Source organism: Canis lupus, chromosome 31 (genome assembly GCF_048164855.1).
Source record: "Canis lupus baileyi chromosome 31, mCanLup2.hap1, whole genome shotgun sequence".
NCBI classification, from domain to species: Eukaryota; Metazoa; Chordata; class Mammalia; order Carnivora; family Canidae; genus Canis; species Canis lupus.
The window spans coordinates 23896487-24040665 of NC_132868.1; the positions used below are offsets into that span (position 1 = coordinate 23896487).

At 37.4% G+C, this 144179-nt stretch overlaps 2 protein-coding genes and 1 pseudogene across 3 annotated transcripts; 2 read left to right on the forward strand and 1 right to left on the reverse strand.

The window, feature by feature from the left end:
- The first annotated feature begins 20520 nt into the window (after positions 1-20520).
- On the forward strand, positions 20521-94701 carry CLDN16 (claudin 16). Of its 2 annotated transcripts, XM_072807835.1 has the most exons (6): positions 20521-20820; positions 73091-73303; positions 85039-85141; positions 88948-89112; positions 91802-91993; positions 92744-94701. In XM_072807835.1, exons 2-6 carry the CDS (start codon positions 73190-73192, stop codon positions 92875-92877), a joined length of 708 nt encoding a protein of 235 aa, XP_072663936.1. In that variant the 5' UTR covers positions 20521-20820; positions 73091-73189; the 3' UTR covers positions 92878-94701. The 2 variants fall into 2 exon arrangements, with proteins under 2 accessions (XP_072663936.1, XP_072663937.1); XM_072807836.1 differs by lacking the exon at positions 20521-20820 and having other exon boundaries at positions 72838-73303; positions 88987-89112.
- Positions 94702-102020: 7319 nt separating this feature from the next.
- TMEM207 (transmembrane protein 207) lies at positions 102021-122472 on the reverse strand. The gene is made up of 5 exons (XM_072807837.1): positions 122291-122472; positions 120373-120410; positions 115302-115346; positions 114307-114449; positions 102021-105362 (listed from the first exon to the last, which is right to left on the reverse strand). Exons 1-5 carry the CDS (start codon positions 122363-122365, stop codon positions 105226-105228), a joined length of 438 nt encoding a protein of 145 aa, XP_072663938.1. The 5' UTR covers positions 122366-122472; the 3' UTR covers positions 102021-105225.
- An 18644-nt stretch (positions 122473-141116) lies between these two features.
- Positions 141117-141462, forward strand: LOC140622441 (large ribosomal subunit protein eL30 pseudogene; annotated as a pseudogene).
- Positions 141463-144179: the final 2717 nt, after the last annotated feature.

A 144179-nucleotide genomic window follows, 5' to 3' on the forward strand; every position in this document is an offset into this window, starting at 1 on the left:
AGGAGTCTTTGCACTTGAAGGACGAGGAAACTGAGGCCCCAAGAGGCAGTGCGGTTTTCCTAAGATCCCATAGCAACTTAGTACCGTCTCCAGCACTTGGTGCTCAGACCACTGTGCTTCCCACTACATCTCAGACCCACCGGAATAGACGCCCTTTAATCTGTCATCAGCCTCTTGAAAATGCAGCCCACCCTCCCCCACCCCTGCACACACACACACACACACACACACACACACACACGTCTCTTCCCTGCAGCAGTTTATCTTAGAGCAGTGATTATTTCTCAGAGGGATCTGGCCAATGGGTGCACCCCATGCCCCAAAGGCTGCCTTATTAATGAATTATCAGACAATCATTCATTAAATGTGAGAACATCTAAAAAGTCTTCCCCCAGAGGAAGGAGAACTGGACTGGGATTTAGGAAGTCAGCATCCTGGTTCCTTTTTTTGCAGTGATGGGCGGGCAGGGGGGCACCCCCTCGGGTTTAGTCTAGCTGAGCCTTTAGTTTCCCTCCATGGGTTTCTAAAGCTTCCTTCTTTGTAGTTACTCAGAAGTGATCTCGTGGTTTGGAATAATTAAAATGTTTTCCCAACTGCGTTTGGTGTGTGGTTTGAGTGTGGCGGGAGGGAGAAGCTTCCATGATCTTAGTAAAAACAGAAACCCATCAGGAGCAGAATAAATATGTGAAGGAAAAAACAAGGTATGTTCTCATGTTTACTATGAAAACTGCTAGTTTGTAACAAGGAAGGAGCAGGGGATAAAAAGTCCGGAATGTGAGTGAGAGGAATGACAAAATCTCTAACACTTGGGAGACGCTGATGGGGGGACCTAGGCACGTGGTGGGGGGCAGGTGGTACATGAGGATCTCTGTACCTTCTGCTCAACTTTGCTATGAACCTAAAGTTGCCCTTAAAACAAAGTCTATATAAAAGTAACAAAAGAAAAAAAAAAAAAAAACCACAAAGGAACAAAATCCCCGCCAACCTCCCATTCCACCTGGCTCTCTCCAGGTATCTTTTGAAGGTTTAAGGAGAAAGGACAGATCTGCATGGGAATTTGAGGACTGGTAATGAAGACGGTACCACATGAGCTGGCTGAGGAGGTGTCATTCCGAGTAAACCAGATTAAAACCAGTGAGTGTTCTCCTTCTTCTCAAAGTCTTCCCAGACCCAGTCAGGAAGGCTCCCCCAGTCAGCTTTGAAGGGCAGGACCACATCCAGGCTGAGTCCCCAGAGTCTGAGCCTGAAGTGGGTAAACCTTTCTAGGTCCAGGTGGATGTTCTGTGGGCGCCTGTGGGTGTGGATGAGGGGGCATCACTCACATTTGATTTATCTATTCCTCCGGAATATTTAGCTCAAAGGAGGCCCTCAGAATTTGCTATAGGGCTAGACCACTACCATGTGGATCATGTAATCTCTTGTTGGTGTTGTTCTAGTCAATTTAGAAGTAAAACTGGTTTTGACATTTTTTTTTTCTTTTTTGCTCAGATTGGATTAATGAAAGCAAGATTTGTGTTCAATGAATAGATTCATTCTCAGATCCTTTTAATTTGCTGTAGGACCCATTTCTATCAGCCTACAGTTCTCAGGGAACTCAAAGTATGAATTTTGTGGTCAGAATGGCCCCGTGTTTTTTGTTTTTGTTTTATACCAGGGCTGTGTGAGGCTGATTACCTCATTGCCCACAGCCTTGTTTGTGAGGTTGTGGTGGTTGCTGTTTGCTCCTCTTATGTTCCAGGCCCATCTCTGGCATCCCTAATCCTGTCTAGTTTTCTGTTCTTCTCTCAGTGCAGCTAGTTGAGATCATGGTCTAGCACAAATCCATCGACTTAAAAGGAAAAACAGCTGACGAACATTGGCCTCTAATATATTGAGCATAAACAATGGAGACAGAACTGTGACCAAGAAGTTTCTAGAAACGTTGGCGAAGGGCATGGCAAATGTCCTGGCCTGTTGAGTGGGAAGATCTCCTACGTACCCTTAGACAAACTACTTCCTTTCTCCTCTCAATTTTCCTACCAATAAAAATTAGGAATTGGCTTTCTAAAAGGTCACCCAAGTGTAAAGCTTTATGACTCTAAGTAATAATAGCTGACCCTTGTGGGTAACATACTATTATTACCGGGCATTGAGCTCAGACTTTTATATGCTCCATCCCCTATGTGAAGGTGACAGAGATATAGAAATGTCAGATCACTCACCAGGATCATATTCAGTAAATGGCAGCCCAGGAGCCCAAACTATGCACCTCAGCCTAGAGCACAAGCCATTCCGCACAGTCCTACGGCAGGTCCTTGTGTGAACCAAATCAACTGAGGACCATTGGCCTGTAGGTTTAACCATCTTGCTGTGTGTTTCTACCCCAGTGAGGTGCTCCATCCAGGGACTGCTCTCCAGCTCCTTCCTGGCCTTTCTCCATCATTCTTCTGCCCAGGAAGATCCACACACCTGGGGGCTCCAGGTCCTGCAGAGGAGGTGTGGCTGCCAGGGGAGGGAGGAATGGCTGAAAAGAGCAGAGTCTACTGGTCTACCCTGAGTCCGCTTGTGGTTGATGCTTGGGCTCAGCCACCATGCCGAGAACCAGAAATAAAACGCACCTAGAGATGAGAGTAGAGGTGAAACAAAGGGCCATAGAGTCCTGGCAAAGGAGCACACGCCCAAGGGGCAGTGCAGAGCCTCTCAGAAACCAGCGAGGAGAGTAAGAAAGGCATCGGAATGTACAGTTATCCCTTAGTGGAGATGCACGTTAACACCGACTTTTCAGGCTTCTCAGGCGGTAAAAGCAGAAGGGAAGGACACATTTCTAACTAAATGATCTGTTGTGTAATTACATAGGGCTTGAGAGAGGGCTCAGAGGACAAATGTGAAAATTTAGCAAGAATTTTAGTCTTCGAACGTGCAGGCTACCAATACCAAAACCCATGGGTGCATACCTATTGTAGCTGCTTGAAATAGCCCTCTGAATCTTCTTGCAGTGTTTGAGGGGCTAGTGAGGTGTAAGTGATTAAAAGGACAAACTTTTGGGGCAGCCCAGGTGGCTTAGCAGTTTAGTGCTGCCTTCAGCCCAGAGTGTGATCCTGGAGACCCGGGATCGCGTCCTGCTTCGGGCTCCCTGCATGGAGCCTGCTTCTCTCTCTCTGTGTGTGTGTGTCTCTCATAAATAAATAAATAAAATATTTTTTTAAAAAAAGGACAAACTTTTGCGCCCTAGTTCTATCCTTTACTAATTGAGTAACCTTGGAACATTTGTACAACACACTTATGTGTTAGATTTTTTTCTCTTTCAAATGACTGAAACTGTACTTCATCATGTTATGACCATTAAGCAAGTTCATAGGCGTGCATTACTTGGAAGGTAGTTAGTCAATAGCAAGCACATGGAATGGGGTTATTCCTTATTATTATTTCAAGCAGAACAGATATATCTAATTTTCTAAAGCTGCCATTTACAAATGATCCTCACATTTGTTCAGAAAGTCCTTCTCTTGCCTGGATTCTGTTAAAATCCCACTTAATGTCACAGTTAAATCATGGTGACAGGATATGCGGGGTTTCTAGCAGGCAGATGCAATTTTGTATTTGGAAATGGACAAGGCAGCAAGGAGAGGAATGGGGGCTTTGGATGAGATTTTCAAGCCCCTTCTCCTGGACCTGGACAGCTTTCCCCTCTGTGTAGTTTCCATGGTGTTGACTAAAGACCCAAGGGCTCCTTGGGATAACTAAACACCCAGGTGGGTGAAAAGCAGAGGGAGGATGTTCACATGGTGCCAAAATAAGTCTCTTGCAGATCAGAATGGCTCTTCAGATGGTCAGGGCTCTTCAGATGGCCAGCACGAACAATCCTTGGTTTAAGGTGGTTACTAAGTCTTTGCCTGATCCTGTGGCTACACAGCCCCGCCTTACACCACCCCCCTCAGCTCCCACCCCTCAGCTCCCAGGCTGGCTGCTCTGTCTCTTCAGAAAAGGGAGGAAAAGCAGAATTTCTGCCATAAAATCTACTCTTTGAATTATAACGATTCACTTTGAAGCAAGTTGGTGAAGGACTATTCCCTTATTTTACCCCTCTGTTTGCATCCTGTTTGGGGAAAAGTTTCCTTGTAATCATTAGGGATGCTAGAAACACTCCACCAAGTTCATCTTCGAGAACTAAGGTCAAATTATGAATGATATTTTACTTTTAATCCCCGTAATGTAATTCCAACTATACAGTCAGGGCTCTCACAGAAACAGAATAAGAGCTATGTATGCATCTGCATCTACACCTCTCTCTCTCTCTCTTATCTCCCTATGTATACATCTCTGCACCTGACAAGATTTTAGGCATGATGTTAGACAGAGGCAGAGGAAGGGAGATACAGAATGAGACAAAAAGCTAGATTAATTTTAAGGAATTAGCTCACACAATTGTGGGAGCTGCCAAGTCTGAAACTGGTAGGGCAGCCAGCAGGCTGGACACTCAGGAGGAGTTGATATTGTAGTCTTGAGTTTGAAATCTTCCAGTCTTGAGAAAATCAATTTTTTTTTAAATTTTTATTTATTTATGATAGTCAGAGAGAGAGAGAGAGAGAGGCAGAGACACAGGCAGAGGGAGAATCAGGCTCCATGCACCGGGAGCCCGACGTGGGATTCGATCCCGGGTCTCCAGGATCGCGCCCTGGGCCAAAGGCAGGCGCCAAACCGCTGCGCCACCCAGGGATCCCTCCAGTCTTGAGAAAAATTCCTTTTTCCTTCAGAAACTTTAGTCTTAGTTCTTAAAGCCTTCAACTGATAGGATGTGGCCCACCTACCTGTTGGAGGGTAATTTGCTTTACTCAAAGCCTAGTGATTTAAATGTTAATCATATTTAAAAAAATATCTTTGCAGCAACATCTAGACAGGTGCTTGACTAAAAAACAGGCCACTAGGGCCTGGTCATGTGAAGACATAAAGTTAATCATCACACTAACTAGTGCCTTCTGATTATTTAGATTCTAAGGGCTTTATTTCCATGCCGTCACTTAGTAATCAGAAAGCCAGGGGGCTAGGTAACAATTACTATAGATGTGGAGACTGAGGCCTAGGTAAGGAAAGGAGTTTACCCAAGTAACACAGATGGAAGAGTTGACATCCAAACTCAGTAGGTCTGGCTCCCCGGGCAAACAGCTTATGTGGTGTCCTGTGCTAACCTGCACTGCATGCTTCCCTTCCACTTCTTCACAACTCTCAAAACCACCCAGAAAGTGGGTGGCCACAAGTTGATTCCACAACACGTCCCCAAATCAGAGTCATATCAGAGTGAAGGGTAGATGTGCAGTAAGGGTAGTAATTAGGTGAACAGGTGAACAGAGGGTCCAATCTTGGTGATTAGGCATCTGAGGCTCCACAAAACAAACTGTAAGCAAAAGCAGTTTTGACACTGACAGAGATCCTGGCTCCTGTGGTGGCGGTGGTGGGGACACCAAGCCAAAATAAATGGCAATGTGATCAAGATCATAGTTCTGAATACCTTGGCCTTTAGGTTAAGACAGAATTGAGGATAAGTTACTGCTTTCTTCCAGCAGTAGACATGATGCTACGCAAGGCTGTTAATCTCTCTGGGTCTCTTTTTTCCCCATCGGTAACTAAAATAAATATACGTAACTCACAGTGTCATAAAAAATTAACAGAGTTGAATGACATAATGCCTGTGGAGTGCTGAGCCCTGTACCCAGAACATGGGAAGTATATGATAAGTGGTAGCTGTACTGCAAGACCCTGGGTGATCGTCCCATGGTCAGAGATAGGCAAGCTGTGATTTCATCATGTTGAACTAAATATTTGAACTAAACTCCCAAGAGAAAGCATTTTAGGCAGAGGAAAGAATTTGAACTGAAATGCAAAGCAAAGGTACAAATGTACAAGCTGCATCTCAGATTTGGCCTGAATATGCATTTTGTTTGAACTTCCCAGTAATTTTTCAAAAACTAAACTAGCTGTAGCTTTGAAAAATTGGAAGATTTATCCTAAAAAATATCTAGAGCCTGGTCAAAAAGAGATGGAAATATCATGCAGCTCTGCATGGGCTCTGTGGTTTCCCAATTCTCCACAGTGTTTGCTTTTCCTATATTACTTCTTTGGACCTTGTAGGCTTTGAGGGCCAATGTACACACAGGAAGTGCATGTATAAGTAGTTGAATTGACAAGGCTTGCATGCATTGCCATGGAGTGTGGGATTTATCATCCACTAGGCAGTAAGTGATCACAGACTTATTTTTTTGAAGATTTTATTCTTTTATTCTTGAGAGACAAAGAACAAGGCAGAGACATAGGCAGAGGGAGAAGCAGGCTCCTTGTGGGGAGCCTGATGTGGCACTTGCTCCCAGGACCCCAGGATCATTCCCTCAGCCGAAGGCAGACACTCAACCACTGAGCCACCCAGGTGTCCTGTGATCACAGACTTTTAACCGAGGACTTGAATGAATGAATTTGTGTTTTATATTATTCTGGGCTGCAGGAGGCAGAGAGAGAAATCAGCTAATCCAAAGGCTGTCTTCATAGGGTAAGAACAGGTTGGTGAGAGTGTTTGAACCAAGTCAAAGTCAGCAGCATTGGAGGCAGAGAGAGAGAGAGAGAGGACCTGCCAGAGATGGGTGGAGATGAAACTTGCACACCTTTGTGTGATTTTACATATTTATAATTTATGATAATTATTTTTGAAAATGCTGGATGGTTTTGTCCACCAGCATAAGGCAGAGACACATGTGTCCTTGAAGGAGAATTTTAGATGGCAAATAGGACTCTCCCTCTCTCTGTTCTGACCATTTCAAAGATAGAAGGGATGCTGGACTTTTTGGTTTTACACAGGATATATGTCTTTAATGTGGCTCCTTCCTATGAGATATTCAAAGACAATTATATTATGCATGATCATTGTCTGTAAAATGCAACACACTCTATTGTGTGGAAGAATAATAAGCCTTAAGACAAGGAGGATTGGTGAGGAAGAATAGGTATTAGAGATTATTTCCAACTAATATGTAGATGTGAAGGATGATTTCCACCTGGGGATATTTGGATTTTTTTCTTGAGGGCGATAGGAAGGCACGAAAAAGTTTTAGGACTAATGAGGTTTATGTGATAATGTTTTTAATAACATTTCTCAGGAGAGGGAAGAATGGATTACGGAGAGAGATTGTGGATTCAGACAACAGTGAACTCCAGTTAGAAGGGTGTGACTATAAACTTGGGGTCGGGGGTGCCCTGGAGGCCAGGATCTGGGGTCCAAATTGGGAGAAAAAATGGGAATAATTGCTTAAAACAGTAGGATGGGATTAGGTCATTGGTATGCTGGAGATTAGTTAACTTCCTGATCAAGGGACTATTAAAATATTGTAGGAAAAACATCTCAACTTTACCCCCTCAATCATATATTGTCAGAAAGCAAGATTGTATGTAATTCCAGGTGCTTCGGCTATAAATATTTCCCAATTCAAGAATATAACACCTAATATTTATTAAGTCCTGATTGTATGCTCACTGTTCTAGGTCCTCTGCCTGAAGCTTTTAGAAAACACCAATTTAAATTCCCTCTTTTCTGAAAAACTATACTCTCATTGACAAATTTAGTTGTAAGGAATAAACTACTTATTAATTTATTATACCAACTACACTATTTTATAGTACTAACAAATAAGTTATCATTCATCTTCTAACTGATACTCACTGGCTGTGTGTCATAATCAAGTTGTTGAAGGCAATGTGGCAAAAATGACAAAAATCAGGGATTTTATCTCCAGATTTCCTGCATTCCAACTCTGGCTTTGCTGGTTGCTAGCTGTGTAACATTAGGCAAGTTGCTCACCGTCTTTTGGATCGTTTCTTCACCTGAAAAATAAGGATACTAGGGATCCCTGGGTGGCACAGCGGTTTGGCGCCTGCCTTTGGCCCGGGGCGCGACCCTGCATGGAGCCTGCTCCTCCCTCTACCTGTGTTTCTGCCTCTCTGTCTCTCTCTGTGTGACTATCATGAATAAATAAATAAAATCTTAAAAAAAAAATAAGGATACTAGTATTATTGTCATCACCAGGTGGTGGTAAGGAGAGCGGTGTTACATGAAACATGTTTAGAAAATAGGCTGGCCGTATTAACTTTCAGTAAGTCTTATCTCTTATAATAAAGATGTGGGAGGAATATGATGAGGATTTGAACCAGCACCTAAGAGTGAGGATGGAGAATGGGGTGGAGGTGAGAGATTTTTGCAATGGGAGAAGCTGCCTTATTGTGCCATAAAATGAACTACACATAAACAATTAAGATCCCAGAACCCATATAAAAAATCAAAACTAACTGAAATTAATTTCCAAAAGCACATGGATATGTATATACTTTTACCTTCAAATTAGAAACAAAACTCTGAAAATAAAATCTGCCATTGTTTCAGCTCTCACTCCCATCCTACTTTCCCCCCGAGTCTGAGAAAACCTTCAAAAAGATTACTTATTTTATGAAAGTTGCACAAGGTAGAGGTTAAACCGGGTGGAAGCAGAATCAGCGAGTAAACATGAGAAAATGGAAAAGGACAAAGAATGTGGCATTGCAAAAGTCCCCCAGTTAGGAGCAAATTTGAAACTGATTTCCTGTAACTTTGACCTTTGCATTAACACACATTTTTGGGGTCAGGGTCGCTAGGTGTGAACAGTTTCCTGGTTGGATAACCCTGGCCTTACTGCTGGCTGCAGAGGTCTGGCCAGTTGGAATTTGTCTCCAAAAAGTTGGTATCTTTCTCTGAATAACTGTCTTCTCCACCTACTTAATGTTGACGGTGGTGGCCACACGTTCCCACAAGCTCTGCTAAATATTTACTGAGCACATTGTTTACTAAACAGGGCTCCATCCAGTAGTTGGAACTTGCAAAGGCTTGTTTCTGATTTGTTCCATTATTATTCTGTGAGAATATAGGGGAGCATTTAATTATAATTCAGAGAATAATTGTGCTCTCCAGTTTCAGAGCCACGAGCCACATGTGTCTAGTTGAATTTTAACTAATTAAAATTGAAATTAAGAATTCATTGTCTCCGTTGTACTTGCCATATCCAAGCACTCAGTATAGTGAACAGCCCATACACAGGACAATTGCAGATGTAGAACATTCCATCATCTCAGATTTTGCTATTGTTTATCACTGTACTAGAGTGTGCTGGTCCCGGTTCTGCAACCCATCTGACAAAAAACATGGGCTCTGTGTTTTTAAAAATGTTCTTTTTTATATCCCTCTAAAAATGAATTATTTTTCTATGGATATTGTAACAAATTACCTCTGAGTTAGTGGCTTAAAACAATGAATTTATTATCTCCCAGTTCTGTAGTTCAGAAGACTGAACTGGGTCTCACTGGGCTAAAATTAGGTCGTCAGCAGGGCTTTGTACCTTTCCGGAGGTGGTGGTCCTTTTCTTTGCAGATTCTGGAGGCTACCCGCATCCCTTGGCTCTTGACTCTCTTTCTCCATATTCAGAGTCAACAACTTTGAACTAAATATTTTTCTCACTACCAGCTCTCTACTCCCCTCTCTTTTGCTTCCCTCTGCCACGTATAAGCATCCTAGTGATAATGTGGTCCACTGGGATAATGACAGTTAATCTCTACATCTCCAAGTCACTTCATAGCAACCTTAATTTCCCTGTTGCCAAGTAATGTGGCCTACTCCCAGGTTTGGGGAATTAAGGCACAGACATCTTTGGAAGAGGCCGTTATTCTACATGTCTTGATGAGTAAATGTTTTGAAAAGTACAGTGATCTCCCTTTAAGAGAGAGTTACATAAATAAATTATAGATAATTATTTATATGTGTCTGATTTAACAAAAAATATGATTATACCCAATGAAATAATTTAATGAGACAATATTTAGTTACAAGAAAAATACGATATTAATAGATGCTGTGGGCACCAGACATCCAGGTCCAAGATTCTAAGAGCTTACATGTATGGACTCATGAATGGATGAGTGAGTCAAGGCATTAATAGCACCTTAAGAGTAGGGTGAGATAAATGAGGGAAACTTGGTGAATATCAATCAGGAAACTTGGGGTTCTCTCCCTAGCATAGCCACCTTATTCACCTGTGCAATTTCTCTGGATTTAAGTTTTTCATGTGGAAAAAAGAGACCAGATAAAACTCTCTCTAAGGTGCCTTCCAACCCTTAAAATTTTCCTTTATGAATTAAGGTGGAAGGGAAGATAAAACTCTAAGACGGTACAACAGTAAGCAATGCAGGATTGCTTCATATTCAAAATAAAGCACAACAGTCGGTACAAATTAAACAGAGGTGATTTAATCAGAGATAGCAGAGCGTGTCTTCATTTTTGTTACTGATAAGATGCATTAAGACTGAGGAAGTAGGGAAATTGGGTAAAAATAGTCAACCAGAGTCTGGGAACTGTGATTGCATCAGCTCTGCTTTATTAAGAACCAAGATTAGAAGGAGCAATGGCAAAGGAACGAACAGTTGTATTTCCAGTTGGGCTAGACTGACATTAATTATTAGTCTGAAACATGTGTAAACATCTTTTCATTTTTTTGCTTTATTTTAAGCAGGTGTTTTGAAAAGCAGATGGATATTGTTGCCATGAAGAGAGTTATAATTCTGTCAAAGGCTATCAGATGTTACCCAAACACACTTTTGTACTCATCAAAGTTCATAAATAACTGAGACTCTCTATGCTAGAGGCATTAACATGTCTGTTACATGTTATGCAAGTGCTCACTGAAAAATCATCCTAAGGAATGAGGTAAAGGCATTTTTTTCCATAAAATTCTACAAGGAGAAGCTTTTTGACAGAAATACATCCTGGGTTTGAGAACTCTGAAGAACCACAAATTTCAGATCAAGGTATTTTAATCATTTTGTCTAAAAGGGTGTTTATTCTAAAGATCAATCAGATTATTAGAATTCATTGAGCCAATGATGGTCTAAATTTATTAAATTAACAGTGTTGAGTACCTTAAAACACTCTAACTGAAGTGTATCCTTACTCAAAGACTATAGATAAAATTACACGTACTATCAACTGGAAAATTTCCCTTATAAGGATTGAAAACTAATTAGATAAAGCTATTATATGATAATCACCTGTATCCACACTTCTTTCTTTATGTATAATCTATCATCTGTCTGTGAAGTTCTGTGACATACTGTGCATCCCATTGAACATGCCACACTTCTTAAAATCCCATTATAATTTGCAATTCTTCCTCTTATTCTAAAAAAGAAAAAGAAGCTCCTCTCCTGGAGCTGATATGGTTTCTCATTGTCTATTACAGTCACTCAACCATTTATTCATCTTTCATATTTTTCAAGGACCTGTTATTTCCCAGGCACTAGAAATATAATGATGAAAGGCTCCTATCCCAGTGTGGATGACAGGCACTTGGCCATACCATTATAATGTGATATGGTAAATTCTATGAAAAATGTAGGTAAAAGGTTATGGAAACGGAGTGGAGGGGCATCTAAAACCTGATACAGGAGGGAGAAGAAAGAATTGGCATTAAAAAGATGGTACTTAAAACTGAATATTGATGGATATGAATAAATCATTCATTCTTTCTTGCATTCATTCACTTATTGCAGCTCTGTCTCAAACAGTGAAAAAAAAAAAAGCCACCCTTGTCCTCAAGCAATTCAAAATCGACCCATGAAATAGATTTATAAGAACTACAGTATAACATGACTGCTGTTAGGATAAAGTTACATGTGTGAGTTTGGCACAGTAGGGGTAGGGCAAGAGGTGTACTGAGATTGGGAAGCAGAACATCAGGAAAGAATAAAACTGTTTCAGAAATAGAAGTCAGGTGGTGTCTGGGTGGTGGCTCAGGCAGTTGAGCATCTGCCTTTAGCTCCAGTTATGATCCCAGGGTTCTCGGATCAAGCCAAGTGGGGCTCCCTACTCTGCCAGGAGCCTGTTTCTCCCTCTTCCTAGCCTGTCACTCCCCCTGCTTATGCTCTCTCTGTCAAATAAATAGATAAAAATCTTTAAAAAAGAGAAATTTCCTTCTTTAATAAAGAAGAAAGAAGAAAGAAAGAAAAAGAAAGAAAGAAAGAAGAAAGAAAGAAAGAAAAAAGAAAGAAAGAAGAAAGAAAGAAAGAAAAAAGAAAGAAAGAAAGAAAGAAAGAAAGAAAGAAAGAAAGAAAGAAAGAAAGACAAGGAAAAGAGAAAAAAATACAAGTCAAGGCATATGCTATATTAGATAGGGAGGCAGGAAATAGCTTCAAGGCAGGCGAGAAAGAGACCCTGTGAAGATCCCACCATGCTGAGGATTTAGGGCTTTATCTGTTAGGTTACGTGGAAATCCTGAATGATTTTATGTATAAGCACCTTTTCTGTGGGCTACTATACATCCACTCTGTAATCATCTCCACTCTGCTCTGTGTCCCAGGAGGTCAATCCTTATAGTTGCATCAGTGGACTTTCTTGGCCTCCGGCTTTGACCAGCAGCTTTAGGAAATCAGAGAGATGGAGGGGAGTGGCAGCAGTGTGGCAGATGCTATTAATGCCCTGCCCATCTTCTTGATCCGGATGGTACACTCATCCCCCAGATGCTGCAGGTGTTGGCTGCCAGCATTATATTTTAGCAGCAATGAGGAGAGGCCTTGGATAGTGAGGGCTGTTTTATTAAGAGATGCCTAGGAAGTTATGCAACCCTCTACTTCAGCAGTGGCTGGTAACCAGTGGTTGGCTGAAGCAAGGATCTTGACAGCCCAGCACCCTTGGATCTGGGTAGCGCAACCTCTGTAAACAACCGAGACTGCAGAGCCCTTAGTGGATTCAGGCTGAGGTTGAATCTCTCCTCAAACTACACCCTTGTCTAGTTTCTGCCTTTGCCCTAACCTGTTTCCCTTGCCCCTTTAAAGGTTTATCCTGAGAGCTTCCTAAATAAATCATTTGCATAAGATTCTGGGCCTCAGACTCTGCTTCCAGGGAGCATAAATTAAGATAATTGGTACCAGAAACTGTCTTGTAGAGCAAACTCTAGAATTTTAATTTTGGAGTTGGATCATACGCTAGCCGGGTGGCGGTAAAGACTCTGTCCCTTGTGATAAGTGAAGTGTTGATAGTTCCTTGGATGTTGTGGCAGTACAATTACTGAGATGATGGAGATACATTAGCTTTTATAATGGCTCTGGCATTTGAGAGATACAGGAAAAGAATATAATTAAAAATGTGGAATTGAGTGGCAATTGATGGGTGCCCACTGCACATTCAGAAGAAAAAATAAGTAGTCATCGATTTAAAACTAACTGTGAAGGCCAGAGGTCCTCTTTGGCAGATTCTTTTTTTTTTTTTTAAATTAACTAATTAATTAATTTATTTATTTATGATAGACATAGAGAGAGAGAGGCAAAAACACAGGAGGAGGGAGAAGCAGGCTCCATGCCGGGAGCCCGATGTGGGACTCGATCCCGGGACCTCAGGATCCCGCCCTGGGCCAAAGGCAGGTGCTAAACCGCTGAGCCACCCAGGGATCCCCTCTTTGGCAGATTCTTATCACTATACCTGGAGGGCATACTGAGCTGGTGAACAGACACAGGACCTAATGTGACGATGGGAGAACTTCATAGAAGCTGAGTTCACAGCCTAGGTAAGACTCTGGATGCCATGATAGGACAAGTGTGCTTCAGAGAGTGGGAGAGATAAACCATTCAAAAATTAAGTGGCTTGTCACATCTGTGACACTTTTAGGGGACAACTCCTCCAAGGTAAAAATTATTGCAACTTATCCATCCTACCACTTAAAAAGAAGCAAAGTGCAGCATATGCCACGCTTGGGAATATATCATTGAATGATGTAGTAAGTGATGTGGAAAGCTGCCAGTTTTCAGTGGAAGCCCTAGGCAAGAAAGGGCACACCCAGTCCTATTACCTGGTCATATGATCCAGAAGATCCTATAATAGTGTAAGAGTTGTCGGTAGGAGATAAAGATGTATGTGGAGTCACTGGCAAGACCCAACAGAAGAGTTTCAAAGCCAGTAAGTGAGATTCTAGAGCAAGATTATGCCATCCGCAGTAGAGAACAGCATTCAAAATGCAGCTGTTGAGCATGGCATATCAGTCAGGGTTCTTCAGGGAAACAGAACCAATAATACATAAAACCCATTTATGAGAAGGCACCTGGGTGGCTCAGGCAGTTGGGCATCTGCCTTCCACTCAGGTCGTGATCTCAGTCTCCTGGGATTGAGCCCCAAGTAGGGCTCCCTGCTCAGTGGGGAGTCTGCTTCTCCCTCCTCCTGCACTTGTTCTCTCTCTCTCTCAAGTAAATAAAATCTTTTTAAAAAGTTATTTATTAGTAAAATATATGAATTTTATTTATATTTATAAAGGGAATTGGCTCATACAATTATGGAGGGAGAGAAATCCTATGATCTGCCAACTATAAGCTGGAGACCCAGAAAATCTGGTGGTATAACTCATTCCAAGTCCAGTGGCTAGAGAACCAGGAGCACCAATGTCCTAGGTGCATTGAACAAATTCACCCTTCCTTTGCGTTTTTGTTCTATGTAGGCCCTTAATGTTTTGGATGATGCCCACATCCATTGGTGAGGGAGATCTTCTTTCCTCAGTTTACTGATCAAATGCTAATTTCTTCCAGAGGCACCCTCACAGACATACCCATAAATAATATTTTACCAGCTATCTGGGCATCCCTTAAATTAGTCAAATTGACATATAAAATTATTCATCACAGGTTTACCTCTTGTCAACTTGGCATTTGTATGCATGTTCTTGAAGTATATTTAATCTCCAAATAAAAACATTAAGAAGGTCATAATTCCACCTTACATGATATAACTATTCTGTATATAACTGAAAATGCCCAATCCCTTCTCCAGAAGAGATGGTGAAGTCCTTGAGTGATGTATACTCTTCTCCTCACATCCCATAACTGAAATATTATAAAATTAATAATACTTAAATACTGACGTAAAGTCAATAAATTCTATGTTATATAACAGGGAAATATGAGATGAAAGAAAACAAGGATATTTGCTTAATATGTGTATATATACAGAGAAACTTATTCATAAAAAAATTAGGAGGATACTCTCATGATAGTTCTATGCCTTATTTCTGATGCTGATCATGTGGTCATAACTGGTATTTATAACACCCTTCTTCTACCACCCATTCTGTATTCCCTTTGCCTTCAATGAACACCTCAGGTGGTCATGGTTCTTTACCTGGCAGGGTGACCCAAACCTTCATTCCTGAAGAGTCTGGGCTGTTAATAGTCCTACCTGGAATGACTTGTAATTTTCTATTGACCTTAATCACAAGGCATGGTAATGATAAGAGATGCCCTACAGAATCTCCTGTATTCCAGGCATACTCTTCCTTACTTCCATTGTGGAGTAGTGGTCCAATTTCTCCTTGGTAGTAGGGATCACAGGGATATTAAATATTGGCCAAAGGACATCAAGTAACCAAGACACCAGGGCTTCTCATTGTGAACTGGTAGCTGTCTGGCTGACCAACACATACATTTTAGCAGCTCTAAAAAATTATTCTTAAAGTGGAAAGATTGCACCTTGGATGAGCCTTAAGCAGATCCAAAGGGCATAAGTAAGCTGGACAAACAAGTGCTCCACACTTTCATGTCACCTAACACAGTCTCAACAGATACCAGTCATACAGCTCACAAATGTGACCTGTTGGGTGAATTCTCACTAGAAGAAGAACACATCCTTAGATGATTCTGCTTTGTATTTTAATGTGGGCCCCAAATCCACTGCTGTTACAATATAACCTTACTCATGGACAGCCGTGAAAGATAGTAGTAATAAGGAAAAAGTAGGTGGAGTTTTGTTCAGTATTATCCAATTTTGTTGAGCAACACATGTCTCAAAGTAAACATAACAGATTTATGGACAGTGGTGAATGCCTTGGCTCATTTGCTGGAGATATGTAGGGAGAAAAACTGGCATATTCAGGACATGGAGGTACAGGGAAGAAGAATGCAAATAGACATATGGGAATAGGCACAAAGTGGGAGGAATTTACCAGCATATGTTAACACAGTTCAGAGAGCATCCACTATTGAAGAGACATAAAACCACAAGGTACAGAGGATGACTGGTCTGATAGATTATAAATCAACCTCTGTGCTTACTCAAAGGACTCATGAATGGAGTAGTCATGGTGACAGTGATGGGGATTATCTATAGACCCAATAGCATGGACTCCATTTTCTCATGGAAGCTGATCCAGCTCGTGCCATAGCTAAACATTGAACCTATCCAGAAACAAATTCTGATTCTGAGCCCTTGATATGATACCATCCTTTGAGGGAATCGAGTGGACACTTGAAGGCAAGCTTATAATACTGGACCCTTCTCACCCCATCAAGGGTAGTAACTTGTGAACAAAGTGACACCTAGTCTGAGTATGTATTTACCTTATCTGTCAGCAATATCCCAGTCAGAACCACACGCAAGAGCTCACGGAGTGGTCTACTGGATCGGATTCCACATAATATCACCTCAGACCAAGACATCCTCTTTATTGCAAAGGGGGTGTGGTAGTGGGAACATGGCAAAAGAATCCTCCTGGTACTTCCATATAGTCAATGATTTAGAGGCTGCTGACTTGACAGAGGATGGAGATGCCCATTTTAAGGTATAGCTTTCAGGACCAGCTTAGAGATGATACCCTGTATTAGGGCCACTAGTCCTCAGAAAGGACTACATTTGTCCTAAACCAAGGCCATTACATGGTACTGTGTCCCAAAGAGATAGAATACATGAGTTCAGAAATGAAGAGATGGAGGAAGGCATGACCCCAATTAGCCATCATTCCAGGGCTTACCTGAAAGAATTTGTATTTCCTGTCTCTTCTACTTTAGATCCTATAGATCTAGAGATTCTTTTTCTAAGAGAAGGGGTTCTTCTACTCAGAGACATGCCAGAAGTGCCACTCAACTTAGTTATGGTTGATATCTAATCACTTCAAGCTCTTCAAATAGACCAACAAGCAAAACAAGGAGTTAGTATACTCACACAATTGTATACACTGGGGTATTTGAATACACACTGGGGTATCTTAACCCGATTATCCTAAGGAGGTAGGGTTGCTGCTACTTAACAAGAGGAATATGTTGGGTGCTAAGGTGAACTACAGGATATCTCTTGGTACTTCCAGGATGAACTTTAATTATAAAAGAAAGTGCACCAATCACGGTAAAGGAATGGTAGCCAGGGTATCAACGCTCAGGGGTGAGAGTCTGAGTCATCTCACCAAACAAGGTACCTTAGGCCATCTGACATTCTAGGTGGGAATAAGAGGAATTTAGAAGGGGAGGAGAAGGAAATGATGAGTATCACTTACAAACTTGAAACTAATACCGGCAAAGGAGGCAGTAATTCATCCTGCTAATGCTCCTCTTCCAAGTTTCCCTAGAACTTGAGACCAACCCAAACTATGAAGAGGCTGAGAAGAGATGGGAAATGCTAATTGTGAGAAGCAAATGTATCTGAGAAGTACAAGTGATGGGCTGTAGCAAAAGCTATGGGACCTCTCCCGATGCCCTTTTGCTGAGCCAGTGCACTCACACCCCAGTGGCTGCAGGTTTTAGCTGAACTGCTCAAACTGGCCTGTTACTCTGGGGAATTGCCCCAGGAAGCTGCCACACCCAGCGATTTCTGAGAAGTTAAATGGTCTCCTCCCCCTTGGGTCAACCAATAGCTAATGTCTGACTAATGCACACATCAATGCAGCCCTCCTCTTTTGGGCAGGAACACCTCTGGCTACAATCTGTTCTACGTACAGCCTCCTGTGGGATTAGAGTGAGCCTAACTCGTCCCGAAATCGGATTTTTGACAAGCTCTGCCTTTAGCCTTCTCTCCCTCTTCTTACTCCCTCCCAGATTTCAACTGAGTACTCCCTCATAAATCACTTGCGCGGACTCTGTGTCTTACCTCTACTTCTAGGCTACCAGATTTGATGGCTGTGCTGATGGCTCGTCCCTCTACTAAGGACCACAGTTTCCTCTGGCTGTCATTTCCCGTAGCTGCAGCCTCTTGCTGGAGTTTAATAAAAGGCTTTTTCCCCTTTTCCAGTAGGATATGCCTCATGCTGGTGGCTTTTTTCCTGTTGATAGTCCTGGGGTCTTTCCCATTCCCTCAGTCTTGTTCACCTCTTTGCAAACAGTCCCTTCATTTAATTCTTCTCAATTCCCCCATTTCTGTGACATTAATTTCTTGTCACAATCCTGACAAATAAGATGGGGACAAGCAGGGAGTCATCTGATCAGGTTTATGTTGGAAAGGTCCATCTGAAAAAAAATTAAAAAAAAAAAAAAAAAGAAAAAAAAAAAAAAAAAAAAAAAAAAAGGAAAGGTCCATCTGGCAGCAGTATGGAGGAGAGATTGAAAAAAAAAAAAGCAGTTTATAGGTTATTGTAATAATCCAGAATGTAATTGAAAGTGTTCAAACTTCAGTATTCATGGAGATAGCATTTTGGGGGTATGTTTGAGAGACAGCAAGGCAGTAAAATTGGTTTAGAGATGAAAATGTCCTAACACTGAGAGAACTAAAACCACATATATTGTCTTATGAATTCGGTAAATAATAACTGTGTTCTTCAGATAAATTTACTCTTATCCTCTAGGAGCTTGTGGTCTTAATGGAATATCATGCCTGTTCTGATAGTTATTATACAAGGCAAAACAAAATGAGTATTATACTAGAGTTCTAGGCAAGAGACTGTGAAAGCGCATAAAAAGGGATAGCCATCGTTCTAAGGTTATAAAGTACAAAATTGCCTAATTTCTATAGCTAAACACATCTTCAAAGAAATTGTTACATTACCCAAACAAATCTGAGTAACTCCTTAAAATTACCTCAAAAGCCGTACGTGGATATTTAGCATTCATCTCCCAGAGGCTGTTTAATTATCTTAATCACCATCACTACTGGTGTTAAAAGAATTACAAAGAACTTGCTATTAAATATTATTTGAACAGTCATTGGCATTTGATGAGTTTAATGTGTATATAATTGCTAACTCTAAATTTTTATATAAGTATAGTGGAGTAATGAATATAGGCTATGTATGTAGACTTCATAATTACACAAACCATATATTTTATTACATATTATGTATTCTGTATATGTGAAAATATAAAATATATTAAAATTATATGTTGAAATTGCATATGAATATGTCATCTTAGCCCAAGTATTTATTTTGGCAAAATAAAGAATTAAATGACTAGGTTATCTTTTGCTCCTCTAGAAATGAGTAATAAGCAAAAATATGAAAATGTAAACAAATACCTGAAGATTTCGGAAAACAGGGTGGCTCTAAGGTATGGTGGGTATGAGGATAAACGTCTAAAGAGAGGGTTGTAGGATAGCTAACTAAGCTATGAAAGCCTTATTGTCTATGCTAGAAATGTCATTGGAACTTAGTGGCTGATTGAATATAGCAGAGAATCTAGGTTACTGTGAGTTTTCCAGTTTGGTTGACTGATTGGATATAATTCAACTTACCCAGAACTGTAAGTAGAGTAAATAGGAAGAGGAAGATTGGCTTTTGCTGAGAAAAGAATATAGGAAAAATAGGCAGAATTGTAGGTTCTGAGGAAAAGTTAACCCAATGCCAGTGTCGACCCTGGAATTTGTGGATTTATTTGGTGGGTAAAGGAATCTAAGGACATCCCTCCTTGCCCAGGCACACACACCTGCTGTTATCCAGGTGAAACCGCACTGTCAGTTCCAGTCTCTTGTTCTCCTACCCACTCTGCAGGCACCCAGGGTGGATACTACTAGAAAACAGGTCCTTTGCAAATTCTCTGTTCCTTCTGTGGTGTATCTCAATTTAGGAAATTTCTCTTCTTCTCTTCTTCCTGAGATTACATACTCATTGCACTGCAGGAATTCAATTTCTCCTCCCTTAGTTACACATTCTCTCACTGCACTTAAGGAATTCCAGTTACTTCCTATCATTTTTTAATCACCCTATTTGGCAAATCTTTTGAACATACTCTCATCTCATCACTATTCCTGTCCTCTGAAAACAAATCTAGCATTCTCCCCAAGTCCATTCCCTCAGTTCTGTTCTCTCTCATTCATTTATTTTTTAAATGTCCTGTCCCTGTCTCTCTTTAATGAAAGCAGCAGAATGCCTTGGAAGAACTCTTTGGAAGGGAAAAAGAATTCTGGTTCTGGTTTTGCCAATGGTGGCTGTTCAGCTTTGGGCAAATATTTTATCTCTCTGGGCTTCTGGCTACTCATTTGTGAACTATAGGAAGAGGCTGAAATAAATGCACATTAGCAACTTTCCTATCTGTAAAGTTCTAGGACACTTAGTTCACCCTAGGTGTTCTGATAGTGGATCCATCTATTCATCCTTTATGGATCATGATTTTATGTTTGTTATTATATTTGTGGCACTGTATTTAAATAACCTCATTCATTTATTTAGGTAATACATATTTATTAAGATAGTGCTGACTATATGCCAGGTACTGGCTCAGCTCAAAGAGCAGGACAATCGTGGTCAGTCCTTTTAGAGCTTACTGTATAACTAGGACTACAAATGAACATTCACAAGTGTGATGAAGGTAGCAGAAGATACAAGTAGAGGGTACTCAGGGATGCAAGACAGAGGAGTGTCTCCTCATCAGGGAAGCCTTCCTTAAAGAACTTCAGACAGAGTCCCAAAGGAGAGGATCCTGGGAAGGGAAACGAAGAATACTCCAGACAAGGAATAACATCTTAGAATGCCTGGAGACGAGAGAGAATAAGGATTTGAAAGAAAGTCTGGATAGCTGGAGAAGAAAGAATATAGAAGCAAGAAGGAAATAGAGGTAGGTACGTGGTTAGATTTTGTTCAGGGCATTCTGAATGACCTTAAAGTTTTGGACTCTATCCTGTGAGCAACAAAGAGCCTTTGCAAAGTTTTAAGTAGGGAGAGTCCCTGCTTATATCTACATTTTTAAGAGTTTCAATGTAGATTCATAATGATAATATAAATAAAATAATTTTTACTGCATGCTTACTATAGGCACAGCTGTAAATTATCTAACTTAATTCTCAAAATGACCATATTAGTTTCCTAGGGCTGCTGCAATGAATTGTCACAAAATGAATGGTTTAGAATAACAGAAATTTATTCTTTCACAGTTCCAGAGGCTAGAAGTCTGAGAACAGGATATTGACAAAGTCATGCTCTGTTTGCAGAATCTAGGGGAGAACCCTTCTTTGCTTCTTCCTAGCTTTCGGTGGTGGCTGACAATTCTTGGTATTCCTTCACTTGTAGATTCACTAATCTCTGCCTTCATCTTCACATGGCCCTCTCTCATGTGTCTCACATCTTCTTCCCTCTGTCCCTTTGCGTCTAAATTTCACTCTTTGTTGGGACACCTGGGTGTCTCAGTCTGTTAAACCTCTGACTCTTGGTTTCAGCTCAGGTCGTGGTCTCAAGGTCAAGGAATAGAGTCTTGAGCCAGGCATCAGGCTCAGTGGGGTAGTTTGCTTCTCCCCCACCCATTTGCCTCTCCCCTCACTTTTTGTCTCTCTCTCTCTCTCTCAAATAAATAAATAAATATTTTATAAATAAACAAATTTCCCTCGTTATCAGATGCACACTAATCTAGTGTGACCTGATCTTGATTACATCTGCCAAAACTATTTCCAAATGATCCCATTCTGCAATTCTGAATCCATATGAATTTATTTTTATCTAAGCTACCACAGCAACTGTGAAAGGTTAACCCAATTTGGGACACCAGGAAACCGAGGCACTGTGAAGTTAAGAAATATGTATAAGGTCACAAAGTCAATATGTGACCAAGGTGGGTGGGCAAGGAGATCCCAGTAAGGAAACTATTGCAAAGTGTTGGGGGTGATAGTAGTGAGACTGGAAATGTGGATCATTCTGATAAATATTTTTATTAGATTTATTTAACTATTTGAGAGAGAGTGAGAAAAAAAGCCTGAGCAGGTTGGTGGGTGGGGGGGAGAGGAGGAGGTGGAGAGCTTAATTTAGGACTAGATCCCATGACCCTGAGATCATGACCTAAGCCAAAGTCAAGGGTTGGTTGCTTAACCAATGGAGCCACTCAGGCACATCATGATAATTATTTTTAAATTAGAAAGAATAATATATGTTAAAGGTTTGATGTGAGGAGTAAATAAGAGGAAGGAGTAAAGAAAAACTACAAGTTGCTGACATGAGCAACTGAATGGAATTTCTATCATTTACAAACCAGAGAGAGCACCGGCCAAAGGGTAGGTTTGGAGAGAAAAACGGATAGATTCAGGGTTGTCAATGTTGAGTGTGGTACCCATGGGGCATCTGATTGTAGATGGATATAACCATCTAGAGTCCAAGAGAAAGATTTGGGCTAGATCATCAAAAAAATAGAATCATTCCTTCATCACTTATCAAATATTTATGAGTATCTAACAAGTGTAGTCACCATTATAGACAGCAAGGACACAGCTAGGACAAAAGACAAAGTTCCTGCTCTCATGGAAATGTCATTCTTAATGGGGGAGACAGACAATAAACAGCAAAAGTAAATAAGACAATTTCAAATAGAAATCAGTGAAGTGTAGACAATAAAAACAAGTAATACAAAGATTTATGATTGGTACAGTTTACTTTCTTCAATTTAAATGATTAAAGTTGGTTTCTCGGGCAGCACTGGTGGCTCAGTGGTTTAGCACCACCTTCAGCCCAGGGCCTGATCCTGGAGACCCGGGATCGAGTCCCATGTTGGGCTCCCTGCATGGAGCCTGCTTCTCCCTCTGCCTGTGTCTCTGCCTCTATCTCTCTCTCTCTCTCTCTCTGTGTGTGTCTCATGAATGAATAAATAAAATCTTTAAAAAAAGTAGGTTTCTCTGAGGAGGTAATGTACAGGAGCTGACTTCATGGGCCTAAGTGTACAAAAACCCAGAAGCAAAAATGTTTTTGTAGTTTGTGAGGAACAGAAAGAAAGTCAGCATGGTTGAAGCATAGGGTATCAAAGGAGTGAGGGAGGATAATGGAGATGAGGCCAATACATCAAGGTCTGTAGGAATTCTTAAAATTGTGTGTGTGTATGTGTGCCCGTGTATGTGTGTGTGTGTGTATGTGTGTATCTTTGGGAATAACATAAAGCCATGAGAATGGGGACACTAACAGAGAGAGGGGAGAGAAAGCAGACTGAGGCCAAAGAAAGGCTTACCATTATATGTCTCATGAAGAAGAGGCAGTCAGACCATAAAATAGGAAATAATATACCTTCATGTCTACTTCCCCTATTAAATTGAAAGTGCCCACAAAGTGCCAAAAAGTGTCTTGTACAAAATTATATCTATAAATATTCAACATATTAATTTCAGATAGATGAAAGATAATAGTAGAACAAAGACAAGATAGGACCCCCATTTGTGGTATTTTTCATCAATGGTATAAAGTTCTTCTTTTTTTTTCCTGAGTTTACATCCTTGGCTATGTGACTTTACTGGTTTTTGCATGAAAGTAATATAGTACGAATTCCCAACCCTTGAATTTCATAGGGTTTGTTTAACTGTGTGGCTAGCATTGGCCAGTGGCATGAGGTAAACTAAGAGTGTGCCAGTTCTGAGTGTGAATGTGAATGTGTGTCTCTTCTTAGACTCTTCCATATCTGCCATCATCTGAGAAAGACATGCCCCAGCTAGACCCAGGAAGAAGGAAAAAGAAATACATAGAGCACAGCTGCTCTATTATGATGCCCCATCAAGCCCATCCCAGAGCAAAGGACCCTGGCTAAGCTGCAGGTATACAAATGAGTCCAGCCCTGTCAACTCACAGGCATAGTAGTTAGAAAACAAAGGTTTGGTGTTAAAACTGTTCAGTTGTAGGATGGTTTGATACACTGCAATAGCTACTGATTCACCAGTATTTGAAGTGGTGACCTGGTTGGACAAGCTATAGGATAATGAGGTACTGATCGGTGAGTCAGGGAAGGGCATGGAAAAAGCAGTTAGTCATCTCCAACATCCACAATATTTCATAGAAGTTCTAAGAGTCCAGTAGAAATATCTGCAGAGTTGGTTTAGAAAGGAACATACTTTTGAGAAATGATTCATCTTATTCCCTGTATGAAGCCTGCTAAATTAACCCAAGGTCTAAGGTAAAATGATTAAGCTTTTCTACATGAGGGCAGTGCTTGGTGTTTACGAATCATCATTTATGATGACAAATAAACTGAATTATAGATGTTGGATTACATTATTAAATTACTTACCTCCTTAAAGATATTGGAAACAATTTACTCAATGTTAAAAAAGAAAAATGGCAAAGCCTATTTCTAAAAGCAACCCAGAATTGTTAATTCCAATTTTAAATGTTGAAAAAAGTAGTAGAAAATTGAGAGACCCATTCAATGGTCATGAAAAATATAATAAGCCTAATAGTAAAGGAGATGGTGTCTGGAGTCAGAGATATACCAGATTGAATTTCAGCTTCTCTGCTTACTTAGCTGTGGCCACCATGAGAACACACCTCCTGAAATTACAGGGAGCATAGCTTACTAATGGCTCTGGCTACTGGATTGAAATCCTTTCTCATGTTTGGGTTGAAGCCATGCCTTCCATGGGCTGCTCAGGCCAATGACTGAGAATGGCAAACATACTTGGCTAACCCTTTCTCTTTTGTCAATCACTTTGGCTCAAGGGCTCTCAACAATTTTGCCAAAACTTCCTTAAACTTCAGGCAAGCTAGGATGAACCCCTAGTCAACCCCTACTCACCCAACCCCTACTCCCACCTCATCACCTCCTTCATTCTGAGTCTAACTTGTATTATGGTCTGCCTCCTTCATCTCCCTCAGTATTTTCTTCCACACAAACATTTTCTCTAGTAAATATTTTGCACATTTAATAGCGTCTTGGCAGCCACTTCTTAAAGACCCCAGAATAACGCTCTGGCCTCCCTGAGTCTCAATCTCCTCACTTGTAAAAGAGAACCTATTCCATAGTATTATAATAAGGTTTAAAGGAACCAATAAGTTTAAAACAAAATTGTACACTGATAGGCTTTTATAAAGGTTGAATTAACTAATGCAACCTTTCATTATTCATGTCATTATTATTATTACTCCTTAAGGGGTGGTTATTATTTCTTGAGTCAGAAACATGAAACACATTAGCACATCTTGGGCTGAGGACTACTAGGAAGAAATAGATATAAAATAAATGAAAAATGGAAACAAGCTATATGTACAATTAACACAAATATAAAAGTTCAAAAAAATCATCAAGGCCTCAGGCTATTTTATCTAATGGCCATCTAAAGTGAAAGATGGTATTCGATCCCAGGGTGAAGTAACCTGGCTTTGGTGTTACAGAGCCACTGGAGATTCAATGCTCTTTGATTATGGAAAAATTCAAGAGCACTCAGGTTAAACCGGGCTATCTTCTCCCAAATATAAATCAGCGTGTCAGGGAGAGGTCTCACAAATGCAGCAAAATATTTTTCTTGGCTTGAATTATCCCGATAATTACCTACATTCTGTATTTTGCTTAGGTTGAGAGCACACAGGTAATTAATGATCTTCATTTGACAGTGATTACAATTTGGGATCATGATTTACTTAACATTATTTGTCTGAAACTGAAAATGGAGGGCAACTGAAGGAGTGAGGTTTTTTTCCTCAAAGAAAATAACTTAATAAAACTTAATAAAAGAGTTCAGGATCACTTCTTTCTATGTCAAACGTAATTAAATATGTTTAAAGAATAAGAAAGGATTACCAAGGGAGTTTAGTTTTTCTTTTTTTAGACATCGTGCCTAGTACATTAATTCTCAATAAATATGTTGCATTTAATTATGTTGGAATATTTCATATATAGAGTACAGGATTGGGATAATCTTTATGCAGATCCGCCCTACAAATCTAGGTGGAAGGATGAAAGCAGAATGATGAACAAGTTGAACATTCAAGGTCATTCCCAGCTTTAGGAATATTTATGACACTATTTTGGAATGTTTAATCCAACCGTAAATTCCATTTTATGTAGCAAAGTGCTGTTTAAATTACTTATCCCAGAAAGAGCTAATCAGGTTAGCTTCTAATCATATAATTAGAAATCAAATTAGCTATGGTTGAGAAAAGTTGCACAAAAAACTGCTATATTTGAATGTGATGTCTTGGTTGCTTTCTCTTTCTTTCTTTCTTTCTTTCTTTCTTTCTTTCTTTCTTTCTTCCTTCCTTCCTTCCTTCCTTTCTTCTTTCTTTCTTTTTTTTCTTTCTTTCTCCCTTTCTTTCTTTCTCCCTTTCTTTCTTCCTTCCTTTCTTTCTTTCTTTCTTTCTTTCTTTCTTTCTTTCTTTCTTTCTTTCTTTCTTTCTTTCTTTCTTTCTTTCTTTCTTTCTTTCTTTCTTTCTTTCTTTCTTTCTTTCTTTCTTTCTTTCTTTCTTTCTTTCTTTCTTTCTTTCTTTCTTTCTGCTTTTAGTGGCTCATTGGTATAAGTGAAGGCTATAATTCCAGGACATCTAAAAGACCTTGAAATGCTCTATTGCTTTCAGAATAGTTTGGGACCTCCAGTGAGCATCTTTTAAGAGTTCATCAGGACTTTGCTGTTTTTCTCATAACAACTGCCTCCAGGCAATAGGTAGATCATTGGTTTTAAAGTTATGGTAATGCTGTTATTTCCTGATCTGCTTTCCTCTTTCTTCTGCCCTTCTCTCTGTCCTTCAAAAATAGTTGTCAGACAGACCTGAGTGTGGTCCCGGCTCAGCATATAGAAGTTATGTGGCCTAAGAAGGGTCCTTGACCCCAACTTCATCTAGATTTCCTCCTCAATCCTTAATAAAGTACTAAGCCCATAGTAAATGCTCAATAATATTTGTTGAGTAAATGATTTTATAAAATGAAATCAACACAGCAGGTACCCCAAAGAATTACCACAAGGAATCATACAAAGGCACACAGATTGCCCCATATTTGGCAATACTATAAGTTGCTTATTATTATGTTATTAGTGATATTAAACATAAGATGTGTTACCTTGATCCTTAACTCATAACACCCGTAACTGGGTCACGTAGTGGAAGTCTCCCTGCTTTTAATCTTCAACCCCTACTTTCCACAGTACTGCCATGTTACTTTTCTATTTATCATGACAAGCCTGTGACCTCCATGAATGTCTCATCTTTTATGGATATGGCCTTCAAACACCTAACAGTAAAAAGATAAAATAAAATAAAAATTAAAAAATTAAATATGTACCTCAAAAATATGTACAATTACTTATTTATAATATCCATGGACCACTAAGATGTCATACTACTTACATTACAAACACCTAAAAATAAACCTTAAAAAAAATCTGATCAAGATGAAATGTACGCTAGTTTAAAAGGTTTTGCTAAACATAGTGGGTCTGTTGTAATATTCATGCCAAGATGTGTGCATAGAATAAAGTCCATTCAATATTTGAAGTATCAAGTAGTCCTCTTGATATGTCTTTTTTTTTTACTTTTTTTGGTTTGACTCTACCAGACCTGCTTGCATTTTAATTTACAAAGTTGCTGATAAAGAGCCAGTTCTCATATTAAAGGTGACAGCCCTGCTGTGTTGGTCTCCTATGGCTGCTGCAACAAACTACCCCAAACTTGGTGGCTTAAAAGGATAGGAATTTATTTTCTCACAATTCTGGAGGCCAGATGTCTGAAAATATTTTCACTGGGCTGAAATCAAGGTGTTGGCAAGGGCTGCAACTCCCTCTGGAAGCATGCTCTGGAGGACAGTCCTTTCCTCACCTCTTCTAGCTTCTGCTGGCTGCTGGCAATACTTGGTTCATGATCACAAATTCTCTGCTTTTATGATGACATTGCCTTCTCTTCTGTCTGTATCAAATTTTCCTCCAACCCGCTTTTATTACGATACATGTGATTGCATTTAGGGCCCACCCTGATGATTCCAGATAATTTACTTATCTCAAAATCCTTAACCACAAAAAAAAAAAAAAAGAAAAGAAAAGAAAAGAAAAGAAAAGAAAAGAAAAGAAAAGAAAAGAAAGAAAGAAAAAAAAAATCCTTAACCACAGCCGCAAAGTCCTTTATTCCTCCCACCCCCATATAAGGTAACAGTCACAGGTTTCAGAGATTGGGACATAGGTATCTTGGGGGTAGAGAGGGAGCACATTATTCAGCCTACCCCAGTTTCTTTGCGGATATGTTTAACAAGCCTGGATAGGCAAGAATTCTGAAATGGCTCCTAAAATTCCCATTCCCTGGTACACATGCCTTGTGTAAATCCTTCCCCTTAAGTATAGATGGAACTATAATTTGGACTTCATTCCCGTAATTCTATTTTCTTACATGGCAAATGGATTTTGAAGCTGCTCATTAAGGTCCCAAATCTGATTATTTTGAGTTAATCAAAAGGAGGACTATCTGGATAGCCCCGACTTAACCAGGCAGCAGCTCTTAAAGAGGAAGCACTCTGAAGCTTGAGAGAGATTTTCTCTTGCTGGTCTTGAAGAAGATGGAAGCTGCCATGAGTTCTACAACTAAAAGCAATTGAATCCTGCCAACAACTTGAAAGAGTTTGGAAGAAAACAGTAAGGCTCCCAAAGGAGGGAAGCCCCAGTCTCCACTTTGATTGTAGCCATCTGGTGTAGACACCAGAGCAAAAGATCCATCTAACCCATACACAGACTCCTGACCCATGAAGACTGTGAGATAATAAGCAATAAACAGGTGTTGTTCTAAGCCATCTGCTTGGTGGTACATTGTTAGTTAAACCAAGAACTAGTAGTAGAATAGTAACATAAAGCCTTTTGTGAGAATTAGGATAGCTAAAACTAGACAAAGTTGTTCATTGATATGGATACATGCCAATGGCAATATGTGGCTATATTCTCAATGTAAATAAATGAGAGGCAGTACCACTGTCACCCCCTTGGCCTTGTGGGCCTCCCAATTTATTCATCTTAGGGTACTTTGCTTACTCGTGTTTGACTTCTGGCTAGTTGACCTAAAACTAGGATGTCTGGCAGATCTAGCAGTATCTGAAATCATTACCATGACATTTAAGGACCTCTACAATGTGATTTCAACCTATTTTTGGAACACTCTCCCTATCCACCTCCCATCTTTGTGACCCATTTATTCAAACAATGATGGAACACTCCCTGATATCCAAATGTAGAGTTTTATTTTCCATATTTTCTAAAACTCTAGTTCAACAGCTTCTCTAAGAATGCCCTGTTTCCCTTCACTTGCTAAGTTCCCTCTTATTAGTCAAGAACCAGTTCTGACCTCTTTGGGAATCCTTTTCAGCCAACTACCATTTTTAGTATGGCTGAAATTTGTCACATCTCTTTCCAACAGGCCGTTGCATGTTCCTTTGGTATAGCACATTTATCACATTATCATAGTACGTTTTTATTGAATTTAGTACTTGGTTGTGAGGCTGTAAGGCCGCTACATTTTATCATTGTCTCATTCCCCCCTTGTGGTGGACATCTTCACTTCTGATGATAACACATTTTTTTCTTTGGGAAACGATTCTCCATGTGTTTTGTGTTGACCATCAAGGCTTCTTATTCCCATGATGGCAAGACAAGTGGACCAATCATTGTACCCTGATGCCGAGGCCATAGTCTGTGCTGGCATGTGACTAAAGCTGAGAAACTAAGAGCTTCGCAGCTCTTAGTTTCCCATTTTTCTACTCGTTAGATAGGATGCTGCCCAATTCATGAAATGCTTAATAAAACCAATGACATCTTCAAAAACAAACAAAATTGGGAAATAAGAGCCCTTTCTACTTTTTAAAAACGATGCCAGTAGAGAGCTATTTTATCTTCTTTAACTGAGATTGTGGAGGACATAAGCCTCAGATTACTTGAAATGGTAAGTCAAGCCTTATGGAGTTTCTGCCATTAAGGAATGAAGCCAATAAATAGGGAGAAACAGAAGAGATGGGAAATTTTCAAGGATTTATTACCCCGGATTTGGATGTCCCCAAAACTAGATCTATCCATGCCCCTTCTGAAACTTTTTCATGTCAGCTCATTAAATCTTCTCTTTGGAGTGGATAATTGGATTTCCATACATTTTGCAGAGTTCTGCTTGAACACATCTGGGGTACTTAACAAAGTAGACTGGTTCACAGAAGGTGTTCACGTAGTTGTTCAATAAATAAGCATTATTCCAAATGTCTTGTATTTGTTGGGGGAAGGTATACTATTATTTTTCCCTGCAGAAAAGAAACTAAAAGAATCTCAAACATATATAAATCATTATGAAATTATTTTTAGAACTCTTTTGTGTTAACCTTACTCTTCCATGCAAAAAACCTCTAGTAATCTGGCTTCACTTTCTCACATCGTCATTACATGTTTAGAGGTAATTACATGTCTATGATAAATAGGGATTGCCATGGCTAGACTTAGACTCACTTGCTTTTGACTTGTTGATGCCTTTCATTTTGTTGTTTTTGTATTTTTTATTTTTACCAGTAAATTGATTTCTGTGATCTTTCTTTACCCCACTTAAGTCAAACACTAAAAGACTTACTGACTTGTTGAAACTATCAAGTCCTAATGCTTTAAACTTTTGATTTAGGGATAGAAGGGCAATGTGCTTATGTGCTTCTGTTTACTCATTAGTTTTTGAAAATTTTCTAATGAAAACTACTTGAAAAATATTTTAAAAAATATTTTATTTATTTATTCATGAGAGACACACAGAGAGGCAGAGAGATAGGCAGAGGGAGAAGCAGGCTCCATGCAGGGAGCCTGATGTGGAACTCGATCCCAGGACCCTGGGATCATTGCCTGAGCCAAAGGCAGACACTCAACCACTGATCCATCCAGGTGTCCTGAGAGTCCCAAGAAATAATTATATAGCAATCTACACCTTTTCTCTGGGACAATTTAAAAATAATAATTTAAAGGAACACATCAGATCTCAGAATATTAGAAAAATGGGTAATTTGTGGGATTTACATATCATTATCCAGGAATTTAATAGTAAATATGTGTACTGTCATAATTTTTAAAAAAGATGTTATTTATTTATGAGAAACAGAGAGAGAGACAGGCAGAGACACAGGGAGAGGGAGAAGCAGGCTCCACGCAGGGAGCCCGACGTGGGGCTTGATCCCGGAACTCCGGGATCATGCCCTGAACCGAAGGCAGACGCTCAACCGCTGAGCCACCCGGGCTGCCCTGTTATAATTTTTCTAAAGAAAAAATTCCTTACAATCCCGTGAGAATCAATAGAGACCATTTTAAAATAGTGTTCACATTCATTAATATCCCAGTGGCATGCACATCTTCCATGCCAGGAAATCACTCATATAAAGGGAAAATTGGAATATAATAAATCATTGCTGTAGCTTAGTTATGAAAACAAACAAAAATGAGTGGAGCAATATCCAGGTCCATCATTAGACTTCCAATTTTTTATAATTATATAATATAATATAATGCTCCCTGCATGGAGCCTGCTTCTCCCTTTGCATATGTGTATATATATATATATATATATATATATATATATATATATATATATAATCTCAGGCCTTATGGAGTTTCTGCCATTAAAAAATGAAGCCAACAGGGATCCCTGGGTGGCGCAGCAGTTTGGCGCCTGCCTTTGGCCCAGGGCACGATCCTGGAGACCCGGGATCGAGTCCCACGTCGGGCTCCTGGTGCATGGAGCCTGCTTCTCCCTCTGCCTGTGTCTCTGCCTCATTCTCTCTCTCTCTCTCTCTCTGTGACTATCACAAATAAAAAAAATTAAAAAAAAAATGAAGCCAACAGATAGGGAGAAACAGAGACAAGTAATAGTATATAGTAAATGTAAATAGTAAATGTATATATATACATTTCCAGGACTCTTTTCATCTTGCAAAACTGCAACTATACCCACTAAACTATATATATATTCGAGGGACATCTGGAGTTCCTCAATTTTTACCTTTTAGGATCTTTCACATGAAGACCTTCAGGTTTGTAAACTGACCCTAAAGAAATCGAAGGGAAAATCAATATGATTTTTGCAGAAAATAATAGCAAAAACCATCTTGGTGCGCTGGGCATTTGAAATCATTTTTCTGTACAAGTTCTTGTAACAAACAAGTGCAAAAAATTAATAATTACATCTTTAGGCTATCATTATAAGGGCAGTTTATGAAATTAGCAAACAACAAGCTTGAATGTGTTTCTTCCTTTTTTAAATTTCTCTCCTTTGATTGTTGATAAAATACTGTTAAAGTAAATATACTGTGATCTTGAAGGTATACTAACTTTCAAATTTAGATGATTATATTTGTAACAAAATGTTTGTATACAGGGAGCATTAGCTACATCATGTCTGTGAATATGTACATTTTCAGACTAATGTACATCTTGATGGAAATTTTTAACTGCCATGCACAAATAACACTGTAGTAAATTACCTATCTGTGGTAAACCAAAAGCGTGTTTATCCAAAATAATTAGATAACCCTTTCCTAGTCTCACTAAAACCCAATGTTATTCATACTTACACATATAAAATAATTTATTTTGTTACAGAGCTGGCATTTAAAAGCAGTAGGGATATGATATTCTATAAGTGGTATGGAGATGGCTCTTTGATTTGAAGAACATAGTTATAGCTTTCCTTTACACCAAAGTCTTGCTGAAATATTCAGTGCTACAAAAGAAAACAATAATTATCATTACAACTATGAATCATTTATATAATTTTAAATTTTAATGATTGCAGATAATATTCATCACTAAGGTTGAAAATATTTTATCATTCAATCATGCAGCATGTTATACAATATTGCATCCAAATTGAGAATTTATCTTCTGTGGATTAATATAGAAGGCTATTAGTGTAGCTAGGATCGGATTCTCTATGCTATATTATACATAGTCTTGGATCTTATTTTCTCAAAGATAAAATTAATGTTTCATATTATAAAAATGCCTACTGATTTATGCAAAGTTATTTTTAATGTATCTACTTTAAAGACATTCAACCTAAACATAACCCTCCCCCTTTTTTTCTAACTTAAAAAGAAATTGCTTCTGTTTTTACAGAAGATGTTCATATGGAGTGAATACCCTTTCATGGGGTATGTCCCAACGTCAAATTTTGGCAGAATTCTGGAAATGTACTTCTAAGACATGAAACTTCTCCAAGACTATGCAGCTAGTCAAGAGCAGAGCTGGGATTAGAACCAAGATAACCTTGACTCTACTTAATCATTAAGCCATAATGATTAACTTCCCTGAATTGTGTATCTAAACATTTTGTTCACATTCATTGCCTCTTCTTTTTCCTCACAGCCAACACTTTAGTTCAAGTGCTCTTTATCATCAAAAAATATTTTAATTGTGGTAAAATACATGTGACATACAATTTGCCATCGTAACCATTTTTAAGTGTACAGGACAGTAGGATTAAATATAGTCATAATATTGTGCAACCATCACCATAGTACATTTCCAGGACTCTTTTCATCTTGCAAAACTGCAACTATATCCACTAAATAATAACTCTCCGTGTCACCTTTCCCCCCAGCCCCTAGCACCCAGAGTTCTACTTTCTGTCTCTGATTTTAATTACTCTAAGTACCTCACATAACTGAAGTCATGTTGTTCTAAGGTTCTAAAACCCATTTGCAATGTGGCAGTGAGGGTGGGATGGGGGTCCCTGCACATCCACCAAGCAATTCTCTGTGACCCCCATGGGGGGGTGTCCTACAGTTTAACTCATTTTGAGAATACCTACCTAGAGATGGCATCAGATTTCACAGGTTAAGGGTGCAGCCCCAGAGCACTCATCACCTCACCCCCCTTAACATATACTTCAGATACCTGTGCTTATCAACTGTGCTTCTGACCAACCAGAAAGATTGGAGGTTCCAGTGACCCCCTTCTTAGGTTTAATTAATTTTCTAGAGCACCTTACAGAACTAAGGGAAACATATGTATCAGTTTATTAAAAGTGATGATGAAGGTTACTGATGAACAGCCAGATGAAGTGTCACAGAGGGTAAGGTTTAGGAGGGTCCCCCGTGCTGGGGCTTCTGTCAGCATTGCTGTGGTGTTCATTACATGGAGGTGATGAACATGGTTGATGTCTTTGGCCACCTGGAAGCCCCCTGAACCCTGTACTATTGAGATTTTATGGAGGCTTTCTCATGTAGACTTGATCAATTATTAATTCCAATTTCAGCCCCTCTTCTTGTCTCTGGAGCATGGAGGATAGGGCCGAAAATTCCAAGCTTCCAATCATGGCGCTGCATTTGTGATGATCAGTGCCATTCAGGAGCCATCCAGTGGAGCACCTGGAGTCAACTCATTCAAACAAAAGATGCTGCTAGATGCTCTTATCACTTAAGAATTTACAAGGCTCTTAAGAGTCCTGTGTCAGGGATGGAATGAAAGACGAATATTAGCACAAGAGATACTTTTAATGCTCTTATCACTTAGGAATTTACAATGGTTTTCAGAGCCCTGTATCAGGAACAGCAAAGACCAATATGCATTTACTTGATTATCTCACATTCAGTATCTGTCTTTTTGAGACTCGCTTGCTACCTTTACCATAATGTCCTCAAGTTTCATTTATGTTGTAGCATGTGTCAATTTTTTTTCTTTCTTCAGGCTGAATAATATGTCATTGTATGTATAAACTACATTTTGCTTATCCATTCATTCCTTGTTGGGCATTGGGACTGTTTCCATGTTTCAGCTATTGTGAGTAATGCTGCTATGAACATGGGTGAACAAATATTCTTCGAGACCCTACTTTCAATTTTTGGGGGGATATACCCAGTAGTGAAATTGCTGTATCATATAGTAATCCTACTTTTAGTGGGTAATCCTGCTGTTTTGAGAAACACCATACCGTTTTCCATGGGGGCTGTATAATTTTTCATTCCCACCAATAGTACGTGAGGGCTTCAGTTTTTCTACATCCTTGCTAATACTTGTTTTCTATTGTTTTAATGGTAGCCATCTAATGAGTATGAGGTGGTATCTCATTGTAGTTTTGATTTGCATTTCCATGATGATTAAGACATCTACCATCTTTTCATGTGCTTGTTAGCCATTTGCATATCTTTTTGGAGAAATGTATATTCAAGTCATTTGCCCATTTTTGAATTGGGATGTTTGTTTTATTTGTCTTTATTTGCAGGAGTTCTTTATAAAGTCTGGATATTAGTCTCTTATCTGATATGTGGTTTACAAATATTTTCTCCCATTCTGATGTCTGCCTTTTTACTCTGATAGTGTCTATTGATGCACAAATTTTTAAATATTTATGAGGTCCAATTTGTCTATTTTTTCTTTTGTTACCTATGCCTTTGGTGTCATATCCAAAAAATCATTGCTAAATCCAATGCCGTGAAGATTTAACCTTATGCTTTTTTTTTTTTCAAAGAACTTTACTGTTAGAGGTCTTAAATTTAGAACTTAGACCCATTCTGAGTTATTTTTTTGTACGTGGTGTTAAGTAAGAATCCAACTTCATTCTTTTGCATGTGCATACCTAGTTTTCCCAGCATCATTTGTTGAAAAGACTGCTTTCTCCCCATTGAATAGTCTCGGCACCCTTGTAAAAAATCATTTGACCATATGTATACGTGAGGGTTTATTTCTGGGCTCTCTCTTCTATTCTATCAATTTATATGTCTGTCTTTATTCCCAGTACCCACTGTTTTGATTACTGTAGCTTTGTGGCAAGTCCTCCAGTTTTGTTCTTTTACAAGACTGTTTTGGCTATTTGGGGTCCATAGAGATTCTATATGAATTTTAGGGTTTTTTCGTCTTCGTACAAAACACATCATTGGGATTTTAATGGGAATTGCATTGAATCTGTAGATCACTTTAGGTAATATTGATATTTAACATTATTAAGTTTTCTATTCTATGAACATAGGATGTGTTTCCATTTATTTATGTCTTCTTTAATTTCTTTTAGCAATGTTTTATCGTTTTCATTATTTAAGTCTTTCACCTTCTTGGTTAATTTCTAAGTATTTTGCTCTTTTTGATGCTATTGTAAATGGAATTGTTTTTGTAATTCCCTTTTTCAGATTGTTCGTTTTGGGCATAGAGAAATGCACCTCATTTTTATGTGTTGATTTTGTGTCCTGCTGTTTACTGAAATCATTTATTAGTTCTGTGTTTGTGCGTGTGTGCAACCATTAAGGTTTTCTACATATAAGGCCATATCACCTGCAAACAGAGATGATTTTACCTCTTTCCTTCCAATATGATTGCCTTCTATTATATTTTTTCTTGCCTCATTTCTATGGTTAGAACTTCCTGTGCTATGCAATTGCTCTTTATCTTTGCTTACTAAAACAACAAGCCCTTATTTTCCTTGCCCTGTTTTGTTTTTGTTTTCCTTTTCTCATTCCAGTTATTTTTTTTTCACACTTTTCTAGAGGGATCTTTTAAAATTCCAAGCATGAACTTCAAGGGCCTCTGATTTCCTAAAGGCTAAAGTCCAATTTCTTCACATTACACTCAAAGTGCTTCACAAACATGAACAAAACTTATTTTCCTTGGTATGTGAATGACATTTTAAATTTTCCTGTTCTGAGGCTTTACTCATGGTTCTCTGTCAGTTTGGATCACAAGTCTCTCTTTCTTACCATTTGCAATTCTTTGACTTTAAAATCCAGTTCAAACATCTCCATCTGCTCCAAGCCATCTTTGAGTCTCCCAGAACTTACGTTTCCTTCTCCATGATCTTACAGCACTTTACACTAGTCTCATGGCTCTTATTAAACTTTAATTCACATCAGCATTACTTTACCTCTCTGATACAAGGCTCACATCTTCTCAAGATCAAGTTTGCATCTTCCCTGAGTCCTAGGAAGCAGTACAGAGACCTGAAAGCTGTAGATTGGGAATCAGATTTTGAACTTTGTTTCCTGGATTCTCTCATCTTTACATTTCTGCTACAAATGATATTGCATATAATTTTCTTTGTGATGAGGGAAAACATTATTTTCTTCCTGCCAAATTCCTGTTTTGTAAGCCTATAGTGTAGCTCTGTGCATTTTATAACATAACAAGGGCCACTGAGAGATGCTATAAAGATAAACCAGAAATAAAGTATGATTTACAAAACATGTTTTCTCTCACACTATAAAAAGGATATTCAACCATTAATGCACTCATTTCTCCTGTTCAGCAGCTTTCAAAGCAGAAATGCCACATAGAACTGAATACATAAGGTAGAATAAAAATCGGGGAACTCCTTCTGATTACAAACAAATGGGTCAGCCAGGCACAGAACCTCACCCATAAATATCTCTAAGGATAGAAAGTAGGAGCACCTCCAGGAATGGTAGCATTTGTAATATGATTGTAAGTTGTGTGGGGCTTTGAAATGAGAGCTAGCTGCTTATTCTCAGGATGTCATAATTAGTACCTACAGTGACTTTTTCCTGGAAAATTCAAATACAAATCCATTGCTCAAGACTTCAGCAAGTGAAGATTGCATTAAAACAAAACAAAACAAAAAACAGATGATGCTCTGACCCATTGTATTGGCCTGCTTATATTGAAATTCAATGGGCATAGTCTTTTAATTAAATCCAATTCTGCTGCAGATCATCTTTTTTTCTTCCAGTTGTCATTCTTGGAGATACTTCAGTAGTTATTGAAATTTATAGTTAATTTAGGAGGTAAATTTGCCTAAATAAGAGACCTTATGGCTTTGAACAATATTCATGATCTAAGGCATTACTGAAAACTAATTTATTACTATTAATTTTTTAAGGATGAAACTTTACAAATTGATGATGGTCTCATTCTGGGCTAACTTTCTAATATTCTATTGTTTTGATGGATATTATTTACTCAAGTTAATTAATATACTTTTGGAACTTTTCTTATAACACAGTAGTATGATGTGTAATCAAGCTCTCAATTTGCTGAATATAATTGTGTACTTGTAAAGTGCTAGAATTTGGTAATTCAAGTGTTTTAAGCAGTGCTTTCCATCTTGTTCGTACTGAAATTTGCCTTATCTCTGCAAAAATTTTGCTGAAGATTATCAAAAATTTTGCTCCTGAACAAACAGCTCTAACATTTAAATTAAGTTCAGACTTCACCCACCTTGCATGAAGGACTCCCAAATTTGACCTGCTCCTTCTACCTCTTCAATATTATTAACCATATGTTCTTTGCACGTACTCTTTAGCTCTAACACTTTGTAAGTTCTTAGTAAATTCCAGTTGGATTAAATGAGTAAATCCAGTGCAACTTTATTGTAATCCTATATTTGATTCTAACCAGTGAAAGAGTATAAATCTCCAAACTTTTTTTGGATAGGTTTCTCGTTCTAGATTTTAATGAACCATGTGTTCTCTTAAATATATCACTTACTGAAAATCTTTTAAATATCAGCATTAGTACTAAGTGCAAAAGGATGATACAATGATCTTTTCTTATTTGACAATCTTTCTCAGTTTTATTGACAAATAATTGACATGCATCAGTGTATATATTTAAGGTATACAGTATGATGGTTTGATATACATATGTTGTAGAATTATAGCCATAACAGGTTCAGCTAACATCCATCTTCTCATATAGATACAATAAAAAGATAAGAAAGGAAAAAGGAAAAAAATGTTCTCCTTGTGATGAGAATTCTTAGGATTTACTCTCAAAAATTTCCCTATGTAATCATAGGGAAAACCAGCAGCATTAGCTCTGGTTATCATGTTGTATATTATGTCCCTGGTACTTTTTTGTCTTACAGCTGGAAGTTTGTACCTTTTGATGGCCTTCCTCCAACTCCCCCCGCCTCCACCCTCTGCTTCTGATAACCTTAAGTCTGACCTCTTTTTCTATGAGTTTGTTTTGTTAGATTCCACATATAATTGAGATCATACAGTATTTCTCTTTCTCTGACTTATTTCACTTAGTACAATGCATTCAAGGTTCATGCATGTTGTCACAAATGATAGGATTTATTCATTTTTATGGCTGAATAATATTCTATTATATATATATATCTCACAATTTATATTATTCCATTATGTAAATTGTATATTATATATGATTATATTACACATCTATTATATATCTCACAATGTATAATAATATTCCGTTATATTATGATATATATGACATATATATCTCACAGCTTCTTTATCCATTCATCCATCAATGGACACTTAGGTTGTTTCCATGTCTTAGCTATTATAAGTAATGCTGCTATGAACATGGTGGGGGTAGATACCTTTTCAGTTTAATGTTTTTATTTCCTTTGGATATATTAATGGAAGTGGAATTATTTGATCATTTGGTAGTTCTATTTTTAATTTGAGGATCCTTCATACTATTTTCTGTAGTGGCTATACCAATATGCAGTCCCACCAACACTATACAGGGTTCCCTTTCCTCTATATCCATGCCAGCATTTGTTATCTCTTGTCTTTTTGGTGTTAAGCATTCTAACAGGTATGAGGTGACATCTTGTTTTAATTTGCACTACTCTAATGACTGGTGATGTGGAACATATTTTTGTGTATCTCTTGGCCTTTCATTTATCTCTTTTGGAGAAAAGTCCACTCAGATCCTTTGTTCTTTTTTTGTTTTGTTTTGTTTTTACTGATCATTTATTCTTTACTATTGAGTTGTATGAGTTCCTTATATATCTTGAATGTTAACTCCTTATCAGATATGTGATTTGCAAGTATTTTTTTCCATTTTGTAGGTTTTTTCACTTTGTTGATGGTTTCTTATGTTGTGCGGAGGCTTTTTGTCTTGAAGTACCCCCAACTGTTTAATTTTTATTATGTTGCTTGTGCTTTAGATGTTATACTTAAAAAATCATTACTATGACCCATTCCTATGTTTTCTTCTAGGAGTTTTATGGTTTCAGATATTATTTTTAAGTTTCTAATTCATTTTGAGTTAATTTTTGTTAGTGGTATAAGATATGGGTCCAGTTTCATTCTCTTGTATGTGAATATCCAGTTATTCCAACACCATTTAATAAAGAGGCTTTCTTTTCTCTATTCAGTATTCATGGCTTCCTTGTCAAATATTAGTTGACCCTATATGGCTGGGTTTATTTCTGGACTCCCAATTCTGTTCCATTAGTCATTTTGTATACTTTTAATCCCAATACCATATCATTTTGATGACTAAAGCTTTATAATATAGCTTGAAATCAGTAATTGTGATACTTCTTGCTTTCTTCTTTTTCACAGTTTCTTTGGCTATTTAGGATCTTTTGTTGTTCCAAATACATTTTGGGAGTGTTTTTCTACTATAAAAAACACCATTGGAATCTTTATAGGGACTCCATTGAATCTATAGATGGCTTCTGATAGTAATGACATTTTATTTTATTTTATTTTATTTTATTTTTTTTAGTAATGACATTTTAATAATATTAATTCTTCCAATCAATGAACACAGGATATTTTTCCATTTATTTGTAACTTCTTCCCTTTTTTTCATCAATGTGTTGAAGTTTTCAGAGTGGAACTCATTCACCTCTTTGGCTAAATCTATTCCAAAATGTTTTATTGTTTTTGATGCCATTTTAAATGAGATGAATTTCTTTATTTGTTTTCCAGAAAATTAATTGTCATAGTATGGAAACTCTACTGATTATTGCATTTTAATTTTGCATCCTGCAACTTTACTGAATTCATTGATTAGTTTTAACAATTTTTAGTTGAATCTTTAAGATTTTCTATATTATAAGATCATGTCATCTGTAAATAAAGAGAATTTTACTGCTTTTTTTTCAAATTCTGATAGTTTTTATATCTTTTCGTTGTCTGATTATTCCAGCTAGAACTTCTAGTACTATCTTGACTAGGAGTGAGTGGTAAAAGTGGGGTCTTTGGCCTGATTTCTGATCTCAAAGTATAAGCTTTCAACTTTTCATTATTGAGTATGATATTAGTTGCAGGCCTGTCATTTATGTGCTTTATTATGTTGAGCTATATTTCTTCTATGCCTGATTTGGTAAGAGTTTTTATCACAAATGGATGTTGAACTTTTCTGCATTTTTTAAGATTACCACAGAAGTCTTTTCTTTCATTCTATTAATGTAGTGTACACATCCATTGGTTTGCATATATTGAACCATCCTTACATTCCATGGATAAATCACACTTGATCATGGTGAATGATCTTTTTACTCTATTGCTGAGTTATTAGTTAATATTTTATCAAGCTTTCGTGCATCTATATTTATCAGGGATATTGGCCTGTAGTTTTCTTTCCAGTAATGTTCTTTTTGGGTTTTGTTATCAGAGTAATTCTAGCCTTGTAACAAGAGTTTGGGACTGCTTGTGTGTTGCTTTGTAATCATACAAACTTTGTTAATTGTTTCCTGGATGTTTTGTAGATCTGCTGTTTTTTATTTCTCATCCTGCTATCTTTTTTTGTGTGTTTTGGTGTCTTCTAGTATCAGTATGCTTTTAATTTTTCACTATGTTCTTTTCTGTAATTACTAAAGGATTTTCACTTGAGCTGCTGAGTCATACTGCTTCCAGGAGTTGTCTTGAGCCCTTCTGGTCACATAGCACAAGATTTTCTTCACAGCTGATGACAAAACCATCTGGGAAAAATATTAGTAGATAACAGAACACAGGTTGCATTTGTTAAACTACATGTAGCCCACCATTGATAACTGTGGTAGAATTTTAGGTCTATGTTGTTTAGCATAAATGTACTCCTAAATAGTTAGAGAATCCTTATACAATCACTTAAATATAATAGATTACTATTGATAAGAATCATAAAATGTAATGACCCAATACATTATATTTTATTAACTCACTAATGAAGAATAGAGATATTTTGAAGTTATAGTCTTTGAAGTGGAACAAACCTCCTCACAACCAGACATGCTGGATGTCAAATAACATCTAAAGAATATGATTTAATTTCCACCAATCATTAAATGCTACTCTACCCAGAGACCCAAAATAATTTTTGTCTTTCAGAACCCTTACTTGTAAGTCATTGGGGAGTTCAGGACTTTGAGCTCTAGCTTTTCATTATCCTAGGTGGTACCACACCAATAATTAGCCTATTTTTCTTCCTGAAGAAACTCAATGTTAGTTGTTTTTTTTTTTCCATTGGCTTGCTGCACATTGGATTGATGAATTCTTGTATAATTCAGTTACAGTGGGACTGTCTCTCAGCTTCCTTGCTTAAGTGGAATAGAAAAGGATTGTTATAGGCTGCCCTCAGTTTTCCAAATGGGCTCTCTGTTTAGAAAGTGTCAGGAGCTATCTTCAGCTTTAACTAAGAATCAATTCTCCTACCTGTGCATAGCATGGGAACACTCCATGCCCAGTACTGAGTTTATTCTGGTGACAACTTTGCCTGCCTGCTTCTTGGCTCAAGCACCACTGGGCCCCATTGTTTCCAGGAGTTGTGGCCAGCCCTTCTGGTCAGATGGAGGTAGAAAACATTCTCCATAGCAGGTGGAGCTATGATTCAACTTCTGCCTTGGTGTGGACAAGCAAATCAGACCCTACAGCTAGCAGAATTTCTTGTTTGAGGATCCAAATTTGGCAGATCTGCACCCTGCTGAGTTTCTTGGTCAAGTATACTCCTGACTTCGGTCTGCAGATGAACAAAACCATTGACTGGCGTTACTTGGACACGGCATATATGAACTGTCTGCCAAGATCTGTGTGCTGGTTGTTGCAAACCCTACCCACCTGCTCTATTATAGTCAGATTCTCAGTGGTTGAGGTCTACAGATTCCCCTGCAATTCCTATGATGTGAGATCAGAGTAAGGATTCTCACTAAACAACTCTATGCTATATGGGGAGGCTGGTTGTACCTCAGTAAGTTCTTCCTTACTAGGGAAACTAGGGAAACCTATTCTCTGTGCTCTTTAGAGCAGGGAAGCTGCACTGGCATGGGAAAGGGGCACTATGATCAACAGGGCTATTTCTCTTGCCCTTCTAATGCAGTCTGTCTTGGTGGCTGAGATGCAGGGGGATGCTTCAGCCTCAGTCTCATGTTTTAGGATTCTCAGTGTGTTTTGTTTTTAAATACTCTTTAGTTTTCTTCCTGTGAAGGTTATTTCAAACTCATGAATAACCTATGTCACTGTTTCAGTGTGACTACATTCTTACAATGATAAAAGCTTGTTCCTCACAGATAAATAGTTGGAGCAAGCACAGTATTTATAACTCACTGTGATCTGTGCTGGTTCAAAGTAGACTGAGGCCACTGAGGAACAGGAAACAGGCTAGTTCTACTTGGGAAACATTTCTCACAGTCTCTGAGATTTGAGCCAGGTTTTAAAGGATGAGTAAGAGTTCTGAAAGCAGAGAAAATAGGGTATTTCAGAAAGAAAAAGGGAGGGATAAAATAACAAATGATAGAGAAAGGCATGTCTAGGAAATTTCTGAAATTTTGGGGATAGCTGTAACCTATGGCTTAAGAAGGAGCTGTGGGGCTTGATGTGAAGGAAATCTGCAATACTGTGATTTATAAGAAATATATACCTTTGACCATTCAGATGACTGATATATATATATATATATATATATATATATATATATATATATATATATGTGTGTGTGTGTGTGTGTGCTTTATTCACAGTTCCTGGCTCACAAGCTCAAAATCCCTAGAATTTTTGGAACTATAGGAGCAATTAGGACATTTTTTCTTATAATGTTTGGTCTTTTATCCTCAGTTCCTGATGATACTTGAGGGCCATAAAGTTGAAATAGGTGTCTTTTCTGGGTAACAAGCTCCTTTTCATTACTACTGGGTTTATGTTGACATGATTTTTTAAAGAAGATTTTATTTACTTTTTCATAAGAGACACACAGAGAGAGGCAGAGACATAGGCATAGGGAGAAGCAAGTTCCCTGTGGGGAGCCCGATGTGAGACTTGATTCCAGGACCCCAGGACCATGACCTAAGCCAAAGGCAGACACTCAACCACTGAGCCACCCAGGCATTCCACAAAATGATTTTTGGAAAGCACCTAACTATGGGGTCTAATTGCCAGGGGATGCAACATCAAATAGAGGGCTGGAACTTACCATCCTACTACCTGATTTATGGGGAAGGAAGAGGGTCTAGAGGTGGAATCAATCTCCAATGGCCAATGAATTAATCAATTATGCCTACATAATGAAGCATACATAAAAACCCAAAAGGAGTGGGCTTAGAAAGCTTCCCGGTTGGGGAACCAGTACACTTCCATGTGCCACCAAGCTGGGCCCCAAACTCCATGGAACAGAAGTTCCTTTGATCTGGACCTCACTCTATGTATCTCTTCATCTGGCTGTTGATTCATAGCCTTTAACATCCTGTGTGACAAATCCATAATCTAGTGTAAACAGGTTTCTTGAGTTCTGTGAGCTTTTCTAGCGAATTAGTCACACCCAAAGAGAGGATTGTGGGAATCTCTGATTTATAGCCAGTTAGTCAGAAGTACAGGTGATTGGCATCTGAGGTAGAGGGCAGTCTTGTGAGAATCTTTTATTTTTATTTTTATTTTTTTTTATTTATTTATGGTAGTCACACAGAGAGAGAGAGAGAGGCAGAGACACAGGCAGAGGGAGAAGCAGGCTCCACGCACCGGGAGCCTGATGTGGGATTCGATTCCGGGTCTCCAGGATCGCGCCCTGGGCCAAAGGCAGGCGCTAAACCGCTGCGCCACCCAGGGATCCCAGTCTTGTGAGATTCTGATGGTAACTCTCTTACCTGTGGAATCTGCTCATCTATTATCTCTGGCTAGTATCAGAATTGAGTTGAATTGAAACCTGCTGATATCTGAGAATTATTTGTTGATGTGAGGACGACTTCATATACGCATTGGGATTGGGCCCAGGAACCAAAAGACAATTGTACGCTCAAGTTTTGACAGTGCTAAGTGTTTGAATACCCCTTCTGGACAAACCAATGTCTCTAACAAAGGCTGAGATTCTTAACTGGGCTGGGCTGGCCTATGTTGGATTAGGTTGAGCTGGGATTGTGACTTGGCTGAACATTGGCCTGTAAATTGTGGAACAAAGAAGAAACTGACCACAATATTTAGGACAAAGTAAACAAGAAACAAAGAAACCCTGTAAACCAAGTATAGATGCTTAAAGAACCAGAGCCAAGAGTCAGAAATTTAGTCCAAGGGAGAGGGTCTGCAAAATGCCCTAAAATGGTGTACATTATTTCTAGGGAGGTCAATAGGGACATTTCCTTGGATTCCAATAGTCAGCTCCAGGCCCTCTTTTGTAGATAAGAGACCTGGAACCTTACATCTAGGTTGAAAAGGAATGAGTAAGGCAATAATAAGGATTGCATGAGCTGAGTTCTGTGATAAGGCTTCATATGGCAAAGATTTATCTGGTATTGGTGTGACATGTGAGGAAGTTGAAGCAGGAAGATCATTTTAGAAAGCCTTTTCAATCATTAAAATGGAGATAATAAGAAACTGAACTGGTATAATAAGAAAGAGGAAATAGAAAGTTCAGGTAAGGTAAGAACAAAATATAGCTAGAGTTTGAGTCCATTAATATTTAATGGAATTAATGCCTATTGTTGGAATTAAGCCTATTTAATGGAATTAATGCCTATTGTTGGAATTAAGCCTATTGTCTTGTTTTTTTTTCCCCATTCTGTGTTTCATTCCTTTGTTCCACCTTTTCTGCTTTTTTTAGATAAACCTATTTTTTCCCTTACAGTTCAATTTAATTTCCTCTATTGCCATGTTGATTATCTCTCCTTTATTATTTATTTATTTTTAGTGGTTATTCTAGGGATTAAAATATGCATCCTTAAATTACCATCATCTAACCTTGAATAATATTATATCACTTCACTTATAAAAGAAGACCTTTACAAAAATATATTTATCCTTTCTGCTCTTTGCACTATTTTCAAATGTGATAAACCATGTGAATCATCAAAATGTGCAATACATTGTCACTTTTCTTGCTTTAAATAATCAAATGCTTTCTAAATAAATCATTTTTTAAAAAAAAATAAGGAATCATGTTTAGTGTGGCTTTTAGGAGGGAAACTAATTCTCTTAATGTCTGTTTATCTGAAAAACCTTTGTTTCACTTTTTTTGAGCACACATCTATTATTATAATTATATAAATATTAAACACTTAAATGTATGAGATTATTTTATTCTTTCATTCAGCCAACATTTAATGAGTGTCCACTACATGCAAGTTACTTAATAGACAATGACAACTCACAGTCTTTGTACTATCTGTGAAATATCCATTGTCAATTGAGCATGTAAGTATGTATTATTTCATTTAATCGTTATTTTAACCTCAGTCTTGAAGGATTCTTTCATTGGATACAGAATTATACATTGACTTTTTGTTTTGATTTGTTTCCTTTTATTTTGAGTTTTTTAATTGTCCTATTGTCTTCAAACTTGCATTGTTTTTCATGAGAAATCAGTCATTCTTGCATTTCTGATTCCCTATTCATTATATGTTGTTTTTTCTTTATTTTATTTATGTTTATTTTTATTTTATTTTTATTATTTGTTTTATTTTTTGTTTTCTTTGCCCTTGACTTTTTTCAAAGATTTCCATTTATTTTTGGCTTTCACTGATAAAGTGTCTACATGTGCTTTTATTTGTATTTTTCCTGCCTGGGTTTATTAGAATTGTTGGATTTGTAAATGGATTTTATTGAATCAAATTTTTAAAAAATCAAATTTAAAAAATAGAGCAATAATTTTAAAATGTATATTTGTCTTCCAATTTCTCTTTCTTTTCCTTCTGAGACTCCAGTTACATCCATGTTACATCATTTGATATTAACCCACAGGTCACTAATCCTTACCTCCATCATTTTTTTCTCTCTCTATTTCAGATTAGGTGCTTCATTGACTTATCTTAAAGCTCACTAATATTTTTTCTTTTGCTGTCTCATTTCCTATTGAGCTCATGCAATTAATATTGTAATTTCAGATATTGTTTTTTTCTGTTATAGACTTTCCATTTGGTTCCTTCTAGAATTTGCATTTATCTTTCTCTCATTATATTTATCTTTACCTCTAAAGACTTTGGCATATTTCTAATTGTTACTTTAAAGTCTTTGCTAATTCCACTGATTAGGTCTGTGCCATTTGTGGGAGGTCTTCTGTAAACCATATCTTCTTTAGTTTGTTAGTCATAAGTTTTTACTTCATTGACTGTTTTATATATTTTATTTTATTTTATTTTATTTTATTTTATTTTATTATTTTATTTTATTTTATTTTATATTTTTAATGGAGTTCTATTTGCCAACATATAGTATAACACCCAGTGCTCATCCTGTCAAGTGCCCCCCTGGGTACCCATCACTCAGTCACCCCAACCCCCCACTCACCTCCCCTTCCACTACCCCTTGTTCGTTTCCCAGAGTTAGGAGTCTCTCATGTTCTGTCACCCTCTCTGATATTTCCCACTCAATTTCTCTCTTGTTTTATATCTTTAAATTATTTTTTACTTATATTTCATATGTTGTGAATGAAAAAGACAATGAAGATCAAAGTATAATCTTTTTGTTTTGTTTCTTTTCCATCTGGCTATTAGGATGCAGTGCTGATGAGTTACATTTCTCTAAGAATTAGGTTGAACTGGTGCTACATCTACAAATAAATTATACTTACTGGTTGGTTTCAACTCTGATTTCATTGATTAGTGTTTTTTTTTAGTAGTGGATACTCTCTGCTGGACATTAACATGTGATCCAAACACCACACTTTGTACCAGCCCCATAGACCCATCTGCATGTCTCTGTCCTAGACCTCCTTTTCCTACATTGAATCTTTCTTCTAGTCTCCTGGTCAAATGTTTGCCACTGTCCTTGAGTTTGTGAATATTCTTACCAAGAGTTATTTCTCTTACCACACCCAGTGAGTGATCAGTTGTCCCACTAGAAGTTCTGACTGGTAGGAGGATTTCTTCTCATTTTAGTGCTGTGCTAAGTGAGGCTGTGGTGTGAAATGGTCCATCTTTAGCTTTTACCACACATTGAGCCAAACTATCTATAAACCAAGTGTGTCTTTTCTTTCTCCTGTTTCATCCAGCCAGATATAAAGAAACCCCCACATGAACATGGTTTTGGCTGAGAGGGACCAGTATGACAGGCAAGTATGACTTAGGAGTCTAGACCAGCTGGCTCTGTTTATACCGTATTAATGTACCTCTTTTATCTAATAATAAATTGCTGTGGACATGCTGGATCTTATGACTTTGTGGTTCTGATAGAATATATTTGATGATGGATAGCTCTGACCAGGTGTTTTTTTGTTGTCCTATGGATAGATACTCTATCTCTACCAGGCCCCAGTAACATGTCAGGGACTATTTTTCAAATGCTGCTAACTTCTCTGCCATAGATGCTATGAATGGCCTTGCATTAGAACTTGCTTCATAAATCTCGGGATTTATATTGTGATTCTTTTGCTGGGACATAATCATACTTTAAGTAATCTTAGAATTTACTTGGTCATATGGCTCAAGTGGCAAGGCTGCCTGCACTATATTAGATTTATCCACAGCAGTGTCCTAGGACCCCTCAAAGTTGGCAGCCTTGTGTGTTGCTTGGTAAGTAAGTAAAAGTATTCTCAAATGTGAAGTATGCCACTTTCAAAGAGGCCCATCCAGTATTTGTTTGTGAGGAGTATTAGTAAGTTACACACTACAGAATCCCTCAGAACCTCACTGATGTGACAGGTCTCCAAGTATTTTTTTAAAATTTTATTTATTTATTCATCACACAGAGAGAGAGAGAGAGAGAGAGAGAAAGGCAGAGGGAGAAGCAGGCTCCATTCCATGCAGGGAGCCCGACCTAGGACTCCATCCCGGGTCTCCAGGACCACACCCTGAACTGAAGGTGGCGCTAAGCCGCTGAGCCACCCGGGCTGCCCAGGTCTCCAAATATTTTTAGTTTTTTTTTTTTTCCCCACTGGGACCTCGGCTCTCATTTTTTTTTTTTTTCTTTAGCCAATGGGTTCAGGCTTTAGAAAATGACTCAGATCTGGAAACTAGAATTTTTACTGGGACATTTATCCCCACTGGCTCCTGTTTCTCCGTCCTTGGTTTATTTTTATTGTGTCTATTAAGCAACACTCTTTACGGCTGTCCATCTATATCATGCCTGAGAATGCTATGATCTATTAACTATCACCATAAGTATGCACATTTCTCTTGTCCCGTAGCTGCCACCCTGACCTTTACAGTAATCACATCTCCTTCCTTCAGATGATGAATTGTCATCTGGAGCAAGGCTTATGTTCTTCTGGGAACCTCCATTATTCTATAACAGCCTCTTTTGCCATCAGCTTTGGTCTACTGATAATAGCCATGAATGATCTTTTCAACCATACTGATACCCCAGAATTCACCATTGCATTCTTTATTGTATTGGTAAATGGAGCATCTTTTGGGCTCTTCCATAGCAAGTAATTGTCTGGTGGGCTTCCAGTCTTAGGTAGTATAACCATTCAGACATGCTCACTTCTTTGAGCATTTTGGTATCTCCTGTTACCATCCTTCATAAGAGTTCTGGGATTTCCACTTCACCTAATATGGGCTATCTCTCTCTGAGCTACTAAGACCCATTCTAGAAGCCTATTAATACTCTCTACCAGAGTTCTTGGTTGAGTATTAAATCTTGTATTACAGAAGAGTGATCCCATATCAATCAACTCTTCCTTACACAGCTTTGAGTACTGACTACTTTCTTTCATTTAGCACTCTTAAGTCTTAGTCCTCTATGTACTCTCCCAACTCCTGTCTCTCATTGCAAGCCAAAGGATATGACTCCTTTTCAATCAGTGCTTTGACTTTGTTATAGGAGACATGTCAGATAGCAATTCAGGACTTTCTATAGAGCTCTTGAGTCCTGGGACTGGCTCTCCAGCTATGGGAGATAAAGATCTTTATACAGGGATCCCTGGGTGGCGCAGTGGTTTGGCGCCTGCCTTTGGCCTGGGGCGCGATCCTGGAGACCCGGGATCGAATCCCACGTCGGGCATCCCGGTGCATGGAGCCTGCTTCTCCCTCTGCCTGTGTCTCTGCCTCTCTCTCTTTCTCTCTGTGTGACTATCATGAATAAATAAATAAAATCTTTAAAAAAAAACTTTATATGTTGCCACTTTTATCTTAAATTGATTATTTAAATAGGATATTATAACCTTAAGTCTTTTATTCTTTTTCCCCAATATCTGATATATTGCACCATTGGGATATTCCATTCCAATATTATTCCTTTCGAATTATTCACCAGTGAAAATTTTAATACTTTCACTAATATAGCACATCAGTGGCTATGAATACTCCACTGGTAAATGATCTGGCTTCCAACTCCCACTTTAAAATCTATTTCTTAGGATATCAAAGGTCTTAAGTCAAGTTCCCTGGAAAAAAGATTCTGAGATGGAGATTTGGAAACAGATTTATTCCTAAGTGCTCATTGGAACACATCTGTAAGAGGGTGAAGGGACAAGATTGGACACAGAGAGAAGGTGAACTGTGATGCACTTGCAACAAATATTTAGTCAATCCCATGTAGAGCTTTTGATTTAAAATGACTCTTCAGAGTTATCCCATATTGGGAAAGAGAGCCAGGACTTGTTTCTCTACATTCTGAGATATGAGTTATTTCTCAGGAGGGAGTATATGCTTGGGTGGAAAGTTCCCTATAACTGAAAGCAGTACTTGGAAGATGGTCTCAACTGTGATCCACCAGTATCTGACACTCCCAGACTCTTGGGAGAATGAATGACTTATTCTTCAGGAGAATTTGGACAACATACCACAGCTTCCACTATATTTAATGTGATGTAAGCTGAAGCCTCCAAAAATAAGAATGTCTCAGGGTTTCCAAAGCCTTATAATTGCTCCAGAGCAGGATGTGGGAGTGTTCAAGGAACAGGACAAATATAAGCATCCAAAATTATCATTTGAACTCAAAATTTGAAAACGTGGGTTATTTTTAAGTCCTTATCTTTAGTGAAGACTATCTTTCATATCCTGCTTCCTTTTGAGTAGAAAGATTCATTTGTCATTATGAAAGAAAAGGTTTTTTTTTTCCTTTTTTCTTTTATGATAGAATAATACTTTCTGCCCTGATAACTACAAAAGTTTATATTTGAAAATGGATATAAAAGTGCATGGTGAAAATGTAGAGTGTGATAGAAAGCAAGATAATATATATCATTATTACTTCCATAAGACAATCTTTCTATCCTGTGACCTTTTGGAAAATTGATGATGCTTAAGACTTGAAATTATAGCATAAAGTATCTTCCCTCAGAAATTTAACCACACACCAGTTGAAACCTATTGAACAAGGAAATTCGCCCAGTGAACCAGAGACTCAAAATCACTACTCCAATGTGAATTTCTCCAGTGAGGACATTTAGTACATGCTTGTTGACTAAGCAAGGAGTCAACATTAGGATTAGAGGAGGATCAAGGTGAAAATTTTCTCCAAATGTCCAAATAATATTTGCCAGAGTATTCTTCAGAAAACAGGACATACAAAATGCTTTGTTCTGAAAGAATTCTATTATCCAAAAAGAAGCTTGTTAGTTTTGTTTTGTTGCCAGAAATTTTCTGGCCACCAAATGCACTTTCGTGTGGAACTTTTTATAATTTGTTAGAATTTATGTTTCATGGGAACACAGTAGAATTTAATTTATGTCAGGTTTTCATGCAATGTTAGGGAAGCTGATACAGCTCATGGCTGCAAAGTTATCAACAGGGCTGTCTGTGGTCGCCAGCCTCCAAAATAATCCTTAAAATTCTTGCTCTTCCTTGTATTCATAATTTGTGTAGTCCCTTGCATTTTACTTGGTCAGTGTGACCAATAGAATTTGGCAGAATTAATAGTATTTTTCATATTAGGTTATAAAAGGATTGCAGCTTTTTTCTTGGGAGTGCACTCTCTGACTCTCTGACCATTCAGTCTGTGGGAAGTCAGCTGCCATGTCATGAGAACAATTGGCAATAATAATACAGGCCCCTAATAATGAGGATCTGAAGTGATCAGCCAATAACCCGTGAGGAACTGGGGCCTGCCAACAACAGTGGAGTGGGAGCACGTCCTCCCCAAGTTGTGCCATCATGAGACTGTGGCTCCGTTCAACAGTTTGACTTCACGAGAGACCCTGAGTCAGAACCACCCAACTAAGCTGACCCTGTGCTCCTGACCCATGGAAACAAACATTTGTTTGTTTGAAGCTACTAAGTTTTGGTATCATTTATTATACAGCAGCAAATACCTACTGCAATAATTTAAGCCAATCAGTGCATTTGATTATTTTTGCCACAGTAATAGGAATAGAGTAGGACATTTGACCTAAGTGAGCCCATTCAGAATAGCTTCCAGGACTTTTAGTGGGGGTTTTAGTACATCGATAGTTTCCTATCTCCTAGATAGTGAAATGTGTGTATGTGAGTGTTGGAGCCAGTCTGTCAGGATGAGGAAAACCAGCTGGAAGACAAAGCTGCCATTCTTGAAGAGAGTAGAACATAAAGAATTGAGGAGAAAAGAGCCAGAAGCTTCTATGCCTTTTCACTTATGCAAGCCAACCGAACCCTTTTGTTGTTTAAACTAGCTTGATTTTTCTGTCACTTGCTAGCAAAAGAACCAAAAACAAACATAAAACCAACAAACCCCAGTGTATCTACAGGCAGAAATTATGCCTTTAAATCTTAACAGTCATCTTTGCTTATATTGTATTCTTACAGAACAAAGAACAATCTTGTAAAATACCCTTGATTCTACGGATCTCAAGCACCTGGTCATAGATCTTGAAAACCTGATTAATTATCCTTTCCCTCTCTCTTGATTATACCATCTTGAGTCTTGACAGATGAACTCCTTTCTTTATAACACTGTTGTTCTCTTCATTTAGATTGCCTCTACTGGGTAGCAAATCCTCCTGCCATATGCTACTCTCTAATTTAGACCCCACCCCCAGAGAATGATTGCCTTAGAGGAGCCAGTCCCAAAGTCAGGCCAATTCTACTGGCTCATTCTACCTGACAGTACCTTTGCCTTTCTTTCTGGTGATGAATACTAAGATCCCAATGCTGGCACATCTTAAAAGTCAGTTAAAACTGAGTCACAAAGATATGATGAGGTTCGGGTGAAATTGTGTATAGGTCTCATTTTTATAGTAGATGCTCAGTAAATGGATGTTGGATCCATACAAGTGATCTTTATTTATTTTTCTTTGGATTTTATTTATTTGAGAGAGAGAGAGAGAGAGAGAGAGAGAGAGCAAACATGAATGGGGGAGGGGCAGGTGGAGAAACAGATGTGGAACTTGATCCCAGGATCATGACCTGAGCCTAAGGCAGATGCTCAACCGACTGAGCCACCCAGACCCCTGTAAAAGTCTTCTTTAACTATAGTTCTATGTTTGTAGGGAAATATGAAGTGAAAAATTGCTATAATTTGATCATTCTATCATGTTTGTTATATATATTTATATAAATATAAATATTTATTGTAGAGAAATGAGAAAATCTAGATAAGCAAACCACTTTCTCCATTAAAATAATTTGAAATACATCCATCAGAGGAAATTTGTGACTATTTTTGGCTATAAATTTTGATGTAACTTATTCAAGCCTTTTTCTAATAAAAAGTACATACAAAATGAGTCCCTACTGTTTATTAGTTAGCTTCTTATCTTTTAAAAATGTATCATGAGGGACGCCTTGGTGGCTTAGCGGTTACGCATCTGCCTTTGACTCATGGCATGATCCCGGAGTCCCAGGATCAAGTCCCATGTCTGGCTTCCTGCGGGAAGCCTGCTTCTCCCTCTGCCTGTGTCTCTGCCTCTCTCTTTCTCTCTCTCTCTCTGTCTCTCATGAATGAATAAATAAAAAATCTTTAAAAAATGTATCATGAATATCTCTTCATGTTGATAAAAATAAATATGCTAATTTGTTTATTGAGTTCTATGTCATAATAATCATTCTATCCTTTCTTTCTTTCTGCCTGTCTTTAGGGAAAATGGTGACTCAGGCTTGTTATGATAAACAAAATCTTATGAAAGAATGGTTAGGAAAATGACTAAACCAACTTTGGCTTTGTTGAGACTTGTTTGTTGGAAGGAAAAACTAAATGTTATTTGCCCTTGCTCAAATAAAAGTAGGTGTGGGTAGACGAAACCTGCAAATGTTCTGTTAACTGAGTCAGAATTGGGACAAAGGTTCAAAGCAAATTTAATATTCTGAGAAAACTAGAGGCATACAGAGAATGTTTCACTTCACCCAACACTGCTGATACTCTTCTATATGGAAGCATGACAGTGTGGTAGAGATGGACGGAGCAGTAAATGCGCCTTCCAGGAAACCTGGCTTCCAAATCTAGGACTGTGCTTGTACTTACATAACTTTGGGAGGGTCTGTTTCCCTTTTGAGAAATCTCTTAGAGATATTCTATCTTTGCTATTTTATAAACTTTTCAGATTAAGTGGAAAGATAGATAAGTTTTTAAAAAACAAAACACATAGAGAGTCATGTGGAGATCTTGCTTGTTTGGTTGTATTTATTTTGTCCCAAAGTTCCTCCTTTAAGTAGAAGAAAGAATAACTATGAAATTTTCTGTATGCTGTATCTTAAGCTATTTGCTTTTGAACATGCTAGTTAATTTAAAAGGATTAATTTGACTGATTATTTTGAAACCTAATTTTAATGAATGATTTTAGTGTCAAACACCTTGGTTAACACCACTACCAAGTTAATATCAATCATTACCTCTCTTGGTAAAAGTTTAGGGCTGCTAGATCTGACTGTTCAAGTTGTGCCCTACTATCTGCAGGGATATAATCACAAAGACTATGATATGAACGCTAAGCAAGGTTTATGTAATGTGCAATCTGCATACACTTCTGTTGTGACCATGAGAATTCTCATACAGGCAATCAGCTAGATATGAATAAGCTATATATGGGAGGGTAACCTTTGCCCATGAGAATTTCCTTAATACAGCCTCTGACACTATTAGCGACTCTTCTATTCTATCCCTCCAAACTAGCCAATTTGCAGGTTCAATACCACTCCAGGCTTTGAGATGAAGTGTTTCTCCATTACAAAGAAAGCTTATAAATCATAAGCTAATAGTTCAGGCAGAGAGAATTGAGTCAGACTCTTTGATGTTCTCCGTTTGCCTGCTAATACCTGTTCTTGAAGCTACGCTCATGCCTTGTTCCTTAATACCTGAATTACTAGCTAGTTTTCTTCTTCTAATAGAAAGTAAATTCTGTGAAGGTAGGCAGTCTTGCCTGCTATTTTCACTGACATAATTCTAGACCAGAGCAAAGCCTCAAATTCAGTAGGTGCAAAAGAAGTAATTATTGATTTGTTGATTACTGAATAGAGCACTCTTCAATTCTGTCCAGTTCAACTGGCAGCAGGGTTTTGCTTACTCCTGAACCCTGGTTTGAGGTCAGGCACCCAGACATCTGCCCTAAACCTTCCGCCATTTTCCTTTGTTGTCTATGTTGCCAACTTCCAGACTCTCTGACCCTGGAGCCCACAGGCCTGCTGCCCTAGGTAGTTGAACATCCCCCTGGCTGGGCTGTTGCCTATGGTCACCATAGTCTTTTGTTTCTGTATGCTACCTCCTGAGCTGTTTGCCCTGACCTCTCAGAGGCTTAGTTTGGCTCTGAGCACCTGCTCTAGTGTGAAATACATCCATCTCATCTCTAGGTCCCAGGCCCTACATCTCAGGCTTCCTCAGTTCCCAGGTAGCCCATAGCCTAACAGTGCTTATTGTACTTGAAGCCTGTTAATGAAAGATTTTGCATTTGGACAGCATTTGGAGATTTTTTTTTCATTTTGAACCCAAAGAATTGAAAAGCTTTATAAAAACAGGCAGGGCTCATTGTCAGCTGAAGGGCTCATCCTCAGATCCTTGCAGGATGGGTATCAAGCTCCTTCATGTTCCCTACACCTGGAGCAACTTACTAACATTCTCTGAATCTGTTTCCTCAAAAGCAAAGTGGAATTAAAGAGCAAGAGTTTGTGGAAGTGCATTTAATATGGCCCTTGGCATGTAACAATTATCTGCAAATTAGCTTTCCTCCATTGCTTTCCTTCAAGGGAAACAGAAAGGCTGGGATTGGCAAAGGTCTGCCTTGGGGATCAAGGTCTACCCAACCTGTACCTGATGGCTTGCCAGGGCCTGCCTCCTGCCCCATCCTGCCAGCTCCTACTTCTGATTATTAGCATTGGCCTTCTTACCACTAGTGCTTCTACCCTCACCTCAGACCTTACTGTGTGTGCTGATATCTGCTGGAATCTCAAAATGTAACCCTTGGTTTGTTCCATCCTCTCATCCCTGACATTATCAGCCCAACTCTTTCTATTTCTTAGTGTTCTCTCCTTGGCATCTGGAGGGATTAGGAAATCCAACTTAAAATAAGATTTTTAAGAAGCTGAGAGATCCCTGATTTTCCTCCCCATGCTTTGAAAATGAAAGTAGTGAAATACTTTTTCCTAAAATAATGATTGTATGTCTGAGTTGGGGCTAACACCTGGGTTTTTGAGAGACTTTATGCATCTTGTTCCTTATTCCTCATCCATAACCTACCTCTATTTCTAGAAGGTCACTGAGCCTATTAGCCGGCAAATTCTCACTTCATAGTTACGATAAAAGAAACATTTTAAGAATTATTCCATTAAGCATATGGGCTTAAGAACGTGTTGTATTTTTAGGAGTGACTTATTTAGGAAAAAGAAATGCAGTCCCCAATTCCTAATCCGCTTGACAAGCTTAAGGAGAGAAATGTTGACCTTATTCTGTTTTTCAGCATAAAGTTCTAAGGAAGACTCTCCTTTTCTGAACTTCCTAAGTGTGGGGAGTAGATAGGCTTCAAATATAGCTGTAATGCCTGGTATTTAACTACTTTACATTGCCCTAAAGCTATTTTGCTCAGAGTGGATTGTGAATCCCTAGAAAACAGATTCTTAGTCACCTTTGATTATTTAATATCTAGTACAGTGCTCAGGCAACATGTTTTCTTTTCTTTTCTTTTTTTTAATTTTTATTTATTTATGATAGTCACAGAGAGAGAGAGAGAGAGAGGCAGAGACATAGGCAGAGGGAGAAGCAGGCTCCATGCACCGAGAGCCCGACGTGGGATTCGATCCCGGGTCTCCAGGATCGCGCCCTGGGCCAAAGGCAGGCGCCAAACCGCTGCGCCACCCAGGGATCACTTATGAATAAATTCTTCAGCACCAAGAAGCGATATAGAAAATATGTTCCTTGTTCTTCAGAATCAATCCATGACATAGAACATACATGACAATCCATAATGCTCCCATACATTAAAACTATAAGACAGGCATAATATTTCCTCGGTAGTCTGGTACAGGATTTGAGAGATCCTTAAACATTTCTCCAGGAATTAGGAACTTGCTAGGAAACCCCTGACTGCCTCCTTTCTTTTCTTTTTGTAAGAAGAAACTTCTCAGGGGCTGTCTCAGATGCTTATCTTCCCTTATGGATGATAAAAGTTAAGAGGAAGGATTTTAGGCAGCAGAAGTGAATCTTCTTAGGATGTATCTCATAGAATCATGGAACGCAGACATAGGAAGGTTTTAGAGAGATCAAAAAGCAAGTAAAAATCTCCAGATACCAAAACTCTAGTCTGGTCTACCATACGAGGGGTGGGGCCCTGAATCACTTGGAGCAGCAAAATTTCTCTATTTTCCCTCCAACATTGAAAATAGCTTTTTCTTCTTCTTCTTTTATTTTTTCTTTCTTTCTTTCTTTCTTTCTTTCTTTCTTTCTTTCTTTCTTTCTTTCTTTCTTTTTGTAGTTTCTACTTTGGCAGAGTTAGAGATCTTTAATGTGTACAAGGCCAAATGTGTAAATTATCAATGAGTATTATGAATTGCTTTAGCTCAGATAAAGTTGGCAGCTTATGGAGGATGCCATCTAAAGGAGTGGCAAACCGACTGTTTACTTCCCTCTCTTCCTGACCTTTCTAACACTGTGAAACACTCCATTCTTCATTCACTCTACAGGACTGGATGCGTTTTTGGCCATCTGTTTGGAAAACAATCCTCTTGTGGTTGAACCTAATACGTGCAGCACATGAAGTTCTGCATGTAAGATCTGTGAATTCACTCCCACATTCAGATACTAACTATCTAGCTAGATCCAGGCATATCACTTACTAGACTTAATTTTTCAGTTGATACTCACTTATTTAAAAAACAAACAAAAAATAAATAAAAACCAAAAAGTAATACCAGTTGTTAAACAGAAAAGTCTTTTTTTGTTTAAAGGCAATAGCTAGAAGAACTTTTTAAAAAAATTACATATATGCTGAGTTCTAATACTATATTTGCTTTAATTTTAAGCATCATTACTAGGAATATTAGCAAAGATAAATTAGGTCTATCTTAGCATTTGACATCTTCAAATTGAGTGTAGCAGAGTAGGATATAGTTAAATAAATTTCGAGAGCATTAGATTTATAGGTCTTTGGACTATATATATTTATAAAAGAGGGGCATATGCTTAAAAACCTTCAAAGATATCATATGTCTTATTGTGAAGGACTGTATTTGTTTCTTTCCTTCCTACACTAACCCTTGTCATTTTTATATATTCAGAAAGGATGCTCAAACTCCAGGTAGTGAGATGCATTTTAGGATAAATGATAAGTCCTACCTTTGCCTTCCACATACAGTTCCTGAAGGTCAAATAAGTAGTGTTTGCTTAATAACTTACAGCATTTTTGCAAATGTTAACTGACCAAGGGGATTTAGGCTGTTTCATTTTGTTTTACGGACTTGGCATTTAATTTGCTTCAACTCCTGGGCTCTTGGGAATGTCAGAGCTATGAGCGTAGCCTCATTATAGATCTGAGTTGGGTTCTACTAGAGAAAGCCATTGACCATTGCAAAGCTCAGCTGAAAGACCCACATGGTGGGAGAGAGGGAATGTTTTAGACATAAATGTGACTCATAAAGGAAGAAACTAGGGGTGTGTGTGTGTGTGTGTGTGTGTGTGTGTGCTGGAGCCCATTACATTTGAGAGAATTAGATATTTCTGGCCAAAGAAGATGGCAGATGGTTGAAAGAATAAAGAATGATGGCACTACTTAAGATTATAGACATAAATTGATCCAGGTGTTCTTTTGTGCATTTGTTCATTCATCATTTATGTGATGTGTGCAGTGTATACAGTTGATTCCAATTTATTTATTTCAAGAGTCTTTCTTCTACCCAACAAAGTATTTGTGGATTAATTCAAAATGAGTACTCAATAGGTTTTCCATTTCTAGAAGTATTAGCTTTTCTAATTTAATGTTATCTTCCTCTGGTCACCTGCCTTCTCTAATCCTTGTCCATTTCTTCTTCCCTGCTCACCCTCCTCCTCTCCTTCCTCCTCCCTTTATTCCTCCCTTCCTCCTTCCCTCCCTTCCCTCCTCCTCCTCCTCCTTCTTCTTTTTCTTCTCCTTCTTCCTTCTCCTTCTCCTCCTTCTCCTTCTCCTTCTCCTTCTCCTTCTCCTTCTCCTTCTCCTTCTCCTTCTCCTTCTCCTTCTCCTTCTCCTTCTCCTTCTCCTTCTCCTTCTCCTTCTTCTTCTTCTTCTTCTTCTTCTTCTTCTTCTTCTTCTTCTTCTTCTTCTTCCTGTTAGTTACCTAGCTTTAAATTTCTCTCTGTTATCCCTGCAACTGGATTTCACATCATCACTTTGGGAATAATAATTCCAGTAACCACCTCTTTAATGTTGTTAAGCATCACATCCATTCCCATGCACTGCTTTTTCCTGACAAGTCCCACTGGAAAGAGCTCGGAATTGAAGGGACATTGGAGTTGGGTGATTGAGGCACAATTTACAAACTAACCCCATCACTGACTTCAGAATAAATTTCTCTGAAAGCGATTACAGATTTATTTATGATGAAGATTATGTCTTTGTCCTAATTATGTTGTACTCCCACATTCTCAAAACTCATCTCTCTTCCTGTTGGGTACACACACACACATGCACACACACACACACTAGTATGGTCCTAGATTTTCGCTTGAGAATCAAAAGCTTTTACATATCAGATCAACTCAAGATTATTAGATGTATTTCTGTGGAATGTTATGTGGGCATAAGGATTTTATTCTGGGAACCTCAGTGATAGGAGAGATTAGAAAATTTAAGAAATATACAATTTTGTTTTAATTCAACAAGTACGAATGGGGTGTGTTGGTGATTATTGAAAGAATCACAGAATTGAAAAGGCTAACTCTGACTTCAGAAGCTCAGAGCTTAATGGGAGAGATGCCCAAACACATAAATGTAGGTCAGGCTAAAAAGTGTTGCAAAAGAACAATAAACAAAAACATCTACAGTGATAATATACAGTTAGAAGATATCAACTTTAACCAAGAGGATCTGAAAAGCTTATCAGAAAATAAAAGAATGAATATGCTTATATTGTAGGCAGAGGAAACAATTTGAGAAAAGAGCTGATGATTTACCAACTTCATTTATTTATACAACTTTGATTAATGACCTAATGCTAGGTGGCATTAGAGAAATAGAAGGCTCATCTCTGCCAATAAGGAGCTCCCAACCATGTTGGGAGGAGACACACAATTACAGTCTGATAACTGATGTCATTGGAAGGGATAGGCTCTGAGGAGTCTAAGGCAGTGATATCCCAGAATCTTCCAAAGATCTTTTAAGAAATTTTGATGCCTGGAAATCACAATCTCTGTAGCTATCTGCCTTTTGATAACAACTCCTCAGGTTGATGGAGACTGTTTGATGATCAAACAGTTTTAAAAGTCCATAACTTATGAAATAATAAAACCTGCATCTAGAAGAAGGAAGAGGAGTCCTTTAAGTGGCAAGGAGAGGGGAAGGGCAGGGATCTTCCAGACAGAGGAAAAGGCCTTGTCCAGATGCCAGAGAATGTTACTTGTTCAAAGGAACTGCATGCATGTTAAGGAGTCATAATAGGTGGATCTAGAGAAGTAGAAAAGGGTCAGATGGGGAAAGTTCTTGCATGCATGCTAAATTCTTTGTATATTCTCTTGATAATAATGGGAGCCTTTAAAAGGGTAGAGGAGTACAATGTGGTAAAGGAGGTACAAAGAAATTCCTGCTAATGCATTTGATCCTCAAGGAAATTTTTTTTTTCAGTGTTTCAACTTGGTGGTTGGAACATTTCACTAAAATGGAAGGTCACAGGATTGTCTTCTTCTAATCATAAGAACTTTCACTTCTAGGCCCCACTTTTGGCTTTATCACTTTTAGCTAGTTTCATCCCTGTAAATCTGTTTGGCTTAATAGAATTTGGTTGATCTTTAGTTGATCTCTGACAAAAAATAAAGTCAAACAAACAAAAACAAAACATTATTCACCAAAGTTTTGATCATCTGTTTAAATCTTCTTATATTTGCAAGAACATTACTCAGTAGTTTGCATTTAATGTATGCCATTAACAAACATAACATGCTCTGATATCCCTGTGTGTTCTAATTAGTGATCTTTGATTATAGAAACAAATAAAAAAAATCATTTTCAAGCATTTGCTGTAGGAAGCTGTGTGTGCAATGCTGCAGGTGGCAAGAGGATGAAGAAGGTGACCTCTATGCCCTTACAAATCTTACAGACATGGTGGAAAGGGAAAAGTGGAAGAGATTTTGGTCTTGTCTCGTTAACAGTTGTGTCACCTTAGGTAAGATACTTTCCTGGAATCTCCTTTTCTTCAACTGTAAAATGACCTGGCTAAACAAGATCATCTCTAAGGTCTCCTTCTGCTTTTAACCATGGGTTGTCAGTGATCTAGTATGAAAAAGTACGGTTCTAATGCAAAGTGGAAGTCTATATCACATAGTGGTATTAGCACCATGTTCTCTGGAGTTGGTCTGATCTGGGATCACAGGTCCATTATTTAGCAGTTGTAAAAATTGGGATAGGTTAAAATATCACTCTAGTCACCTATTTCTTCATCCATAATGTGTGTTTATAATAGCAATGGCCTCTTCTGATCTCTGGGAGAATGAAAATACATGATATTTGAAAAGCAATGAGCTCAGTCTGTGTCATGTAATAAGCCCTCAATAAATGTTTGTAATGATAATAATAATAATTGTTATTATTACTATCATTATATGTCATATATATTATCATTATAAGCCAAGAGTTAATATTAATTCAAAGGAGAGAGTACACACAAATGGGGACCTCACAGTGTATTCATGAGAAGATAGCATTTGAGAAGTTCCTTAAAGATGAAGATGATTTCAGTGGGTTGGTTTGGGAGAGAGGGAAAAGGCCTGAGTGGCAGGGGAAGGTCTTTCTAAAGGAGGGTGGAACTTTACAATGTTTCTATACAAAGTTTCTACGTATGTATGAAACAGGATACAATGTACAATAGAACCTTCCACCTTTCATGAGTGATGTCACTCAATTTCCCTGCTACCCTGAGGGCAGATTGGTTGAAACTATTTCACTGATAAATTCAAATGAGTAACGTGACTTGCTTCATAGTTTCAGTAGAGAGCTTATGCAGTACCAAGATGATAATCCAAATATTATGAGTGCCAGACCTGAATTGTACCCTATTCAATATTACATTGATCTAACATCTGAATCCCGCCTTAGGATTTTATGGAGTCAGGATTTTGGATAGATACCAGGTGGAGTAGAAGCATCCCTGAATATTTGCCAGCTGTGAGTAGGCCTTAATCTCCTCGGAAGGACTTCCATTTCCCTGACTCATCTCCGTTGGCTTTCATAGTTTCCATTGGACACTTGCCTGTGTTCCACTTTGATTGTCTGAGATCCAAACTCTGATTCTGCACCTTTCTGGTTCTGTCAGTTTGGTTAAGTCATTTGACACATGGTCCTCGTTTTCCTCATCTGCAAAATGGTGATACAACGCCTTTCTCATTACATCTTAAATACAAAATGAAATAATGTGAGTGAAAATGGTCATGAACTCCAGTTAAATATAACTAAGTTAAGTCGATACAGAGTTCTTTCCATTAATTCTTTAAAAACTGGTATATAGATAAACCTTTTATTAATTTGAAGCATAGGTAAAGAAATTTACTTAATTTTGTTTTGTATCTCAGTTACATAAATTGACTATCTACAATGATCGAATTTACTGGACAATTATTAAAGCTCCTCATTATCATAAAAGCTAAGGAAATCTAAAGTGCAAAGGGACTGAACCAAATATATGGAATTCTAATATCTCCTATTAAAATGACCTGCCTTTTAAATGTAAAATATATTCTAAATAAACTATACTATGACCAGGTCACTGTGGAAGGATCTATTTAGAATGTGCACAGTAAACTTGTATCTTTTTCTGAAAGTTAGTAAATATCTGTTAAGAGTCTAAATGTTAGTGAATATTCTTCCCCCACTGGAATATTTTGTTATATGATGAGTTTCCAACACGATGCCTTCACGTGGAACTCATTTATTACTCTATTCATTCACTCAACATATATTTATTGAACCCTGGAATTCAATAAAAGTAGGTACAATTTATATTTCCAGGAAGCTTATATTCTTGAACAAACAACCCCAACATGTGAGATTGTAGAATACAGTACTCAGCATTGTCATACATTTATTTATTTTTTAATATTTATTTATTTATTTATTTATTTATTTATTTATTTATTTGATAGAGAAAGCATGAGCAGGGGAAGGAACAGAGGGAGAAAAACAAGCAGATTCTGCACTGAGTGTGGAGCCCGATGTGGGGCTGAAACTCATGACCCTAAAATCATGATCTGAGCCAAAACCAAGAGTCTGATTCTTAACCAACTGAGCCACCCAGGCACCCTACATTTTGAGCATCTAAAGCATAGGCAAAAAACAAACAAACAAACAAACAAACAAAAAATATCTGCCCCATTTGCTTATAGGATGGTTGTCACAAACTCATTCCTCAATAATGTGATGCACCTTTGGGCTTTTGTTCTCTTGATAGTAACACTATTTTTCCATCTTTGAGCTCAGCGAATTCTTGTTGTTTGAGTACTAAATCAACAATGCTCTCTTCCATAAAGAATTAGTAATGATTGCCTAGAGATATTAATCACTCCATCATTCATGCTCGTAAAACATTTTTCAGAAACATATATTTCAACACAAGATCCTGCGATCAATCTATCATCTTCTTCTCTTTATTTTCCCATTTGACTGCAAATTTCTTGAATGATGTTTTATTGATGTTTGGATATCAAGCCTAATCTTATGCCTAACACCCACTATCTACTGGAGAGTTTTGTTCTGTTAAACATCATCTGGAGACATCAAACTTACATATAGAAAACTTGAAACAATGACATGCTAAACTATGTGGCTATTGATTACAAGTCCAATGGACAGAGAGGAGAGTGAGCTAACCATATCAAGTCAGGCTTCATAAAGCTAATGATTATTAAAATTATAATAAATGGAAGGAAAAATAAAAAGCATCCCAGCCAGAAGAAAGAGCATAACCATATATTCAGAGACAGAAATAGCCAGAGGTTAAGAAAAAAACTTCTATAATGACTAGACTGGGAGTTGCATTGATAAGAACTGAGCAAGCAAAGTAGGGGTAATATAAATTGTTGTCTTATGAGAAGTATATTAGTAGTCAGGGTTCTATAGAGAAACAGAACTAATAGGATGGGGGGGTTTATATATATATATATATATATATATATATATATATATATATATATATATATATATATATATATAGTTAAGATGGAGACCCAGAAGAATTGGTCCAAAGTCTGCAAGTCTGAGAACCAATGATACAGTTCTCATCTGAAGGTTGGCAGTCTCCAGACCTAAGAAGAGCAAATGTTTCAGTTTAAGTCTGAGGGGAAGAGAAAAGCGAAGGTCTCAGTTCAGAGGCAGTCTGATGGAAAAATTCTGTCTTTCTGGGAGGAAGTTTAGCTTTGTTCTATTCAGGCCTTCAGAGGATTGAATGAGACCCACCCACATTAAGGAGGACAATCTACTTAGTAAACTGCTTTAAATGTTAACCTCATTCCAATTATCCTCACAGAGGCACCCAGAATAATGTTTTCCTAAACCTCTTGCGCACCTGTGACCCACTCAAGTTGATAACATAAAGTTAACCATCACAAGATGTACAGAGAAAATATTAGGAAAGAAAAGTTTTGTTCCATGTTATTAATAACAGGTTTTCTGAAAAAGGCATCCTGAAGGATACATAGGTTTGGGGTTAGTGGAATGGGGGCTTTAGTGGGGATCATTCCTGGAGACAAAGCAATATGAGCAAAGATACAAGTTAGGAAAGGTCAGGGTACTTGTGGTTCCAGAAATGGTTCACTCACATGAAGCATAGGATATGGAGAGGGAATAGCAAAATGCTCCCACCATACTTCGCTCCTCCGCCCTGCCCCGAGCAATCCTCCAGGGTGCTGGAGGACATTGTGTTATATCTATTTCTAACTAATAAAACATTCCTGTGGCTTGATTGGTTACCAAAACACTTAGGTCTCCATGTTCTCTATGAAAGAGAAAAACTATTACAACTCAGGGTTATTCTAGGGATAGAGGGGTTGAAAAACAAAAATCAAGTCATTTGCATTTCTGTTCTCTGTTCACTTCATACTGTTTCTCCAGCACAAGGCTGACTGTGAAAATAATACTGGACATAAAAAAGTATAGACAAATTATGGAGATTAAAAAAAGAACGAGGGGTCAACCCAGGTGGCTCGACGTTTTAGCGCCGCCTGCAGCCCAGGGCCTGATCCTGGAGACCCTGGATCGAGTCCCACGTTGGGCTCCCTGCATGGAGCCTGCTTCTCCCTCTGCCTGTGTCTCTGCCTCTTTCTCTCTCTCTCTCTCTGTCTCTATGAATTAAAAAAAAAAAATCTAAAAAAAGAACAAGGCTGATGAATTTGTTTCTAAATCAGTAGGGTTTTAAGTCACATGCCAAGGAATCAGAGGGCCAAGCAAGCTTGGAGTTGTTTCTCCTTGGTGGGCAGAAGGAAACTGGTTTACAAATGAACAATACAAGTTGGGGTTCCAGGGACCATAGTTGAGCAGGATGGAGGAGAGATTATTCAGACAGGCCGGGAGGGGGGAGTACAAGCCAGGTCCTAGGGACAACCAAATGTAAAAACTAGGGCATCTGGTCACTTTGCAAGTTCAAGGGATCAGTAGTGGGATTTAAATGACAGATAAAGTCCAAAAGCCATTGGACTGAATCCATTGGACTGAATCCAAAAGCCATTGGAAGACGAAGCACAGGTACTGGGTGATGTAGGGCAAAGAGCAAGGGAAAAAGTGAAGGTAATTTCCTAAAATATAATTAATTGACTAGGCATTGTTTATATATGCTTCCCCAGACCTAGTTGGTGGTCACTGTGGTTTAAAGGCCAAAGGATAGGGCAGATAGGATTTAAGTTTCCAGGTAGCAGTAAAAAGGGATGTTCTCTGATCTCCCTGCTAATTGGTCACTCTTTCTTTCTCGTCTAAAACTTTCATTGACTCAATAAACAGTAAATTAATCCATGCTCCTCAATCTGGAATTGAATATGTTCCACAATGTGACTATAATCTGCCCCTCCAGCTTCATTTTTCTCTCTTGTCCTAAACATATACTGAACTATGAATATAGCAGAGCGCTGGCTATTTCTTCATCTTATACCTTTTCTTCTACCTCTAGACCCTTGATAACATTGTATTATCACTGATGTCATTTAGCACCAGTGTATCGAACGAAATTGAAGCTAGCAATCCGCTGTCTTGATAGGAACTTTCTTTATGCAATTGTCCCTCCAGAATGTTGAACAAAGGCTATATTAATTGAGCCCAGTGGATTGTAAATGTGGGCACAAGGGCAGTGATAAGGACACAGCCTGACAGTTTATAAAAGCATCTCCTACAGTTCCCTGACAATGTCAGTGTTTCCTTGCCCAGCACAGGTTAAGGGCACACTGCACAGTCGCCATTCACACAGCCATTGCAATTTAAAAAGAGGAGCTGAGACTGATTCTGTAAGTGAACACTTATATATGTGCTGATAAAGCAAGACGGAAATAAAAAATGGTGAGAAAACATTAGTAATAGCAAATTGAATGTGTTTGAGTGAGTTGAAAAAAAGTTCACCTTGTGAGATTCACATAATATCAATTTGATACTGAACATAAGGATGTATATGGAGGGGTGTGGGCCATTCAAGACAAGAGTTTCATGTTGGGATGGCTTTTGTGAGTGATGTGTTAAGTTCAGAGGGAGTAAAATGCTAACCTTTGACACCAGGTTTATTCCAGCATGGTTCACCCAAAGCACTCTTGGAAGCTGAATTGCACTGTACCATGATGGAAGTCTTGTTTTTCTAGGTGAAATAAGTTACAGAATGAGTAGTGATGTATGCATTGCTGCTGAACTGAGGTGTGAATTTTGATGAATGATTCACTGTGTCACCTCTGAGACTTGGCTTAAGTAAGACTCACATTCTATGTAAGGTAAGAGATAAATCAAGAACATAAAATTTCCAGGACTTCATGCCCTCCCAAGAATTCTCCAAATTGGAAAGTTCAAGTATCCCATCATAAACTGATGCATGAACTCTATACAGTGGTAATCCCTCCTCGATTTGAATATCTCCAATGTCAGGAAACCTACCAGACCAGACCACTTTCCTTCAGTGAGTTTTAATTGTTGTAATTTTTGCCCTCAATCAAATATAATCCTGCCTTTCTATGCAGGATATATATATATATATATATATATATATATATATATATATATATATATATATATTTAGTTATGTTCTCTGAAGCCTCCTGGAAAGATCATCATTTCTTTCTCACGTGGAAATCTTCCTATTATTATTTTTTAATATATTTTCAAAAATTTTTTAAGATTTATTTATTTATTCATGATAGATGTAGAGAGAGAAAGAGAGGCACAGGCACAGGAGGAGAGAGAAGCAGGCTCCATGCCGGGAGCCTGACGTGGGACTCGATCCCGGGACTCCAGGATCATGCCCTGGGCCAAAGGCAGGTGCCAAACCGCTGAGCCACCCAGGGATCCCCTCCTCCTATTATTTAAAGCCCACTATCATGTTTGCTGTCTCCTTTATTTAGATTTAAAATGCCCTCTTCATCCTAATGCTCTGCAGGCATACCTACTAGGAGATGCTTACCAACTTCCTCACAAACTTCACTAACTAGAAGCTTCTCCTCTAGAAGAGGGCTCCAGTTTACTTTAAAAGGTGGTATCCAGAAGTAAACACAACAAATCCAAGCATGATCTAGCCAGGATAAATACTAGAAATCAGCCTAATATCACATAAGGCTGTATACTAGCTTTTTCAATTGTAGTCTCAGTTTCAGCTGAGGTCACTAGACAATAAGGACCACATTCCACGATGAGAAGAGAGACCCCAGGCAGAAGTTGCAAAAGAGGTGTCTTAGAACCTGTTTCACGACTCGTAGTGGCCCAGGTATCTCAGCCCTGCCTCCTCACCGCCCCCCCACCCCAACTCCCAGCACCATACCCAGTGAATGGCAAGAAGGGAGATAAATTATTAGGAGATATTTATGGAGACAGCCAGCGGTATGTATTAAGTCCCACTTCCCTGTCACCACGGAGAAGGGTGAGCGTTCCCACACCTCACTCTAAGCCTAGGGAAAGGGCATTCGTCTCATCTACTCTGAAATCATAATTCATTGATTGTTTCTTACTTCCCAGGCACTGTATTAAGACCTTGAAAAATGTTATTTATTCCTCACAGCCATCTTAGGCAGAATTCATAATTCTCATTTTATTGAGCAAGCAATTAAGTAGCTTGCCCAGGAACTCACATGTGTTAAGTAGCTTAGCCTGAACTCGGGTTTGCCTGACTCTGAGGTCTAAGCTTTTAACCACCGACGTCTTTTGCTATTCCTTGTAGTTGTCATGGCCTTTGGCAGCAACAACTGGTCTAGGTTTTTCCAGTGGGTACTGGGCAATTAAAAAGGAATGAGGAAATCATTCATAAGCTGTGGTATAAATCAACTATTCGTCTAAGGACTTGTGTCATTATAAAGAGCATAGCTAGAAGGAACAGTTTGTGACACTAACAGGAACAACAGAGTTAAGAGGAAAACATGTTGCTGGCTTTCTCAACCCAACGCAGAGCTGCTTCCACCTACAGGCCAACGGGACAAATGCAGTCTTTCCCTTGGTACAATGAGCTCCTTTCACAGACGGGCTGCCCGGCTGCAAGGCAGGGGAGGCCCTCACCTCACCAGGTGGCTCTAAAGCTTCAACCAGCAGAAGTGTGGGCCCAGGGGGACCCAGACTATGGATGAATGCACCAAAATACCCTAGGGCTCCTGCAAAACTGAGAGCTCCGGAGTTGCAAAAATCATAGCATCGCTCCGGCCAGCCCAGCACTGATCCTGGGGGTCCCTGGATGGTTCACAAAGAGCAAGTCCAACCTTACTTCCTCTTCTGTAAAATGTGGGAGCTGGGAGGAGTCAATTAAATTCAGCTTAGATTTGTTAAGACCTACTGGCTGCCAGACAGGATCTTTATCACTCGGGATGCACTGGTGAACAAAACAAAGCTGTCTTCAGGAAGCTCAGATGAGATAATGTGTTTGAAAATATTTTGTCAACACTGCTGTGCCACATGCGTGGCCAGAATTGTCCTTTGTGCTTATACTACATTGGGAAGCCCTGTGTGTTTCTAGCTCATGTGCTGGGCCCTGATTTTGGAAGTGGAACTGTAACTTAAGGCTGAATTCAGAGTTACCTGATGGACTTGTTCCCTTCCCACCATGAGCCTGGCTCTGGGCCACTCCCTGCAGCTTCTCAAAGTCGGGGACTAGGTCTTCCATCTTCCATCTGAGCTGTGTCCCCAGAACCGAGCACAGAACTGAAGTCAGAGTAGGCTGTCCATGAATGTGTGCTGTGCGGAACGGAACCAAACTGGGATTGAGTTGATGAAGTTAATTATTGCAGTCCAGAGCAAAAGGGATATGCCTGTACATCACTGCGAGTGATTCGTGCTGCTTCTACACCCTCCATCCTGGCAGCTGCCTGCACAGTTAAACCTTCCTTAGAAATGCACACACATTCCACCATGAAGTCCTTCCGACTCTGTTAATCAATATGGCTCTTCTTTTCTTAGATCCCCATTCATATTATGGCCTCAGCCCCAGAAAAAAATATTTAAACCTGATTGTCTTAGGTTATTCTCTAAAGGTGTTAAACTTTTGATTCTGGAATGCTCTTATAGTTGCAGGAATAGTACTTCTAGCTTCAACCATATGCAATGTCCAGTATAACTTGGGGAATTAAATAAATTAAGTTACCGTCTATACCTTTCTTGGGGAAGAGTCTCTGATTTCATAAGAGACAAAACATGTTTGTGTTTGCATGTAAAATCATATGTGTGCTCAGGGTTTTCTCCCTCGTTTCATCCTCTCCAGGAAGTCTTGACAGTTGGGGCCGCCTGGGTGGTTCAGTCAGTTAAGCATCTGCCTTCAGCTCAGGTCATGATTCCAGGGTCCTGGGATTGAGCCCTATGAGCTCCCTGCTCAGCAGGGAGTCTGCTTCTCCCTCTGCTTCTGCCCCTGCTCATGCCCTCTCTCTCTCTCTCTCTCTCTCACACACACACACACACACACACACACTCTCTCTCTCTCTCTCTTCTTCTCAAATCAATAAATAAAATCTTAAAAAAAAATCCTGTTACTGGGATCTGGGACCTGATATTGGTACTTATTAGGGAAGTGATAGCACCAAAAATACAATTCTGATATTTCTCTTTGTGATCTATAGTATTTGACTCCGAAAAATCATATTCTGGTTTTAATGTTGATTTTTCTTCTGTCCTTCTGAGTCTCTCAAAGCATGGTCATGTGTTTCAGAATCAGAATTTTATACAAGACATTTATAACATGTTAACACCTGGTCCCCATGCCCAGTTTCTTGAACTCAAATCTTTGAGGATGGAACTCCTACTTCTGCACTTATAAGAAATGGCTTTAGAGATTCCAGTGTGCACTGAAGTTTGAGAACCATTGCCCTGGGTGTGCTCCTAGCAGGAATAGTCATTGGGAAAAGTCCCTGGGTGGAAAGCTCACTGCTAAGTCCGGGACTTTTCCTGTAATGGGTTATGTGCTTTTGGAATGGGTTTCCTCTCCCAGATCAATAGAGCGTGAACATTTTAGATTTTAGGGCACAGGGAAAGATTTGTGACTCACCAAAGTAGCATGTGTGCATTGTGGCTGCCTTTCACCATAGATAATTCCATTCTTTCAATGAGCGCTTTAAAAAACAAACATTATTTTTCCCAATTGTCAAGTAAAATAAGTCAATAAAATAAGTAAAATTAAAAGCATCTCTAATGCACCTTACAAATTAATGATAACTACCTTAACAAATATATATAAAACAAATATATATTTAAATTATATTATATAATATATATACAAAACAAATATATATGTGTGTATATATATATATATTTATATATATAAAACATATATATCCTAACCTTGTTTATGGTGACAACTAGGTTTATATTCCACATATGGTTTTATATCTTTACGTTTCAGGTCACTTTTCAATTTACACTTTATATATTTGAATACAAATGAGTTAAGATGAGAAAATACAAACTTTAGTCATAAAAGCTTATTATTTTAATATATCCTCCAAGGACATTGTATCAATACTGATTTTAGCCTTTTACCTGAAATAGTATAACCCAATTATTTTTAAGTTGGGAAAAGAAAGTAATCCTTCCTTGAGCTATTCCTAAAATAACTCTCTGCTGATTTTTCCCAAAGTAATGACCTATTTGTAATTCTTCTTCTGTTCCTCACCAACTCCTTCTCTCTCTCTCTCGGATTAAGAACCATATAAAATAGTTTTCATTATTATCACTTCAATTTTGGGTGTTAGTTTAGAGGAGTCTGGTGATGATAAAATGGGCACCTGTATGCTTTTGCAAGTATTTATACTCAATAAGACTATGCACTCAGATATAGGTAAAACTCCAGTTGCTGCTGCTGTATCAAAAACTTTTTTTTTTTAATCCTTTCTCCTAGGGACGCCTGGATGGCTCAGTGGTTGAACATCTGCCTTCAGCTCAGGTCATGATCCTGGGGTCCCGGGATCGAGTCCTGCATGGGGCTCCCTGCATGGAGCCTGCTTCTCCCTCTGCTTATGTCTCTGCCTCACCCTGTGTGTCTCTCATGAATAAGTAAATAAAATCTTTTTAAAAAATATTTTTTTCTAATATAAGCAGGTGGATTTTTTTTGAAATATATTCATTCAGTGGTCCATGGGAGAAAAATAATCCTATAGAGAATTCTTGGTCATGCTAATGTTTACCATTCAGCTACTTTTGTCAACTACTCTTCTAAATGATATACAGACACAATGTCAATTCTCACAAACAGCTCATGAAGATGGCATTAGTACCTCTAGTTTTACAGAGAGCAAAGCGCAGGTGCCCTCAGCCCCTCAGCTTCAGAGCCAGGCTTTCCACGCAGAGGTGAGTGGATGTGAATGCGGGTGGCTTCCCACTCTGCAGTGCCCAAAGGTCAGGAGCTGGGCTCCACCTGGGGCCAGGTACTGGAACCCCTTCAAGGGGCCGTCCTGTCCAGCACTGTGGAATGCAAACTCCCTGGAGCTACCACTTATTTAGCATAGTTGCACCAGTGGCCTGTCTGTCTAAGGTAGTCAACGCATATTAAAATGGTCCTCATAATAAAATAGCACGCAGTCAACCGTGTAGCCTCCTTACCGAGGAGGGAGGAGAATAACTCACTTTCCCTGGAGGGCTTGAGAAAGATCAGTTTACAGGCGTCAGCATGGGGTGTGACCCTTCTTCCTTCTCCCCATCTTGGCATTGCCACGTGCCCCAGGTGACCATCATCTCCCATCAGCCCTCAGTCTGGGCAGAACATGTTACCAGGGCTCCTTTTCTCCCCCACCCAGAACACACTCAGCCCTTTCTCTGCCCTGGCTTCTGATTGGAGGCTGGGTGCTTTGGATAATGACCTCCAGGACCCCTCCGAGGGTTACAGCCTGTTCGCATTACTCTCACTACAACTTAAGACGTCTGCAGTGGGGTGGGAGGAAAAGTAAAAGCCTGGTGTTTTCACATCCCCAGGTACCAGCAGCTCAGAAGACGGACAGCGTTCCAGCTACCTGAGGGGGCCCAGGGCTGACAGCTGCCCATGTGTCCCTTCCAGACAGGCTGCTCGCCAACATGAGAGGTCTTCTCCAGTACACCGCCTGCTTCTTTGCCTTTTTCTCTACTGGGTTCTTGGTCGTGGCCACCTGGACAGACTGTTGGATGGTGAATGCTGACGATTCCCTGGAGGTAAGAAGTCAACGCCTTCTTTCTCTGACCCAAGGCTGTGCAAAGTTTCTCTTAGTCCCACTGTCTCAGGAAATTTTATCAGGATTAATGAAAGAAATAATAGCCAACATGGATGGACTTTTCCTTACTACTTACTGAGTCTTACCTTAGCTCATTCCATCATCACAGCTGATCTATGAGGTAGGTGGTGGTGTTATCCCATTTTATAGATGAGGTAACTGAATAATCCCTCTATTTTCGTGAGGATAAGTTCACACAAGGGTAATTACATAACCCCTGCCACTGAGTCCCCCAGAAATTCATCTCTTCCACTGCTGCGTATACTAAATTGAATAACATTCCCGTGACATCCTTTCTGGCAACCAAACACTTTCTAATCTTGAGGAGAACATTATGAGTAACACGAGAGCCCTCTCTTAAGTGATAATTTAAGAAACTGAGTAATCAAACTCAAGGTATATCAAACTTACCCAATTACTGTGCAAGAGAAAACTATTATTTTTAAGGAGTCTCTGAGTAGGAACAAGTACTCTGAGGGAGGACAACTCTTTGCAGTGTGTCCTGAGGTACAGGGGGCGGATGTGGATTTACAAAACCCTCTCACATATAAGTTGTTCTTGGAAGTCAACTGTTAGGTAAGAAATGAGTGAGTGGTTCACATTTGAAGCATTTTATTTTTCTTACTGCAGAAGCTCAGAAGAAGCAATTTTGAAGTTTACAGTTATTTCTTGTGGCTCTAGGAATCTGAGAGAGGTAGAACTGAGTAAAAACATCCGATCTTCAAAATCAGCTCCTAAAAAAAAAAAAAAGAAAAAGAAAAATAAAAAAAAAATAAAAAAAAATCAGCTCCTATTCATTAATAAGGCTCCAGAAAGTGTAGGTAAGAAAAAGAGACAATGTATCAGGAACTAAAAGACTATAGCAACCCAACTGGCTCTCTCATGTACATCCTGAGGGGAACACTTAGTTCTTACAAATGCTCTGCTGTCACCGTTATGACTTAGGAAAGCTACCCAAGTGCTGGTTTATGTATTCTTCTCCTGATTTTATTTATTAGACTCTCAAGTTGGAGGCAGAAATGAAAAGTAATAACCTTTCTATTTTGCTGTGTATTATTTTTGCGTTTATTATTATTATTATTTTGGCCTTTAATTTTCCTCCGACTTCTACATGGCATTTCAAAACCAACAGAGTTAGTTATAAATACTTCTTTAGCACCAGAAAATTATGTTTCTCAAAATTGTGACAGAATTGAAATACTGCAAAGGATATCTGCTATATCTGAGTCCAGTGATGTATTTTATCTGGCTGTGCCTATAAATGGTGAATGAAAAAAGAACGCTCTTTGAACAGCGCTCAGAGAAAAGCACAGATAAAAATGTCTTTTGCCCTTAGCTCACCAGAATCGGGATTACCAGTAGTAGGAGATTAATTTCCAAATGTGCTGGGCTCCAGCAAAATAGAAATCATTTTTTTTTTACAAATATGTAAAATCTTATCTAAAAGCACTATTAAAATATTTTCTAAAACAATTTGAAAATCTTTCTGCCTAAGCTGACAACATTACTAAGTTCACTCGATAAGAAATGGAAGTTTAGGAAGGGTCAGACCTTGCTGAGAGAGATTGAGAGTCCTGGCATTTAAAGCGCCTTCTTGCTTTGATTTCAGCATCCAACCAATTTGCCATCTGCTCTGTGCAAGAACATTGCTAGTTAAAATGAATGGAATGAGCAGCCCCGCTTATTCACCCCAAGTAAATCTTTGCTAACCTTGGACAATAGTTAGTATTTCTTAGCTTCTTTCTTATTTCTCATACTTGAAATGTATTACACAAACATTTCCCAAGAAGCCTCCACATTACAACAAAATCCCTGGGACAAATGAGATCTCTTGTCTCCAACAATCTCTTTATTTATTAATATTTTTAAAAGGACAGAGATCTCTCATAATTTCTCTGTCAGTTGGCCAGTATATAAAGGTGTATAATTATCCATAGATTTGGGGGTTCTGATACTCACTGTCTCAATTCTACTCTTCTTTCTCCTTGCTTCCTTCCTTATGGGTGTATCATCTTTGGTCCATATTAACAGCTCACTTTAAACCACTACTGGACAAGAGTTGATGCAACAAAAGTGCTTTAAAACACTTACCTATGGAGTATTTTTTTTAACCTCTGGAGTATTTAAACACAAAGCAGTATTATGAATTTTTAGCTTCGTTGGCTTTGTGAATCTTATAGGGGGATGTAGGCATCAGAGTTGGAAAATAGATTCTGCAGTTCAATTCAACATAACAAATATGAAATGTATGGATATAAAGAGTACTGTGCTGATCTTACCAGAGGAGGCAAAGATAAAGCTTGAGTGAGTCCTGTCTTCCAGGAGTAGGCATTTAGTGAAGAAAAAAGATACCCACGAAACTATAATGAAAGGCACAGGCCAGTTCATATTTGAGAAAGAAATGAACAATATGCCATCGGAGCAAAGAAGGTAGAATGATTATCTCTTGTTGCAGCAGGCCTCAGGGAGGAAAAGGCATTTGAGCAAAGCCTCCAGAAGACACAAAGGATTTCAAAAGGTAGAGATGGCAGCAGGGGATTTCCAGACCAGAGGACACATGGCAAACGTAGAGAATGAGAGAAGGTCAGGGCTTGTTAGAGGATTAAGGTGAATAAGCGGGGCCAAGAGACAGAAAGAGCTCAAATATTCTTTTGTCTTACTGGAGAATACTCAAAATTGTGTAACATATTATATTGCCTTCCTCATGCCTCCCTTGAAGAGAGAAGTCCTTTGCATGAAGTAAAAATGTTTGGAAAAAAAAGAAATGGCCTACAAATGGCACTGTGCACAACCCCAAACCAGGGACCAGTGGCTCTAAGTCCCCATTCTACTCCATCATCACTGATTTTTCTGTGTCTCTGGGAAAACCCACACGGTGGACAGAACTTGGGCTTTAAGATTAATCCAGGCCATGTTCACATCTTTCCTGTCTTCCTTCGTGCAAGCCCTGGCTCAGCCTTCAGGTCAGCTTCTTCAACTACAAAACAAAGCAAACTGCATTGTTTTAAAGTTGTTGTTGTTTTTTTTTTCCTCAGTCTTCACATTCTTTAACCCCAGGACTCCTTGGCTATGACTGTCACTTCAGGGTCACTGAAGAATCCATGGTGACCACAGCCTCTCCCCTCAAAACTTCCGCTAAGAACCTAGTGCACACGTTCTCCATTTCTCCGTAACTTCATACACCCTTCCTTTCTTCCATCCTCCTTGTCTCCTTACGAATTTCTTCTTCCTGTCCTTCCCTTCATCTTCTTTTATCCCTTCCCTCCTTCCTTTTTGCCTTTTCCCTTCCCTCTCTCTTCCATCTCTTATGCTTTTCCTCTCATTCCTTTTCTTTCTGCTAGTCTTTCCTTCATCTGTTTCCTTCCCTTTCTCTCTCTTTCCCTTTTCTTTCCTTTTTCTCTCCCTTCATTCCAGAAATACCATTTGATACCTCGGTCTCCCCTGTGCTGTGATGGGTACCAGTTAGGAAAGAAGATGCAAACTGGATCTACCTTAGGTTGCTCCCAGCTTACTGAGGGAGACAGACAAGAGAACTCATAGTTACAGTATGGTGTGGCAAGTGCCATCATAACAAATAACTCCAAGCAGCCAGCTTGCCCAATCTTGGCTAACGAGTAAAGGCAACTTGGAAGAAGAAATACCTAAATTGAGACTTGAAGACCAGATGAGGGAGGGAGAAGTAGCGAGTATTCCAAGCACAGGAAAGAGTATGGGCAATGATCCAGGTATGAGAGCAATATCTGTGGCTTTGGGCCATCTCAGCACGGTAAGAATTTCCAATGTAGGGAAGAGAATATAGGAGCTTGGTCATCAAAGGCTTTGTGCTCACGTAAAACAGATCTTACACAGTGGAGAAAGGTCCTTTGCTGTAAAGCATGCATGTGTTTCACATAGATTGGTTATTCTGGCTACTTGTGAGGTATGGTTAGAAAGGGTAAAATGAAGTGTAGGGAGACTAATTGGCAGGTCTTTGCCATAGAACAGAAAGGAAGCCACGGTGGTCTGGCCTATCAAGGCAGCAAGCATGGAGAGGCATGTAAAGATATGGGAAGCTCTAAAGAACTCTAATCAATAGGGTTGATGATTGCATGTGGGGAAAGGAGCTGATTCTAGGGAGAAGTCAGGGTGCAAATCCATTTTATTGTTTTTAGGCAATTGGAAGAATGGCAGAGTCACTTACCAAGAGAGTAAATGGAGAAAAACTAGTCTCTATACACAAGATATCAAGCAGCAATATGCCTGGACCACCTCACTATTTGGTCCTCATTTAGATTTTTATATAGCACCTCAAGGCGACTGGGAATACAAGGCTTTATGGTGAGGAAGTTTACAGGTTGGACTTGATGGTAGAGGACCTGAGATTAAATCCCACACTGCCAGGCAATACTTACATATATTTAAATTGCAGACATTTAAATTGCTATAAAGCACATTTCCTCTTCTGTAAAAGAATAATATGCACATCATAAGTGTCTTGTGAGGATTAAATGAGCTTGTGTACCTAAAGCATTTACCACAGTACCAGGCAAATACAAATCAGTCAATAAATGAGAGATACATTATTGTCTATTTGCAGTTTATTGTTTTGTTTTTGTTCTGGAGGAGGAGATGACATTTTGTATAATGTTCACTGAAGGGAGAGATATGAGATTTAAGTTCTATTCCTGTTTTCGCTATTGATTCTCTTGGAGAAATTTTGTTTACTTCGCTGAGCTGTGGTTTGCCCATTTTTTTTTACTTATGACTGCTTCCTTCTTGTTTAACCAGGGAATAAGGCAGACAATAGAGAGAAAATAGCATTAGTTATTCATTAAATACATTTCAAAAAGAAAAAGAAATCATGAATAAATAATATTATTAATATGAACTAAATTGGAAGTTACATAATTCTTCATTAAGGATACTGAAATAAAAAATAGTTTCTTCACAAAGTTACTGGTCTTTCAGTTATCAGAAGGAAAGAATGTTTTCACAAGATTAATCCATTTTTCAGTTAATCTTGTGTTAATTATTTACTGAGAACTTGTTATATACCAAACACTATTATGATTAGAATTTTATTATCTTAAATGAAAGTGTCTTATACTTGGATTTATTTTATCCCCATAATCATGTTCTCTCCTGGGATTTCTAATCACATTAATGATGCTACAGTTGCTTCAGAAATGAAATAAGTATAAAAATTATTATACCTAGCACGTAGTCTGCTTGTTCATATACTGGTGTTACCTTCTAATTCATTGCAGACTCCTTCAGCACACACCTGTGACAACAATATTGTCGCAAATATTCTCTTGTTCATCTCATGATCTCCTACTGCACATAGCACCAACTTCCAAATCATGGGAACTCATGATTCACATGAATTTATTGGGCACTTATTAAGATACTTGGCATATCTATGAAAATAATGAATAAGTGAGTGAATTATAATGTGAGGTGATCTTTGGAAATCACACACTGAGCCATAAGTGAGAAGTATCTCAGTAGGGAGACTACCACCTTTTCCTAGGCAAGATTTCTTATCTTACTACAATTTAAACTTCAAGATATAGGTTTGGTTCCTCTTTTTAATAACGTGGGACTAAAAATCTAATTCTCTGGGATGTATAATAAGGTTGGCGAAGAGGGTATTCTGGTCCAGAGAATACAGCTTTTTTGCCTGGTGTTTCACATAAAGATGAGAATGAAGAAAGGGAGAGAGAAAAAAGTGAATTGATATTTTATTGTTACGCACTCAATGTGTATTGTGATATGTCACAACTGATGTGGCAGTCATTGCAAAGTTGTGGTACTATGCTTTCATAAGCATTCTAAAATGATTAAACATGTGGCTTAAAGAAGTTAAGCAAGAAATGTTAAATCTGAAATCTTTAGTAGTTCAAATATATAAATTAGGTAATATAACCATGAAGGCCACAAAAGTTATTATTCTATCTACTAAGAATGCATTATATCATTCTTGCCATTTATACCTTTAGCCAGTTTTCCACAAGTAAGTAAATAGAGCTAAACCAAATGTATGTTAGCAGATAAATTCATGGCATCTAAATGGAGAAGAATGGAAAGGTAACACCTAATATGTTTATCTTAATTTTGCTTCCTTATCCTTATAAATACCTTTTTTGTATTTTTTTAGCCCAGTATAGTAAACAGAATAATATAAATTATTCAAATAAAACTTCATAATCCTAATCCAAAAAATTCAAATGCATTGCATGTTAAAATCAAAATTGTTTTAAGTCTTAGTATTAAAACATGCTATTTACTATAGTATTATTACAACTTTTGTATCTTAATACATATACTTAATTAGATACTGAAAACAGGTAAGTTGTATTGTCAGTGTTCAAGTACATTAGCACAAGAATGGTAAGGTGATGTGAAAAGTATAAATTCCTATAATATGTGTATGCAAGGTGGTTTTTAAAACAATACATCTTCATGATTTACTCTTCTTTTGATTTATGAACACTTCCTCCTATATGTATTGTATTTACATATACATCACACTGCATAGGCATTTATAATCTAATGCATATTGACAAAGAAAATCTTATTTGATAGTGGTCAGTCCACAATAAATATTTGCTAAGCGTATTGTGTACGTGTGTGTGTGTGTGTGTGTGTGTGTGTGTGTATTTTTTCCTCACATGTAGCTGGAGAAAAATAAATGCCAATGAATTAAAGTATTTTTAAGTTTCTCTAATTCTCAAAAGATATATAAAATACTTGGAGGCAAGACAAACACATCCAGAACTAGAGGAAACAAGACAAGGTAGGCAAAATTGTGTGTTGCTGCTTATAGACATTTCCTGAATGATAAGGAAAGAAAAATTAGCAAAGACTGGAGTAGAGAGGCCTTAATGGAATACTCCTAAAGAGATCAGTGTAAGAAATCCCAGGATTAAGGAAATAAATTAAGATACTATAAATTCAATGGGGAAGAGTCATGGTCAATACAGTTTCCTAAGGCTTTTTCTGAGTGGTATCCTGCTCAGCCTGAGTCCTATGGGAAACACTTCCCAGAGCCACTTGTGTAGATAGGGTCCAGGCTGACACCAAATCAGTATAAACTCTGGAGTCTAAGTCATAGTTCTTTGACTCCCAGATTCAGCTGTTTTGTTTATCTGGTCAAGTTAAAAGTGCATATTAAGCATCAACTATGCATAGAGTGTATCAGTAACCATTATCTATGCCAGAGTTCAAATAAAAGTTAATATGTGTGGATTTGAAAACTTGATCAATTTTTTTTCTCAATAAATATCTATTGAGTATCTACTATGTTTCAAGAAGAAGACTCTGTAAGCTCCTTGAAAGCAAGGTGCCATACCTGTCTTGGTCATTGCTGTATCCCAGAATTTCGCTAGTTTGTTGACTGATACATGACAGGCATTCAATGAATAAACTTTGAGAGATGACAAGAGACAGACTTGGGAGATAGATGTACATAAAGGCACATAAAAATAATAATGCAATATTGTAAATGCTATAGACGATGGACAAATTATGGAATGATCTAAAAAGAAATTAACTCCAGCTGGAGAAACTGTGAGAATGTCATGGAAGAAGGAGTATCTGTGAAGTGAGACTTGAATGATGGGTAGGAATTTTATTATAAACCAGGAGCAGAAAATGTACAGTCTGTTAGGAGCACAAAATGAACCCGAAAGTCAACATCCATGAGAGAGGCAGACTGGGTTGGGGGGTGAGGAACCCATCAGCAGAAGCCCCACCTCATGGGAGCAGTCACTCAGCTGATGCTACTTATTGATACATGGCATTGAGGAGTCTAGGTGGCCAGAATGACCAAGTTTCCAACAGAAGCCAGAAATCTGGACTGTTCTGTAAGATCTCTATGTTTTATTATTTCAATTAATTAATATTAGGAGATTTATGCTGGCCTCATGTTTGTGACTTGTACTTTTATTGTTACATCTTGGATAAACTAAGTTCTCCCCATTAAAGAGTTAATCTGCTCTTCACTTCAGGATTAATAGATATTCATTGAAATAATTCCTCTTGTATCATTATCTACATTTATTAGTATATAAATTGCATGTTAAAAGAGTAAGCTTAAATTTGGCATCTTCTATTTTGAATGACCCTGTAAGATAAGAATTATTAGTTAACATTTTGCATTTTTGCCCTTTAAGAAAGGTTAACCATAATATTTTAAGCCTCAGTCTGCTTTTTAAACAGAACTTTGTCTTAAAACTTTTCAGAATTTAGATTTACTTGCCTTTTAGGAAGTTCTTTAATAAGCCGTTGTATAACATAGGGATCAGTAAGTGAAGATTATATGTTAGACAAGGAGGGGCTTTCCAAAATATGACAAATAACATAAAATCTTTTAACCTTGTGTTTTGTGCACAAAGGCACCTTTAAGGGTGTCTCCAGTAAGTGCTATATTAACACAGAAGTTTAGTTAATTACAGCCACTATTCTCACGTACCTTAACCAAGTGTGAATACCAAGCAATCTCATAGTGTGCCCCTGAGCATTAATACCTAATGAAATTGGATTCCTTGTTTCCTCTAATGAGCTCATTGCTTTTCTAAATATGGTCATTGCAGGTAAATGATCAATAGCCTTGAAAATGACACCACTGTTGGATTATTTTGCCAAGAGACTCTTTTTCAGTGTAAAATGAGTATTCTCACATCTATATCTCAGGTTCCTTCCTAAGTAAGCTCATGTATAACAAGAAATACCACAATGGGCTTGTTTGTTTGTTTGTTTTAGTGGCTATTAGCAGGAACTATGGACAATCACTGTCTGATTGTAGAATGGTGACTTCGAATCCACACAACCTAGCTCGAGTTGGAACAAACTGGATGCAGTATGTTCCTGTTAATTGAGAGACTGAATGGCAATAAGCTATGAGAAGGTCTGTTTTCTATAATAGTTCGCACCAATAATCTCTACTGTATTTATTTCCTAGGGCTGCCATAACAAATTACCAAAATTTGGTGGCTTAACACCAGAAAAATTTATTCTTTTGAAGTTCTGGAGGCCTGAGGTTTGAAATCAAGGTCTTGACAGGCCACACTCCTTCTGAAGGTTCTATGGGAGAATCCATCCCTTGCGTCTTCCAGCTTCTGGTGGCCATTGGCATTCCTTGATTTATGGCCACATCACTTCAATCTCTGCCTCTGTGGTCACATCACCTTCTGCTCTACGTGTCTTTCACCAAGACACTTGTCTTCAGATTTTGGGCCCACCTTAGTAATCCAAGGTCTCCTTAGCTCAAGATCTTTAGCTTTATAACATATGCAAAGTCCCTTTTTCTAAATAAGGTCACATCCATAGGTTCTGGGGCTTAGGACATGGACATCTTTTGAGGGGCCATCATTCAACCCATTATGTCTACCTTTTTTGTTATATTACTGTTAGTCATGTTGAACACAGACACTACTGAGGTTGTTATGATATTCAAGTACTTTACTAAGATCATTTATGAGCAAATCATTTATATCATGTGTTTGTAGTTTTAAATTCTTCTAACTTGGGATCCCTGGGTGGCGCAGCGGTTTAGCGCCTGCCTTTGGCCCAGGGCGCAATCCTGGAGACCCGGGATCTAATCCCACGTCGGGCTCCTGGTGCATGGAGCCTGCTTCTCCCTCTGCCTGTGTCTCTGCCTCTCTCTCTCTCTCTCTCTCTGTGACTATCATAAATAAATAACAAATAAATAAATAAATAAATAAATAAATAAATAAATAAATAAATAAATTCTTCTAACTCTCCTTGCACCATCTCCTTTATACCAATACGATTGAGGCTCAAAAAAGGTAAGATCTTGCCCAAGGATACAACACACCTAATAATAAGTATCAACTTAGATTTAAAGTCTGTACTTTTTTAACGTAGCTTAAATCACATCTAACTTGAGATGTCCACGTCCTTATTTAGAAACTGATAAGAAATTGATAAGTCAGATTTCACAAGGTAGACCTTCTCAGTTAAATTTTTGGTCCCTGTGAGTCCTTAGGCAGATAATATTCCCAAATTCCAAACATCCCTTCATATGTGACCTTAGGAAGAGTAAGCCAAAGTGAGGCTCTGCAGACTAGTAGCCACACGATGATATTAAAGTTAGGGCTTAACACATCCCTCAAAGCTGTCTTCCAATTTCCAATGCTAGCCTGAAATGGATTTAGAATTTTTTTTAAGTGGGTTTTAAGTATCCTGCAGTGCCACACAGACTGCTGTATTGGAGTCCTATCTCCTCCACTTACTCACTATGCTTTCTTGGGTTTATCACTTACCTTTCCCAAGTCTCATTCTCCTTATTTGTAAGATAACTGATAATAATTGATATCTCACAGGATCCTTTAAGAAATAACTGAGAGTATAATATCCTTAAATAGTAACTGCTTCATAGTATAGACTTGATGTAGATTTTTAAAATTATTACCAATTAGGAATATTTTATATGTAAAGTGATAATGGAAGCACAACGTTGAAATTTGTGGTGGAGTGGCAAGTGGTACAGTTGTATTTGGCTCACAACAAAGCTTCGAGGCAGGATGTGGGGCAGAGCGTTTCAAAGCACAAATATTCCCAGATATGGTTTGCTTTTGCAGATCAAAGTGTTTTATGTTCCTTCCTTTCTTCTTCACACTAGTTATGATCTCCCAGCTTTTTCATTTCTCTTCCCGCTTTGTTTATTCTTTCTTTAAGGAAAAATTTAAGTTTTTATTTTCCAAGATAATTCTTGGTTAAATTTTACTAAACTATTCCCAGAATTCCTAGGTAATGTGAATCTGTAATTGAGTCAAGACAAACAGTCATATTAGCTCTGCTCCATATGCATGAGCTGTGTCAAGAATATTTGAAACTATTTTCTGTTGGCATGTTTACAGTTTTAAGAAATCTATTGTGACTTGCAGCTTATAGAAAAAGTAGGGAAAGGCTCAGGTCACCGGTATCTTTTAACTCTAGGTGGACACTTAGAATCACCTGCACAGAGTTTCTAAGGAAGAATGGTTTACAGCCATCAGGTTGAGTGAAGTTAAGGCTCAGTTTGCTCCTATCCATATCATAGCTTAAATCCTTGTAGTGTGTCAGTGGGGCAAGGAGGAAGAAGTTGTGCATCTTTAGATTTCATGTATTGTTTTCCTTAGTTGTAGCTTTCTTTGGCAATTATTGTGAGTTCATGAACCTCGTATATAATAACAGTTTTCTTCATGGAATTCATTGTTTATGATGGGCAAAAATTAATGTACATTCTTAACAGACTCAGGATGTCAACAGTTATCATCCATTGTTACGTGATTTTTTTTATGTTTTTCTCTTTTTTGATGATCAAATATCAGCACAGGAAAGCAAAATGAATTGCCTCTATGCAAAACTATGACTCCATGATGGAACCAGCCATAAGCATTTGCATATACGTAATTGTGATTTTACCTATGTTAGGTACCACTCCTTCCTACCCCCTGCCCCCCATCAGGAAGTGAATTCATTTCCTGGTGGAGAAAGCCTTCAGTTGTTAGTGCTTAAGGGAAAATACTCTAAAATGCATTGTGTTTGTTGCAAATGAAATTCTGGTCACGCTTACAACCACTGTACTTTACTATCAAAAGCACAACAGTCAAAGATTTCCTTTGATCGAGGGGAACTGAAGTGTGTCTGCGTTGAGTTGTTTCACACAGTGTCTTCTCCAACATCTAGGTGAGCACAAAATGCCGAGGCCTCTGGTGGGAGTGTGTCACGAATGCTTTTGATGGGATTCGCACCTGTGATGAGTACGATTCTATACTTGCCGAACACCCCCGTATGTATACCTTAGATGACACCTTGCCAGGGAGGGGCTACCAAGCAACGCTGAACTTGGGTTTCCATTGTGTGTTTTTGTTTTGTTTTGTTTTAAGGATTTTACTTATTTGAGAGAGAGAGAGATAGCAAGAGATAGCATGAGCAGAGGGGAGAGGGAGAAGCCGACTCCCCACTGAGCTGGGAGCCCCAGGTGGGCTCGACCTCAGGACCCCAGGATCATGACCTGAGCTGAAGGCAGACAACTGACTGAGCCACCCAGGCACCCCTGTGTGTGCTTTTTCTACATTACTATTGTCAAGTTGTGTCTAATTTTAAATATGTTTCCATTAGAAATTTATTTTGGAAATGTGAATTGAAACATTTTGAGCTCATTTTATCATGTTCCATGTATTTATACATTCCTTCAGGGTAAAAATATAATTTATTCATCTCTGCTCCCCCAAAGAGCCTGGAAAAGCATCTTACACACCGTAGACTTAAACATTTTTTAAATTGAAATGAATTCTTCAGGGTGCTGTGATTCAAGGATTAGAATCGACAGATTAGACGAAAAGTATTTCAGAGATGTCTTTTAGCTGTGACGTAAGTCAAATAGATTTACAGTAATTCAACTGGAGGTTTGCTGAGAAAGAGAGAAGGTGGAAGTAGACGGGCAGAGGCAGACAGAAAAACACATGGAGATAGGTAGGCAAAGACAGACACACGGACAGGGATTAGGGAATGAAGAAAATCTGTGTAGGTGATGACACATGGTTTGCAGGGATGGTAAAGCCAGCTCCTTCATCTTCCTGACCTTTAGGCTTAAATTTTAGAGGTGTTAGCAAGGCCCACGTTTCCATGAATAAAGAGATTTCATAGATTAAAAAAAAGTTATTATTGATTCTCTCAGTTTTTCTCCATAGCATTTATTTATTTATTTAGAACATCCAATCATGCCAAGAAATACCAGTTCTGTTGTTAAAGCTAATTGGTTTTGGTCTCTTTCAAAGCTGATGATGGGGTGCAGTAGGGAACAGCAACTTCTTTTCTCAAGATAGATGAAAAGCAAACCCTCGGAATGTGACTTTTCCCCTGGACAGCTATTTCAGTCCAGGGATAAGCACTTAAAAGGAGCAGTGGTCTAAAACATCCGCTATTCAGGATTTGAGTGTTTTTTTAACTTAATTCCTAAGGCCCATAATTCATTTTTTTAAGGCCTCTTAATTCGTTCTCTTTTTCCCTCCTTATGCTAACCTAATTCTACCTACAAAGAAGCATGATTTGGTCAGTAGGAATGTAAATTTATGTGGACACTAGACTATTCCAGAAATGTAGTATGATGATGAGAGTGGAGGAAAAAAAAGATAAAATACTTCAAACTTCTAAATACTGTTATGTACATTTATGCAAGAATAACAGAAAATCACCCAGAAGCTTACTGCACAGAGAAAATTACTGTTTATATTTTAATATTTCTTTTTAAATCATTTGCCTATATGGTCTCACATTTTAAAATCTATTCTTACCTATTAATTTCAAACACTATCCTAAAGATTCATTACTTTTATTTTAAAAATTCTATCCTATGTTTAGGGACAACAGAGATGAAAATGCATTCTTAGAAAATGACATAATTATACCAAGTTAGCATATTACTTATGACATTTTATTTTTAGTCTTTGATATCTTTTATAGAATCACAATTAGATAACCTTTTCCATGGTCTTGTAGACCTAGGGTATACAGACTCAGACAATTTTTTTTAGGACTCTTGTTGAATAACCCCTCCCCAAATCAGAATATTTAACATTACTCTAGAAGCCAGATCTCAGATAATTCCCAGTAAGAAATTCCCAGAAAGAAATTCCTGACTGGTTAGCATTAGCCATCTCCCTGCAGAGCTGCCATCTTGGATCTGGGCTGGACATGGGACTGATTGGATGACGCCATAGGCTTGACTCCAGGGGTCCTACAGAGCATCAGAAATCATACTCTGGGGGTCCCTGGATGGCTCAGTCAGTTAAAGGTTGGATCCTTGGCATAGGCTCAGGTCTTGATCTCAGGGTGGTGGGACTGAGCCTCACATTAAGCTCTGAGCCCAGCGAGGAGTCTGTTCAAGTTTCTCTATCCCTCTTCTTCTGCCTTCCCTCATTCTCTCTCTCTCTCAAACAAATAAATAAATAAATCTTAAAAAAAAAAAAATCACACTCCATGTGGTAGCGAGGGTTGGAGAGGGGAAAACCAGGGCCATGATATTAAGGCATCCCATTCAGGTGGAAATTCTGGCCTTGTTTGACACAGGTTCCAAAAGGGGACTTAAAAATATTTAAGGAAGGCACTCCAAATTGAGAGACTTCTTGGCTTGGGCTGCTGAGTTGGAGACCCGCTTGAATATGTTACTTGAGTTTCAAGAAGATTGTTGAAATGTGAAAACTGATACCACTTAGTTACACATTTTTCTCCTTCCTGAATTTTGAGAAAAATGGACGTCAGACTTGGCCTAAATTAGAAAGTTAGGTCTAAGTATTTTGAAATAATGCCACATTTTAAGATCTTAAATAATCACCTATTGATTAGGTAGAATGTGGGGTGCTGGGTGGCTCAGTCAGGTAAGTGATCAACTCTTGATCTCAACTCAGGTCTTGATCTAGGGTTGTGAGTTCAAGCCCCATGTTGGGCTCTACACTGGGCATGAAGCCTACTTAAAAAAAAAAAAAAATCAGAAGCTGATTTTATGCATTGATTTACTCTCTTAAATGGATTATAGTAGTGCTTTTTTATTTAAATAAATTGGCCACATTTTACAAGCAAACTATTACTAAATAAGCCCTAAATGTATCTCACCATTGAGGAAAAATTATTTAAAATACAAGGAGACCCCAATCACTATGAAAATAAAACAAAGAAAATACTGTATCATTAGGTGGCTAAAATAAAAGTAGCATTGACATCAGATAATTAACCCTCTATTTGAAACAAAATTTTCCTATTTTTAATTTAACATAACTGGAATTCATAGCTCAAGAGGTTTCATAGTTGAGAATGCTTCCACTGCAGAGAGTGATTGTTACTATTTCATTTTGTTTACCTGATATCTTCTTCCTTGGACCTTCTACCATATATTCCCATATGGCTATAGTTTTCAGTTTTGCTCAGTTGACAGTGCAAGGTTAAAGGGTTAATATGGAATGTTGGCCAAGACTCATCACCTAAGCAATGAAAGAGAATATGATCTGGTTTCTGCACATAGTTTTCTACTATATAACAGAAGTTCCTTCTCCTTCTAAAAACCTGCTAATGGCTCCCACCAGCCTGAATTGGCAAGTGACATCTTGAAATATTTTATCCTACTCCTCGATACCAAATTTTAACCAGTTATAATAAATATATTTTTTCAATAGAACTTCAAACAAATGTAGTGATTGTTAAGTTCTTAAATGTTTATTGGGGTAAGTTCTGCAGAATAGATACTCCACTTTCAATTCAATATTCACCTATAATACTTGTGAACAAGATTTATTCCCAAACAGAAAACAGACAAGGAAACAGTTACTTAGTCCTCACTATATGCCAGGCATTTTCCTGGGGGGGGGGGGGCATCAAGACTAAGTAATAATTCGTGCTTAAACAAATAATCATATCAATAATCATCTCATGATATTTTTGCATTTTATGAAAACATTCCACATTCACACAAATTTGAAGTCTAATTCTTTCAGTGGGCATATATTAATATATGTGAGTATCTGTTTTGGGGTGTACCTCTGTACCTTAACATGTTTCCTTCCTCTGACCATGATGTAACCACATGCCCTGATCTTCCAGTGAAGCTGGTGGTAACTCGGGCATTGATGATTACTGCAGATATTCTAGCTGGATTTGGATTCATCACCCTGCTTCTTGGTCTCGACTGTGTGAAATTCCTCCCTGATGAGCCATACATCAAAGTCCGCATCTGCTTTGTTGCTGGAACCATGTTACTAATAGCAGGTACTCTCTGCACTAGTGATGGGGGTAGGGATGCTCATCCGTGATCTTGAGATGAAGAGAAGGGTGTTTGTTGTCAAAAAGTTCATTTTAGGAACATATGTGACTTGTTTTTCTAGTTTGAAGGACCAAAGAGCACATCCACCAACCTTACTTTCTTCAGCTGTGGAATCAGATAATTGATTTTTGATAATATCCCAGATCAAAGTTTATTAAGTCCTCAAACTACTTTTTAAAAAATTATGTAATGCTTTAAAATTTTCAAATAATTTATTTTTTTATTATTCACGAAGTCCCAAAGTAAGTCCCAAACCACCACTTCCTTACTTGTACCCACTCCCACCACTTCTTTTTAACAATGAACTAAATAGTGCCAAGTCCTATGTGAGACTTTTCTCATGTGCCAAGCCATTTATTTGATCATAAATGTAACAATAAGCAGATTATCTCCCTACTTAAGAACTAGATGGATAAATGGAGTCCTGAAGGCTAATAAATCAAGCATGACTAATAAACAGTCAAAAAGCACTTTACATGGTGTTTATTGATGAAAGAGCAAAAGTGATATTTCATGCAGGTCTGTCATTAAACTCACTTTAGTCTTCCTCTGTCACAACATGATGTCTTCTTAGGATCTTAATGCAAGTTGGGAAAAAAATACACTGTTGAAGCACTCAAAGTGCAGGAAGATAAAAAACCAATGAGCATACCCCCTCAGAGAAAAAAAAACAACTTTTTTTTTTCTTGATGGTAGCAACCAAAAATTAGCAAAGCAAATGTAACTGGGAACTTCATCAGGCAGTACAAGATGAAGAGATAAAGGTTTTAGATCAAAAGTGCTTGTAGGGGTACCTGGCTGACGCAGTCGGTAGAGCATGTGATCTTGACCTTGGAGTGGTGAGTTGGAGCCCTACCTTGGTGTTAGAATTTACTTAAAAAAATAAAAACAAACACTTGGAGATAAATGTGTGATATGTGAGCTTAGGCCAAGTTACTTAACTGGTCTCCTTTTCTTGATCTGCAAAATAAGGTGAAGCCCTAGTAATAAAATCTACTCAAATGCTGTCATGAAGATCCAGTGTGGGTAGAGTAAGCCCATAGCAGAGAGCCTAACCCATCACGCACTCAAAACTAGGGGACTTCCTGAAGTTTTACACACACACAGAGTCAAGGCCTGATGATCCTTAGGCTGTATTAAAAAGTCACAAGAACTTAGTAAGTTTTCCTTTTTAAGACGTTTATTCCCATGTCCAGCCTAGTGATAACATTTTGTATGTATTACTGTGTCTTATTGAACAAATTTAAACACCATGTAATGCTATACATTTTTGCTCCAGAATACTTTGGAATATCACCAGATTCACCATTTTTGATAAAAAACAACAACAACAAAATAAACTAAATTAAAAACAAAAACCAAGAAACAATGAGTTGCTGGGAAAAAAAATCCCTGCAGGAATGGATTAAGAAATGACAAAAGTAAATTTCCAGAGATGGCCAAAGGCTTGGAACCATCATTTGAAATTAGTATGCCTTATATATTTATATAAAATAATAATTTTATGTATAAAATACTAAAGCCATCTTAAACTTATAGATTACAATATTATAAAAAATATGTAGCAATTTATACCCTGTTACCTGAAGGTTATAGGTTCACGATCTGGCCCTTCTTAAACTTCTTGCATTAAACAATTGGGAAAAGAATGCAATGAAATGCTGAACACCATTTTCACATAATTTGTCCCAGAGTTCCTCACCTTTTTTCCTTGCCTCTAAGCAATGACGTGCAGTTTATATGTTTAAATGTGAAAGGATTCTATTGGTATCATTTCAAGCCAGTCAAATTGACAGATGGACTAAATTTCTTAATTTACTCTTACATGGTATGAGGGTGGTAGATAAGAATTTATTTTTTTATTTTTATTTTTTAAAGATTTTATTTATTTATTCATGAGAGACACAGAGAGAGGCAGAGATACAGGCAGAGGGAGAAACTGGCTCCCTGCAGGGCCTAAGATCATGCCCTGGGCCAAAGGCTCTACTGCTGAGCCACCCAGGAGTCCCAAGAATTTATTTTAAAATAAAGACAGTTTTTACTCCATTTATTTGTTTTTTGACCCAAACACACTAAAGCTATTGACTTCAAAAACATAGTTTCCTTATGGGAGCTGATTATGTAGCTAATACAGCTTTAACTGTGGGTCTAGGTGGGAGGGGGGGGCAAAGCATCAATAGAATATTCTTAAAGATATGTGTTTTTAATTAGAAAATCAGTAGAGAATGAACATATGCTGTGTATTATGTGTCTTCGATTTAGTGTTCTTTCCTTTTTTCTTTTGTTTTTCATATTTTGTTTTATACAGCACTTAAAATTTGGAAAGAGGAAAATTAAAGAAAACCACAGTGATCATTTTATGTTCAAACAAACAGAGAAACACTGCATTGTTTACTCTGTATATAAACTGATACATAGTTTGGAATAAATACACAATAGGAAGCAAAAGGAAGACATAGAAGAGGTATACAAAATCTGAGTTGTCAAAAAAAAAAAAAATTGAGTTGTCCTTGAATCCATCGCATCACTATTATCCCTCTAAATTATGCCATGCATTTTGGGTAGCAGCTATATCTCTTTGAATTTAAATTTGAAAAGGCCTGCATTATTTTTAGCAACTTTCCTTTCTTTCAGGTGCCCCGGGAATCATTGGTTCAGTGTGGTATGCGGTTGATGTTTATGTGGAACGTTCTTCTTTGGTTTTGCACAATATATTTCTTGGCATCCAATATAAATTTGGTTGGTCTTGTTGGCTTGGAATGGCTGGGTCTCTGGGTTGCTTTTTGGCTGGTGCTGTCCTGACATGCTGCTTATACCTCTTCAAAGGTAAGAACAAAATAAAATAGCATACTTCCTTGCCTCCTGTAACAATCTGCCCAGCCTTGTGGAAACATCTTACTAGCACAAAATAATGTTGCAATACTTGATCCCTACCTATTAAATAAATGACACATTAAAAATTTCTGTTGTTCAAGAACAACTGATTTGCAATATTTAAGCCTTATTACCTTGTTAGTGTTATATTGGGAGAAAAAAACAAACAAACCCACAGTTATAGCTCTATCCATTCTAAATATATGATGATTTCAATGTGTTCATGATTTCATATATATATATATGATTTATATATATATATCTTCATTCAATCTACTAAATTTGTACCTAGAGTTAAATATATAGACTGAAATCCAAGTCAAATATTTGTTGTCAAAAATGTAATGTGTAATTATTGGGTTTTTAAAAATATAACTTAAAAAGCAAGAGAATCCATCTCTTCATTAGAAAGAAAAGAAGAAAAGAAGGAAAGAAAGGAAAAAAGGAACAAAGGGATGAAGGAAAAGAGATACAAAGAAATAAAGAGAGAAAGAATAGGAAATTACCTAAGTTTTCAATCTAAAAATAACTTTCGAGTTGAAAATCTCAGATTTTCTTCTAGGGTTCTTCTTAGAAGATTCCTTCTTAGAATATTTATATTCTTGCCTCTTTATGAGAAGAATGTGTAAAATGACATTTTCTCCCCAAAGTTTGCTGAGTCTTAATTATTTTTATATCACTACATTTATCTCTTTCCAACAGATGTTGGACTTGAGAGGAATTATCCATATTCCATGAGGAAAGCCTATTCAACAGCAGCTGCTTCCATGGCCAAGTCATATGCAGCCCCTCGAACAGAGACCGCCAAAATGTATGCTGTGGACACAAGGGTGTAAAGTGCCACTAGTCACTCTGCATGTATGTTACTGAAATCATCAATCAATGCTCAATATGCTCGGGTTAATCCAGGAACATTTATTTAGACCTCATGTTTGTTCACCTAAATTAATTGCTCAGCTTAATCAAGAAGTTTGATTCTGGTATCACTGCTACTTTTCTGTTATTCTTATATGCCCCCCTCCTTTCTACCCTCCTGTTGCACATGCCCACACACACTTTCCCTGTATTTTCAGATAAGGTTGCTAGGATATACCAATGTTTGTTTGTGATTTCTATACTGCTCTTAGAGATTGTGACATGGTGATATTCAAGTAAAATGACACTTTAAGACTAGAAAGCAACCTTTGAAAGAGGCCGGAGATTCTAATCTTTAAAGGAATTGACAGTCTCTTAGCTCCTTCGCTGGCTTTTTGATTCATTCTTTGTGTTCTCATTCGAGTGAGTTATTTGCTAACTTGGAAAAAGATGATTCTTCCAAATTTAAACTGGTATATCAAACCCTACCATTACTCTGACTCTATTAAAATAGAAAAAAATAAAATAACAGTTTCATATACCAGCCACTGGTGGAACCTAACGATAAGAAGTTTCTTCCCCTCCACACTTAGAATGTCAAAAGTCACTGCTAAATTAATGCCAGAGCAGTGGTGGCTTTCTTTCTCATTAACGACATAAGAGATCTGTATATTATTTTATCATTGCTGTAAACTTGCCTATATATTGCCAAGTTGTTAGACTTCTGCAGCAATAGCTAAACTAGGAAGTTCATTCAATTCATTTATTGATTGGACATTCAAAAATGTTTCAAGAATGCACCATATTAGAATTCATTGATTCAGGTGTCCTCACACCACTGGATCCTCAGCACCCAGCAAAATATCTGACAGATGTTAACGTTTGACAAATAGTTTTTGATTGGAAGAAATAAAGGCTCACAACTCTTTACTGAAAATAGGATCAATTTTTCTCATAAAATGTGTACTTTTTAGAAAAAAATAGAACTATATGTTTAATTATACACTTAAAAAATCAGTGAATGATTGCTAATGGAGATTTTAGTCATATTCATAATGTAATCATCTTAAATTTTTAAATGATAGGGTTTTTTAAAAGTTACATAATTTAATCTCGGGTTTTCTGATTTCTTGTAAATCACATGAATAGCATAAATACTCCTGCAGTACCTTAACAGACTATCCACTGAACTAGAAATTAGTTCTTTGGAAAATAGAGATTTAGTTGTGACTTTCCAAAGACCCCCAAAGAAGTGTTTTAAAATTAGAGTTAAAATCATGTGAAAATGAGATGAGGAAAGCCTAATATGTGTATTTATTTTGTTGAGAATGGTGTTCATGACTTCACATGGTATTTGTCTACCAGTATTCTCAGGAGAAATTCTAATCGGATCTTAGAATTAAAAGTAACTGATTCACTTTTATTTCATGGATATTACTAACCATGTAATTGATATTTAAAAAATTATTTGTAGATCATGTTTACTTGTTATACTGGTATTATTTAATGTAGCTTAAAACCTCTTTTGTATTGTTCTTTTTTCACAACCTTGGTTTTTAACATTTTTATTTCCACTTTTATGATATGTTGTCTGTCATATTTTATATATTCTAATTAGTCTCTTGAAATTATTGGGAAAAGCAGGGTAAAATTAATGAAATAACTCACTAGATTTTAGAGATATAAATTTTCCTTCCTTTAAGACTTCTTTTGTATGAGGAAATATTTCAGAGGATTCTGGTGATAACTGACATCGTGAATGTTTTGAAATTTTTCTCAATAAAAATGTTCCGTATATCCTGGGAGATATGTTAAGTTTTTAAAAAAATTTCTTTGGGAATGTTTATTCCTCATTCACTATTATTTAATGAAGCCTCCCAAAATAAAGCATAACAAAAAATACATTTTGTATAGCAACTAGTGACAACAAAAGGAATATTAGTGAAGAAGTAATAATTGGCATGATGGCAACTCAACATGCCCAGAAAGAAGAATTAAGGTACGCCCAAGGTATACACACAAGATTACTAGGTTGAAATATTGAAATATCTCACTAAATTCTGGATGCCAAAATTTGATCATATCTTGTTACTTGCAACAAGAAAAAATAAAATGTAAAAAACTACAATTTTCTTTGTTTCTCTTCATTAACTCTTACTTTCCAATATCATGTTTTTAATTGAAATTAGACTTTTGTTGCTATAGATGTTTTAAATGTGCATTGTAGAAAGGTGAAGAACAAAAATAGTTAAAAAGTTATCTTCCATATTTTACAGTAAGGCATCATGTTCTCTCTATCAAGAGCATCATTATTCCTAAAACCTCATTCAATATCTGCATATCTGGGATCCCTGGGTGGTGCAGCGGTTTGGCGCCTGCCTTTGGCCCAGGGCGCGATCCTGGAGACCCGGGATCGAATCCCACATCGGGCTCCTGGTGCATGGAGCCTGCTTCTCCCTCTGCCTATGTCTCTGCCTCTCTCTCTCTCTCTCTGTGACTATCATAAAAAAAAAAATTAAAAAAATATCTGCATATCCTTCTAGATAATCTATATTTATACACATATATGCAAAGACACACATATGCATATATTTCTTTTTAAGAGATAATTTCACGTATGTTGCTTTGTAAGCTACTTTTTTCCCAGTAATATCTCTGCCTTTTTGTAGCAAAAATTTTTCATTTATATCTAATTATCCATATTGAAATTTCCCTAAGTATTTCAAAATGCACTAGACAGCTGGCTGGTCCAAACCAGAATCTGCATTTCTCTAGTTGTTATGCCTCTTAAATCTCTTTAATTCACTGACCATGAAAAAAAAAAATAAAACAAGGGTACAAGTTTTCTTTAATAATATTCTACCTTTTGGATTTAGTTTGGTAATGTTATTTAGCTTGTTTCTCTATGCCTTGTATTTCCAGCAAATTGAAATTGAAATTTAGAGACTTGATGGGCTCAAATTAAAAAGTTTTTAGAACACACTATAGTGATGTGATAGCATATATGGAGACTTAATATCTCGTTGATTCAGCCTCAATTATGCTAAAATTGTTCACTGGATTAGGGTGATGGCAATCTAATCCATCCATTCTTCAGTTATATATATTTGTCCTTTAGTGACAAAAACAAGTGATTTTAGAAACTGTAGGAATATTCCATTCTCCATCAACCATAATAATAATTTTAAAATAACACCTTTAACAATTGAGAATCCTTATCTGAATCAATAATTGGTTAGGGTTTCTAGAAGGATGATTTTCTAATTATATTTTATTTACAACTGCAGTAGAAATTTGTAAAATAAGCCTACCTCTCCTTACTTTAGTCTGTGTAGTTACCATAACCAATCTGCAGAAGAGGAAGATTTTCGACAAAAACAAGTGAGGAAAAAGAATTCTATACAAAGAACAATGTGCACAGAGGATCAAAAAAAGGCCACTGATGTGCTAAAAAAGACAAACAGTTCCATGCTCTTAGAGCATAACTGGGAGGAGGAGGTTTTGATATTCACAAATTATTTTAAAATGAAAAATACAAAAAGATAACATTTCCCCCTCTTTCTAAGATAGGAAAATCGAAGGGAAGATATTTGCTAAAAACTCTCAGTGCCATCATTAGATATACAACCTATATGTAGAAGGTGCTAGTTTTATTTGGCCTATTTTCCTTAATACAGTCAGCTTCTTTGAGGAATCATCTATGCAGTAAAGTCTTATTAAGACAGTTTTCACCATCACAGGTGTAATTCTGATTCCCAGTTAATCGTCCCATCATATCTTTTCCTTTACACTTTAATCTTCTTTCAAGTCAGTTGTTTACTTTTTTGGTTTTGTTTCTTTGTTTCAACATTCTCATACTGGAAAGAATAGTTCCAATCTTATTTTAAGGAGATAAAATGAGAATTAGGTAGAAAAATAACTCTTGGAGCAAGTTTTGCAGCTTTTGAGCTCAGAAGTAATTGTTCTCAAGTAAATAACATTAGCCCCTGATATGCAGCAATTAATTGAAAGCAATATATTGCACAATTTGATATTGGTTACCCTGTTTCCATTAAAAAGAAACCTAGTCATTTGTCACTTAATGTTTTTATTGAAATAATTTTGTTTAAAATAAAAAAGGATAAGGAAGAAAACAAATAAAAAACACAATTATTCCAACACCTAGAAGAGAGTTGACATAGAGAAAATTATATATACATAAGATTTTTCCAAAATATAATGGTACAGAAATATAAATATTAATGTCCCTCTTACCCACCTCCATGGAACTCCCTTACAACCTCTCTTCTAAGAGGTGCACTTCTCATTATTTATTATATCCTTTCAAACAAGCAAACAAAAAAATTACAATTTATGGTGTGTATAGATCCTTTGAAAATGTATACACCATACTGTTACTCAATATTTTCCCTTTAAAAATAAAATCAATAGTTAAATATATTTATTGGCATTTTCCATATCGCCTCATTAATTTCAGTAGCTGCATAGTTCATTGTACATATGAACCATTATTATCTAATTTATTCCTTTCAACATCTTCATTTTTGCTATTGTTAGCAACGTGGAAATGAATACTCTTTTAAAAATACCTTTGCCTTCCTACAGGATTGTAACTATAGCATTACATTCTATGTCTAAAAGTAGAAATGCTGAATTTATGTGAGTATATTTACATTTTTGTTTCCTATAGCCAAATTGGTCTCCAAAAAATATACAGATTTACACTTTCACCAGCAGTATATAAAAACGCTTGTTTCCCTACAGTGTTGCCAATGCAAGATGTTAGTAATCTTTAATATTGCTACCGATATTATGCGTAAAAAATGAGATCATATTGGTTCCTTGGTTTGCATTTATTTAACAAAATTGATCACAGTTGATCAACTTTTTAAATAATCACCTATTATTGTTTGAATATTTCTGTAAATGGAAATTATAAGCTTTTTGGTTTTTAGTCCCATGTAATGGTGTATACCATATTTCAAAGCATATATTGGTGAGCTTATCAAAGTATATTAAACTTACTAACAAGGGTATTTGAAAAATTTCGGTGGTACATTAAATAGTTTTATTTTATAGCCATCTATTTTTATATGGATTTCAAAAAGCACATCTTCCACTTACAACACAATTTGAAGTTTCCATTAAAAATACATTTAAGTTTGAAACTGAGTTGGTTTAAAATACATTAAATAAAAATATAAGTACAAACACTTTTCAGGTAATCAAAAATGAGAAGGTCCAAATTTAGGGAATGAATTTTGGTATACAATGGTTTAATCAATGTAGTATTCTTAGAATAGAATATACTCTAAGCAAAAGATAAAACAACTTATTAAACATACTTGCTCATCCAAAGTAAAGCCACAAGCTAGGATTAGAGTTAGCAAATGAAGAATGGACATATGCTCTGTTATGTAACAAAATTCAACCAAGGAAATTTGAAGATCTAATTGACTTATTGAACAATTCACGGATCAGGAAGCACCAGATCCAGCAAGTAGAGAGGCACTTTGAGGAGTTGTACAAAATGGAAGCGTTTCATAAATGGAAGGGGTGGGCACAAGGAAGTTATTAGCAAAAGGAAAGGATGGGTCTTGCGGAGGCTGTTTGCATGGTGTCATCATGCTAATTACCTCATCTTTCTTTGGGGGCTGGAGAGGACCCAGATGTGATGGAAAAAAATAGCTCATGACTGACCCACTGAGGATGCATTTCAGAGGAGGTTGAAACTGTAATTAGATTGGGCATTAAGCCCCTAGTTTGGAAACCTTTGTGTAAGCCCCAGTTTAGGAACCTCTGTCAACCACCGTATTGGGCCTGCAGTTTTTCAACATATAGGATATTTCCAGAGCCAAAAAATAAGAAAATAATATTTATTATTTTGGCTATTTAAAGCAAATCTCAGCGATCATATTATTCCACTCATAAATAATTCATTATATACGCATAACAGATAAAGACTTTTTAAACAACATAACCACAATACTATTATCATTAGTCAACAACATCAACAATTAACAACTCCTTAGCATCAAATTCTTCAAGATATTTTTTGTTGTGACTGTCTAAAAAATATTTTTTGATTGGGTCCAATTCCAAACCCAAAATTGTTCACAATTTGCTGTTGATATAACTCAAATAAAATACTGTGATTTTAATTTCTGTAATCTCCACTTGTATCAAGGTTTAGGAAACTTTTTTTTAAAGATTTTTAAAATTTATTCATGGGAGAGAGGCAGAGACACAGGCAGAGGGAGAAGCAGGCTCCATGCAGGGAGCCCGATGTGGGACTCAATCCCAGGACTCCAGGATCATGCCCTGGGCCAAAGGCAGGCAGCAAACCGGTGAGCCACCCAGGGATCCCAAGGTTTAGGAGATTTTTGAAAAATGTTAGTACCTTAAGTTTTCCTTTGCAAAAACTTGACTGCTTCCACAAAACTGACAGCTTAAATTTTTGTTGCTAATATTTAGCAGGAGGAAAAAGAAAAACCAGAGTCAAAAAGGAAATTGGAAGTTTGAAAGAAGAATGCTTTTGTGATACAGGCTTTACTTCATATGTATAAAGGGACATGAAGCCAAATAAACCTGGTTCTAGAATTATCTTCCGGAGTTTGCTGGATGTGGAAGAAAAACTGAGGGTTGTTGAAACCTCAAATTGCTTTACTGTTTTTAAAATTACATTATTATATGCAAAACTAAGCCTACATAACCCAGAGAGCTAAGGGGAAGGAGTTGAGATATGTTTTATTTGCAAAACGTAGTTTCTTTCTTACTAAATTACTACAAACACTATACCATGCCTTTCTTTTCTAAAGCTATTGGATGGAAAGTATTGGTTAGAAGAGGAAATCGGAGGTAACTTTATTTTATTAAAGAAGGAAAAGCTTTGAGATTAGTAAATAACAAGGAAACAAGCTAATGTGGTTAATCTAGCAGAAACGGAAGCAGTCAGCAAACCTTGTCAGAAACAAAGATGAGGGGAAACTAAGAAAAAAAATGTGTTATCGGAGAATAAAAATCAGAAGCTAGGAACATAATGGAGGCTTAATCACATGGAATTAATGTTCCATTAATGGCTGTTCTGAGCATATGTCAATTCTTGATCCTTCCTCCATGGAATCCTTTACTTACGCTAATAAAATCAGTGTAAAAGAAAATGTATTTTTAAAGTAAACAAACTCTCTTCTAAAGCCTTACACAGTTTAGTTCTGAACTGAAAAGAACCTGTATACGTCAAGCAGCAAAGCAGAAGCCCTATGGTTCAACTTCACCCTTTTTAGTGACCATTTCTTATCACTTGAGTGTGTCCCATGGGTAGCTGTCTCTTACACTTAGCAGCTTAGCAGAACATTCCCCAGTAATGCTTTGGGATCTTTAAGAGATTGGTATCTCATCCCTTCATCCAATATTCTCATAGCATTGCTCTTTTTTTTTTTTTTTTTTTTTGGTCAATTTACATGTGAACAAATATTCCCCACGACATCAGATAAGTATACAATTGTTCACTGATTATTTAAAATATATCCTTAGACTTTCTTAAAAAATAAATAAATAAAATAAAATATATCCTTAGACTTTCTTATTTTGTGTCTCTCAATATTCTTCAAGAAAAAACAATAGGTAAATCTAGAAGGCAATTAGTTAGTGGTACCTAAGACTCTTTAACATTAGAAATTTACCCAGATTTAGATACATAAAAGAGAAAATAATCTGAATTTACATTTCAGTTTTCATATGCAATGAGAAAAAGAAAAACTATTTATTAAATATAAAGACAGACATCATTTCATTAGTTGCTAGAGAAAAAAAAAATGTTTCTTTAGTTTTGTTTGTTGCATTCCACAAATAGATTTTTCCAAAAAGGAAGGCTTCTCCAATAAACAAATTAATGAAAATAAGAAACCTGAGTTTATTGAAAATTTAAGTGCTTCTGAGCAATACCATTTTTCATCTTTTTAATATAAAAATCTGCCATCTTGATTGATATGCATTATTTGCTTTATGAGTTAGATAGGCGGAGACTGACATAATTTTGGAGGAAACCAAGAACTATTATCCAAATACACAACTTTAAATTACATTTTGTTTACCACCAAATGATTCCATTTTGTAAAGGGATATTACTTAATTTCATCTTCCTAGTAATACAATTAGTAAAAATAACAAAGCAATTTATATGCTTTTCCAGGATCTGGCTTTAAATGTGAAAGAAAAAACTCACCTGTATAGAGTTATTTTGCACAAAATCACAAAGCAAAATGAATTTAAAAGTAACAGATTCCTTTGAGAGGTATATTATATTTTCTTTTTTGTTGTTGTTCTAATTTAAAAAAAAATCATTCTCTATCGAAAGCAGGGTCTCATAGCCAGCACATTTTCATTGTTTCATTTTTTTCTTACACGATCCTGACGTATTTCACATTTTGCCTTAGATATAATATTCTGCTGGAGTTTCATTTCATTGTCCACATGAATGATATTCAGTTCTATCCCAACTCTATTTCATTTCTGTGAAAGATATTGAATTTTAAAGTTGTCTTTTATAAAAGTTGTGCTCCTAACACAGATGAAACAAATTTGCAACTACAAAACTGAAAATGAAAGGGGAACATGTGGTCAGATATAAAAAAAAATAGGCTGGACCTGTGGGGTCGGTGCTGTAGATGCTACCTACCATGTGAGCATCGTGTACATGCATTAGCCTGCCTTTGTGGGCAACTAAAATTCATAGGTCTCATCCTCAGAAGCTGGAGTATACATCAGATTTTCTAGTCTCTGATGCCAAGTGTCTTGCCTGATGTTCAGCTTCATTTTGAGCAATATGAGCTGAGGTAATAGAATCCTCTTTGCAAATTTGAACATCATTATTATTCCATTCTTTTCAGGTTTGTAAAAAATCTGGTATCAGTAGTAACCAGCTTCATGGTTTCATCTAATCATTAAATCAAATCTAGCATTGGGTTAAAAACATAGGTAGGCTTTCATGCCCTCTGCTGGATGCTCAAGGAAAAACCCTTTAGCAGTCAAGAAAAGTCTCATTTAAAAAATGAATGCTCTTTAACATAAGAAGGGAAAAAAAAAAAAAACTAGTCCTATTAGAATTAAAATCTAAGACACCAGGTTAAATAGAATTTTTAACAATTTATTGGTGAACTAAGATGTGTAAAGATTTTCAGAGGTGAGATGACAGAAAAAATACAGGTTTATAGTTTTAAATTTCCCTTTTAAATGTTACAATAATCATATAATCCAAGTTAGTTTATTATTTTCAGTAGTTTTCAGTGGACCATAAAGTGCTTCTGCTAGAAGTTCTAAATCTTTGAGAGACAGAGAGAGAGAGAGTGAAAGAGAGAGAGAGCCCATGTGAGCATGGAGCTGGGCAAAGACGGAGGAAGAGAATGTCAGAGAAACTCCCTGCTGGGCAAGGAGCCCCACCTGGGGCTGGATCTCACAACCCAGAGATCATGATCTGAGCCAAAATCAAAAGCCCAGCGCTCAACCAACTGAGCCACCTGGGTGCCCCTTGTAGCCACTTTTAGACCATCATTGTGGAAAAATACCTAGAATAGGGATTGAAAGAGCAAAATGCTCAGTCTCTGGTTTTGTCACTCATGCTAATTAGCTCTGCACATTGGGCAAGTCAGTTACCCTTCCAGAATCCAAATTTTCTACTCTGTTAAATGAGGCAGTGATATAGATATATAGATATACAGATGCAGAGAGAGAAAGAATTAAAGTCACATATGCATTTAGTTTTAAGTCAAATAGTACCATAAGCTCATGATAAAAGCCAGCCCTTCTCTGCTCTACCCAGTCCCACATAGCATTATCTCTAAGCTTATTTCTTGAGGCAATAATTTTCAATTGTTTTAGTATTTTGCTTCAGATACTTATGGCCTAATTTCCAAATTATATACTTTATCATTTAAAAAATTTTTTCTTTTAATTTTAGATATTATTCATTGACTTCCCACAATCTGATAAGGATTTCACTTTCTTATTAAACCCTGCCACCTTTCCTTATAAATACTTCTCTCTTTCTAGCTTGCCAATATGACTAATGCCCAATGTAAAACTCAATACTAATTATTTACGTTATTCATAGCTTAACCATTTCAGGCCGGGAGGAGTTAATCCAACTTCTGTTTTTCATAGATTTGTAATTGCCGTCGTCTTTTCAGTTCCTTCACTTTCCATTTACCAATTGTTAATTTATCATTGCATTTTTAATGTAATCCCTCTTATCATCCTACAGCTATTTGCTATCATGTTCTGACTGGAACTGGCTCTTCCACGGGTTACTGTCTTCCTGTAGATCATGTTCATCATCATTTCCAGAGTTCTCTTTGCCTCTCCTACCTCTAATCCTTGGGGATCTCTATATTGCTACACCACGAATTTGCTCGATTATTCTCAGTTTTATCCCTGAAGACACTTAGCAAAATGGAGAAACTTGAAACCTCAGTGAATTATGATATATCCATCTGCATCCATCTCAGATATCTCTCTATGCATTTACGAAAATCTTGTTGATTTTGTCATCTTCTTGCCACTCTCTTTGTTCTTGCAAATTAAAAACATTTTTATTCTTTTACTATAATCTTAGTGGATTTCAGAAAGGAGCAGATATGTTGAATTTACCATTTATAACTTGAAGTTAGGAATAGGTAGTTCACAAAATTGTCATGAGAAAAACATTTGAAAGAAGTTTGTATACCCTAAACCCAGCTTACCTACCTGGGATTATTAGAGTACATTAAATGAGTTTCCCTGGGCTTTTTTCATCAGTGGATACTAATAAGATTATTTTAGAAGCACGAAGCCTTCTGTCCCTGGCTCTTTTTCACATTCACAGTCATAAACCCTTATCCCCATCAAATCTCACCCAGTTATTTTTGGGACTTTCCAGAGCTAGGTAATATTGTTTACAAAATTTGATTGAATATATACTAAGCACCAGAATCCTTTAGACTCTTGGATATAAATTAGTGATTAACACAAAGATCCTTCCCCTATGGATCTTCATTCCAGCAAGGGAAGATGAACACAGTTTGTAAATAGAAGTCAACTATGTAGTAGAGTAGGTGATAAGTTCTGTGGAAAAGATGTACTTGAGGCAAAGAGGTGGGAGTTTCGGAGCTGGGAGAGGTTGCAATTTAAAGTAGAGTAATCGGGGTGGGTTTCATGAAGAAGATGACATTGGGACAGATAATTTAAGGAAGTGAAAGGGTGAAACTGTTGGTATTTGGGGGAAGAGTGTTGCAGGCAAAAGAAATAGCAAGTTCTAGACCCTAAAGGACAGATGCAGGAAGGTTAACACCTGCTAGGTCTGATAACAGTGTTCCTAGAACAAATAAGTAAGGGCAAGAGTCATAGGAAAGGAGACTTGAGCAAAGGTATTGATCCTACAGGGATAGAAATAATTTTCTGTCAACTCAATACCACTGGGCATCTACCATGGATGTCTTTGTCTGCCCCCTTTGCTCATGGCCACTGCAAAAATGCTGCAAATGTCTCGTAGCTCATTATGTAGTCAGAGTTCTCCATAAGAACATTGACATCTATGCCAAAGGTTCTTATTGTGGTTCTCCAAGAAATGCCAAGTCTCCAGGTACCAGAGTGAAAGGCTGTGGGCTCAAGAGTCCACATCTATCCATACAAAACGGGAGCCTCCTTCTCCACACTCTGCTATTACACAAGCCCCACAGCTTAGGGGAGCTCCTTCAGCTTCTATCTACACTTCTCTCTCCTCAGGCTGAAACAGGCAACTTTTTTGACTGGGACTTTTAATCTCTTCATTCACCCTTCACCCTTAAACTCTCAGTACCCCTGGTTTCTACTCTTGCCTTTTTACCCTAATTAAAATATTCTAATCTGGGTTTGGACACATCTGAATCTCCACTTGAGCCATTGTTAAGTTATGATATTTCTTGTTAACTCTATACAAGGGGGATATCAGATTAACACAGAGATAATAAGGCAGAGAAGGCTTCAATGTGTACCTGGAGTCCTGGAGTGGAATCCTAAACTTACTGGAGACCTCGCCATGTGTTAATGACTGTCCCTTTGAATATTGACGGAGAAACATTGACTTGGGTGTGTAGCACAAAATATAACACAGCAATGGTACATTAAAGGTCTAGTAATTTACTACTAAAACATCTCCCTGACCAAAATTCTATATGTTCACATCCTTTTGTCTATTTGTCCCTTTACAGACTATATTAATCGATTCTGGGAATTCCCACTAAAACAAGACTTGTTCCCAAATTTGATGTTTTAGAATTTGAAAAATATTTCTAATGTTGCCAGTTGATAATCCAGAACTAAAATTGGCTTGATTTCAGAATTTCTTCATATGGAGGTGGGGGGCCTACAGTACCAAAACACGGAGCAGGGTACAGTTCAGGGTTTTGAGTGTGAAGGTGAATTCCAACAGTTGGATTCACAGCCACTTCTGTCCCTGGAAAGAGAAAAATGAGGACTTGTAATCTTTCTAGTCAGCATAAAACGGAAGTATATGAACTGCCTAATAAAATCTGGCATTTCTTGGATCACTGGAGCAACAGAAAATTATTTGTACCCTTGAGAAAAAAATTACAATCATCCTACTCTCTCTGCAGTGATAGTTTAGTCATGATAGCAAGAAAATTTGCTCTCATGAGCAGATTATATCATCACTGACTAACCCATCAAGAAACATTTACAATTTAGCAGCTGAAAGTAGGAGGAATACCCTTTTTGGTAGATTGGAAAGCAAGATTCCTATAAATACTCATGGTATTTTAGCTAATGTTTCTATCATGGAAAATGGAAATTTTAATAGAAATATTTAAATATAATGTCTGAACTTCATTATTTTATATTTATGCTCTGCAAACCACAACTAAGGTAATTAATTAAATATTTCTTTACGATAAGTAGTAAAAATGTTAACTTGTGAAAAGTTTGCATTTAAAGTACACACACGTGATAAAGAAAAAATCATCAAATTTAAAAAAATGCTTTGAAATAAAAATTTGACTTCTCAATTAGGCACACCACAAGTCACTAAATATCAAAAACAAGCATTTTTCCCCCCAAACTGATGCTTTGAGAACCTATGTACTTATTCCCACAGCTCTTTTGGAAATCTCTAGTATTTCCTTGAAAGACTGTTACTGTTTTTGAGTTACAACAGGAATCAACAGTAATATTTCATAGCCACAATCCTCTCTCTCCCTCTATATATATATATAAATATTTTTTTTCCTACCTTAGTCTTTGGCTGTCTTGAAATGATTTGATTGCTTCGTTTCAAAACAATGGCAGCTATGAGTCCTAGTAACAACTCTAAATTCACCTTTAAAGAGGGGCGCCTGGTGGGTCAGTTGGTTAAGCCTCTGAAGTGACTCTTGGGTTCATCTCAGGTCATGATCTCAGTGACCTGGGATCGAGCCCCTCCAGAGGCTCTACATTCAGACTCTGAGTCTGCTTGAGATTCTCCTTCTCCCTCTGCCCTTCCCCACTCACATACTCTCTGTCTGTCTCTCTCAAATAAATAAATAAATAAATAAATAAATAAATAAATAAATAAATAAATCTTAAAAAAAAATACACCTTTAAAAAAAAAAAAATAAGCCCCTGAACTAAATCTAGTTCTCTGACTGTTTTTTTTTTTTTTTAGATTTTATTTATTTATTAATGAGAGACACAGAGAGAGAGAGAGAGAGAGAGAGGCAGAGACACAAGCAGAGGGAGAAGCAGGCTCCATGCAGGGAGCCTGAGGTGGGACTCGATCCCAGGTCTCTAGGATCAGGCTCTGGGCTGAAGGCTCCCGGCTGAGCAACCCGGGCTGCCTTCTCTGACTGTTTTTGTATATTAAATTTAATTGGGATTCAGCCCTGTTATTCATTTACATATTGTCTTTTTGCACTACTATTGCAGAAAGGAGTAGCCCCCAGAAGGACCAATGGCCTGTAAAACCTATTTCCTAACTGACCTTTTTTTTCTCCTAAAGATTTTATTTATTTATTTATGAGACACACACACACACACACACACACACACGAGAGAGAAAGAGAGAGTGAGGTAGAGACACAGGCAGAGGGAGAAGCAGGCTCCATGCAGGGAGCCCGAGGACTTGATCCTGGGACTCCAGGATCACACCCTGGGCCGAAGGCAGGTGCTAAACCACTGAGCCACCCAGGGATCCCCCTATCTGACCCTTAATAGAAAAGTTTAGTGACCTCTTATTGAAGGATTAAGATTTGATACCGCCAAAGAGATTCTAAAGAAAATGACACAATTATCAAAACAATTCAAGAAACAGTTAGATGTTAGGCAATGGCCATATCCCTGGAATCCATATGTAGATTACTTAGAATCTTTATGTTGGAATGGACAATGTTTATTTGGAATCATGAATTTTCATACATTTGTATTTGTATTCACTAGTTGGCAGACCTAAGTCTAATAAATCAAATATTAATATAATCTGTGAAGGGTAGAGAATTTTGACTAGAAGACTGGTTCAGCACTTTTCTTAAGGAGTTATTTATTTAATTGAATAGTCTACTCCTAGGCTAATATATAACATTTTGTACGTCAATTTTTCTCCTATGCAATAAAAGCATAATGATATTACTATGTCTGTAAAAGCAAGGCTAAATGAATGTAGAGTGCTTAAAACAAAACCGGGTACACAGTAATTACCTATTAATAGCTACTTAGCATTATTATTATTATTGTAGTAGTAACAGTGCTATATTTCAAGAACTCCACTCTATGCTAAGAATATGCATGCATTTTCTTTTATTTACAATTTTATTTTCTAATTTGTTTTATATTAATGGTTAAGTAGTTATTTAATCATCATTATCCACATTATAATAGAGATTATTAAACAAAATAGCTTGTGGATTTAGAGCCCTTGGCAGTTAGTAAGTTTAGGATCACATAAGATAAGTCTGAGGCATTTGATAAAACAGCTAACATGGGCATAGTGTATGTGCCCCAGCACTTCCCTCCACTGTGGATACTGGTCCTGGACATTGTCCTAGGTGGCCTACTCTTGGTATATCCAGTACAAAGTCAATGGCAATTTAGTTATCATTCTGCCAGGAGTGGTTGATTAGATTGACTCGACACAAAATTATTAGCTCAAATTTATTTCTGCTGCTATTATCAATATTGTGCTCCTGGCAAGAGGATATTAGCAATTGCTCTCTGTGGTAGAAAAGTTTTATGTTATCACCTTACTACAAATTTGGCCAATTGCTCTTAAGCCTGCTGAGAAAACCACAGGGCATTCATTCGATAAACATAACTAGCCAAATGTGTTCAGAAAGCTTTTGTGAAATCAAACATTTATTTAGTTTTCTTTTTTTTTTTTTTCAAAGCAGGTTTACATGCATTACAAGTATCCCCCACTTTTTGAAAGTTCACATTACTTCACTTCGTTTTCATGAAAGACTGACATTAGTACTGGTTTTTGCTAGCCAAAAGAAATTTGAAGAGGATTTTGCTTTTACCAAAAAGGGTGAAAAGTGACGAGTATTCAGTATTTGTTTTGCAGTCAGCCACTATAGAGGCAGCGTGCACCTGCTCTGGAGAGTGGCCCCACTCAGCTCCTACCCTGGCCACTGGATCAGCATCTCAGCATCAAGGCTCCATGGCTTTCAAGTGCATCTGTGAGCATCTATCTGTGCTTTATCTCGACTTACTTTGTTCACCAGTAGCAAGATGTGTCCTTAGGAATCCCAAAAGCCACAGAGAGGTTATTTTTGAGGTCTGGAAACGCTCAAAAAATTTTCTGTATAAATTAATAGTAATTAATTCTCCACTTTATGCCATTCTAGGTTATGAAAGGCTTGCTTTTGGATAGAGGGGGAAACCTGTATCGTGTGATTGGTGGCGGTGGTGGGGTGAACAGACATTATTTTTATCTTTTGACAAATTAAGAACATGGAAAAATGCAGTTCAAATGCCTGCAAGAATTCGATGGTTTTGACAGAAATGTTGGCGAAGGTATGAATTTGTTGTTTAATTTTGTGAAACCAATATACTCACTGCCGAGTTTTTATAGCCAGAGTTCAGATTTCCCACATCATTAAGATCAGTCCAATAGACGGGCCCTTATTTGAACATGGCCCTTCTGCCTCTTTCTCCTCTTTTCATTTCTTTATCTAATTCCTTCCTCTCTGTGAGAGTGGTTAACAGTGCCTGAATATGACTCACAGTTCTACCATGGGCTGTTTAATTTCTAGGTGCCTTGCTTCCCTCATCTTTGGAGGGTTCAGAATAATAGTGAACCCCTCCTCCCATTGTAGGGAAAAAGAAATGAGACTAGAGATGTCAGGTGTTAGCACAGAGCATGGCATATGGTACATGCTCAATTAATGTTGAGCTGTTACTACTATCATGCCCTGAAAGGAAAGTATGTGAATGAAATGCTCCCTCTTTCCCTACCTAAAATGAGTCACAGACTATTTACATAAAGAACATAAAGTATAGAAAAATAACACTTCAGAAATGATCCTAAAATAAGACAGGATCCTGGAGAGGTGAGGGAGAAAGGAGCTGGCATGTAAAGGCCTGGTTCTTTGTCCCTATCCACACCTCCTTCCCCTTCCCAATTCAGAGCCCTGACATTTCATCATTGCTGAAAGACTAGTATTTCTATTTACCCTGAAGTAAGAAAAAGGGAAGATTATCTCTGAAATTGAAGAAGAAATGGGGTCAGGAAGATTGAATCTCTGAAAGGCAGCATTATCAAGGAGATCAGCCCCCAAGATGAGTAGTGGCCTCAGGAGGGGTATCTCTGGAATTCTCAGGAATGGCATGGAAACCGTTTGCTGCCCTGGTAAGGCTAATAGGATGGAAAATGAGTCAATGTAGATTATATAGTAATTTATTATTTTTATTAAAGAGTATGGACAGATAATTGGGGAGATGTCTCCTCTATGCTCTCAAATTCTTTTCTATGAATACTAGATTGTTTTTTCTGCCTCAAGCCCTTTGTCCTTCTCTCACCTACCAGACCCCAAACTTTTTGCTTTTCGTTATCCTTATTAAATGCCTTATTTTCTCATAAATAAGTGCTTTTATTCGGCATCATAACCTTATTTTCAATGAAAACCTATTTTCAGTAAATTAACAAAAGACCTTTATTGTTTATAGCGAACTTTACAACTCCTTTGTCATTACTGATTTTTTTCAAATACAGATTTAACACATAAAACCATTAAACTAACAAAATCAAAACTTTTTCTTTTGCTTTTTTTAGGTCACTTGTATTTTCTACTTATTCACCCTGCCTCACAGTCCTGGATCTTATAAAGTGGGGGCATTGAATTCGATTTGGGGTACAGATGAGTATAGAGAGTTTTAACAATGTTCTCTTCTTTCCCACCTTTACTAAAAATTTGCATACATTATTTTAAAAATTCACTTTCTGTGGTCCAGTGTGTGTTCTCTCCATTTATACATTGAGGGAGGAGAGCCCTGCAAATCTCCTGTTTTCTATGGATTTCTCAGATAAAAGGGATCCTAAAAGCATCATTAAAATAGGTAATATAAGTTCTAAGAAAATATCGGAAGAGAAATGTTTGCTCCTAATCCAAGTGTGGAGTTATTCTAGAATTGTTAGGGTCTGATGGCTTGAGAGAAGAGGTAAGAAGCCTCAGAGAGCACTTCACAGACAACCCCACTCAGGAAGGTGTAGGGCTGGACAGGTCCTTTCTGGGGGACAGCAGGGATGCTAAGGGACAACTGGATCCAGGAGATGAGTCTGGGGTGGGGAAGGCAGACAGGGTGATAATGGAAGAAAGGACTATCTGGGAGGCCGCCCCTGAGGCTGGGCCCAGGAAGAAGTGGGCCCGAGACAGAACAAAGTAACATGACTTTGGGGCTTTTATAAAATAAATAGTTACCAATTTAATTTCTCAAAATACCTCCAGCCTCCAACTGTAGATTCCTTCTCGTCTTGCCCTTCACCCTTCCCCTTTCCCTCCACTTTCCTGTCTTCCTTCCCTTTTTCTCTAGAAGTAACCGTCTTCCTCCTTACCCTCCATGGGGGTATTGAAGGCATTTTTGTTCCCTTTTTGGTGCATGAAGAGCTTCACTGTGACTTCTTATGGACATGGAACTATAGATCCCATGAGAGGGGAAGGAAGCCTGAGAAATCTGAGCACTGGGTCAACAGAGAATTGTGAGAAGGCATGACAACTGGCCCACTAGATGGAACCAGGGTCTGGGTGTTTGCATGAGATTCCCAAGGACGCTTCCCAGATAGAAATCTCATCGTGCGTTAGATGTGCTGGGCTGGCAAGGCCTTCTTTACACACCGTTTATGAGGATCCCAAGCCGTGTGTTCACCTTTCTCTCTTGAATATTTCTAATCAAGATAATTGACAACCTGAGTCATAATAATACTGCCTGGTATTGCTAGTGGAAGAACTTTCCTATTTTATAGACTTTAACAGCAGTAAAGTTTAATCCACCCTGGCTTCCTAAATTCTGTCAAAATTCTCCTCTTGGTTCTTCATGTGAGGGCAGCTTCCATGGGACTGTGAGAGTCAAACCTTGGACCCACAGGTCAGAAGAGCAGAGCTATTTCAACTAATAGATTCGACAAATAGTGGCAATAGTGTGGAATAATTTTTGAAGAAATAAAATAAAGGTCAAGGAAGAACCCCAAGGTTAATAAAGCAAATCCAGTCTCTCCATTAAAATGCTTTAAATGACCCATTTACTACATTCTGTATTCAGGAGGGAATGTCCTATCTTTGTGCTCAAAGGGTGGCAAGGAGTCCAGAAACCATATTTCATATTCTAATGTCACCAGTGTCTTTCAAGCAAGTTCTCATTTTCCTCTCCCCTCTGAACTGTGACCATGAGGAAGACTCAGAGGTACAACCCACAACCAGCAGTGTGGGTGTGTGAATCCAGCAGTGACTGGACTCAATTTGAAGCTAAGAGCACATACTTTGTGTGGTACAGTGGAAATTTTGGCTCTTACCTCCCCCGTAGCCATTAAAAAAAAAGATCCTGTAGTGCTTCCCTCACTTCCCTTTTGGAGAAAAGGTCCTTTTACAGAAATATTAGGGAAGAAGAATCACTTGTTGGGAGAAATGAAAGTGTCATGGGGATCCAGTGGGGAAAAGAAATCCAGTTTGGCTCTGGGCTTCAGATTGCCTTAAAATATTGACTCCCCAGAATTTACTTCCAGAAATTGCTAGTCACTAAAGATCACAGAGAATACCACTTCCTAAATTACTCTGTTATATTTTGTTTTGGAGAGGAAAAATGGGAATGGAAGCACAGGAAGCACAACTCTGGGAGACACATTCATATCAGAATGCCGTATAGCTCTTCTGAACATCCCTGGGACAGGATGGCAGATGGATGGTGGGCAGGACAGACTAATAGCCAACTAGGCAAGAGAAAGATAGATAGATAGATAGATAGATAGATAGATAGATAGATAGATTGATTAAAAAAATAAATACGGGAAACTGAGGCTTGGCCCTAAGACAGAAAGCAACAAAACTGAGTTTTGTTGGCTTGCAGCAAAGATCTATGTGGTATATTTATCTAGCACAGTGAGAAAAGTAGATAACATCTTTTGAGAGGAATAGTAGCCAAATTTCCTGGTTGATATTTAGTAACTAGAAATCATATCTGAGAAGCTTCTAATCTAGTGCCTAGCTCTTGGTAGATGGGGAAAAAAATGTGACTATATTTTTTTAAATAATTTCTTCCCAAGTATATTCTTCTCCAGTCCACAGTGACTTCAGTGTAATATAGAGAATGTGATTCTAATGCCCTGCATTTGGGATGATTACACGCAGATTATTGCAGTAATCTATCACGTTTGACATCTTCTCTCCCAGTCATACCTGTTCAGGCTCGTCTGGCACATTCAAAAGCATTTGTATAAATCGCCATGCAGGAAATATAAAAACATTAGATAAATAGGGATATAACTGTGGCACATAGGTTGCCTTAAAAATGGTGACAGTAAAACTTAATAGTTTACTTAAAATTAAGAAGAGAAGTTTTTAAAGATTAGGATAGTTAGTAAAAGAGTCTTCTTCAGAGTACGTAAAGGGCTAAGAAGACTAGAGTGGATTTTCTTCCTTGGAAACTTGAGTCAAGCTGGAGAAATCATAATTACATTTATTTGTTAACTACCTCCAGTTAAATAAAGAAAAATAGACTAATGTGACCATGTGGACCCTTTTGACTAATACAATTTATTAGAATGTCAGTGACCCTATTTCGTCCTATGCTCAATAGAAAGTGTTCGATTTTAGGAGAAAGATTATTTTTTCATTGGAGACTTTAATTATCCTTCCCCAAATAACCATTTCTCAAATTGACATGTGTTTCTTTTGTTAAATAATGACTTTTTAAAAAGCCAATAGTAAATATAATCACTAAATCTTAGAGTACCGAGTTTTGACATTAAAACATTTAAGTTTTTTTTTTCTTTTTTATCCTACTTTTTATTTAGCTGTTGGTTTTCCCAGAGCATGCCTTGCTCCATCTATTGAAAATCTATGCTGACCCAAGTTCCTGAAGGGCAGCTGTTAATCTCTACCAAGCCCTCTTGAGGCCACTATTACGGTGTACAAGACAGCACCTCAGAGGGAAAGTTTCATAACAGATGGTCTGCTTGAGAACAGTGCTTAACACAAAGAAATAATCTATGATCTGTGATCTCCCGGAAATCAGTAAGTGATAATTTTGTTACTTACAGCCGAGGCTGGTAGTTACAAATAACTCTAAAATCTGGATTTCCTCCATTCCTTACTCTCTCATGCAGACTAGAAAATAACAGGATGGGCATGGTTTGGGGTGGGGGTGGGGGTTAGAAGCAGGCAGGATGGGGTTGCTAATCGTGTATCTGAGGAGAAAGGACATGAATATTGACATCCGCCTGCCCAATTCCAAGTATTTCAGGCATGTGCATTGGTAGCTGACAATCTGGAAACTGTGGTTCAATGTTATTGCAAATATATGAGGCATAGAGAACTTAGTAAATGAGACTGTGAGCACGGGGGCGGGATATTCTGCTATTAAAGGCCCAGAGAGGTTCTTGCATACCTTACACCCTACCACTCACTTGGAGTGACCGGCCCTGTATAGCTCTTCTCTTTTGCATGTTGACTGAGCAAAATGTTGAGGTTCTATCCCCCTACTCAACTATGGGTCATTTCCCTAAGATATATATTTTTCTTTTGAGGTCTCCTTTCTTCTGAAGTTTTCTCACTTGGTCTCTCTCCCCACTGCATGCCTTTGAGTCTCCAATAAACTATGCCTTGTTCTCAGTTCACAAATCTGCTTTCCAGAGGTTAGTTTTTCAATTCACCACAAACCACAAGGTTCCAAACAGGAAGTCTGGAAGTGTTCAGACAGCTCACCATAAACAGGATCCAAGTCTCCAACAGCAAAAACAGCCATAGTGCGTCTTGGAGAATCCATTCGGGGTCTCCTCAGCCAGCAGTGGAGGCAGAGGAACACTACTCCACAGAGAAGAGCCACCAGGAAAATCAGCAGCAAGAACCTGATGCCAGAAGAAGCAGTAAAGGAGTGAGGTGGAGCATCCAGGGGGGTTCCGAAAGAATTCCTGCTGCTTCCTGGAAAGAGGGCAAAAGCTCCACGAGACAGGATGCAAGAAATCTGTCCGGCCCAACTCCTTAAGCAACCCCCCACCACAATTCATACATTCTCAGTAAACCTGGAATGTTTGCTTTGCTCAGTGTGGGTCAATCTTGCCAGGTGATGATGATCATTTCCTCTGGAACTTGGAGGGTTGTTCTGAGGAGCAGTGTCGTTGTCCCTTAATTCATTCATCTACTATCCCTACTTTTCAGCCAGCCATGTATTCAACCAGTATGTGAGCAACTGAACAGATTTTAGATGTGGGGGTTGGGGGTTGAAAAGTAGACAAGACAGGAGCTAACCACCTAATTGAGAGAACTAATAATGTTTAGTTAAAAAAAATACAGAAGTCATGATGTAGGGAGTGTATAATGACTGTCTTATAATTTCTGAAGGACTAGCTTAAAAAAGGTAGCAGTCTTATTTTGAAGGTTTTTAAGACTTTTGAAATAAGTAGTAGAGACATTTAAGGAGATTTCAAAAGAAAGAACATTTATTTTACTGTTAAATTTCTCTATTTTGGGAGTAAATTATTATCCCTAAAAACAGTTACGGTCCCTGTCACTGGAAGTACATAAGTAAACACTAGCCATAACCAGAAAGTGATGTTTCCACGTATATTGCATGATCCCTATAATTTCCTTAACTGAATGATTTCATATTATTTAGGAAATGAATTATTATTTCAGTTATTTAGGAAATAGAGTGTATATGTACCACCGAAGGTTTTATAACAAATTGAGGATGTCCTTACCAGATATACCAGCCGTTTGTGTATTGATCTTTATAGTTTACACACCTGGTGGTAAAAGAAGAATAGTTAATGCTGGGCCTCTAGATGACCAAAGCCTATTCTCTTGAACCATAATGTTTGTTCTGACCATTCCTGTTTCCCCAAAACGATCATGTATTCACTGCAAACCACCCCCAGCACAATGAAGCAAATGTTTAAGGTATGCCCACTTCATTTAGGACACTGAGAATAGAGGTAAATGTGGGACTGTCAGACAATGTACGTAGATAACTGCACTGTAATAGGTTTGATTCTAGAGACACAAATGCGGTTGTGTATTGAGAGCCTGGTGACTACCTTTTTAGGACTAATGTGTCATAGATATTAGGCATTAGCGTTCTTTAAAATGCAGATTCACTGGGGAAGGTTTAGGATCCCTGTTAACCTTTGATAACTTGGCAGAGAGTAGCAGGCAGCGGACCTGGTTAGAGGGAAGAGGTCAGGGAAAAGGGGAAAGGAATGAATGTGACCACACGCGCCATTTACCAAAGGAGAGAGAGGATGATTTCTTGCGTCAGGCTGGTCAAATCATTTGTGTGCCTAGCCATGATTCAATCATTCCTGGGATAAGTTTTGAAAAGCATCCTCACATGAAAACAAAATTTGTTGTGTGATTTTCAGGAGGTGTAACTCCCTGGGTGTAGACACTTACGTGCCATTCCCTGCAGAGTCCCTCACTATGTCAGGCACAGGGAATACACATTTTGCTGATAGACTTGTTTCTTACTTCAGTGCATGAGCCATTGTTGAAGCATTCTGGGATTAGACAGTGGAAACCTGTTCACCACAGCCCGATAAGCCTCTGAGTTGGAGCTGTACTTAATCATAGCTACTTCAGCCTTTGTTAAAATAACACTCAGTACTTTTCAGCTTGACAGCACTCATAACTGTCAGCTCATTTATTGCTCCAAGTATCTCCAAGGAGGCAGTGTATCATGTTTATCATTAGATAAGTCAGAAGTGACTTTTTAACATATGTGAGGCATCAAAGTAAAAATTTTACCTCAAACATTTAAAAGGAAAGTTAATCCAGAGAACAAGTTTTGTTTTGTTTTGTGTGTATGTGTGTGTGTGTGTGTGTGTGTGTGTGTGTGTGTGTGGATTCATTTAAAGACACAGGTACAAATGGCTGGGAAAAAAAGTGGCAGTTGAAGTATACCTTTAAAAAGCATCCTAAGACAAGCAATCATCAATAAAGGATTTTAAAAGTAATTAATGGCATGTCCTTATAAAGGAATATTATCCAGTCATCAAAAAGAATGTAGATTCATATTTATAATTAAAAGCTTTGTGAAGGAAAATAATATAAAGGGCTTAGTTTGTATATTTTATTTTACATAAATGAAATGCTTTCACTAAATAGGCGTTATGTAGTAGTGTACTCATATACACCAAGTTGCAAGAATGCTTACTTCTCTTGGAGGTGGTATCATGAGGCACTTTATCTTTTCCCTATTTCCATATTGTTTGATTGTACAACGCATCACTTTATAGTCATAAAATTTTTAAATAGTATATTAAAATATATAAATCTTAAACAGACAATGTCTTACCTTAAACATGGATGTAGGGAAATTCTCTTGGTGTCCTAGTCCAATAAAAGAGCAGAATGTTCCTATCTGGAATCTTGAAATGTAAGTGCATAATCTGGGGGGTGGGGATTGCTTCATCTCCCTCCTTTATAAATCTCTGCTTACCCTCTCTACATTTAAAAATAGACCATATCCTCATCATAATGTCAATTCTAAAGATTAACTACCTCAATTTGTTTCTCAGTTCTTTAATTTTTAAGACGCTCTGTATTTTTTGCCAGTTATATCCAAATTGACTTATTTCACTTTCTCTTTCTGATCCTATGTGCTGACTGGTAGAGTTTCTGATATGCAATAAATAAAATGGCCAAGAAGGAGTTAGCTGGATAAATGCAAAGTGATCATGTAATTTCCAAATTGCAGGCACCTTTGGAATCATTTAGTTCACTCAGGAATACACACACTCTACAACTGAAACCCAGAGTAAGAAAGTTGGTGGGGAAGTCACTAGCTAGTCAAAGAATTTAAACCAGATTACAAGTCTTCTCACTGTAGGCTTCCTCCTCTCCTACCATTATTTCCATGTGTTTCTCCAGGTCAATTTTTAAAGATTCATTTTTTTTTTCTTTGAAGTAGGCTCCACACCCAACGTGGGGCTTAAACTCATGACCCTGAGATCAGGAGTCACATGCTCTACCAACTGAGCCAGCCAGATGCCCCTTAAACAGTTCTTTAAGTCTAAAAAAAAAAAACAAAAACAAAAACAAAAAACCAGTATCTGAATGATAATAACATTCTAATTGCTCAGACTTTATTTATAATTTATTTTATTTTATTTTTTTTAATTGCTCAGATTTTAGATGCAAGATGTTCGGTGTAGGAAAAGTTACTTTTTTAAAAAAATGAAGTTATTCCTCAGAGATTTATATACAATTGGTCAAACTGGGATAATGCCAAAAATGAAAGACATTCAGGAGACCTGAGAACCAACTATGATGCCTAAGGGAGACACATTCCTAATCACCACCAGTTCTCTGGAAGTGGTTACTGCAGGATTTTTGCTATCTTTACTAGAAGACTACTGTCCTACGATTCTTCCTCTACAAGGATTATTAGCCTGGTTGATCTTTATTATTCTTCTCGGTGGTGAGATCCTGTGGATCTAGGATTAACTACAAATTCTTTAACTTGATCAATTCAAGAAGAAAACTGCAGAGTTGCTCCAGTGTCCCCTTTGCTAGAATCACCCAGAACTTCCTGTGCCAGGAACTCTTCTAAACCAGTTATATAACTGCATGGGAATTAACTCACTTTCAAATTCACAATGGTATGAGGTGAGATCACAATATTATAATCCTCATTGTAAAATTGGGAAAATTCAGGCATGAAGTAGCTTGCCCAAGATAACAAAGCTACAAGTGACAGAGTCAGGTTTCACACCCAAATGGTGTGGCTGCAGAGCCTGTGTCTCTTACCACCATGCAGCACCACCACTGGGCACTGGGAACAGTAAAAGCCAGCTCTGGCCTCACATTAGTATGTGGAGTAGTACCTGAATGCATTCAATATCTGTATTCTAAAATGCTTTAAAATATTAGAAATACAAAAAATAATGGAAGTGAAAGCATGGAGGAGATCACACAAAGAGAATAAGCCAAGAATGAGATCAGTTTTAAAACTGAATGGAGTAAACCCCATATGCAAAATTTAACCCAACTCGAGATCTGGCTTAGGCCTTCTAGCAGTTAATAAGATGAGAGAGAGATTTGGTTATATAGCATCCTCTAAAATTAACGAAATCATGCAGCATTACTCACCAGATGCACAACTATTCCTGGAGTAGGCACCAGAGAAGAATTCAAACTATGGGGCTTTACGAAGAGGATACTGTTGGCAATAGGGATGATGTTTTTCATATGCTCTTAGAATAAATGCAATAACAAATTTCATGGGTCTTTCTCTTTTTTAAAGCATCCCTTAGGGTAGGCAATAGTGCAATTTAGCTACAATAATCTGGGAGAGAGACCGGTGCTCTATCATATCACCCAGAGACTGGTGCCTTGATCTAATTAATCCGGGGTAAGTTGTATAGTATCTAGAAGAATAGATGAACTATATGTCTGTCAGGTATTTCACCCAGTGTATAATTTTATTTAATACTGGACATACAATATGACTTCATAGTCAAAATTGTAATACATATATAGTAGTGTAGCAGTACATTTAGTACACATATATGTATGGTACATACACATACTTTGTAGTATAAAATTCTGGCCCGGGAAGTCAGTCCTGGTTCCAAATACTTCAAGCTCTGCATTTTTACTTGTTTAATCTTTTTTTTTTTTTTTTTAAAGATTTTATTTATTTATTCATGATAGTCACAGAGAGAGAGAGAGAGGCAGAGACACAGGCAGAGGGAGAAGCAGGCTCCGTGCACCGGGAGCCCGATGTGGGATTCGATCCCGGGTCTTCAGGATCGCGCCCTGGGCCAAAGGCAGGCGCCAAACCGCTGCGCCACCCAGGGATCCCTACTTGTTTAATCTTGAGCAAAACACGTCACTTTCTCAAGCCAGGTAAGACAATAATATATTAGGAATCTATGAATGCAATTAATTTACAGAAGCCTGTGTATGTATGATCATATTTATGATTTATTTGTATGATCCACCAAATCAGGTGAGTGGTTCCAGCACCAAGGAAAGCATTCCACATAGCATGGCCTCTTAATCTGGAGGCAGTGCCCAGGCCTTGAGACCCTGGCCTTGAGGGTAACAGGCAATAATAATTGAAAACAGTCAGGTGGCAGTCAGGGCTGCACCCAGGAGAAGACCACGCTTGGCAGACATGCTTTTCTGACACCTGTACTAAGTCGCAGGGCATTACAGCTCTAATTAATCAGCAGCAGCATTATTTTTTTTTTTTTTTTTTTTTTTTTTTTAGCAGCAGCATTATTAATGACACCTTCTCCCCATCTCCTGAATATAATTCTGGGGACGATTAAGTCTATAGCCCAAAAAGTGAAAAAATTAAGGCATTATTCATATAATTTATATCAAACGCACTTTGAAAGGTACACATAATACAGGTGAGACTCTTGGTCAGTTTGCTTATATTTCAAACTGAATATTCAGAAAACGGTGGCCCACCAACACTGTGATTTATGAGTGTGGACGCAGCCAGAAATGACATTGTGATGCTTTCATGAACCTAAAGAACCCTTGACGCCACTATGGTGGAGAAAGCAGGAACAAAAATACCTAGAAATCAATGAGGCCCCTTATATTTACCAAAGCTAATCATAATGAAAGCATCTTTTTCCTGCTTTTAGAAAAATTGAGCCATTTGCATTTAAAAACAATTTGCTCTTACTTTTCTTGCATGATTATAATCATCATTTGAGACTCATTTGGGGCTTCTCAAATGACTGGAGCCTTTTTTTATTCTTTGAATTTTGAAAATGCTAAATAAAAACATGGAGCCTTTTGCTATTTACTTACATTTCATTTTCTTCACATGGTGGGTCCGAGAGCACCAACTGAAACACATATTTAGAACAATAAAATCCAAACATCTCATCAGTCTAATCCTTTAATAAAACAGCGCTGAGAGACAATGTGGGTTTATATCATTTCCTTTTTTTTTTTTTTTTTAATTAAAAGCTCCGTAGCAGTGTCTATTATTGGTGCACAGAATTTTAATTGAAAAAAAATCTCCTGGTAGATTCTCTACCTCAGCTGTGACAGGAGATATATGTTGTGAGCCAGATTCCTATCCTACACACTCACGTAGATGGATGTGAAAATGTCTTTTGTTCTTTCTATAGGCAGATTTTTCTTGTTCTTGGGACTTTTCTTGCACCTTGTATTTTTTCTTTGTTTTCACATTTTAGCTAAGCGAAGAAAGTTCATTATTTGAGAGTATTATTTTCACAGAAAGAAATCAAGATCCCTATGTGAAAACAGAAGTCTATACCATTAGCATTAATGGGTGTTAAATATATGCATGAAGGAGTGACTTTAACTTGCACTAAGGCGAAGGTCGATTTAAAATTGCATGACATTCCTGTTGAGATTTACATTTCTCTCTTTATCAAAGAAGAGAGAAAAAAGTAATAACCTTGATTGCTTTGTTTTAAACGACCCAAACCGTAAGCATTTCAATATAATTATCCTAGTAGTCCGTGTGGAGCCTTACAGGTTACAATAACTCACCTCACAGAGGAAAGTATTCCCTCCATTCCAGAGGTTTTGTTGGTAGGTTTGTTTTTCCCTTGAACTGAGACTCTTTTCATATACAACAAGAAAATCTTTACATGTCATTTATATGTAGTCCTAAAACTTGGGTTAATGAGATCAGTGAAGTATTTATTTTCCTGGAGTATACAAATATGAATACAAGTGTGAAATTACAAAATTTAAAATGATAGGCTTGGGAATTTTTGTGAGATATGTCTTTTTCCTCCTTTAATCCCTAATGCATCCTCTTGAGCACCTCATATTTACTCCACCAAGTTTATCTGGGCAAAGAGATTTGTGGAGTTGCAGATGGAGCCATGAATTGGCCATCAGAGAGCATGGTAATGAACAATTTATAAGCACAGAAAATGAGTTGCACTCTCTTTTGCTAGAATGCTGCAAATAGATTTGCATACTAACTGAGAGGAAAATGAACATTCAAATTTTGTCCATAAAGAAAGTTTATTTGTGAGTAGATGAAGTCATTTGGGATCCAGCTTAACTGATAAACAAATAAAGCACGCGTTTCACTTTCAAGTCCCCCCTAATCTTACATGCTACCCCCTACCTAGCAAGGAGTCCACAGTCTTCCATTATTCCCACCTCCCTGCCAATGCACTAGCCAACAGACTTCGGGGTTATCATGAAATGGTGAGCAAGACTGATATCTTTCGGATACACTGCACTCAAGTAACACAGATACAGAGATGCAGGTTATTAGTCTGAATGAGATGCTAAAGCAGAGGAACCAAAATAAACTCTGAGATGGTTCTGTCTCCATCAAAAACAATCTAGCTTCAAGTATGGTGGCAGGCAACAGTAAACATGTCTTAAATTAATCTTGCATCATTTTGATATATCAATAGCATTTTTTTATCTTAAAAGAATTACAGCCAAAAGAAAAATTACAGCCTAGTAAAGTTAAGCAAAGATTGAATTGTGTCATATTACTTCAATAGCAATAGAACTAATGAAGAAGACATAAGACTAATGAAGTGGACCATTTCGTCATCTGTATTCCTCACCAATAAATATAATAAGTCATAAGACGCTGGGAGCATTCTCTTAAAGGAAATCTGTTAAATGTGAAAGTAGTTAAGTTACTCAAAGAACAAATCTATGACAAGTCAGGCTCTTAGAGTACCTTCGAAAATCTTTTCCCAGAAAAAGAGTTGGTTACCTGGAATAGCGGCAAACATGAGGTTCCTGTTTTTGAGATCACCGAAGTAAAACTAAAAGGTCTGGATCCCAACATACTTAAGGAACAAGCTGCTCGAAGCTAGTGGTTTGCCCTCTGCGTTGATCTCCTTCTTTCTCTAGAACTTGTTAGCCTCTAAGTTATGCTTCCTACCAGACTGCTCGTTAATGATGCTCCTTGTGATTGGTAATGTGCACGCAGGGGGCAGGCATGTGGGGTGCATGCTCACAGGTACCCAGAGTTCAAGGAATTTCAGTGTAAGGTCAGAACCCTGGCAGTGTTTGTCAAGCCATGAGAAGCAAGGGTTGTACACGCTGACCTGAAAACTAGCTGGCTGCTTAAATAACTCAGGACATTCAAGAGCATGTTTTATTCCAGGGCATTTCTGAGTTTTATATAGAACCTGGTACTCAGAATGTTCATTTAGTTTTCTTCCCTTTTTTGGCCCTTTTAGCTCTTCTTTCCCTATATATCATTTTCAGTCCCCGGCCCAACTCAACCTTGGGCATAAAGCTTTCCTTGTCTCATAATGATTGCGTCCTACTTTTAAACAGTGCATATTTCAAAGTTTAATGAAACAACTCCAACACAGCTGCCAAAAAATAAAAATAAAAGTTTGCAAAAATATCCAGGGACATTCTGAAAAAGAACAATAAAGTGGCACAAAGTTACTTTATATTAAGACTTATTAGAAAAGTATATAAATTTACAATTGGTACAGAGACACATAAAGCAATAAGACAAATATAATAGAACAGAATTCAGAAACAGATTAAAATAAACAAAGATTTCAGCTGCCACTTCAAGCCAGTGAGGAAGGGACATTATTCAGGGAATGATGAAGCACTGAGTGGTTGGGTGGAAAGAATGTAGCAACTTGTTTGTAAGGTGCTTAACCGCACTCATAATTAAAAAAATATAGCTTCCAATTAGAATGGCAAATTGAAAAAAAAAATGATAGTAAAGAGATCTCGATAGCTATGGGGAAGCAAGTCCTCTCTGACATGGTTGGGAATACTGTCCAGCCTCTTTGGAAGACAGTTAGGCAACACATATTAACCTAAAAATTGAATATATCTGTCGGTCAGGAATCTTCTTTCCAGGAATAAATCCTACAGATACTATATAGGTAGCACAAATAATTACCTGCAATGATGTTCACCAAAACAATGTTGATAATAAAATATTTGAAACAGCAAATGTCCATCAAAATGAGGCTGTTTATTTAAATACAAAAGGATTATATCCGCTCAACAAATACTAAGCAGCTGTTTAAAAAGGTGTGGCAGTGGCATCTGGTTGACTCAATCAACAGAGCACGCAACTCTTGATCACAGGATTGTTGAGTTCAAGCCTCACGTTGGATATAGAGCTTACCTAAATGAAAGGAAGGAAGGAAAGAAAGAAGGAAGGAGGGAAGGGAGAGAGGGAGGAAAAAAGAAAGGGAGGGAGGTAGGGAGGGAGGAGGGGGAAAGAAAGAAGAAAGAAAGAAAGAAGAAAAGAAGAAAGAAAGAAAGAAAGAAAGAAAGAAAGAAAGAAAGAAAGAAAGAAAGAAAGAAGAAAGAAAGAAAGAAAGAAAGAAAGAAAGAAAGAAAGAAAGAAAGAAAAAGAAAGAAAGAAAGAAAGAAAGAAAGAAAGAAAGAAAGAAAGAAAGAAAGGAAGAGAAAGGTGGGACAGGTTGCAGATGCTGACATGGAAAGGCCTCCAAGAGTTATCATTAAGTAAAAGGAATAAATTGTGGGACACTGTGTACATCCTGCTAGTTTTTCTGTAATAATTAGGGAAATATAGCTGTAGTATTTTCTCTCCATGAAAGATACACACATATACTCATATGTGCATAGAATGTCTCTGCTTAAAACTATCAACAGTGAGTTTTTCAGTATAAGGGGAATGAGAGTCCAAGGAAACAAGAGTAGGAGGGAAATTTACTTTTCACAGTTTCTTGTATATTTGATTGTATTCTTATATCTGTCATTCTAATCATTCCATACATATGTACATCTCTAGGGGTCAATTTTGAAGCCAATCGTCCAGAATGCAAACCAAGCATGTGATCGTTCAAGTCCCTGGATAGTTCACCATATCCAATTCAAAGGATAATACGTGAATTTATTTATGATGGCATACCTAGATTGCAGTAGAAACAAACCAGCAGTGTTAGCTATCTAAACTGCTGTTCTGAACTGGCCATTAAGGTATATGGATTAGTTGAGCTGCATCTGGACAGACTGAGCAGGCTGTGTGGTGGCCTCTGTTTAGCATGCAGCCACAGACACAGCCATGAATTTCAAAGCAGAGGAAGGGCTTGGTGCCAATGCCAACAGGAGATAAGTAAACCAAGCCCACAGTATTATTTGTCCCTAGGACACCCTCCATTTTGAGTGTCTCTGAAGCCTGTAATTAAACAGGAGGAAAAATAGGCTCTTCACTGGTGAACTCATTTATTAGGCGGTCAGAAGCCTGACTTCCGTCAGTGGAGTCAATGATCTTAAGAAATCCTGGGAAGGGAAACGGAAAACCAGAAGACTAGAAAAGAGATGAAGTGGAAATGAGGACAACATGTCTGGTATAGCTTTGGAAACTGGAACTATGACCAGCCAGATACATAGATTAAATCATTCTTGTGAAAAAAAAAAACAACAAAAAGAACACATGATTTCACAGCAGGTGGCTGACTGGGAGTATGGCAGCTGATTGGAGGTGGAATCTATACTAACAATAATACTGCAAACACCATGACTATATTTGGAGCTAAAATAAAAATTCACATTCATCACCATCTCTCTTTGCCAGATTGCTATTTATCTGTTGGCTTCTGTGACTTTTTCTACCACTTCCAAAGGCCAGCATGGGAGATTTTGCCTAAGACAGCAGTTCCCCTTGTGCCTTCCCTTCTCAGCATTATGACAGTTTGAAGGTCTTAGAAAATGAAGTCTGCCCATGAATGTCCTTTCACCTTTATTAATTTTAAGCTTTTTATTTTGAGGGAATTATAAATTCACATACAGTTTGAAGAGATAAAACAGGAGTCTCAAATACCCTTTACCCAGTTTTCTCTAACAGAAACATGTTGCCTTATATAATACCACAACCAGGAAATTGATACTGATACAATCCACTGCCTGTACGGTTTTTGTAGTTTATGTTTTATTGCCTAAAACTTGTGAATAAACCAGTATTTTTTTTTCCAAATGCAAGCATATGTGTGTGGATGTTAGCGAGTTGCTGTCACTAGGAAGTCAAGTTGAAGATGGTTGTCTGCTACTCATAACATGATGTCTTATGTTGTTAAGATTCTATGGACTTATATTTGATATAAGCATGGAAGGGAGGAAAACCCTTGGAAAGAATTGGGAAGAAAGAGTATATAAGATCATACAATATTTATGGAGTACTTGGATGTTGAACTAGATAATCATTATCTTTGTAAGAAGAGAATGGATAGATATATGTTCAATGGTAGAGTGCTGGTCATTTACCCAGCCTTTCTTTGATGCTGGGTAATAGAAGTAAGTAAATCCTGCAGGAAAGGATGGTCATGAGGTGGTATGAAACTATTATCTGGATTTGCAGCCTGGCAGATGTCCAAATTCCCTGATGCTCTAAAGTTCTATCGATATTTGTCCTTAAAGGTCATGGCATGCAGGTGTTCAAAAAAATTGAAGGACCCAAAATCAAGGGATTAAGTAAGAGTAAACAGAAGTTATGAAAAGAAGTGGGCAATGCGTAAAGGAAGGTCCAAAGGAAAAGGAAGGAGGCATCAATCACGTTCTTTATAGGAATTAATGGAGCAAGAGAAACTTCTAGAAGTCAGAAGGCCTGAGCTAAAGTCACTACCTTGCCACTAACCAGAAGTGTAACAATAAAACATTTATCTTCTCTTAAAACTGTTTTTCCTATAAGACAATGATAATAATATTAATTTGTCTCTTTCACATAATTTTTTAAAAGAAATCAACTTGAAAATACCAACATGAAATCATAAAATCAGACCAGGCATAGATATAAGGAATTGATGATTGGAGAATAATAGAATAAAATAAATTCAAAAATCAGTTCATGGAAACTATGGGATCCAGGGTTATGCAAGGAGGACTTTGAATGAGGCAGCATGTCTGGTTGTCCGATTTCATCATTTGGTTCTTCTCCACACTGAGAAGAAATACTGACCAGATTGCTAAACCAAGGTCAATTTTCAGTCTTTATCTTTCTTGACCTAATTGGCAAGTAACTTTACGGGGCAATCACTTTTTCTTTTAAATGCTTTCTTCACCTGGCTTCCAGAACAGTACATTTCCTGATTTGCTTCCCATTTTATTGACTGCTTCTCTCTATCTCCTTTGCCGATTTTTCCTCGTCTATCCAGACTGGACATGTTGGAGATGCCCTAAGGCTGAGCCTCAGGCCTCTTCCTTTTCTCTTTACATGCACATCTTCAGGAATCTCATTCAGTTTCATAGATCATCCTCCACAAACTGAGGACTCCAGAATTCATCTCTCCAATCCAAGTCTCTTCCCTGAACTTGTAGAACCAACTGCCAACTCCATATCACCATTTTGGATGTCTACTAGGCTTCAGCAAATAAACTTGCCCCAAATCTAGCTTCTGATTTTCCCGACCTCTCCTCTACTCTTTCATTCCCATCCACCTTTCCTATCTATACCAGTACATTACAACTGTTTCCTTTTGGTTGTTCAGGCTAAAAAGACTTGAAAACATTTTTTAGTTCTTTCTTCCATATACCATCTGCAGTCAATCAGCAAATCCCGTAATCTCTGCTTTCAAAGTATATATAGACCCCTATCACTTTCATTAGCTCCTTCAGTGACTTATCACCCAAATTACTATCACGTGTCCCCTGAATTATTTTGATGGCATCTTAGTAGGTCCTTCTGTTCTTACACTTGTCTGCCTACTGTCTACTCTCGTCTGGATACAGCAACCACAGTGATTCTTTTAATTATAAGTTGGATCCTGTCACTCTTCTGCACAAAACTCTTGAGTGGCTTCCTATTTCTCTCAAAGTGAAAAAAAACAAATCCTTGCAATAGTTTATAAAAACCTCTCAAAGCCTGTTCTCTCTTCCCTTTCAGGCCAGGTCTCTTCTTGACTCATCTGTTCCCAGCACACTGGACTTCAGGCTGTTCTTTGAACTTCCCAGGCATTCTCCTGCCTCAGGGCAGTTGCATTTGTTCTTCCCTCAGCCTTGAAGGCACCTATCTCATTTACTCCTGTGGCTTATTTCCTCACCTCCTCAAGCTCTTGGCCCAAATGCCACATTTTCATTGACGCTTTCCTCAACCGCTATATTTGATATTATGACAACTTTGTCCCCAGCCAACATTCCCTATCTACTCTTTCTGTAATTTACGTTTTCCAGAGAATTTTTGGAAAGGCCTACTTGTCATGCTATTGTTTCTCTCCCTCCTCTGAAGTGAAACCTTCAAGAGCAAATGTAATGGAACTAACATGAGTTCACTTCTTGGTGAGTTACAGGTAGAGACTACACCAGGTGGAGTTGTCACACAAGGAAACTTGATTTGCAGCAAAAAAAAAAGGGGGGGGGGAGGGGATCATAGAGAATACTTCCAGCCATGTATTTCCGAGAGTAGGGGTGAGCGGGTTCCATCTATTCAGGGTTAGGATAAATATTCAGAAAGGAGAGCTTTGTCATCATCTGTAAAGGCTGGCAAAGGTTGTATGGGCTTATTTAAAAAATGTGCCTATAAATGCATCCTATGTTGTGTTAATGAAGCTTGTGCTCCTCCTCAGGCAGAGACTTTAACATTACAATGAAGCAAAAGTTAACTGAAGGTGTGCCTGTGCTCTGGGAGCCAGTACAAACTGGATGGGGCTCTGGGCTCCTTATTTCTGGTAAGGAATGCAGGGCCTTGCTTGCTTTTCTAGCAACCCTGGAAGTTTTTACCACTGATTTATGGTCTCTGATGTGGTTAGGCTAGAGACCTGTTAGTTTGTGCATTTCCTTTGTTCCTTGAAAATCCTTAACTACTGAAAGTTTTGCATTTCTTTGTAGTTCTGAGGCTTCCTAGGAAGTTCTGCAAGAAGTGTGCTAAGGCAAGGAGAGCTGGTAAAGCCTGGATCACAGAAAATACTTGGGAGTGGGGTGGGGGTGCAAAAATAGCATCTCTTGTGTCAAGAAAGCTGTATCATTTTATTATCTATCTATCATCTATCTATCTATCATCTATCTATCTATCTATCATCTATCTATCTAAAGAAACACACAGAGAGAGCCAGAGACATAGGTGGAGGGAGAAGCAGGCTCCCCTCAGGATGCCTGATGCAGGACTCCATCCCAGGACTCTGGGATCAGGACCTGAGCCAAAACCATCCAGGTGCCCCTCATGTCTTTCTTTTACTCTAAATCCATAACTCTTTCTGTTTACAGGAAGGAAATTTGCCTATTGCTATTTTGTTCAGTATATCTCTAGTACCTACCGCAGCGCCTTTCACATAGTAAGCACACAATAAATATGCGTTGAATAAGGGAGCTAATCCACTGGTTAAGTGGTGAGTGAATGAGCCAGCTCAGAGAATCAGAAACAGCTGGCTGACAGAAGCTGCTTGTAGGAGAAGGCCAGACATTCGACAGTGAAGGCACCTTCCAGATCTAACGGGGGTGGGGGGCGGGAAATAAGCACACATCAAAGTCACTTTTGCTGGAATTTAACTGACCAAGCTAGTGTCACATAAATATAAAAAGGTGGGATCCCTGGGTGGCGCAGCGGTTTAGCGCCTGCCTTTGGCCCAGGGGCGATCCTGGAGACCCGGGATCGAATCCCACGTCGGGCTCCCGGTGCATGGAGCCTGCTTCTCCCTCGGCCTGTGTCTCTGCCTCTCTCTCTCTCTCTCTCTCTCTGTGACTATCATAAATAAATAAAAAAAAATTTAAAAAGGTATTAACCAGGAAAAACAATGCAGAGGGGAAAAAGAGAAACAGAATTTCCACAAATGCAGTTATTGGATGAATTTAAGTTCAGCTTGGGGAGATAGTGTCTCTGCTGCTTTTTGAATGGAAAAAAACTTGACATTGGTTTGTTCTACATTCATTATTAGATTGTACCAGCAACTAAGAGGCCATGTCTGAAATGGACCATTAAATATAGTCCTTTGCAGATTTAACACAAATTATATCACTCTGAAAAGTGCTTTGACATAACTTGGAGTTAAACATTTGCTGTAAGTGCCACTGTTTATGGTAATAATTGACAAACCATGCTTAGGTTAGATGTGAGTGAGAGTTGTTTTATTAACCGCTAACATTATTGAATTCTTGAAAATTGCAAATTCTGGTCGTGTTTTAAAAACAATTGAATAAACATTGCAGTTGCTAAATAGCTGGGTTTATTGCTTTGTAAATGTAATGTGACAGATATTAAACTCTACTTAGTTTCATCAACTTCAATGGAATTTTTTTCTTGTCAGATATTAAAAGTTTAGGATTCTAACTTCTGAATTTTATTTTTAAAAAGCATTACTCAAAAACATTGTGAATGCATGAGGGATAGTTTTTGTTTTCCTTTCAAACTAACTGAACCAGGAGTTTACTCCTTTGTGAGTCACAGATACCAGGTGGAGTTGTCACACAAAATAAACTTTATTTGCAGCAAATAAGGAGATCACGAGGAATGGCCTCCACAGCTGTGACTCCCGGAGAGGGTGAATGGGTAACTTTTGCTTAGGGTTTTGAATATTGAGGGAAGCCTTGTCATCTTACCTATAGGCAGGCATAAGGTCACGCACGCGCCTTAAGAAAACATGCCTAAACTACCTTGTACGTTATGTAAATGAGACGGAGGCCCCTCCTTGCGTGGAGATTTTATTTTAATATTATAATGAGGTAAAGGCAATTGCTGGTTTTTCAAGGGGGTTACTTCATGGTCTATGTGCAGATAGAAGTCAGGGGTTTAGCTCAGATGATCTGGGTAGTCTGGACTGGAGGGAGGTCTTGTCAGGGTCTTGTTCTTATGGGAGATCTTGTTATACCTCATCTGAGGTATGGTTTCAGGTTTCATTTCCCTGAGTTAAGAGGTAAGCCAGAAAGAAGAGCTTAAGGAAAAATGTAAGACAAAAGTTGGTGAGTACCAGCAGGTGTGCAGTAAAGTTCAGGTCTTGGGGTCTACCGGTGACAGTATCTCATGTTACTTATACCTTCATTTTGGGGTGCTTGGTTTTCTCTATTTTCATATAAAAATGAGTCAATATTTCTATCAAAAGAGTAATTAAAAAGACGTTTGAACTGTTGTGTTATTTTAAATACAGAAAAGGTAATGAGAAAATTCAGTTTATCAGTGTTGCTGAATTTGTTGCCATGACAGTTGGTAAAAGGCAAATGTGTCTTGCTAGCCACATTTATCTATATGGAAATTGGCTCAATTTGGTTTATAGAATAGATACATGCTCCAGGTATCTTATTTTATTGCCATACTTTGCACTGACCAAAATAGCCATAACTTTGTGGTCCATGGAGATTACCAACCATTAATTACTAAGTCTCTGTCACTGTGATGAGCAATTTACAAACATTAATTCACTTAAGTATTTTCATGTAAAATCATTCCACTTTATGCATGGAAAAAGTAAAGCTATGAAGCTTATGTAACTTGCCAAAGTTCACACAGCTAGGAAATAACAGATAGGATTAAGAACAGACAACTGTAACCACCAGCAATATGAATATACAAATGTTCTTCTTCTTTTTATTCCGAATTACTGCCTTCTAAACATGGGGTACAGAGTCATCGTTATATTACTGAGGAATACCAGCAATGGTCACTTAAATAAGATTTACTTCCAATGAACTTTGTTGGTACCCAATTGTACCAGATACTGGGATAAAGAGATGAAATCTCTAGTCTCGTTTCTCATCTGTAACACAGGCTGATTGGAATAGGTTTTCTTTGATAACTGTATAAAGAAAATGCTATTGGAATTTATAGACACAGCAATTAATTTCATGTTGAAAAGAACTGAAAACAATGACAGTCTATCCAAAATCTGTGCCTCCCTTCTTATAACACTAGCTTTCTTGAGCTTTTCATTATTCTATCCCCATGGATGGCTGGACCATATGCAATATCCATTCATTCACCTTATTAATGTTTAGTTTAGGCATGGTATGTGACCCAGCTGTAGACAATGAGATCTGAAAGGCAATGTGCTGTAGAGGACATGAATTATAGGAAATACTTCTCCACACTTATAAAATATTAATCAGAGAATGATAAAACCTTTCTGACTTTGGATATTTTGTGTTTAAAATGTTATGTCTGTGTCATAGCAGACTTCATGGAGGAGACAATATTGGAGATGGATTTGGAAAAACACATAGTGGTAAATAGTACAAAGGCATCTCAGTGGAAACAACAGAGTGAGCAGAGGTATATAGTCAAGATTGTGTAAGACTCATTTGGGGATTGGCAACCAGAGACTCCAATGTGGCTAGAACCAGTGATGCAGGGCCAGATCGGGGAGGCCTTAAATATTAAAGAGATTGTGCAAATTCTTACCTTCAGGAAATAAAACTGCTTAGAATATTTTTGAGCAGGACAATACTATGATCAGTGTCTCATCTAGAGATGACTCTGACTGGAGAAAATGTCAACTGAAGTGTTTGTGGTTATTAAGATCTAGATCCAGAAAGTGGCTACTTGTACTTCAGGATATTATTAATAATTAATCTTGCATTTAATTAGCTTTTATTCAGAAGTTAGGCATGCTAATCATTAATCAGATTCCTAGCAGGATGAAAATAATTTAGACTATAAATGTGCAAATTGTACCAAAACGTCAAGGAAGCAAAATATTCATTTTCCTATCATGTAATTTTGCCAGAAATTCTCTAGAATGAGGATTGTGAAAGAAAATGAAGGATTGACTACTGCATGCCCTAGGGAACAATTTATGCTCCATGGAGTCTGCATTCCACTGTGGCTGAGGGAAGGAGCACTTTGTCTTTATAATTTAGACTATAATTTGGGTTGTGATAGGGTGACACTAAGTGGCTGAAAAGGGAAAGGCTTAGTCAATAGAAATCAAAATAAGAACAAAAACTTGTACTTGTGGTGACATTTATGACTCCCAAGCAACAACATGAGGAAATTATACTCATAGTAACTTGGAGTCATTAAAAAAAAAATCAACAACTAGCAATTTCTTTCTTTCTGAATAGCTTAAAGATCTTTACAAATACATGATAAAAGCCAATGGAAATTGAATACTATAAGCTGAATTCTTAAATAGTATATTCTCCTTTTAAAAAAATATTAAATTCTGCTATTGAACTTCTTGATTCAGAGGCATATTTATGAGATAACTTTTTTTTCTTTTTTGGTATTATCAAGAACAATAATAATGATAATAAAGTAATAATTTTGCTGTTTGGTCTATAAAATGGACATTCAATGCAATATTTCGGAGCAAATGTACTCAAAATTACTCAAATAAATATATACATAATACTTAATTAAAATATTGCTTTTGGACCCCTTAAAAAATATCTGCATGAAGGTGGAAAGAAACATGTTTCCCTCTGGCACACTCTATAGTCAATTTGTGTTATTTCCAGGAAATACTTAGTGTTTTTAGAACCAAGCATCTGCATTTCTATTCACTGAAAATCAAAAGGACTTCCTAGTCCAATATGCATTCATTCATTCATTCATTCTTTATTTATTCAATCATTTTTTCATCCAGTAAATTCTAAATTGAACCAAATAAAATTATAATTTCTATTGGTTAAAAACAGCTAAACATTAGCAATTACATGTTATTCAACTCATTGTTTAGTAAATACTTCTGGATAATGGTGACAGATATATGGTATCTCTCTACGTGGACCCTGATACTCTAACAGGTGGTTAGTGCTAGGCCCATCAGTCTAACACTAACAACCTCCACTGGGGCAGCTCATTTTACGTTTGGATAATTCTCACAAAATGCAGATTTTTCCCCCCTAAACTGAGCTGAGATCTTTCTTTCTGAACCTTCTACACATTGGTTCCAGTTCTGGCTTTTGACTCCCCCACCCCCAACCCCCACAGAAAGCTACTCCATTTTATGTATCATTAGTCTGCATATATCAGAGAACCAATTCTGCATTTATTTCTGCTTCTATCTTGTGGTTTTATCTTCTCTGGATGAAATACTTTAGTTGCTTCCCCTGAAATGTGGTGATCCCAAATTGCTATTGGAAAATGGCCACTGTAGCTTCTCGTTGTGTTTCCTATCTGAGCTTCTACAATATCTCTCTCTCTGGCTTTCTTCTTGCCTCTCAGAATCTCCTGACTTTTCTCTGGATTCTTTTTTTAAAATTTTTAATACTAACCCCTTTGATTTCAGTGTTCCCAGGAGCCCATCCTCAGCCCTTTGCTTTGTTCACTAAAGGGGCCCTGTATACAGCATCTTGTTTTTTGGCTTCAACTATCATCTATATGTGAAATGTTTCCAGCTGTAGCTGAAAACTCTGAACTGCAGACCTTTATATTCAATGGCTCCATAGAGGCCTCTACCTAGAACTTCTATCTATACTTCCAGCTACACATATCCACTCCTACCATAGCCACAATACATCATCTTATATCAAGCTGGTATTTATTCTGTATCCTCCCTGTTATTTCTCCATCCATTCCATTACTAGAGGCCGAAACATAGATGTCCTCAGATAGCATAATTCTCATTCCTTGCTTATCTCCTTTTCTCCCCTCTCCCACACAAGAGGCGACAAAGCTATAGTAAAACTGTTCTTACTCTCTTCAATGCGTCTACTCTTGGATTTCTTGCTATACGAGAGCTGGAACCTATCAGCCAGACTCCCATGCTCCCATAAAGGTATTCTCATCTGTGGGTGGCTGGGTGGCTGTTAAAATTGGTATTTCTGTGGGAGTTTGAGGACTGGAATCTCCTATTATGCCAGTTTGCTGATGTCACTCTGTTGTTTGATTTTTGAATGTTAAACCAAACTTTTCTGGGGTAATCTCTAACTGGTCTTAACAATTATCCTTTTCTTTTTTGTAACAGCTTTATGGAGATAAAACTCACATATCATATGTCACCATTTAAAGTGTAAAACTCAATACTTTTTAATATATTAACGGAGCTGTGCAACTATCATCATGACCAATTTCAGGATATTTTTATTACTCCCAAAAGAAACTCTGCACTCTTTAGCTATCATTTCCTAACCCTCCAACTCCTCTATTCTAGGAAACCACAATCTGCTCTCCATCGCCATAGATTTCTCTATTCTGAACATATAATATATATGGAATTGTAGCATATGTAGTCCTTGAGATTGACTTCTTTGACTTCACATAATGTTTTCAAGGTTTATGAATATGTTAGCAATATTATCACTTCTCTACTTTTTATGGCCACATAATACTCCATTGTAGAGCTATGCCTCATTGTGTTTATCCAGTCATCAGTTGATGGACATTTGGATGGCTTCCACCTTTTGGCTCTTGCGAATAATGCTGCAGTGAACATTCATATACAGATTCTTTCGTGGACATATGTTTTAATTTCTGTTGGGTATATACATAGGATTGGAATTCTTGGATCAAATGGTAACTTTATATTTAACTTTTTGAGAAAATGTCATACTGTTTTCTAAAGCAGCTGTACTGTTTTACATTCTCATCAGCAGTGAACAAGGGTTCTGACTCTTCCATATACTTGCCAACATTTGTTATTATCTTGGGTTTAAAAAAATTTTTTTTTTATCTTGGGTTTTTTATTATAACTATTCTATTGCGTGTGACGTAGTATTGTCTTGTGGTTTTGAGAAGTGCTTTCCTAATGACCAATGACTTCTAGCATCTTCTCTTGTGCTTACTGGTCATTTGTGTATCTTCTTGGGAGAAATATCTACTCAAATCCATTGTCTGCCCATTTTAAAAATTTATTTGCCTTTTTACTATATGAGTTTTTATATATTCTAGCTACTTAGTTCCCATATGAGGTATATGATTTGCTAGCATATTCTTCCATTGTGTTGGTTGCCTCTTTTATTTTGTTGATAGTGTTCTTTGAAGTACAAAAAAATTTTATGGGGTGCCTGGCTGGTGCAATTGGAAGAACATGTGACTCTTGATCTCAAAGTTGTGTGAGCCCCACATTGAATGTAGAGATTACTTAAAAATAAAGTTAAAAAAATTAATTACAAAATTTTTTTAACTTTAGTGAATCCCAATTTATCTTTACTCTATGGTTACTTGTGTTTTAGTTTTCATCCCTAAAAAAAATGCATTGCCTAATTCAAAGATACAAAGTTTATACATAGTTTTTTTCTAAGAGTTTTATAGTTTTAACTCCTGCACTTTGTTGCGACTCATTTTAAGTTAATTCATCCATATGGTACCAAGAAATCTGCAGACATTTAAATTGTTATCTTATATGTGATGTGTCATTTTTTTCTGTTTCCAAGATATTCTCACTATCTTTGCTTGTTAGGTTGATTATAATTTGTATACTCATGGGTTTCTTTCGGTTTGTCTTGCTTGTCTTGGGAGTTATTGCCCTTCTTGAACCTGTAAATATATATCCTTTATCTAAAATTTTAAGGGATTGAGTCATTTTTTAATCTTCTTTTTTTTTCTGTCTTTACTCCTCTTTTCCCTCTGGGCACCAATTATGCATATGTTAAGCCTTTTAAGATTGTCCCAAAGGTCTTTGAGAACTTACTCATTTTTTTCGATCTTATTTTTTCTCCTCAAATTGGTGATTTCTATTGGTCTATGTTCAAGTTCACTAACATTTTCTTCTTTCATTTCCATCCTGCTAAGTCTAAAATTTCTTTGTTTTTTTTCTTTACAGAGATTTCCTATCATTTTGATATATTTCTTTTCCCTGTGAAGCACCGTGTAATACTACTTTAACATTCTATTTGATCATTTCAATATCAATATCATTTTAGGTTGTTATCTGTTGATCGCCTTTCTCTTAGAAAACTTCACAATTCCTAATTCCGTGTATGTCCGTTAATTTTAGATCATGTCAGGAAAACTGTGATGCTTAATTTTCATACTGTGGATTCTGCTCTATTTCTTTGGAAAACATTTTTGCTCTCTTTTCATCAATCAATCCAATTATATTTAGATTATAAATTCGATCTCATTTTCTGAGGATGATGACTCAAGTTTCAGATCAGTTTCTTAAAATGTTACTCCCTTGTTTGAGTCAGTTCTGTACTTAGTTGGGCTGAGACTTATGAGAATTTATTCCCAGAATTAACAGTTCTTTCCTTTGCTCTCTGTCATTTGCTCACATCCCCACCCTACCTGTTTTCTTTTTTTCTTTCCTGTGAACAGAAAAAAGTTATTGGAACTTCCACACTGTATCAATCTGAAGTTGTGGTTTACCTTCAAATACTTCTACGGCCACCTGGGTGGCTCAGCATCTGCCTTTGGCTCAGGTAGTGATCCTAGGGATCCTGGGATCGAGTCCTTCCATCAGGCTCCCAACAGGGATCCTGCCTATGTCTCTACCTCTTTCTCTGTGCCTCTCATGAATAAACAAGATCTAAAAAAAAAAAAAAAAAAGTTTACCTTCAAATACATCTAAAAAAAAAAAAACCTAAAAACTCACCCCCATAGTGTTGCTTCTCCATACCAGGACTCCTTTCTATAGTCTATAGTTGTTTTCCTTTGATTTGCTTGTTTGTTTTGCCTAGATTTTATAGCTTTTATCAACAGTAGGGTTTGGCTATTGGAAGCTCATGTAACTATACCAGACCTGGAATTTACATAATTGTTTTTTTTCAAGTGTTCTGCCCCATTTTTTTTTGGTCATATATTCCAGAGGGAATTATAGTTCTGATTATAGAGGAGAAAGGGTGTGACAAAAGAAGCACTATTCAATTATTAATCCTACACTTTAGGTGGGATTACCTCATGGTATAGAGGAAAGAAAGCCTGAATTGTATTCTTATTTGAAATTAATTAGTTGTTTGTGCTTGGGAAACTCATTTTGCTCTTCAGAGCACCAATTTAGCTAGGAATGTATTACCAGACCTCCTTTCAGAAATCCTTTACAAACTCTACATATCTACAGAAAATAAGGGGTTATTATACTCAGAATCCTGACACAGCTTTCTTAATAGATAATTTTGTTTAGCATGTTTGATTATTAAGAAGCATTTTAGCATTTTTCCAAAGTCAAAGAGAAACCTAAGTAGCATGCAGAGACTGGGTTTTGATCTGTGACTTAGTCTACAATGTTGCCGCCCCGTTAGTTGAAGCTGAAATAATCACCGTCTGCTGATCCATCATGTCCTCTGAGCATATTTTTCTTTGCTTAGTTTTCAGGCGGGCTTGGAATTAGGGATCTAAATTAGAAATTATCCTATCTGCTTATTAACTTATAGATCAGCTTCATTTTTTTAGAGAAAGCAATTAAGAATATGATGAGCCTGCAGTAAGAGAGGCTGTCTGAAGGCTCTTTATGGTTCTCATCACTTAGAAGAATAGCTAAGCAATAAAACACATCTGAAATTTATGGATTTAAGACTTAAACCATGGTGACTATAATTTTTGATTTTAATAAGCTTTTTACTCTTCAGTAAATGAATAAGGAGCAATTTTTTAAATTACATTTGCTCCTTCATGCAGTTATTTTATATTTTATTCCTCAAAACATACCCATTTGTTCGTTAGAATTTGCATTCAGATATTACTTGTGACTGGCATATAGGTAAAAAGCTATGATGAAAATAATTTATTTGGGATTTAAGCTTTAAGTTTCACTTAATCTTAGGAAGGAAAGAATGGGAGAGGAAGCAAATGACTTTTAAAAATATAAAAGTTGTATTTTACCCCATTTTAAAAGTATTGATATAGTTTTTAGGCTGGAATTTGAAATTTCATGATAATACCTGGCACTTTACATGAAGCATTATCTGATCAACTTCTTTGGCAAAGCCATTTAGCAATGAATATTGAAATATATTCTGCTTTAAGATACTTTATTAATTAATTAATGCATGGTATATTTGAAATTTCATGTTTAGGTGGTATATATGAATGAAGCATGATAAATACCAAAAATTATTATTGAGAACCTCAGAATTTCAATGGCTGTGAATAATTTATTTTCCTTTTTATTTTAGATATTCAATAACTCTAGTTTTAGTATAATTTCACCACCTTTATGTTTTACTCATAATTATTTTTTTAGTGGCATTAACATCTCTAGAACCAAAATGCATGATTTGTTATGTTACTATGACTTACATACTCGCCTTTGCTCTTTGAAATAGGAAGTGTCCTAGAAATGAAGCCAGAAGAACTGTCTGGGTTTCTGTTGTAAGGTTAGCTGAATGGTTTTAATAAACCAAGTAACCTTCTGCTTTCCTATCACTGGAAAACAGAGAAATCTTGTTGCCATTACCATTTACAGAGATTTGAATTAAAAGCTCTTTGAAAATATTATTGTACTTTCCTGTGATGTCTTGTGCACAGTGAGCATTCCACATACAAATTGTAATTGATAGACAGGGCTAGCCCGTCTGATCCTGGTAAAATGGTAGGCTAAAGTAGTATAAAATTCTTCCCACAATGAACAACAAGAGATGTTGGATTTAATACAACAATACATGAAATGTGTGGCTGAACTAACAAGATGGAATACAAATCCCCAGGTGGTAGAAATGAAAAGTGGTAAGTTCATGGATTGAATCTCTGGAAACCATAGGACACAATAAATAAAAGCAATGAGTATCAGACTCAGTGTTTCTAGTTCTTGGATTTTAATGACCAAACTTTAATTCATTTATGTAAGAAGTTGGACAGATGAGTTGATTCATATAGCTGAGGGCCTAAGGTAATTGAAACCTCAGTTAAAAAATAAAGTAGAATAAAATCTGTACACTGACATAGGAAGCAGATAGACAGCAATGAAGCTTCTCCCTGCCTAGATTCTGGATGGAAAAAAAAAAAAAGAAAAAGGAGAACTTGGAAACCTGAACCCAAGTCTTTGAATATTAGCGTCTAAATTGCCAATAAATACAATAGAGAGATTCTCATCTCAATAATTAAGATAAAATTTGATTCCAAATCTGTGACTACCTAACAAAGCAAATATAAAAATATTCTAAAGAGACATTCCACCATTGGATAACAAGAACATCTATCAAAATATTGCAAATTAAAATAGTTTGTGGGAGGTTATTAAGAACTGAAGAGTCGATCAGAGCATTGAAAGATAAATTGGAGAAAATGTGGAATGCAGCACAGAGACAATGAGATAGAAACCTGGAAGCCAAGTCAGAAACAGAGAGAATAGACTGAATCAATGCCCAACACACATTAAATAGGAGTTCCAGGAGCCAACAATATAGAAAGTAACAACATGGTTATTGGAAAACAACATAGTTTAGAATTTTCAGAATTAAAATTGTTCATTTTCGAGAAGCGTAAACTCCATAAAAAATAAATAATTCCACACTTAGACATATTTTATTAAAACTTCAGAACATTAAATCAAAGAGAACATGTAAAATACAACTGAAATAGAGAAGACATTACATAAAAAGAACTGTAATTAGACTGACTATAGATAGCTCAACAAAAACAATAGGAATCAGGACTATGGAATAATACCTTTACAGTGTGGAAAGGGAATAGCTGTCAACCTATAATTCTCTGTCAGCTAATCTCTCAAGAATGAGGGTCATATGAAGCAAATTTCAGATAAACAAGACTGAGAGAATTTTCTTCTGACAGGCTCCTTTTTCAGGAAGAAAGATTTTAAATCCTAGAAGAAGTGGGATGCAAGAAAATATTAGGAAATATGTGAGTAAATAATTGTATAATTTTTGTATTGTTTGTGCAGAAAGCAAAGCTATTGATTAAACTTTAAAATTTAGAAGTTAAAAGTAACCACAGAAGAATATAAATGACACTGTAAAACTGAAATTAGTAGGGACAAGAACAAGAAATAAGTTATATTACACTAAGATTAATCTAATGGAAGAAGAGAAAAGAGAAAAAGTGTAAAGAAGAAGGCATACTATGGAAAGTACAAAATTACATATGCAAATAAAGCCATTGAGTGCTTATAGAAAAATTAAGCAGCATTGTAAGTGTATTAGACGTGTCTTTACATTTAATTCTTACAATGATGTCAGGCAACAAGCATCATAAGCATGTCATTTTACAGATTATGAAACTGGCATGCAAATGACTTAAATAGTTTGCTTAAACTCCCACAGCTAACTCAAGAGAGTCTGGGTCTGGAGTCCATTCTGTTACCACTATAGTTTTTCTATATACAAAATTAAGATGGTGAAATAAATCTAAAGTCATCACTAAATAACATGTAAATGGTTTAAGATTGACAGTTAAACATAAATGGTATGATATTGCCTATTAAAAGACTTTCAAAATGGATTAAAAACCCACACCACCAAAATATGCTATTTACAGAAGAAAAGCCTTACATGTTAAGTAATAAAATAATTAATAATGAAATTATGAAGCTGGGAAAAGATATCAAACAATGTCTAACCAAAGAAATGCTTAGTTTACATTAACAAAAAAATAGGGATTAAGGCAAAAAAGTCTTACTAGGAAATAAGACGGTCATTATATGATGAAACAGGAATAATTTATCAAAAAATAGAAAGTACTATTAAATTGCATTTTTAAGATGAAAGCAAAAAACCTGCAAATCTAACGATTTACTTGGAAAATATACATACAAAAAAATCAGCTACTTTCTTTCCTCTCTCCCACCCATTTTGGCAGCTGCTTTTGTTTGGGGCCATCCTGCACCTAGGGCAGGAGGATGGTGGCTGCAAAGAAGACAAGAAAGTCACTGGAGTCAATCAGCTCTAGGATCCAACTCATTATGAAAGTGGAAAGTATGTGCTGGGTATAAGCAGACTCTGAAAATGATCAGATATGGCAAGCCAAACTGGTCATCCTTGCCAACAACTGCCAAGCCTCAAGAAAATCTGAAATAGAATACTTTTCCTATGATGGCCCAAACTGGTGTCCGTCATCACAGTGGCAATAATATTGAATTGAGCTCAGTGTGTAGGAAATATTACAGAGTATGTACGTTGGCTATCATTGATTCAGGTGATTCTGATAACATTAGAAACTTGCCAGAACAGACTGGTGAAAAGTAAGTCACACAAAATTTTTCTTTCATTGTATTGGCCAGAGCTTATTTTGAACTCACACACATACACACACACACACAGAATCAGATAAAGAATAACATTATCTCCTTGGTATTTATGTATCAGGAAATATTCATAGCCTAATTTTCCTCCAACTTTATAAATACCCTTTGCTAACATTCATACTCAAAATTAACAAATCATACTTATTCAGAGCTCAAGGAATAAACATTTTAGCTAAAATTTCAAACATGCCTTGGACATAATGCTAATAATGTTTCATCTTAAACAATGTATTCATGAAAACCTTCTTGATTTTTCTAACAAGTATGTCTCTCATTTTGATTCTCCAAAGTGCTTACTTTACTGAGCATGTCTTACATTAACTTGGTGGTTCTCAGCCAGGGCATCATTCCCCACCAGGGAACATTTGGCAATGCCTGGTGACATCTTTGGCTGTTACAACTCTGGGGGTCATGACTGTGAGGGGGTCTTGTGGTAGGTCAAGGCCAGAAACAATGCTAAGCAGGACACATGGGTGGCTTAGTGTGTGAGCATCTGCCTTTGGCTCAGGTAGTGATCCAGGGGTCCTGGGATGGAGTCCTGAATCGGGCTCACAGCAGGAAGCTTGTTTCTCCTTCTGCCTATATCTCTGCCTCTCTCATTGTGTCTCTCATGAATAAATAAGTAAAATCTTAAAAAAAAAAAAAAAAGAATGCTAAGCATTCTAAAACGCTCAGAGCAGTTTGCAATAAGAAGCTATTTGGCCCAAAATATCAACACTGTTGGGATTGAGAAGGAGACACCCAGTTTTAGTTTGTAGCTTGTTAGTTTTCTTTTTTATCTTCTCTACTTTCAGTGACATTGAAAGTATCATGGACTGGGGCTTACCTGGGATTCTGTATAATATGTAGTGTCATGTCTGCCGCAGGGTCAGTCAACATTTGTGAAACTGCATTTTCATTCAATGTCAATCCTTAGTGTCCATCATGTTTGCAGTGCTCTCTTCAGAATGTGTGTGAAAGAGTCTAAGCAGGAAGTCTTTATTCTCTAGGAATTCCCAGCTTAATAGTGAAAGAGAGGTATAAATAGATACTTCATAATACAATACAATGTACTTGAAAAGAATATGAGAAAAAAGTATCAGTGTGAAGCCAAAGTCAGAACTAAGATTTCATACAGCAAACCAAAACAAAGCAGAACCTATTTGGCCTACAATAATATTGAAAAATTTCTTTGCCTATTTCAGTTAGGTTAAACTAGAATTAGAAAACTAAATGCAAGGTATAGAGATGTAACACCAACAAAATCCCTTCCTTCCAAAATAATGTTATTAAGTTTGCATAAAACTGGGAGACTACCTTGAATTCATCTTTCAGCACTATTCTTGAACTGCTGAACTGTGAAGTTATTTTAAAATCCAAGAAATTTTGTACTTATTTGTCCATTTTCCATTGTATTCTGTTTTTGTTTTATTTATGAAATATTTTTTCTAATCTCTCCAAGGCTCTGATTAGTGTTGTTTTTATATGAAGTTTTTTTCGTGAATTATCTGTGTTAGCTTCAGTGATATCTTTTCTCTTTTATGCTTACTTTGTTCTACTCTTCCATTTTGAAAGATTTATTTTATATTTGATCATTGTTTGTGCATTCATATTTGACTGCAGTGTTATAATTCAATGTTTCCGATGCACAAAATTCTTATGTAAAAATAATGATTCCTCTTATATTCAAACAAGATCTATGTGAAGATGAGTTTGAAACTATTGAGCAACTCAAATAAGACTTGAAATAATGAAAAAGAATTCCAGTTTCTTCAAGTGAACTATTACAAAATTTAAATCTATATAAATTAGAATAATAGAGGAATCAATTAACAGCATGAATGGAATTCTAATTTTATTATTAGATTAACGATTTCTAATATTCATGTGGAAAACTAGACAAGAAAATATCCAGGATATTTTTGAAAAAGCAGAGAAATAAGAAGGTAACTAACATCATCATATATAATTTATATTATGGCAATATAATAATCAAAAATGTTAGAATATAAAAATAAAGGTGACCACCTACCTACACATGCCATGTAATTCACAGATTGAAATATGAAAATTAAGCTATAAAAGAACCAAGAAGAAACTCTGAAAGTTAAACACACATATATAAATACACAGCCAGAAATGGAGTAAGGCTGTCCATTTGAGTATAAAAGACAATTAAAAAACCAGGAAAGAAGAGAGTATTGAATTTAGTTATACAAATACATTTTTAAGACTCTACGTGGCAAAGTAATATAAGCATGGGGAAAAGAAGAGGGAAGGCACTTGAAATATATATGGCAGATAATCGGTCTGATTTCTTTAATACAGTGCTCCCACAAATCAATATGCAAAAGATGAACAATGTAACCGAAAAATGCAATAATTATAAACAGAAATGTGAGTACATGTGTATTATTCAACATTCTCCAGAGATATAGAACCAATAGGATAGTAGGTAGGTAGGTAGAAAGAGAGATAGATATATAGATACAGATAAAAGGAGATTTACTATAGGAATTGACTTTCATGATTTTAGAGGCCAAAATGTCCCACAATTTGCCATCTGCAAGCAGGAGAATCAGGAAAGCTGTTGGTGTAATTCAGTCTGAGTCTGAAGGCCAGAGAAGCAGTGGGTCAATGGTTAAGCCCTGGTCCGAGTTTGAAAGCCAGAGAACCAGA

Excerpts from the sequence above, each read along its gene's own strand:
- CLDN16 (XM_072807835.1), top strand. The coding sequence starts at position 73,190 with ATGAGAGGTCTTCTCCAGTACACCGCCTGCTTCTTTGCCTTTTTCTCT. Across the intron at positions 73,304-85,038 it reads ATGCTGACGATTCCCTGGAG|GTGAGCACAAAATGCCGAGG; the intron begins GTAAGAAGTCAA and ends TCCAACATCTAG. Across the intron at positions 89,113-91,801 it reads AACCATGTTACTAATAGCAG|GTGCCCCGGGAATCATTGGT; the intron begins GTACTCTCTGCA and ends CCTTTCTTTCAG.
- TMEM207 (XM_072807837.1), bottom strand. The coding sequence starts at position 122,365 with ATGTTGGGATCCAGACCTTTTAGTTTTACTTCGGTGATCTCAAAAACA. Across the intron at positions 120,411-122,290 it reads CATGTTTGCCGCTATTCCAG|TTGGTGCTCTCGGACCCACC; the intron begins GTAACCAACTCT and ends TATGTGTTTCAG. Across the intron at positions 105,363-114,306 it reads AGACTTGGATCCTGTTTATG|GGACAGAAGTGGCTGTGAAT; the intron begins GTGAGCTGTCTG and ends TTCTCTTTCCAG.